The 130,325-nt window shown below is 40.6% G+C and overlaps 4 protein-coding genes across 5 annotated transcripts; 3 read left to right on the forward strand and 1 right to left on the reverse strand.

Annotated features, from left to right (window-relative positions):
- Positions 1 to 7,684: 7,684 nt before the first annotated feature.
- Positions 7,685 to 25,730, forward strand: LOC124264407. The gene is made up of 5 exons (XM_046699150.1): positions 7,685 to 7,713; positions 17,780 to 17,969; positions 18,323 to 18,441; positions 19,660 to 19,762; positions 25,437 to 25,730. Exons 2-5 carry the CDS (start codon positions 17,801 to 17,803, stop codon positions 25,667 to 25,669), a joined length of 624 nt encoding a protein of 207 aa, XP_046555106.1. The 5' UTR covers positions 7,685 to 7,713; positions 17,780 to 17,800; the 3' UTR covers positions 25,670 to 25,730.
- A 5,638-nt stretch (positions 25,731 to 31,368) lies between these two features.
- LOC124264418 (protein crumbs-like) lies at positions 31,369 to 96,741 on the reverse strand. The gene is made up of 4 exons (XM_046699160.1): positions 96,688 to 96,741; positions 85,925 to 86,253; positions 31,720 to 31,819; positions 31,369 to 31,406 (listed from the first exon to the last, which is right to left on the reverse strand). Exons 2-4 carry the CDS (start codon positions 86,222 to 86,224, stop codon positions 31,369 to 31,371), a joined length of 438 nt encoding a protein of 145 aa, XP_046555116.1. The 5' UTR covers positions 86,225 to 86,253; positions 96,688 to 96,741.
- A 15,463-nt stretch (positions 96,742 to 112,204) lies between these two features.
- On the forward strand, positions 112,205 to 114,963 carry LOC124264420. 2 transcript variants are annotated; one of them, XR_006895135.1, is made up of 5 exons: positions 112,205 to 112,223; positions 112,406 to 112,572; positions 113,876 to 114,006; positions 114,162 to 114,271; positions 114,767 to 114,963. XR_006895135.1 is itself a non-coding variant. In XM_046699162.1 (4 exons), the coding sequence occupies exons 1-3, from the start codon at positions 112,449 to 112,451 to the stop codon at positions 114,225 to 114,227; spliced, it is 321 nt and encodes a 106-aa protein (XP_046555118.1). In that variant the 5' UTR covers positions 112,406 to 112,448; the 3' UTR covers positions 114,228 to 114,271; positions 114,767 to 114,963. The 2 variants fall into 2 exon arrangements, 1 of the variants encoding a protein (XP_046555118.1); XM_046699162.1 differs by lacking the exon at positions 112,205 to 112,223.
- Positions 114,964 to 116,585: 1,622 nt separating this feature from the next.
- LOC124264419 lies at positions 116,586 to 117,353 on the forward strand. The gene is made up of 2 exons (XM_046699161.1): positions 116,586 to 116,670; positions 116,807 to 117,353. Exons 1-2 carry the CDS (start codon positions 116,589 to 116,591, stop codon positions 117,199 to 117,201), a joined length of 477 nt encoding a protein of 158 aa, XP_046555117.1. The 5' UTR covers positions 116,586 to 116,588; the 3' UTR covers positions 117,202 to 117,353.
- Positions 117,354 to 130,325: the final 12,972 nt, after the last annotated feature.

Consider the following 130,325-nt stretch of genomic DNA (forward strand, 5'->3'; position numbering starts at 1 on the left):
AACTATATTGGATAGTGTCTACGTTTCTGATAAGAAACCCTTGGGTCCTAACTGACTGGATTGGTCCTTAGTGAGGGAGTATGTTTTTACGCCGCATTCACTATAGTCCAGCCTTATCGTTGCGGGCTACGACAGAAACCAGCTCACTAAGTATTTGGTCGATTTGGTACCTGACAGTGAGAATGTAGGTTCGAATCCCGGATAGGACACAACACCTAGCTCCCTACCAAAGTACTAGAATTTGTTACCCGGTTAGAATTGGTCTTCGACATGCTTGTCGTAAGAGGTCACTAACGGGTTCGGGTGGTCAGGCTCGCTGACGTGTCATATCCCAAATGCGTGAACCGATGCTCATGTTGTTCATCACTGGATTGTCTGGTTTAGATCCCCAATCCATAAAACGTTTGTAGCGCTACGACATTCGTAAGCCTATGATAAACTATAGAGTTACGACAGGTCGTAACGTTACGGACGCTTTGTGGATCGGGGCCAAGACTCGATTGTTATATATCTGGAATATAGCTGAATGCGGCGTTAAACAACAATTTAGAAATTACCACTGCACTCACAAATACAGTTGTCACATTTGACCACTTTCTGAAAGACATTGTGTTTTCAGTTGGTTTTCTGATCTCGGGAAAGTGAGTGAGTGAGTGAGTTTAGTTTTACGCCGCACTAAGCAATATTCCAGCTATATGGCGGCAGAGAGGAGATGGCGTAAGTCACGCCTTGAAGTAGACTGTCAGATCACAGGGCTAAGGTCCCACTCATTGCAAGAGTTCATAGATATAAGGATTCAGGAAAGTATTGCAGACTCCAATGTCCTTTACAAATCAAGGTTCTCACTAATGGGAAAAGAAAGGAACTATTCTCTTCCAAACATTGGAAGCTCCACGGCTATTGCCATTGCGTTTTCAGAATTCTTTTGCAATAAAATCGAACGGATCAGAGAAACCTTCGCAAATGTCAACTTTGATGCTGTTGGTGACGAGGATCACAGTGTCTTACCTCATCACAGAAAATGAACTCTTGAAGTTGATCTACAAGGCCAAACCTACATCGTGTTGTCCTTGATCCCATCCCGACTAAAGTTCTATATTGGACATTGCCTTGCCTCACACATAAATAACCCCGCTACAAGCGAATATATACCCCGCTGGGAATGCCGAACCCATTTGGTACTTCGTAATCGTACTTCTCTATCTCGAATAACATTGAATCACGTATGATGTATGGAAATTACCGATCTTTTGCGAATGCAAATCGATGGAAGGGAGATAACTCTAAATTTGTTTTTCTTGTCGTCTTGTCGTCTGGTACTCCACACTATGATCTGATACCCGTGCTTGAAACAGTTCAAACTTACCATTGAGGTATTCGGTAAGATAAATATGTTGTTCACTGGTCCCTCGGCGGCCATGTCGGGTTGATGTACTTTCGGGCTCAGGGAACATAAACAAACATCGAGGGCACATCACCCCATGGTCACCTCGAGACCAGTGAACAACTTATAATATACAACTCAACTTGGTCAAGTGATTGATGCTCACCAGATAAAGCGGCATCAATACGCAGATGACTCACGGTTAACATATTTGATCCTAAACCATTGGTAACCTACAAGATGCCCAGTGGTAACCTACAAAATACCCATTGGTAACCTACAAGATACCCGGTGGTAACCTACAAGATGCCCAGTGGTAACCTACAGGATACCCAGTGGTAACCTACAAGATGCCCAGTGGTAACCTACAAGATGTTAATAAGTCACCTACAAGATACCTAGTGGTAACCTACAAGATGCCCATTGCTAACCTACAAGATAACCATTAGTAACCTACAAGATGCCCAGTGGTAACCTCAAGATACCCAGTGGTAACCTACAAGATGCCCGGTGGTAACCTACAAGATGCCCTGTGGTAACCTACAAGATACCCAGTGGTAACCTACAAGATGTAACCCATACCCAGTAACCTACAAGATGCCCAGTGGTAACCTACAAGATGCCCAGTGGTAACCTACAAGATACCCAGTGGTAACCTACAAGATGCCCAGTGGTAACCTACAAGATGCCCAGTGGTAACCTACAAGATACCCAGTGGTACAAGACCTACAAGTGGTAACCTACAAGCCCAGTGGTAACCTACAAGATGGCCAGTGGTGGTAACCTACAAGATACCCGGTGGTAACCTGTAACCAAGATGCCCAGTGGTAACCTACAAGATACCCAGTGGTAACCTACAAGATGCCCAGTGGTAACCTACAGATGATACCCAGTGGTAACCTACAAGATACCCAGTGGTAACCTACAAGATGCCCAGTGGTAACCTACAAGATACCCATTGGTAACCTACAAGATGCCCAGTGGTAACCTACAAGATACCCAGTGGTAACCTACAAGATGCCCAGTGGTAACCTACAAGATGCCCAGTGGTAACCTACAAGATACCCAGTGGTAACCTACAAGATGCCCAGTGGTAACCTACAAGATGCCCAGTGGTAACCTACAAGATACCCATAAGTCACCTACAAGATACCCAGTGGTAACCTACAAGATGCCTAGAGTGGTAACCTACAAGATGCCCATTGTAACCTACAAGATGCCCCAGATAATACCCCCAGTGGTAACCTACAAGATGCCCAGTGGTAACCTACAAGATACCCAGTGGTAACCTACAAGATGCCCAGTGGTAACCTACAAGATGCCCTGTGGTAACCTACAACATGCCCAGTGATACCCAGTGGTAACCTACAAGATGCCCAGTGGTAACCTACAAGATACCCAGTGGTAACCTACAAGATACCCAGTGGTAACCTACAAGATGCCCATTCGTAACCTACAAGATACCCAGTGGTAACCTACAAGATACCCAGTGGTAACCTACAAGATGCCCTGTGGTAACCCACAAGATACCCAGTGGTAACCTACAAGATGCCCAGTGGTAACCCACAAGATACCCAGTGGCAACCTACAAGATGCCCAGTGGTAACCTACAAGATACCCAGTGGTAACCTACAAGATACCCAGTGGTAACCTACAAGATACCCAGTGGTAACCTACAAGATACCCAGTGGTAACCTAGATACCCAAGATACCCAGTGGTAACCTACAAGATACCCAGTGGTAACCTACAAGATACCCAGTGGTAACCTACAAGATACCCAGTGGTAACCTACAAGATACCCAGTGGTAACCTACAAGATGCCCAGTGGTAACCTACAAGATACCCAGTGGTAACCTACAAGATACCCAGTGGTAACCTACAAGAACCAGTTGTACAAGATACCAGTTGTGGTGGTAACCTACAAGATGCCTACTTTACAAGATAGTGGTAACCTACAAGATACCCAGTGGTAACCTACCCAGTGGTAACCTACAAGATACCCAGTGGTAACCTACAAGATACCCAGTGGTAACCTACAAGATGCCCAGTGGTAACCTACAAGATGCCCAGTGGTAACCTACAAGATACCCAGTGGTAACCTACAAGATACCCAGTGGTAACCTACAAGATACCCAGTGGTAACCTACAAGATACCCAGTGGTAACCTACAAGATACCCAAGATGGTGGTAACCTACAAGATACCCAGTGGTAACCTACAAGATACCCAGTGGTAACCTACAAGATACCCAGTGGTAACCACAAGATACCCAAGATGTGTGGTAACCTACAAGATACCCAGTGGTGGTAACCTACAAGATACCCAGTGGTACAAGAACCTACAAGATACCCAGTGGTAACCTACAAGATACCCAGTGGTAACCTACAAGATACCCAGTGGTAACCTACAAGATACCCAGTGGTAACCTACAAGATACCCAGTGGTAACCTACAAGATACCCAGTGGTAACCTACAAGATGCCCAGTGGTAACCTACAAGATACCCAGTGGTAACCTACAAGAGATGGTAACCCAAGTGGTAACCTACAAGATACCCAGTGGTAACCTACAAGATACCCGGTGGTAACCTACAAGATGCCCAGTGGTAACCTACAAAATAACCTACAAGATACCCAGTGGTAACCTACAAGATGCCCAAGATGTGGTACAAGATGCCCAACCTAGATGCCCAGTGGTAACCTACAAGATACCCAGTGGTAACCTACAAGATGCCCGGTGGTAACCTACAAGATACCCAGTGGTAACCTACAAGATGCCCAGTGGTAACCTACAAGATACCCAGTGGTAACCTACAAGATGCCCAGTGGTAACCTACAAGATACCCAGTGGTAACCTACAAGATGCCCAGTGGTAACCTACAAGATACCCAGTGGTAACCTACAAGATACCCAGTGGTAACCTACAAGATACCCAGTGGTAACCTACAAGATACCCAGTGGTAACCTACAAGATACCCAGTACAAGAGACACAGTGGCAACCTACAAGATACCCAGTTGTAACCTACAAGATACCCATTTGTAACCTACAAGATACCCGGTGGTAACCTACAAGATGCCCTGTGGTAACCCACAAAATATCCAATAGCAACCTACAAGATGCCCTGTGGTAGCCCACAAGATACCCTTTGGTAACCTACAAGATACCCAGTGGTAACCTACAAAGATACCCAGTGGTAACCTACAAGATGTCCAGTGGTAACCTACTAGATACCCAGTGGAAACAACCAAGATATCCAGAGGTAACCTACAAGATGACAAGTGGTAACCTACAAGATGACCAGTGGTAACTTACAAGATACCCAGTGGTAGCCTACAAGATGCCCAGTGGTAACCTACACGATACCCAGTGGTAACCTATAAGATACCCAGTGGTAACCTACAAGATACCCAGTACAAGAGACACAGTGGCAACCTACAAGATACCCAGTTGTAACCTACAAGATACCCATTTGTAACCTACAAGATACCCGGTGGTAACCTACAAGATATCCGGTTGTAACCTACAAGATACCCAGTGGTAACCTACAAGACACCCAGTGGTAACCTACAAGATACCCAGTTGTAACCTGCAAGATACCCATTTGTAACCTACAAGATACCCGGTGGTAACCTACAAGATATCCGGTTGTAACCTACAAGATACCCGGTGGTAACCTACAAGATATCCGGTTGTAACCTACAAGACACTCAGTGGTAACCTACAAGATGGCCAGTGGTAACCTACAAGATATCCGGTTGTAACCTACAAGATACCCAGTTGTAACCTACAAGACACCCAGTGGCAACCTACAAGATACCCAGTTGTAACCTACAAGATACCCAGTTGTAACCTACAAGATACCCATTTGTAACCTACAAGATACCCGGTGGTAACCTACAAGATATCCGGTTGTAACCTACAAGATACCCGGTGGTAACCTACAAGATATCCGGTTGTAACCTACAAGACACCCAGTGGTAACCTACAAGATGGCCAGTGGTAACCTACAAGATACCCAGTGGTAACCTACAAAGATACCCAGTGGTAACCTACAAGATGTCCAGTGGTAACCTACTACATACCCAGTGGAAACAACCAAGATATCCAGAGGTAACCTACAAGATGACAAGTGGTAACCTACAAGATGACCAGTGGTAACTTACAAGATACCCAGTGGTAACCTACAAGATACCCAGTGGTAACCTACAAGATGCCCAGTGGTAACCTACAAGATACCCAGTGGTAACCTACAAGATGCCCAGTGGTAACCTACAAGATGGCCAGTGGTAACCTACAAGATGCCCAGTGGTAACCTACAAGATACCCAGTGGTAACCTACAAAATAATACGATACCCAGTGGTAACCTACAAGATGCCCAGTGGTAACCTACAAGATACCCAGTGGTAACCTACAAGATGCCCAGTGGTGGTAACCTACAAGATGCCCAGTGGTAACCTACAAGATGCCCAGTGGTAACCTACAAGATGCCCAGTGGTAACCTACAAGATACCCAGTGGTAACCTACAAGATGCCCAGTGGTAACCTACAAGATACCCAGTGGTAACCTACAAGATACCCAGTGGTAACCTACAAGATACCCAGTGGTAACCTACAAGATACCCAGTGGTAACCTACAAGATACCCAGTGGTAACCTACAAGATACCCAGTGGTAACCTACAAGATAACAAGACTGCAGTGGTAACCTACCAGATGGTAACCTACAAGATACCCAGTGGTAACCTACAAGATACCCAGTGGTAACCTACAAGATACCCAGGTGGTAACCTACAAGATACCCAGTAACCTACAAGAACCCAGTGGTAACCTACAAGATACCCAGTGGTAACCTACAAGATACCCAGTGGTAATCAAGATAAATTCGGTGGTAACCTACAAGATACCCCCAGTGGTAACCTACAAGATGCCCAGTGGTAACCTACAAGATACCCAGTGGTAACCTACAAGATGCCCAGTGGTAACCTACAAGATACCCAGTGGTAACCTACAAGATACCCAGTGGTAACCTACAAGATACCCAGTGGTAACCTACAAGATACCCAGTGGTAACCTACAAGATACCCAGTGGTAACCTACAAGATACCCTGTGGTAACCTATAAGATACCCAGTGGTAACCTACAAGATACCCAGTGGTAACCTACAAGATACCCAGTGGTAACCTACAAGATACCCAGTGGTAACCTACAAGATACCCAGTGGTAACCTACAAGATACCCAGTGGTAACCTACAAGATACCCAGTGGTAACCTACAAGATACCCAGTGGTAACCTACAAGATGCCCAGTGGTAACCTACAAGATACCCAGTGGTAACCTACAAGATACCCAGTGGTAACCTACAAGATGCCCTGTGGTAACCTACAAGATACCCAGTAGCAACCTACAAGATGCCCTGTGGTAACCTACAAGATATCCTACAAGATGCCCTGTGGTAACCCACAAGATACCCAGTGGTAACCTACAAGATACCCAGTGGTAACCTACAAGATACCCAGTGGTAACCTACAAGATACCCAGTGGTAACCCTACTAGATACCCAGTGGTAACCTACAAAGAACCAAGATATCCAGTGGTAACCTACAATACCCATGCCAAGTGGTAACCTACAAGATGCCCAGTGGTAACTTACAAGATACCCAGTGGTAACCTACAGGATGCCCAGTGGTAACCTACAAGTTGCCCAGTGGTAACCTACAAGATACCCAGTGGTAACCTACAAGATGCCCAGTGGTAACCTACAAGATACCCAGTGGTAACCTACAAGATACCCATTCGTAACCTACAAGATACCCGGTGGTAACCTACAAGATACCCACTGGTAACCTACAAGATACCCAGTGGCAACTTACAAGATACCCAGTGGTAACCTACAAGAAGCAGAAGTCGTGTTTATAGGTGGGAGAGGGTACAAATATATGCGACCTTGTAAAGCGTCATTTAATGAATACCTGTCCGACTGAATGGAAGTCCCTTTTACCATCCATCAAACTATATTAACCCATCTGAAGCTGAAAAATAATACATTTTAAGAAATATCGTTTCCATGAATAGACGCTTACTACAAAATGCACCGTCCCACAAAACAAGACTTTTTGCACGCACCGACGCATTGGCTACCGCCTTAAAGTGAATGAAAATGGGTACCACCCCATTAAATACCGTTAACAGCTCTTACCCGTGGCTTTCGTTACAAACCCGGAGCCTATATAATAGCAGCTAACCACCTTTAAGATCCTGGTTAGAATCTTCAGCAACCCAGGTTTGTTGTAAAAGGCGACTGATGGGATCGGGTGCAGGCTTGCAGACTTGGTACGTATGCCATCGTATCCCAATGCAAAGTTGATGCTTATGATATCGCAATTATGGGTTGGAATATTGTGCGGCGTTAGACAAACTGTTGTCATTTTTATGGCGTCTTGTGACTGATGGCTGTATTAGGACAGGGGCATGCTCGTGGTTGCTGGACGTGTCGTACATCAGTACAGTGCATCGTTCAGTTGTACATCAGTACAGTTGTTGTACATCAGTACAGTGTATCGTTCAGTTGTACATCAGTACAGTACATCGTTCAGTTGTACATGAGTACAGTACATTGTTTAGTTGTACACATACAGTACAGTGTATTACGTTCAGTTGTACATCAGTACAGTACATCGTTCAGTTGTACATGCAGTACAGTACATTGTTTAGTTGTACATGAGTACAGCATACATTGTTCAGTACGGTACATCGTTTGTACGTCAGTACAATCCAGTACAGTACATCGTTCAGTTGTACATCAGTACATTACATCGTTCAGTTGTACATCAGTACAGTGCATAGTTCAGTTTTACATCAGTACAGTGCATCGTTCAGTTGTACATCAGTACAGTGCATCGTTCAGTTGTACATCAGTACAGTTGTTGTACATCAGTACAGTGTATCGTTCAGTTGTACATCAGTACAGTGCATAGTTCAGTTGTACATCCGGTACAGTACATCGTTCAGTTGGCGTACGTCAGTACAATCAGTACAGTACATCGTTCAGTTGTACATCAGTACAGTTGTTGTACATCAGTACATTGCATCGTTCAGTTGTACATCAGTACAGTGCATAGTTCAGTTGTACATCAGTACAGTACATCGTTCAGTTGGCGTACGTCAGTACAATCAGTACAGTACATCGTTCAGTTGTACATCAGTACATTACATCGTTCAGTTGTACATCAGTACAGTGCATAGTTCAGTTTTACATCAGTACAGTGCATCGTTCAGTTGTACATCAGTACAGTTGTTGTACATCAGTACATTGCATCGTTCAGTTGTACATCAGTACAGTTGTTGTACATCAGTACAGTGTATCGTTCAGTTGTACATCAGTACAGTGCATAGTTCAGTTGTACATCAGTACAGTACATCGTTCAGTTGGCGTACGTCAGTACAATCAGTACAGTACATCGTTCAGTTGTACATCAGTACAGTACATCGTTCAGTTGTACATCGTTACAGTACATCGTTCAGATGTACATCAGTATAGTGCATCGTTCAGTTGTACATCAGTACAGTGCATCGTTCAGTTGTACATCAGTACAGTTGTCGTACATCAGTACAGTACATCGTTCAGTTGTAGTACATCAGTAAAATACATCGTTCAGTTGTGGTACATCAGTACAATACATCGTTCAGTTGTACATCAGTACAATACATCGTTCAGTTGTACATCAGTACATAACATCGTTCAGTTGTACATCAGTACAGTTGTTGTACATCAGTACATTGCATCGTTCAGTTGTACATCAGTACAGTGCATAGTTCAGTTTTACACAGTACATCGTTGGCGTACGTTGTATCATACAGTACATCGTTCAGTTGTACATCAGTACATTGCATCGTTCAGTTGTACATCAGTACAGTGCATAGTTCAGTTTTACATCAGTACAGTGCATCGTTCAGTTGTACATCAGTACATTGCATCGTTCAGTTGTACATCAGTACAGTTGTTGTACATCAGTACAGTGCATAGTTCAGTTGTACATCAGTACAGTACATCGTTCAGCTGGCGTACGTCAGTACAATCAGTACAGTACATCGTTCAGTTGTACATCAGTACAGTACATCGTTCAGTTGTACATCGTTACAGTACATCGTTCAGATGTACATCAGTATAGTGCATCGTTCAGTTGTACATCAGTACAGTGCATCGTTCAGTTGTACATCAGCACAGTACATCGTTCAGTTGTACCACAGTACAGCACATCGTTCAGTTGTACATCAGTACAGTGCATCTTTCAGTTGTCGTACATCAGTACAGTGCATCTTTCAGTTGTCGTACATCAGTACAGTACATCGTTCAGTTGTCGTACATCAGTACATTGCATCGTTCAGTTGTACATCAGTACAGTGCATAGTTCAGTTGTACATCAGTACAGTACATCGTTCAGTTGGCGTACGTCAGTACAATCAGTACAGTACATCGTTCAGTTGTACATCAGTACATTACATCGTTCAGTTGTACATCAGTACAGTGCATAGTTCAGTTTTACATCAGTACATTACATCGTTCAGTTGTACATCAGTACATTGCATCGTTCAGTTGTACATCAGTACAGTTGTTGTACATCAGTACAGTGTATCGTTCAGTTGTACATCAGTACAGTGCATAGTTCAGTTGTACATCAGTACAGTACATCGTTCAGTTGGCGTACGTCAGTACAATCAGTACAGTACATCGTTCAGTTGTACATCAGTACAGTACATCGTTCAGTTGTACATCGTTACAGTACATCGTTCAGATGTACATCAGTATAGTGCATCGTTCAGTTGTACATCAGTACAGTGCATCGTTCAGTTGTACATCAGTACATTACATATTTCAGTTGTACATCAGTACAGTACATCGTTCAGTTGTACATCAGCACAGTACATCGTTCAGTTGTACCACAGTACAGTACATCGTTCAGTTGTACATCAGTACAGTGCATCTTTCAGTTGTCGTACATCAGTACAGTGCATCTTTCAGTTGTCGTACATCAGTACAGTACATCGTTCAGTTGTCGTACATCAGTACATTACATCGTTCAGTTGTACATCAGTACAGTACATCGTTCAGTTGTAGTACATCAGTAAAATACATCGTTCAGTTGTAGTACATCAGTACAATACATCGTTCAGTTGTGGGGTCAGAGACCCGGGTCCGATTCCCCACATGGGTACAATGTGTGAAGCCCATTTCTGGTGTCCCCCGCCGTGATATTGCTGTAATATCGCAAAACGCGGCGTAAAAGTAAACTTCCTGTCTCACTTTTTCAGTTGTCCCCACCCGAATGACAGTGGTTGTTGGGGAATTTGCCTAGATGCCAAGTGCTGACTTGACTTCATCATATTTGATGAATATTCGCCATGCATTCCTCTTTCCCTGTCCACACGCTGTTTGTGATGTCTCACATGTCTGAGCTGAGTGCCCTATCTATTTCAGACTATTTCTCTCCATCGCCACTATTCATAACAAACGTCAACTAACATTAGTTAAAATAGTCACGCCCCAACAAAGACATTCATGGTAAAAACGTGTCAACATACCACTTTATTCTCGACATACGTCATTGTGGGGGCGGTGGGGCAGCCTTGTGTTTAAAATAGTAGCTGCTCACGGTGAACACCCGGCTTCAATTCCCAATACAGGTATGTATGTGTGAAGCCCATTTCTGGTGTCCCCCGCCGTGATTTTGCCGGAATATTGCTAAAAGCAGCGTAAAACTAAACTCACTCATTCACTCACCGGCATCTGGTTCCCTCGGTATACTGCTCCTTCTCTATTAAACGACCATTGAAACTCTCGTGAAAACGGGTGACAAAACTGTGCCCACAAAACCCCCACCCCACCCCCGTATTTCTCAAATCGCTGCATCCGTCTTTGCTACCTTAGAACACGAATGTACGAACATCGGGACTCAACAGGAATGTTGAGGTCAAATTCCACGTGTTACAACATAATTGAGTTATCCGAGTCATTTTAAAGGAGATAAGTAAAAATACAAAACTGGCCAAATATCCCGTCATGCTCAATGTTCAAATTGATGGGGATTCCCGAATACCTATATATAGACACACGTCTTCAAACAACCAGCTCTATCTGTGAATGCTCTAACGGTAGGTGGACTCTTAACGCTCTCTTTCTTGTTACTGATAGGGTTCACATTTCAAAAGAATGTTTTGAAAACACTGAAAATGTTACATGGACGAACATATTTGACACTGTATAAAGGACCACATCGCGGATCTCGGCTCGGTGGGAGAGGTGGGTAGGTATAGGCTAGTAGGTGGGAAGGTAGGTAGGGGCGTGTGTGTGTGTGGGTGTGTGTGGGTGTGTGTTGTTGGTGTGTGTGTGTGTGTGTGTGTGTGTATGGTTGTATGTATGTATGTATGTACATGTATGTATGCAGGTAGGTAGGTAGGTAGGTAGGTAGCCTAGGTAGGTAGGTTGGCTATAGGTTTGGGAGATAGTTTAATCCCAGGATCCGGTTGTATCATTGCTTCATTAACTAATGTCAACATTAAACCCTAATGATACATTAAATCCTTAATGCATCATTAGTTAATGGCATCATTAAAAACGGTTGTATCAAACACTTATTAGCGTATCATTATCTAATGACGTCCTAATGTAAATATGTTCATTAAATCCGGGGATTCCCCTATTTTTTTCCCACAATTCCGCGCTGTAAACATGTAAGTGTTACTCTCGGTCGTCTGTCAAAATGGCATCTTTAGGGCTAAACCCCTCGGAACAAAAACAAAAATTTCGACTGCTGTGAAGAAACACGTCTAAATAATTCTGAAACGTCGCCGATAAACCTAGAATCGGTTGGGATGTTTTGGAAAATACACGAACACGAACGCCGAAGTGAGCTTTACGCCATATTGGATAGTGTTTACAAAATCAAGTTTCGCTAAGGCCAGTCATAGGACGCCTATTACATCATGTATATTTCATATTCAGTTGTGACAAATGCATCGCTGACTTTCTCATACATTTTAGAATCAAATTCCAAATGGTCTTTGTCACTAAAACCAAGTGTCTAAGAAAAAGCGAAACATATTGGGTGTGAAAACGGGACGTTGTGCTCATTACACAGCGCTTGCTAGAAATATAAACAAAGTAAAAATCAGATTTTATACTGCGCAGCATTTTCTCAATTTTTTAGACATCAGTTTGTCTACTCGTAGCATGCATGAGGTCAATATTTTTAGAAAATGCACCGAAAGAGTATCGTAGCAAGAACTAGAAAACTTAAAACAGATACAATACTGAAATTTGATATATTCATACGAAAGTTCTGTGCAGCGTGACGCCATGCGAGACGCATAATCATGGAGAACGACATAGGCAATTATCGGCATTTCTGACATTTTCAATGAAAACAATAAAAACAAACAACCATACGCAGATAGTCAGAATGTTTCCGATTACTTACATCATACATTTATGGACAAAGGTTCCCTCGCAAAATCGTGGGCACTCATATCCACGAAGCCGCCATTTCATGAGAAATCGGTCATCGGTAGTGATGTCATACATCAACATTGTTGGACGTATGTGGCAATTTCTTTGAGATGAAGGTCGGTTGAATAAGAGTAAACACAATCACACTGTCCTGCGGATTACACTTGTATTATTAATGTATACTTTGCGTATCGTTCACATATGGTTTCATGAAACTAATTTCATTATCAACATTTAGTATTTTAAACTAAGTAAAACTGACGTAATAAATTAAAATGATTTAATTATTTCATGAAATGTATATATGCACACGTTTTTAAAGGATATGTCTTGTTCATTGAATTTGTTTATGTTGTGTTATAGACAAAACAATGGCGTATAATCATTGGCTAGGTGCGCGTTTGTCACAAATGTTTTGAGTATCATTGTTTTCGATAAATTCTGTGAACAAAACATCACGAAGATATTGTGTCCTTATTCACAGCAAATTCTCGCCAAGTGATCTGAGTTACAATGACTTAGTATTAAGCATACCGGAGTGAGGCCCCCTTATTTTTATAAGCGTGTGACCTTTATGTAGCCATTTGACGTCATAGGGAAAATCCATTTTCAACACATATTGCGAGTCACTTTTAAGATTGAGTGTATAACGTTATACATAAGCACACAAACTAATTTAATACATACCTATGTCATTCAGGTATCAGGCAGAATCTTGTTCGCTCACACTTTCCGTAAAGACCCCAAATTGAAAATATAGTAGCACAGTACTTTTATCAGTGCACGATAAAAAGCAGAGAAATTTACTGTTTTTAACGCAAAACAAAATTAGGCGTAACATTTAGCAATGTCTACTTTTCGAACTGAGTTTATACCATGAGATAGTACATTTAATACTCTACATTTCTGTGTAATTTTATAGCTGTAGGTAGATTCAGTGCGGCGCAAACGAAATTCTGGCGCAATGTTCACTTTTCCAGGAAGTTTAATGACGCTCTAATGATACCCCAGGACCTTCATTAGTTAATGACGCACTAATGACAACAGAGCATCATTAAAACGTTAGTACAACAGAATTTAATGATACATTAGTTAATGAACGTTTAATGGCACGTTAATGCTTCATTAAAGTTTGATACAACCGGGTCCTGGTCATTATACTTTGTACAAATACACAGGGCGTGGAACTCATCTTCCTCAACATTATTGATAATGAACTCATAAAGGAATATTTAAAATGTATTTCAAGAACTAAGCAAAGACCTATCCGATAGACACATTAAAAATTGTCAGGCTGTAACCAGGAGTTAATATTACTTAAATAGCGCGAAGACGATATACAACTATGCCTTTTGGGGAAATCAATTTCTCCCGTCATGCATCCATCCAATTAGGAGATAAACGTACTGTGTTTGGAAATTAGATGAATGTTAGACCGAATTGATAGTCTCTAAATTTTATTTGAAGCCGAACGCGTAGCGTGAGGTTTCAAATGATTAATTTAGAGACTATCAATTCGGTCTAACATTCATCTAATTTCCAAACACAGTATGTTTATCTCCATTCTACCATAACCGATTAAACATCGAACTTCCTCGTCCTGCGGAAGACACTGCGTAATCCGGCATGGGATGAGAGGCGAATTGAACTCGTCTGATAAAGGAGTGGTAGGTTCCGTTCGTATTTTTTTTAACATTGCAACATAAAAAATATTCTGTCCAAGGAAAACAAACTACTGTTTATTCAATGCAATAATGTAACACCTAAGAGCTCGGTTTTTATAATCATAATTCCACAAGACCGAAACCAGCCTATTGTTTTGTGTGCCGTATTACTGTACCCCTGGCTTAAGAAATACAGTTCGCTCTACCCCATGTATAGTGTAATAAAACACACTTTTGCCCTGAACTATTATAGTTAAAGCACGAGGACGCTTGCGTCCGAGTGCTTTAACGTCATAATAGTTCAGGGAGAAAGTGTGTTTTATTACACTATACATGGGGGTAGAGCGAACTGTATTTCTTTTCTAAGATGCCAAATTTAATACTTTCTAAGGATAATTACGATTAATTTATGGCAGAAAACAAACGACGGTGTCGGTGACCTAAATTAAGAATCCTCGCACAGGGCTAGCTGGCGCGCTGTTCTATTGATGTGTCTGCCCCCCTACGTTAAGACGAACGTTACCAGAAAAACAAATGATAAACAGTTTCATGACGGTTTACGTTCGGATTAAATATCTTCTCTAAAGTATTTTAATTACATCATTGATTAACGTAAACCATGTGAACGTCGCATTTCTACTACCAACGTATGTTTAGATCAGTACATCCAGACGAAGCTGAGTAGTCTAGCGACATTCCACGATTGCATTGTGGGAATGTAAACATTGCGAACGTTATCGTGTCGCTGAAAACTTGCGAGTCGAATTGAGACATTTAAAACGTCAGAAAACATAAACGTAATGTTTCCACCAGTGATGTTAGGTGAGTGAAGCAACTGCAAACAAAGAAACGGGGGTGCAACGCAGTAGTTTACTGTAGGAGGCTGTACAAGGCGAAGACAACTGACATGCATCGTGACGTCGCTTACACTGTGACGTAATGTAAAATGGTTCGATTACGAGGGGGCACACTAGAATGGCGCAGTGACGGGATAACGTCATTCAATTGTTACGTCATCAAAAAACTATACCTTTATTGTCTGATAATGTATTTTTTTTCCGATTGTTCTAAGCGCTAAGCATCTTAGAACACAGTATAATGGAATCGTCTGACCTACTTATTTTCTTGGAAGTAGACAGTTACGCAATAGTTTGAAATGGCGGACGAGCCAGTGTTTACATTTTGCGAAAGGTTGAAATTCCAAGTGACAGTGGAAAATACTTGACTGACTGTCGATCCTGAACCCTGCAGAATCGAAGAATAGATCCTTTTCTGGTCGACCTATAACCTGTAACTCATCAAAGACTGTTGATTTTTATGACCGGCGAGTGTCGATCATGATTTCACGTACGTGCCTCCACCCCGGCATGCGAGGAAGAGTGACAGTGCAGCTTTGTGTACATGCGACTAACTTGGGATTCCTTGGAACATTGTTCTCATCATTTGGGACTGGATTGTGGCCAAGCTTTTCAAAGTGTACGAACATAGCAGTGACAGCCTTCGGGGAAGGTGGCAGAGAACTGAATTCTCATGGTTCAGTTTTTGACATTTTGAACGATGCAACGGGACATGATTGAGTATGAGTGGCAAATTTTGTGTTTCGCCTGACTGTTATCTTGCGAATTTCCCATTCTAAACGGAAACAAATATACCATTTACCAGGTAGGTAAATGTTTACGAACGTTTTGCCGCACAAATAGGGATAGATAGGGATGTATTTTTACAAGCTTTTCTGATTTATATGTTATATATTGTTTGTTTATGTTTGGGGCTGTGTATTGTAATTGAGTTTGAATATTTATAATAGAAGGTAATAATTATGATAGTGAGGTCCCCTAATAATTGTGGAGGAGAAATCGTATAATTGTATTTTTCGAGTTTTAATAAATGTTTCATCAGCATTTCCATCACGTCTGTTGTGTTGATATTAGTCATGTTGGTCGCCAAGCTGAAGTAGTGCGGCAGTGTTGTATACGTGCGCAGTGAAGCGCCGTGAAATCAGACGCATTTTCAATCCAAATTGATACCGTCTGATTTTATGGCTTGACCAATCAAATTCGAGCATTTCACGTAGCCATGGTAGAATACTTATCTTCCTATCTTTATACCTAGTAATTGCATACACTGTAAGACCAGTTAAACTTCATAAACCCGTGTTATGAAGTTTAAGGCATGCCAGTTCTACTTTGAGGAACAGGATTTACGCTGGATTGTGGGTATATTATACACACCTACGCGAGACAAAGTAGTTCAAGTTCCTTAACTAAATACATCAGTTTAAAGTTACTCTTAATCAACGAATGAATTAATTTATTAATTTAAGATACAAGATGATCATGTCAGCATGTTGAAGTGTTGGTGTATTCATGAACTGCAAGGATGTGTAGCCCAGTAGTTAAAGCCTTCGCTCGTCCCGCCGAAGACCCGGGTTCCATTCCCCACATGGGTACAATGTGGGAAGCCCATTTCTAGTGTCCCCCGCTGTGATGTTGCTGGAATATTGCTAAAAGCGGCGTAAAACCATACTCACAGGCAGACTGACACATAGATAGATATAAAGTGTGGGTGAGTGTGTGAATTTAGTTTTACGCCGCACTCATTAATATTCCAGCTATATGGCGGCGGTCTGCAAATAATCGAGTCTGGACCAGACCATCCAGTGATCAACATCATGACCATCGTTCTACGCAATTGGGATTCGATGACATGTGTCAACCAAGTCAGCGAGCCTGACCACCCGACCCCGTTAGTCGCCTTTTACGACAAGCATGGGTTGCTGAAGATCAATTCTAACCCGGATATTCACGGGTAGTGTGTTAGTGTTACTCTCTCTCTCTCTCTCTCTGTGTGTGTGTGTGTGTGTGTGTGTGTGTGTGTGTGTGTGTGTGTGTGTGTGTGTGTGTGTGTGAGAGTGTATGTGCGTGCGTGTGATTGTGTGCCTCTACCCACTTAACTAGCAATGCTATTGGTCACTGGATTGTTGATTATTTACAGTCCACCTCTGTATATCCGGAATATTGCTTAATGCGACCTCGAACAAGAAACAAATTTGCCTACCGTGCACGTCTTTGAATGTAACTTTTGTAAGTGTACTTTTATGAAAATGATCATTTCAAAGACGATATAATGTAGGGGCAATTTGTATCATTTGGATCGGAACAAAATATGTACTGGAGTATGGATCTGTAATGCAATCATAATACTTATTATGTTCATCTATATTTTACAGCTGTATATCGGGTGCTTCAGTATGGCATGCCCCGACATGAACGACTTTGATTTTGATGAGGTTGACTGCACCTTGGCTGACCCTGACGACATCCACCTGCATGCTGGGAGAGTTACTGTTGGTGTGTACGATGATGGTGACGTTCCCAGCATCGTCGTCACGGCTGGTCTTCACACAGACAGATACAAGTGTAAGTCAGGGGAGGTGATGAACGTCATATGAATGTCCAGTAAAGATATGTCGTTTTGTAAGAAACACTTATTCGGTGAACTGTCATAGTTAAAACACACAATACCCGCAAAGTTGCGTCCCTTGGATCAACGGTTGGAATCCTGTGATCTTTTACGTGTTTCCAATTGCTTGTATCAAACATGTGTTAAACGTCATCTCAAATATGCTAAGCGTCAGCATAAATGTATTAAACGTCATCATAAATGTGTTAAACGTCATCATAAATGTGTTAAACGTCATCATAAATGTGTTAAACGTGATGAACTACTACAGCGTGATGACAAAGCATGATGTTCTTGTGTTTCGTTACAGATGACATAGGCTTGCACTGTTTATTCCAAGGCTTACAGCAATTCAGAGCCTTTTCCTGGAATAGAGAATACTACATTACCGTCACAAAGACAAACGACGGTTTGCACACGACACTGAAGGTGAGGTTGAAGGGCAAGAGGATGAGGGGCGTGTGTGTATGTGCGCGCGTGTGTGCGTGTGTTAATGTCAGCGTAGGTAAAGCATTAATGTCAGCGTTAGTATTGTGTTAAACATTAATGTCAGCGTTAGCCTCAGGTAAAACATTAATGTCAGCGTTAGCCTTGAGTAAAACATTAATGTCAGCGTTAGCCTCAGGTAAAACATTAATGTCAGCGTTAGTCTTAGGTAAAACATTAATGTCAGCGTTAGCCTCAGGTAAAACATTAATGTCAGCGTTAGTCTTAGGTAAAACATTAATGTCAGCGTTAGCCTCAGGTAAAACATTAATGTCAGCTTTAGCCTTGAGTAAAACATTAATGTCAGCTTTAGCCTTGAGTAAAACATTAATGTCAACGTCAGCCTTGAGTAAAACATTAATGCAAGCGCTAGCCTTGAGTAAAACATTAATGTCACCGCTAGCCTTGAGTAAAACATTAAAGCCAGCATTAGGTAAAACATTAATGTCACCGCTAGCCTTGAGTAAAACATTAATGTCAGCATTAGCCTCAGGTAAAATATTAATGTCAGCATTGGCTTTAGGCAAAACATTAATGTCAACGCTAGCCTCACATATGACTGGTGTCAGGTGTGCGGAAGTATACAAGCACCATTCCGCAATCGTCGGGTAGCATCACATTAACCATCCTCGATAATCTCCAGGGTATACGTTCCGATACCCTGGAAGCATCTACGGCTCGGCCCGATAATTCTATTACCTCCCTTTGCTGGCTCCGCATTCTCCCATTAGCCAGTCGAATAAGCCGTTACAACCGAACTTGCCAGTGTCAACAAACATAGCGGCCGCAGCCGCGAAGGTTTGCTCGCTGTGCGAATCAGATGTAGGGGAAAAGACATACAGACAAATTTACAGGTCTTAAACCTTCAAAAACATATGCAAGAACTCCTTCCACCTCTTTCTGAGTACCTCTGCAACAATTGTGTGGCAAGTTTAATCGGTTAGATAAAAGTAGCGAAAGTGAGTAATGATAGAAACATTGTGATTGGTACGCTCAACTTCCTAGTGTCGACACCTGATTGGATAAAAAGTCAATCAAGGGAGGTAATAAAATTACCGGGCCGAGCCGTGGATTCATCCAGGGTATAGAGGACGTTTATCGGAACGTATACCCTGGAGATTATCGAAGATGCACATTAACATGACATTAATTATTTTACAGAAGTTTGAGACGCCCCCTAGTAAAGATGACGTCGATGGACGGATGTTCCTTGTGCGGGGCAGTAGTGATGACGAACTGATGCTGGAGAGCCGGGCACATAAAGGTGTAGTATCAACATTACTCAGTTACGGGCACCTGTGAGACACCTGCTACTCTGCTGGGAGGGGCGTGGTGTAGCCTCTTGGTGAAAGCGTTCGCTCTCGTTACATCGAGGTTCCGGTTCGACTCCCTACATGGTCGCAATATGTGAAGCCCACGTGTACCCCGCCGTGATATTGCCCAACTCACTCACTGTAAACTAGGCGATTGAAAGTATGGTATTATCAGAATTGTTTGAAGTGATGACCACGCTATTGACCTCTGATGATAGTGGCAAGTCTTAATTTTTCAAAGTTTGTTGTTAATCGACACCATCAGCAATATTCCAGCTATTGGTAATTGAGTTAGCGTGGACCACACAATCCAGTGATCGATACAAGGAGGAACATGAGAACAACCACGTTTGATGGGGACCTGTCTCATGGCATCTACAAAATGTACTCCTTTGTGTTTTAGCCTCGAACACTTTTCACTAGAACTATTTCATGATTATTCACGAAGGTATAACATAGGAGGTGATGAAAATGCCTATCGGTAGATTCAAAACTACTGCACTCCCATCCAGTGTAAACGTAATATATGTTAGCAATATATTAAAGAACCAATAAACTTTGTTTTTTGTTACTCTTTTAACCATTACATATGAAAGATTTGTGGTTAGTCTTATGCAGAACACCAAATTTATTCTTTAAAAACTTGTGGTTAATTAATACCGAGCGATTAAAAGTGGCCAAAAAGTCGCCTGCTTCCCTCTCGCCCGCCAACGAAACCACAGACAGGTTACGTAACTCTGTCGCCAGAGCACTGCAGTGACGTCATATGAGGAACGATTTTCAGTAAGTTGTATAGAAAGTGTGTAGCACGCTCATCATTTTGATGATTTCTCGACATCAACGACGACATGACGAATCGTTGCTTTGTCGTCAATTGCTCCTAGGGGTCGGGTGATGGTGTCACCATGCACAGATTTCCACAGGACCCCGCAGTTCGTGCTAAATGGGTTATTATGTTTGTGAGTGCGAAGCGAGTTTTGTGGAAGCCTGAAACGATATCTTACTTGTGTTCAGATCGCTTCACGGAAGTTTAAGAATCAAAACTACTTACTAGTTGTAGTAAAATATGTATATGATTGATGACCATAAAGATTTTCCATGACACAGCTTGTGACATAACGATTTCTTCCTCGGAAGTGAGGTTGTGGTCGAAGTAACAATAATATTGTAAGTAGTATTATATTGACACCCACCTCGCTGCCAGGAGAGAAATTGTTATGTTATAGGCTATGTCATGCAAAATCCTATTGGCCATCAATAAAATACATATTTTACTACCAGTAGAAAGTAGTTTTGATTTTGTAACTCGGTGAAAACAAACCTAAATAGCATTTATCCACAGACTGGCGGATGTTCCCAACAGGGCGCCGCCATTTTTGAAAATCGTAAAGTCTGTTAGAATTAATGAGATTATAGTTTGTTTTCATCAAGTTAGAAAATCAAAACTACTTTCTACTCGTAGTTAAATATGTATTGGAATCATAACCAAACGGATTTTGCATGACACAACTTATAACATAACGATTTCTTCCACGGAAGCGAGGTGGGGGTCGAAGTCACAATACTGCGCGATAAATTTCTTGCTACATTCACATGGTTAATGTCCACTCACCAGTATGTAGATACTAGCCAATGTACGTCTTTATATTTGGTCTTATAATCCTAATTAGTTTATTATCATACTTGTATGCATTTTGAAACTAAATAAAAAGCAGACGATCTGCTGATACTTATAGTGAATTTATAACAGAACTGTAATATCTAGACATTTTATAGTTTGCCAATGTGAATCATAATTCGCACACACACCCTAGTGTATGTTGTCTGTCTCATTACACTTCACGGCGAAAACAATGATTCTGTTGAATGCTACGACAAATGAATAAAAACAAAATGCAAATATTAAAATTAAAACAGATTAAAGTTATAAGAACAATATCAGGCCATTACCTTGTTCGAGGAATGTATCCATCAATATCCACAAAACTGTTCCAAATGATGTGTCTTTTAACGGTTTGATATACGAAAAAGTGATAAATCTTTTCAGGTATTGGTGTATAGTCTCATTGGTCACCCAAGATAGCACACCTGGCAACTAATTGCATAATGTCCGCCTTTGAAAGAAGGACGTTGTTTTTACGCAGACACCGACATGACAGAGTGTATTCGGTATAGATTAGTAAATCTACATACATAAACACTACCTTTTGACAATTCCGCTGTATAAGATAAAAGTAATTAATCAATCAGCGTGTTATCGTTTATTCCTTTGATCGATCTTTATAATGTTGAATATTTACTCCAGACACAAGAAATGCCAAATGGGAACCTTTGTCGGGTAATCTAAGTGTGTTACCACTAATTATACCTGTTATAAATTCATTAACTGACCATCAAGTGAATGATGACAAATAACATGTGTAGGTTTATACCACCTAACACGGGTTACAACAAGGGAGTATTAATTGCTGTATTGCATGTGAAAACTTATGGGCCGACACTGTTTTGAGAATACAAACAGATTTTTACATGACATGATTAAATATCGAGGTAAAAAAACACAGAAATGGGATCAATTTGGATCAGTCATTATACAAATAGGGCCTAACGACACCAATCGATTTTGACAGAAACGTCTATGAAAACAAGTTGTAACTCGGAAACTAGGCAAAGCAAGAGACAAAATTAAATGAGTAGATTGTGAGAACATATAGCTTTCATTTTCCACAACAATTGTCACGATTTCAGGTTTATACAAGCCTGTAAACAAGATAATTTACCCCCTAAAATGTAGATGAATTCTGCATCGACCCTCAAAGCTATTCCTCATATGACGTCACAGAGACGCCCCGCTCTGATTGGTTGAAATTTCGTTCGCGGGTGAGAATTGTGCACTGTTGTCAAAAAGGTCGATTTAAGTCAATTAAAGGTAAAAATGAGTAGTTTTAATGACGGGGTTTCATTTATAACGATGCCAGTTAGTGATTTATGTATTTGTACCCCCTAGGGTTTATGTGACCTTTAAAGGCACTATATCACACCATACTTATCTAAAAATATATAATTTCTCTCAATAATACTATCAGCCCTCAGGGAAGCTACCATATAATTATTCAAAAAAGAAATCTGTATTTAGATCACAATATTAAATCAAAAAGTGAATTAATGCAACGTTGCATTAAATCGACTCTAGCGCCCTCTACCGGCCGAACATTATTTCAAGCTAAGCCCAAATCATGAAACTAAACTTCGTGGAATGTCTATGACGTCAGAAATATGTGCGGTGTAATACGTTACGTCACAAGCGCGGTGACATAATTTTCTCTTGATCACTCAGCTGACTGCGTTAGGTTATCTAGTTCCCAGTAAGCTTTTATGCTAAAGCACATATTGTTGTCAAGAAATCTTAGCTTACGTTTGAAAAATAACAACAAACTCGCGTGGAACTTCAGAAACCTTCAATTAACCTTTTGAACAACAAAATACGCTTTAATGTTCGCGTGACATTGTGCACCTGGATTCCTGTGCCGTTCTCTCGCTATCACTGACAGTCGGTCGGGGAACTGATGTTGGTATCTTCGTAAGCCTATGAATTTCTATCTTCGCTTTGTAATCTACTCCAACTATCATAACCAGGCATGAATTTTCTGGGATCAAAGCACTGACAGTACTGTAACCACGGCCGTCAATCCGGTCACGACCGCCGACCCTTGACGCCAAGTTTGTTTACACATTGAAAGTAGTCCATGAAATTTGCATATGACCTCTCTAATTTGCATCGATATCCGTATATGACCCCAACGGATACCGAAAATATCCGTTGGCTTTATTCTGCTGAGAACACTATCCATTGTATGATAAAAAACAGTATCACAAATTTAATAGTAAGTTTACTTCAAACAACTCACAACGGGCTGTTGACCCAACACTGTTAGATCATGGAACAACATTTATGACGTCTATGTAGCGAGACGTCATTGGGTTGACAGAACAAGACAATACCGCTGTGACGTCATTTGACAACATAACTGACAACAGAAGCCCACGGTCGTTAAGGACTCGGCTCGCTCATTTCTGACAACTAGAGGGCGGTTTCATGATAATTCCATCCAGTTTAGCTATAAGCCAAAATACTGTCGAAAATGTGTGACATTGGGCCTTTAAACAAAATTACCGTTTGGGAAACGGTCTTCACACATGTAACCATGTGGGAAACAAACAGGCATTCGATGTGACGAACCTATCTGACGAACCTATGTGACGAACCCCAGCGACTTCATCACTTCAATTCATCAGCAATATCACATATGTCGTACTGTATAGATAAAATGCTTCTCTAATGTCTTAAGTGACGGGCTAAATGTACCACACTCGTATTGTTATAATGGGTAGATAAAATGCCCATATCATTGTCACATAGTGAATAGATAGAAGTGGCACAGTACTATCATTGTCATAATGTATTACAATGCCTTAATAATACCATCATAGTAATGAATAGATACACGACATAACAAATACCATTGTCATAATGTACACAAAAAATGATTTAATAATAATTTTCATAACGACAAATTAAATTTCTCAATCTTGTCACAATGGGTGGATGAAATTCTTCAATACAATGATTATCATTATAAATAGATAAAATGCCCCAATGATATCGTCTTCCAAATGGATAAATAAAATACCTAAGCAATATAATTAATTTTCCCCGATTATCAATGTTGTTATGGATAGATAAAATGCCTCAGTATTATCATTATTATAATAGATAGAGAAATTTACGTCATTTTCACATGGGCAGAGTAAATGACTTAATATCACTGTCATAATGGGCAGAGAAAATGCCTTAATATCATTGTCAAGCATTCTCATAAGGGGTAGAGAAAATACCTTCATATCATTGTCATAAGGGGGCAGAGAAAATGACTTAATATCATTGTCGTAATGGGCAGAGAAAATGCCTTAATATCATTGTCAAGCATTCTCATAAGGGGTAGAGAAAATACCTTCATATCATTGTCATAAGGGGGCAGAGAAAATGACTTAATATCATTGTCAATCATTCTCACAAGGGGCAGAGAAAATGACTTCATATCATTGTCATAAGGGGGCAGAGAAAATACCTTCATATCATTGTCATAATGGGCAGAGAAAATGACGTCATTGTCATAAGAGGCAGAGAAAATGACTTAATATCATTGTCATAATGGTCAGAGAAAATGACGTCATTGTCATAAGGGTCAGAGAAATGACTTAATATCATTGTCATAATAGGCAGAGAAAACTACGCATTGGTCATAAGGGGCAGAGAAAATGACTTAATATCAATGTCATAAGGGGCAGAATATATATATTTTTGATAATATGGGTATAGAAAACGACTGAATGATATCATTTCGATAATGGCTATAGAAAATGCCTCAAATGACTTAATCAAACCATTGTCATAATTATTGACAGATAACATAATCTCATAATAGATACGAGGGGAGTTATGTTTTATTATAATGATGTAAGAATAACCTATGTGACAAGACGTTCTGTCTATTATGCAACGATAAACTATTACTCCTACTTTCTGTCACACATTTCGCCTGTCACTACCACTTCTATCCCCAGGCTATTATCTCTGTCACTACAACGAGAACCTGCACGTTAGGCAGAAGGACCACGGGAGTGGGTCTGGCGAGTTCGACTTTGACTTCTTTGCCGGCACAGTTGACGCAGGCCGTGTTGGAACCAACCTTCTGATAAGGACCTCTGCCACCTGCCCGGTGAAAACTAAGGGGTGTCTGAGACGCCTAATTGAATCACTTGTTTCACTGTTTTGTAGACAACGACAGCATGATTAAAATTGTAGATGGCGTCGAGGCTGTTAGCACCACGTGTTTCATATTAAACCGTGCTCCTTTACGCTCTCTGTTGTGTATATTCTGAGTTAGTGGTTGCGTGTGCATTTGAGTTGCGTTTGCGTTGAGAGTGAGTGAGTGAGATAATTAAAGGGATAGTGAGATAGAGTGTGTGTGCGTATGTGTCTGTGTTTGTTTGTGTTAGTGTGTGTGTTTGTGTGAGTGAGAGAGAGAGAAAAGAGAGAGTGTGTGTGCTCACACAGCTCCGTATTGATGCCTGTTTCATATTGCTTGACAACGGAGATATCAGTTGCGTGTGTGTTTGAGTGATTGAGTTATAATTTAACGTCACATCGGCAATATTTCAGCCGTATTGTGACGAGCACAAAGTTAGTATATATGATAAATATCTGTCACGAAGGACAGTAAAACGTTAGCAACGTATCACGGAATGCAAGTATAAAAACTGATCTTTTTCCAATTCTAAAAATGCAACTCGATGTGACATATATTAACATTAAAACACGGGCTATGGACCACCAGCAACCAAAGCTAGGCTACCTTACTGGGGTTCATGGGGACTTACAGTACTTCAGCTTCCTGCATGAATTCCCAGCAGGATTTACACCATCACTTCAGTGAATGGTAGTTATAAACAGTGCTAGTCAGACATTAAAACAATACAGTTGAAGCAATAAAATTCGGGTTGTCTGCAATGTACTATAATACTATTCTGCAATCAAAAGGAGACAATCTTTTTACGATACTTCAACCCCAATAAAGAGCAATATAATAACAGTTTTTGATTACATCAACCTCTAGAGTTAAAACATATCCATTCAAAAACTACTGAACAATCCTACCTCTTTTAAAAACCCTGTAATTAAATGAGAATTGATTGTGTTAAAAAGACCCTTCAGATGTGAAACTTTGTAATATGTATCCCTTATGAGAGAAAATTCCACACAGTCAAGCAAAACGTGCTTGACCGTGATTGTCTCATCACAAGGGATACAAAACGGAGGATCTTCCCCTTTCAATAAATATTCATTTGTATATCTGCTGTGGCCAATACGACATCGTCGTAATATGACCTCATCAAATCTGGACTGGCAGCCCAAGTAGGTGTAACCGATATAGGGTTTTATTGCATGTAATTTATTGATACCTACTTGGGTGTCCCACTGATATCTCTGATATAGCACCTTATGATAGGTTTTATATCGCTGTATGGGATCTGAAGTGGTGTCTCAGATTTGTCGAGTGCTGCTTTGGCAGCTGTGTCTGCCATTGTGTTACCATGAATTCCAACATGGCTTGGTATCCAACAGAAGACGATGTCATATTGGCCAGAAACAAGTTCATTATGCAATTCAATAACTGCAGTTAAAAGTGGACGTTCATATGCCATGTTATTTGTGGTTTGAAGACACGAAAGAGAATCAGAAAATATTATATACTGGTTAGACTGTGATTGGCTTTTTTAAATATTTTAAAGCTATTAAAATGGTATATGCTTCCGCAGTAAAAATGGAACAGTGAGCATGTATTCTGAATGAGAGAATCCTGGATCCAATGACAGCGTGTGTGTTTGAGTTTGTGAGAGTGAGTGAGTGAGATAATAAAAGGGATAGTGAGAGAAAGTGTGTGCGTATGTGTCTGTGTTTGTTTGTGTGAGTGTGTGTGTGTTTGTGTGAGTGAGAGAGAGAGGTGAGGTGAAAATTGGGTTTTACGTCGTGCTTGAGAATATTTCGCTCATATGACGACGTGCATGCGTGTGTATGTGTATGTGCGGCTGCTTGTACTAGCCCAGACTGAAGCTGGTTTTATAGTGCTAGCCCACTGAGATATCATGCTGCAGTGAAGCATGAATACCCCACTCAGACACATTATACTGACTCCGAGCCGACCAGTCCTTGTTGTACCCATTAATGCCGAGCGCCAGGCAGGGACCAACAAGTACCATATTTTAACGTCTTTTGGTATGACGCGGTCGGGGATCCGGGCGGACGCTCTCCGGGCGGACGCTCTAACCACTAAACCACGGAGGAGAGAGAGAGAGAAAGAGAGAGTGTGTGTGCTCACACAACTCCGTATATTGATGCCTGTTTCATATTGCTTGACAACTGAGATACCAGTTGAACATGGATACGTCACTGAGACAGATTATACTGACTCCGAGTCGACCAGTCCCTGTTTCATCCCATGAATGCCGAGAGACCGAGAAAGAACAAGTGCCATCTTTAAATGTGTTTTGGTAGGACATGGCAGGGCATCGAATCCCCGGTATTCCGTTTTGCCCCACGGGGGTAATCAACTCCACTGTTGACTTCCAGATAGAGATGATACTGTCTTCACATACTGTCTTCTTATGCCACCCTCTGTTCCATGACCCTTCCCCTTCCCCGAACACCACGCACACACACTTACACGCACGCGCACGCGCACGCTCACACACACACATGACAAACAATCTCACACAACCAACAAACACCTAACCACACATGAATGAACACACACACACATATAGATAGATAGATAGATACACACACAGGTGCACACTCACAAAAACACACAAACATACCACAAGGAATCTTACACACATCACCCATGCATGAACACTCACATGCACACAGATAGATAGATATATAGATAGATAGATTGATAGATACAGTCATAGATAGATACAGAGATACCGAGATGGGCTGATACATACATATGGATAGGTAGGTAGATAGACACATGGCGAGGTAGATAGGTAGATAGATAGACACACAGAGGTAGATAGATAGATAGATACTCACATACACACAACTGCATCCCCAAAGTTTTGGTAACTGATGAGACATTCGGAAATATCCTGACGAAATGACCAAAAAACCAGTCGGTACCATTACGAAAGTATAGCTATACACAGTAAACAACGGTTCGGTACAACCGCAGTTCGTTACACGCATCAGTTCGTCTACAATATGTAGTGCCAGGGAACCCAACCTTCAGACAAGCAGATATATGCTCTGTGAGGTGTTTATACGTGTAAACTGTATTCAGTATAGTTCAGTACACAGGGGCTTGTAACGCTAAAAACTGCCATCAAGGTATATATTGTCACTGACGGGGTCTTAGTACTATATAAAAAGGAAAGGGATGTAACGAGGTCAACACACCAGGTTCGTTTCAGGGCGAATTCAACAATACTCACTGTATTTATCGATTTAAAGTATGCACACATTTCAAGCCAATAGATTTACCTACAAAATGAGACATACAGCACAAAAATCGAAGCAGTACTTTGGGAGCTAGGGTCTTCGGAAGCTCGAAAAATCGTGATTTCTCGATTCCGAGCCAAAATCCCTGCTCAGAATTTGTAGCGGTAACTTACCCATTTTCTTGCTTATTTCACAATATACACAAACAACATGCACCAAAACATGTTGAACTGATGGCGCCTGTCATCGCACTAGTCGCCATTCTTTCGGAGACACTTACATCTCACTGTCATAATGAGTTTACGTACATTTATTCATCGCAAACAGAATTGTGTCGTGTCAGTTCGCCATTGACGACCATGGCCTTAACATGCCCCGCACTGAAAAGAGCCAGCGATTTGATGAGACATAATTTATTTTTTAGTCAATGAGCTCCCTTGCTCTTTTCAGTGCGGGGCAGGTTAAGGCCAAGGTCGTCAATGGCGAAATTAATGTAACCACCAAATTATGAAAACACATTGCAAACACAAAGCGACATATACAATGCATACACTTTATAATCAGACATGGTGTTCACATGATAAAATTGCGTATTTATTTGTCTGATTTGTCAAAATTGTAAACAAATTTCCGGTATTACGTGCCCACGGTAATGACTGCGTTGGAAAACTAAACCATCAGAACTACGTGCTTGGGGAAGAAAAGCGCACTTTACTCAAGGAAAACGGCAATAATAATACTGTAGTGTAAACTGCATGTGAAGTAAGATGTAATTGTAAGAGTTATCATCAATTATTATTTGGACAGGCATTCATATTTGATGACACTGACACAAGGGATGGACAAGGCGAAAAGCATACGGAGAGAGCTGGTTATCAGGCATAGCAAGCATCACTGCAAATAAGGCTATATTTTGAAATGTACTATATTTAGATAGAAGCAAAATATTATGATCTTACCACGGTGGTCTGGATGAGTCGGACTCTGCGCTTGACGACACACGGTTTGAAGACAAAAGGTCTTCACTAGGTTCCGCATGATCGTATCTCGTCTTTATTTTGAAGTCAGGGAAATTAGCCCGTGTCGGTTCAAAAGAATATAGTTGGACGTTTTCTTGATTCAGTGAAACTTCGTCGCTGTCAGACGACGAGTCCGAGGCCATGATGTTTATGACGGTGTCTTTCACGTAAGATTAAGACAAGCTACCAGTTAGAGTTGCACCAATTACGTCATATCTAAGGGGGGTAACTCAGGCCTGTTTTGCTCTAAAATCGAAGGCTTCATAACGGCGAACCATTTTCACACGTATTTTGAGGTTCAAACTATTAATATGAAAAAGATGAGTGCATATTTCCCAAAATGAACACTTGCCCTTTAAGATCACAGACACAAGTAGACATACAAGGAATACATACAGCTTCGTTGTTCAGAAGATATAAGGTAGATATACTGAGGGTCAAAAGAAAGTATGCTGAAATTGTTGTGTTAATTGATTATGTTTAATAGTATTTATCCGACATTGTGAACACAAAAGTAAACCAAAAGGTTTTTCTGTCTGCACTCATTGACATCGAGTATGGGTACAGCAGTGAAGTGTCATCAGCCGGTTGTTTCGGCTGGTACCCATGGTAGCATCTGGAACTGCTCATTTGTGACGTCATTCCGACTTTACGTCACAATGTGATTTGAATGACGTCACCACTGCTGACGACGCAACAATACAATGCCACGAAGCGTTGTAGACGCGGGCACAGTCGTTGACGTCACGGTCGATGGTACCAAAGCGTGCTCCATTCAAATTCTTGGTTGAATCCCCTACACCTCCAAATCCATCTAAATACTGATCGCTGCCCGGGTGATCATCACTTGGATCATTGTGAAAGGAATCCCAGTGCAAGGCGTAACCCTCAGCCTCGGAGTCCACTCGTACGCTCTTGTAGATCAGATGGCCAGCGTCCTTGCCAGTAGCGCCCAGCACGACAAGCATATCGTACACTCCCTGATTGGTTAAGCGGTGTAGGAGCTCCAGGCCAAGGAAATGGAATATTAACTTAGTCGTAAAACCGTCTCTCATTTCCTGCCACGTCAGTGCAACATTTGAGTTAAAGTATTCCATAACTTGTGTCACAGATGTCAAATTTGAGGTCGATAAGGCACAAAACCACTCATAGATGTTGGTACTCCCCCACGGTTGAATGAGGTACTGTGTAATCGCAGATCGCCCTGGTGTCTCCATGCAATCTATAAAGAAACATACAAAATAGGAGTGAGTGAGGGAGTTTAGTTTTACGCCTCACTCAGCAATATTCCAGCTATATGGCGGCGTTCTGTAAATAATCGAGTCTGGACCATACAATCCAGTGATCAGCACGATACAAAATAGGAATGCAGAGACCTATGCATATGCTGAAACTCTTGAAAAAACATTTTCGATTCTTTGTAACATTTGACAAAGGGGCATTTTGAAGAACTTGAAAGCATGAATAACAACTTTTATTCTCCATGAATACCTGACGGGGCAAAGAGTAGCTCTGAAACGTCAGTGCACAGAATTAAAGACGGTGTCCAAAACATGTGCCATGGTGATATTTGTATTTCACATCAGTAAAATCGATTGTATCGAGATGCACTTGAGCACACAAACGGATCATGTCTGATACTGCAAACCATGACTACGCGTTTCTATTGTTTGTCAGTATATTTACATCCGAGTGCCTTTTGTTTACACGATCTAAACTGGTGTAAAAGGTTGCAATCGTAAGATTTTAATAGTGATCACATTTTCATATTTGTGGAAAATATATGTGAAAGATAAGATAATAATCGGCAACGTAAATGACGTACCTCGATAACGTCGTTGGCAGTAATCCCCCACGAAGCCATTGACACACTGACAGGTCCTGTTTCCGGGGTAGAACGTTCCGCCATTTTCACATGGATTCATCTGCGGAGGAAGGTTGTTACAAAGAAAGTTTGCACATATTTGTTACATTCATGATACAATGAATTAATGACACTCAGTCTAGTCAAGGATTTTGAGGAACCTGAAAACAAATACTAGTATGATAACAGTACTACATGTTTTAAAAACAAAACGAAAACAATTTGTGCCGTAGTGAGGAATATTTCAGAAATAACTGCACTCTGGAAATGTCTGAATCTGGATCAGACAATCCAGTGATCAACAACATGAGCGTCGATCTGCGCAATTGGGAACCGATGGCATGTATCAGCGACCCTGACAACCCGATCCCGTTAGTCGCCTCTTACGACAAGCATGGGTGATCAATATTCTAACTCGGACCTTCACGGGTTGCGGAAATGGTAAGCATGTTTGTATCAACAGTAACCATGGCAACCCAACTATGTCATGCTGCCGTCATGTAGTTGATGTCTTGATGTGTGTCGTTAACAGACAAACAAACAAACACTTCTCTTGTAACCATGCGTGAAACCTACCACCAGTCACACCTAGTGTATTGTAAATCCATAAATCTGAATTAATTCTTTACCTGCAGGAGATGTACAATCAACAAAACACCAACAGCGTGAATTTATCGATGTACTGACGCTTTGATGTAAACAGGAAGTAAGGTTCACGGTCAGTTTCTACATGAACTAATTCAGTCAATGTTACTGAAGGTTAGCAAGGGACCGGCCATTGTTTATGGGTTGGGACGGGTCAGATGAAATCAGGGGAGGGTCCCTAACGAACAATGGCTATGACAGGCCATTCACAATAAAAAACATATTTAGGGATGGTCATTAAAGTGGACATTACGTAATAATATAATGTCAAGTGTTCTTTACAATATATGCCTTAAAAGGGGGTGGGGGAAGGGAAGGTTCGGGGGAAGGGAGTGGTCATGTTTAACGAAGTACAGGCACACGTGAAAGGTAAATCGTAAAATGAGACAAGCATGAAAGGAAGGTCAGTGAGTCGTATTTTGAGTCTGGCCAGACAATCCCATGATCAACAGCATGAGCATCGATCTGCAGGCAATTGGGAACCGATGACATGTGTCAACCAAGTCAGCGAGCCTGACCACCCGATCCCGTTCGTCGCCTTTTACGACAAGCATGGGTTACTGAAGATCAATATTCTAACCCAGACCTTCACGGGCTGAAGAAAGATGAAGCTTATCTGGGTTTTGATAAGCATGCAATGGAAGAGTATTTTTTTGTCACATCAGGGCATACGTTTCCACATCGGCGTGACAAAATGAGGTAAGAACATTTTTTTTAATTATTTCAGATCGGAAGGAAAATTCAGGACAGGAGGGAAACAGAGAAAAAAAATGCTGACAGATTGATGATGACGAGTGTTTGAGTAAGATAAGGGGTTTCGCTGCTTTAAGCAATATCCAATCGGAGGACACCAGAAATGGGCTTCACAAATTGTACCCATGTGGGAAATCAAACCCGGGAACGCTTCACCCACTAGGTCACCTATTGCCTTTGTATTGTACCAGTTAGGTCTAGGATGTCCTGAGGGATTTAAATATGGATAATGGAGGTAACATGGCACTTTTTATATTTCTTTTGCACAAAAACCAAAAATAACTTACAAGTGTAGTCATGGTGCAGTCCACATTAGAAACGAACCCGGAACAGTTTCCGTCTGAATAACGCCCACTCAGCTGACACGTGAGGCCACCAGGTGTCTTGCAGTAGGAGGCTGACAGACAGCCTGGGTCGTTCAGACAGAGCACAGAGCACTCGGTCCTGCTTCTGACAGCCTTGACTGTAATCAGATCATCGTCGGTTTTTGATGAGAGGCAGTTCTTGAAAGCAACACGTCTTCTTTCAGCAAAGATGGCCGACACGTGTAGAAATAACATCAGCTGACAGCTCTCGTGAAGCCTCATGGTTGGTTCTGTGATTAAAGCGTTACTTCCTGTATAATGTAGACTCTGATTAGATCTGATTTATATCTGCAGTATACAGTATGTATAGTGCTGCATACAAGCAAAGAAAAAGACACAAGAACACGTTTTTGTAACAAAAACACACAAGAACACGTTTTGTAACAAGAACTCACGAGAACCCGTTTTACAACAAGGGCACACGAGAACTCTTTTTTGCAACAAGAACAGTTTTTTGTAGCAAGAACGTTTTTGTTACAAGTACACACAAGAACGCGTTTTGTATCAAGAACACACAAAAACACGTTTTTGTATCTACAACACACAAGAACACGTTTTTGTATCTCAAGTCAAAACATTGATTATACAACAGTCTCGTTTCCTGTTGACTGGGTTCCATCCTATTGCGCAACTTAGTATAATAACCAGTCCAGAATTTTTAGACCAATTCATTTAACTGGATACATAAATATTAATTAGTATTATTTGATACATCTAAGCACTTGTATATTGCAACACTACGCTCTTTCCAATCCTTGCAAACACGTCGTGCAGCGTGCTCTGTCGTACAGCGTACTCTGACAAACGGAAACCTGGAAATCGTGGAAATCTCAAAACGAGGCTCTGCCGCTAGAAAAGTTTGGCGGTCTGGTACGAAATTGATATTATATCAATCACATTGTGCGTTACAGCACTACACTGAATAAGCGCAAAAAAACACATAACAGGTGTAACCAGTGAGCCAGATGCATTGCGAATCATGTTACGACCTCATCAAACAGGGGCAGTCTGTGACGTCTTAGGGTCATGCAGACTACACCTTGACATAAACTATAGAAATACGATGTTATTAAAGTTTAAAATTCATTTGTAAATACCATTTTCTTATGAAACACGAAATTGGAATTCCGTGTAACCATAGTTGTTTGTGATGTCTATTTTCACTTTCACATGAGAAAATTCGGACCGGCAGAAAAGCAGGTTATTGTCTGAATATTTTAATGAGACTCATGTTTCGGTTTGCAACACACAAGAACACGTTTTTGTATGTACAACACACAAGAACACGTTTTCGGGGGTTTTTTTTCTGTGAAGTTGGATGATTTCTTTAATTGTGCGTGAGGTCCGTAAAATAATATCACTCATCACATGCACGCATGTACAAAATGAGAGTTTACGGCAATATGCTTTGTCGACGATTTGTAAATTAGGCCTTATAATGTTTCACCAAATCGTGAGCAAGATGGCAAATGTTTGGTTTTCATCCATAGCTAAATCCCATAGCTGTGTGGCTGAAATATTTGGACTCACTCACGCACACGCATACATTTTTTATGATGTCTGCAAAATCCAAAAAGCTTATTGGATAAGACAAAAGAAGTCTTGCTCTTATCCGTTAAATTGGGGCAGTGGGGCAGCCTGGTGGTTAAAACGTCCGCTCGTCAAGCCGAACACCCGGGTTGGGCACAATGTGTGAAGCCCATTTCTAGTGTCCTCCGCCGTGATATTGCTGGATGATGCTAAAAGTGGCGTAAAACCATACTCACTCACTATTCGTTAAATAACATAATGTTCGAGAAATATAGATAACTGGTATAGAAAAGTCAAATGGCACTGATCAGAGAGCAAACATACCTTAAGGTTTTCCTGTTCAGTTATCCTGGACTAAAATGAAGCAGGACCCGGGTGTTTAATAAGGTTAAACCGTTATACAACTGTCATACAATCAACATGCTTAATTTGGACACGTCTTAAGCGTTATCGAATATTCAGCTATAAAAGAAATGTAATAAAGTATGACCAAATTGTTGGCACATCGACTGAACAGGGTTACATTGCATTTTCAGTTTAATTGTTTCTTTCATATTGACGTTTCAGTGGCATTTTCTATGCCCGACAACAATAAAAATATTTCATGTGTTTTCGCCCGTTTGAAGTGTAACTGTTCAATCACGCAATGTTGGTTTAACATTTCGAACGAGTTGTCGTTCTTGTTTATAGTTGGTCTGATGTTCATACGCCAATATGAAATCCTTCCAGAGGGGCGCGGGCCGCACGGGTCACAAAGGTTCACTCCCAAAAGACAGACCCAATGAGTACACTAATTAACTGAGCCATGTTATCCACCCCTATTTAATTAATGAGCTGGCCCAGAGTCACTCGAAGGTACGTATAGTAACAACACGCTCCAATCTCCTGTGCCCTTCTCAAAACATTTATTACTAATCCTTTGACTGACCCATCGCTACCAGAAAAAGAAGAATTTTATTCTCATAAATCATATGCATGTTGTGACACAGAGAACATACAGATAATTTACAATATGAACAGTATGAGTTTATACATGGCAACAATAACAAACAAGATTACAATTATGCACATGCTAGATCTCATTTGTTCAGTAAACCTTCCTTGATGTATTTGGCTAATTTCAAGGTGAGTGGTTTAGAACTGGATTTCATAACTGAGGTCTAATTTTTATCTATTGAGGGATTATTACAAAAATACTTTGGCAGATATCTATTTCTTAGGGTTACATAGTGTAATTCTTTATAAAGATTGTAATATTTACCTTTTGAGGTAGCAATTACTGTTGCATTCCATGATTGATAAAACTGAGCAATAAGAATCCTTTTAACATTACTTTTTAAAGCATTAGGAGAAACAATATACTGTGACATCCACACATGATATAAGCTAGTATCCCGTAGGATATTTTCTATTGACGTAAGTAGGCTAAAGTATTTTCATATCCCCCTCAATAGTCACACCAAGTACATATATATGTTGATGCAATATGTCTTAATTTAAAAATCATAATTCATTACATGAATTAATAAAACTATAGTTAATACCTAATCATTTTATCCATCTCACGTATTTTAACGCTCTTTGAGTCTCTTATAGCCTTCTGGCGGCTTGTGGGGCGGTGGGGTAGCCTAGTGGTTAAAGCATTGGCTCGTCACGCCGAAGACCCGGGTTCGATTCCCCACATGGGTACAATGTGTGAAGCCCATTTCTGGTGTCCACCGCCGTGATATTGCTGGAATATTGCTAAATGCGGCGTGAAACTAAACTCAGTCAGTCAGTCTGGCGGCTTGTGCATGCACAGCTCTATAATTTATGTATATAGTTTGGCATGAAATGCATGTGGACCCGGTTTTTTGTAAATATCTCTTCATCCAATGACCCAATCGATCTCAAACTGTGCAAGTGGATGTTTTGTCAGACAACCTAATCACATTGTAAATCACCGATTTTATGCATTTGTATTAAATAATCTGTCTATGTAACTGTCAACAAAATAAACAGCAGAACGCAGACGGCTTGCAGAGGGAGGGAGCCAATGACCTGTAACAGCGGCAGTGTTGGGTCATAAAGGTCAACGTTCGTCAATGTAGGTCAGCTATCTGAGAATCTAACTTTGGATGCCTACCTTTTTGTACAAGGTTTTGTTTATTGGTTGTTGGTTTATGTTTCACAATTTTTAGCACGATGTTCTTTTTCATGCCAAGAGCAAAAGTTGTACGTTTCATGTAATCCGACACCTTATAAATCGGTTTGCTACGTTTGCTCTCTTTTTAAAAAAAATTCAACACATTTCTAATTAAACATTTAGCATCATCTGAATAAGCTTTCATGATGACAGCTAGAAGTAGTCAATGTGAATGATCCAAACAGTCTATCACTGTGCAGTGCACAGGTAACTATCATGAACTGCACGTGCATTTACCTTTATGACCCAACACTGCCGCTGTTACAGGTCATTGGCTCCCTATACAGAATAAAGAAGTTGTATATTTATAAACATAGTCCTCATTCTTCATCCACCCAACTTCTAGAATGCCAATCAAAGAAGACTTTCGGCAGTCCTTTCTTAGTGTGCGGGTTTCCATAGCAACAGCGTAAATATGATATGATTATTTTATGATAAAATGCAGCGAAGAGGGTTCGGGTGATCCTGTCACAGGCAGGCTGTTTGGACAGGTACCTTCGCCCCCTTCACACTCAGCACAGTAACCCTCTCTACAGGTTTTGTCCACAACGCTGCCAGCTTCTGTATTGCCAAGAAGGGTCGTGTTCCTGGCAGCAAACCCAGGTACTCTTCCAATATCAAACTGTCAAAGCTCCTTAGTGTAGCAGTTATTGGTGAACTGGACCAAACTGTCAAAGATCCTTAGTGCAGCCGTTATTGGTGGACTGAAACAAACTGTCAAAGATCCTTAGTGCAGCCGTTATTGGTGGACTGAAACAAACTGTCAAAGATCCTTAGTTCGGCCGTTATTGACGGACTGGACCAAACTGTCAAAGCTCTTTAGTGTAGCAGTTATTGGTGGGTTGGACCAAACTGTCAAAGATTCTTAGTGCAGCCGCTATTCGGGGGCTTGACCAAACTGTCAAAGATCCTTAGTGCAGCCGTTATTGGTGGGCTGGACCAAACTGTCAAAGCTCCTTAGTGTAGCACTTATTGGTGGGCTGGACCAAACTGTCAAATATTCTTAGTTTATCCGTCATTGGTGAGCAGGACCAAACTGTCAAAGCTCCTTAGTGAAGCCGTTATTGGTGGGCTGGACCAAACTGTCAAAGATCCTTAGTGCAGCCGTTATTGGTGAGCTGGACCAAAACTATCAAAGATCCTTAGTGCAGCCGTTATTGGTGGGCTGGACCAAACTGTCAAATAATCTTAGTTCATCCGATATTGCAAACTGTCAAAGATCCTTAGCGTAGCAGTTTTTGGTGAGCAAGACCAAACTGTCAAAGATCCTTAGTGCAGCCATTATTTGTGGGCTGGACCAAACTATCAAAGATCCTTAGTGCAGCCGTTTTTGGTGGACTGAACCAAACTGTCAAAGATTCTTAGTGCAGCCGTTTTTGGTGGGCTTGACAAAACTGTCAAATTTTCTTAGTTCATCCGATATTGCAAACTGTCAAAGCTCCTTAGTGTAGCAGTTTTTGGTGAGCAAGACCAAACTGTCAAAGATCCTTAGTGCAGCCATTATTTGTGGGCTGGACCAAACTGTCAAAGATCCTTAGTGCAGCCGTTTTTGGTGGACTGAACCAAACTGTCAAAGATTCTTAGTGCAGCCGTTTTTGGTGGGCTTGACAAAACTGTCAAATTTTCTTAGTTCATCCGATATTGCAAACTGTCAAAGTTCCTTAGTGTAGCAGTTATTCGTGGGCTGGACCAAACTGTCAAAGATTCTGAGTGCAGCCGTTGTTGGTGGGCTGGACCAAACTGTCAGAGATCCTTAGTTCAGTCATTATTGGGGGGTTTGACGAAACTGTTAAGATCCTTAGTTCAGCCGTTATTGGTGAGCTTGACCAAACTGTCAAAGATCCTTAGTGCAGCCGTTATTGGTGGGCTAAAACCAAACTGTCAAAGATCCTTAGTTCAGCCGTTGTTGGTGGACTGGACCAAACTGTCAGAGATCCTTAGTGTAACCGTTATTGGTGGAATGAACCAAACTGTCAAAGATCCTTAGTTCAGCAGTTATTGCTGGGTTGGACCAAACTGCCAAAGCTCCTTAGTGTAGCTGTTATTGGTGGGCTGGACCAAACTGTCAAAGCTCCTTAGTGTAGCAGTTATTGGTGGGCTGGACCAAACTGTCAAAGATTCTTAGTTCGGCCGTTATTGGTGGGCTGAAACAAACTGTCAAAGATCCTTAGTGCAGCCGTTATTGGTGGGCTTGTCAAAACTGTCAAAGATCCTTAGTTCGGCCGTTATTGGCGGACTGGACCAAACTGTCAAAGCTCCTTAGAGTAGCAGTTATTGGTGATCTTGACCAAACTGTCAAAGATCCTTAGTGCAGCCGTTATTGGTGGGCTGGACCAAACTGTCAAACCTCCTTAATGTAGCCGTTATTGGTGGGCTGAACCAAACTGTCAAAGATCCTTAGTTCAGCCGTTTTTGGTGGACTGGACCAAACTGTCAGAGATCCTTAGTTCATCCATTGTTGGTGGACTGGACCAAACTGTCAAAGATCCTTAGTTCAGCCGTTATTGATGGGCTTGACCAAACTGTCAAAGATCCTTAGTTAAGCCGTTGTTGGTGAACTGGACCAAACTGTCAGAGATCCTTAGTTCGGCCATTGTTGGTGGGCTGGACCAAACTGTTAAAGATCCTCAGTTCAGACGTTATCAGTGGGTTTGACGAAACTGTTAAGATCCTTAGTTCAGCCGTTATTGGTGAGCTGGACCAAACTGTCAAAGATCCTTAGTGCAGCCGTTATTCGTGGGCTGGACCAAACTGTCAAAGATTCTTAGTGCAGCCGTTCTTGGTGGGCTGGACCAAACTGTCAAAGATCCTTAGTTCAATCATTATTGGTGAGTTTGACGAAACTGTTAAGATCCTTAGTTCAGCCGTTATTGGTGGGCTGGACCAAACTGTCAAAGATCCTTAGTGCAGCCGTTATTGGTGGACTGAAACAAACTGTCAAAGATCCTTAGTTCAGCAGTTATTGCTGGGCTGGACCAAACTGTCAGAGATCCTTAGTGTAACTGTTATTGGTGGGCTGGACCAAACTGTCAAAGCTCCTTAGTGTAGCAGTTATTGGTGGGCTGGACCAAACTGTCAAACATTCTTAGTGCAGCCGTTATTGGTGGGCTTGTCCAAACTGTCTTAGATCCTTAGTTCGGCCGTTATTGGCGGACTGGACCAAACTGTCAAAGCTCCATAGAGTAGCAGTTATTGGTGAGCTTGACCAAACTGTCAAAGATCCTTAGTGCAGCCGTTATTGGTGGGCTGGACCAAGCTGTCAAAGATCCTAAGTTCAGCCGATATTGGTGGGCTTGACCAAAATGTCAAAGCTCCTTAATGTAGCCGTTATTGGTGGGCTGGACCAAACTGTCAAAGATCCTTAGTTCAGCCGTTGTTGGTGGACTGGACCAAACTGTCAGAGATCCTTAGTGTAACCGTTATTGGTGGAATGAACCAAACTGTCAAAGATCCTTAGTTCAGGCGTTGTTGGTGGACTGGACCAAACTGTCAAAGATCCTTAGTGCAGCCGTTATTGGTGGACTGAACCAAACTGTCAAAGATCCTTAGTTCAGACGTTATTGGTGGGCTGGACCAAACTGTCAAAGATCCTTAGTTCAGCCGTTATTGGTGGGCTGGACCAAACTGTCAAAGATCCTTAGTTCAGCCGTTATTGGCGGACTGGACCAAACTGTCAGAGATCCGTAGAGTAACCGTTATTGGTGGACTGAACCAAACTGTCAAAGATCCTTAGTTCAGCCGTTGTTGGTGGACTGGACCAAACTGTCAAAGATCCCTAGTGTAACTGTTATTGGTGGGCTGGGCCAAACTGTCAAAAATCCTTAGTGCTGCCGTTCTTGGTGGACTGAAACAAACTGTCAAAGATTCTTAGTGCAGCCGTTTTTGGTGGGCTTCACCAAACTGTCAAATTTTCTTAGTTCATCCGATATTGCCAACTGTCAAAGCTCCTTAGTGCAGCCGTTATTGGTGGACTGAAACAAACTGTCAAAGATCCTTAGTTCAGCAGTTATTGCTGGGCTGGACCAAACTGTCAGAGATCCTTAGTGCTGCCGTTCTTGGTGGACTGAAACAAACTGTCAAAGATTCTTAGTGCAGCCGTTTTTGGTGGGCTTCACCAAACTGTCAAATTTTCTTAGTTCATCCGATATTGCCAACTGTCAAAGATCCTTAGTGCAGCCGTTATTGGTGGACTGAAACAAACTGTCAAAGATCCTTAGTTCAGCAGTTATTGCTGGGCTGGACCAAACTGTCAGAGATCCTTAGTGTAACTGTTATTGGTGGGCTGGGCCAAACTGTCAAAAATCCTTAGTGCTGCCGTTCTTGGTGGACTGAAACAAACTGTCAAAGATTCTTAGTGCAGCCGTTTTTGGTGGGCTTCACCAAACTGTCAAATTTTCTTAGTTCATCCGATATTGCCAACTGTCAAAGCTCCTTAGTTCAGCCGTTGTTGGTGGACTGGACCAAACTGTCAAAGATCCCTAGTGTAACTGTTATTGGTGGGCTGGGCCAAACTGTCAAAAATCCTTAGTGCTGCCGTTCTTGGTGGACTGAAACAAACTGTCAAAGATTCTTAGTGCAGCCGTTTTTGGTGGGCTTCACCAAACTGTCAAATTTTCTTAGTTCATCCGATATTGCCAACTGTCAAAGATCCTTAGTGCAGCCGTTATTGGTGGACTGAAACAAACTGTCAAAGATCCTTAGTTCAGCAGTTATTGCTGGGCTGGACCAAACTGTCAGAGATCCTTAGTGTAACTGTTATTGGTGGGCTGGACCAAACTGTCAAAGCTCCTTAGTGTAGCAGTTATTGGTGGGCTTGACCAAACTGTCAAACATTCTTAGTGCAGCCGTTATTGGTGGGCTTGTCCAAACTGTCTTAGATCCTTAGTTCGGCCGTTATTGGCGGACTGGACCAAACTGTCAAAGCTCCATAGAGTAGCAGTTATTGGTGAGCTTGACCAAACTGTCAAAGATCCTTAGTGCAGCCGTTATTGGTGGGCTGGACCAAGCTGTCAAAGATCCTAAGTTCAGCCGATATTGGTGGGCTTGACCAAAATGTCAAAGCTCCTTAATGTAGCCGTTATTGGTGGGCTGGACCAAACTGTCAAAGATCCTTAGTTCAGCCGTTGTTGGTGGACTGGACCAAACTGTCAGAGATCCTTAGTGTAACCGTTATTGGTGGAATGAACCAAACTGTCAAAGATCCTTAGTTCAGGCGTTGTTGGTGGACTGGACCAAACTGTCAAAGATCCTTAGTGCAGCCGTTATTGGTGGACTGAACCAAACTGTCAAAGATCCTTAGTTCAGACGTTATTGGTGGGCTGGACCAAACTGTCAAAGATCCTTAGTTCAGCCGTTATTGGTGGGCTGGACCAAACTGTCAAAGATCCTTAGTTCAGCCGTTATTGGCGGACTGGACCAAACTGTCAGAGATCCGTAGAGTAACCGTTATTGGTGGACTCAACCAAACTGTCAAAGATCCTTAGTTCAGCCGTTGTTGGTGGACTGGACCAAACTGTCAAAGATCCCTAGTGTAACTGTTATTGGTGGGCTGGGCCAAACTGTCAAAAATCCTTAGTGCTGCCGTTCTTGGTGGACTGAAACAAACTGTCAAAGATTCTTAGTGCAGCCGTTTTTGGTGGGCTTCACCAAACTGTCAAATTTTCTTAGTTCATCCGATATTGCCAACTGTCAAAGCTCCTTAGTGTAGCAGTTATTGGTGGGCTGGACCAAACTGTCAAAGATTCATAGTGCAGCCGCTGTTGGTGGGCTGGACCAAACTGTCAAAGATCCTTAGTTCAGTCATTATTGGTGGGCTGGACCAAACTGTCAAAGATCCTTAGTTCAGCCGTTGTTGGTGGGCTGGACCAAACTGTCAGAGATCCTTAGTGTAACCGTTATTGATGGACTGAACCAAACTGTCAAAGATCCTTAGTTCAGCCGTTGTTGGTGGACTGGACCAAACTGTCAGAGATCCTTAGTGTAACTGTTATTGGTGGGCTGGACCAAACTGTCAAAGATCCTAAGTGCAGCCGTTATTGGTGGACTGAACCAAACTGTCAAAGATCCTTAGTTCAGCCGTTATTGGTGGGCTGGACCAAACTGTCAAAGATCCTTAGTTCAGCCGTTATTGGTGGACTGGACCAAACTGTCAGAGATCCGTAGAGTAACCGTTATTGGTGGACTCAACCAAACTGTCAAAGATCCTTAGTTCAGCCGTTGTTGGTGGACTGGACCAAACTGTCAAAGATCCCTAGTGTAAGTGTTATTGGTGGGCTGGGCCAAACTGTCAAAAATCCTTAGTGCTGCCGTTCTTGGTGGACTGAAACAAACTGTCAAAGATTCTTAGTGCAGCCGTTTTTGGTGGGCTTCACCAAACTGTCAAATTTTCTTAGTTCATCCGATATTGCCAACTGTCAAAGCTCCTTAGTGTAGCAGTTATTGGTGGGCTGGACCAAACTGTCAAAGATTCATAGTGCAGCCGCTGTTGGTGGGCTGGACCAAACTGTCAAAGATCCTTAGTTCAGTCATTATTGGTGGGCTGGACCAAACTGTCAAAGATCCTTAGTTCAGCCGTTGTTGGTGGGCTGGACCAAACTGTCAGAGATCCTTAGTGTAACCGTTATTGATGGACTGAACCAAACTGTCAAAGATCCTTAGTTCAGCCGTTGTTGGTGGACTGGACCAAACTGTCAGAGATCCTTAGTGTAACTGTTATTGGTGGGCTGGACCAAACTGTCAAAGATCCTAAGTGCAGCCGTTATTGGTGGACTGAACCAAACTGTCAAAGATCCTTAGTTCAGCCGTTATTGGTGTGCTGGACCAAACTGTCAAAGATCCTTAGTTCAGCCGTTATTGGTGGACTGGACCAAACTGTCAGAGATCCGTAGAGTAACCGTTATTGGTGGACTCAACCAAACTGTCAAAGATCCTTAGTTCAGCCGTTGTTGGTGGACTGGACCAAACTGTCAAAGATCCCTAGTGTAACTGTTATTGGTGGGCTGGGCCAAACTGTCAAAAATCCTTAGTGCTGCCGTTCTTGGTGGACTGAAACAAACTGTCAAAGATTCTTAGTGCAGCCGTTTTTGGTGGGCTTCACCAAACTGTCAAATTTTCTTAGTTCATCCGATATTGCAAACTGTCAAAGCTCCTTAGTGTAGCAGTTATTGGTGGGATGGACCAAACTGTCAAAGATTCATAGTGCAGCCGCTGTTGGTGGGCTGGACCAAACTGTCAAAGATCCTTAGTTCAGTCATTATTGGTGGGCTGGACCAAACTGTCAAAGATCCTTAGTTCAGCCGTTGTTGGTGGACTGGACCAAACTGTCAGAGATCCTTAGTGTAACCGTTATTGATGGACTGAACCAAACTGTCAAAGATCCTTAGTTCAGCCGTTGTTGGTGGACTGGACCAAACTGTCAGAGATCCTTAGTGTAACTGTTATTGGTGGGCTGGACCAAACTGTCAAAGATCCTTAGTGCAGCCGTTATTGGTGGGCTGGACCAAACTGTCAAAGCTCCTTAGTGTAGCAGTTATTGGTGAGCTGGACCAAACTGTCAAAGATCCTTAGTGTAGCCGTTATTGGTGGGCTTGACCAAACTCTGAGAGATACTTAGTGCAGCCGTGATTGGTGGACTGAACCAAACTGTCAAAGATCCTTAGTTCATTCATTATTGGTGGACTTGCCGAAACTGTCAAAGATCCTTAGTTCGGCCGTTATTGGCGGACTGGACCAAACTGTCCAAGCTCCTTAGTGTAGCAGTTATTGGTGGGCTGGACCAAACTGTCAAAGATTCTTAGTGCAGCCGTTATTCGTGGGCTTGACCAAACTGTCAAAGATCCTTAGTGCTGCCGTTATTGGTGGGCTGGACCAAACTGTCAAAGATCCTTAGTGCAGCCGTTATTGGTGTGCTGAAACAAACTGTCAAGGATTCTTAGTGCAGCCGTTATTGGTGGGCTGGACCAAACTTTCAAATATTCATAGTTTATTCGTTATTGGTGAGCTGGACCAAACTGTCAAAGCTCCTTAGTGTAGCAGTTATTGGTTGGCTGTGTCAAACTGCTAAAGATCCTTAGTGTAGCCGTTATTGGTGGAGTGAACCAAACTGTCAAAGATCCTTAGTACAGCCGTTGTTGGTGGACTGGACCAAACTGTCAGAGATCCTTAGTGTAACCGTTATTGATGGACTGAACCAAACTGTCAAAGATCCTTAGTGCAGCCGCTGTTGGTGGGCTGGACCAAACTGTCAAAGATCCTTAGTTCAGTCATTATTGGTGGGCTGGACCAAACTTTCAAAGATCCTTAGTTCAGCCGTTGTTGGTGGACTGGACCAAACTGTCAGAGATCCTTAGTGTAACCGTTATTGATGGACTGAACCAAACTGTCAAAGATCCTTAGTTCAGCCGTTGTTGGTGGACTAGACCAAACTGTCAGAGATCCTTAGTGTAACTGTTATTGGTGGGCTGGACCAAACTGTCAAAGATCCTTAGTGCAGCCGTTATTGGTGGGCTGGACCAAACTGTCAAAGCTCCTTAGTGTAGCAGTTATTGGTGAGCTGGACCAAACTGTCAAAGATCCTTAGTGCAGCCGTTATTGGTGGGCTTGACCAAACTCTGAGAGATCCTTAGTACAGCCGTTGTTGGTGGACTGGACCAAACTGTCAGAGATCCTTAGTGTAACCGTTATTGATGGACTGAACCAAACTGTCAAAGATCCTTAGTGCAGCCGCTGTTGGTGGGCTGGACCAAACTGTCAAAGATCCTTAGTTCAGTCATTATTGGTGGGCTGGACCAAACTTTCAAAGATCCTTAGTTCAGCCGTTGTTGGTGGACTGGACCAAACTGTCAGAGATCCTTAGTGTAACCGTTATTGATGGACTGAACCAAACTGTCAAAGATCCTTAGTTCAGCCGTTGTTGGTGGACTAGACCAAACTGTCAGAGATCCTTAGTGTAACTGTTATTGGTGGGCGGGACCAAACTGTCAAAGATCCTTAGTGCAGCCGTTATTGGTGGGCTGGACCAAACTGTCAAAGCTCCTTAGTGTAGCAGTTATTGGTGAGCTGGACCAAACTGTCAAAGATCCTTAGTGCAGCCGTTATTGGTGGGCTTGACCAAACTCTGAGAGATACTTAGTGCAGCCGTTATTGGTGGACTGAACCAAACTGTCAAAGATCCTTAGTTCATTCATTATTGGTGGACTTGCCGAAACTGTCAAAGATCCTTAGTTCGGCCGTTATTGGCGGACTGGACCAAACTGTCCAAGCTCCTTAGTGTAGCAGTTATTGGTGGGCTTGACCAAACTGTCAAAGATTCTTAGTGCAGCCGTTATTGGTGGGCTTGACCAAACTGTCAAAGATCCTTAGTGCTGCCGTTATTGGTGGGCTGGACCAAACTTTCAAAGATCCTTAGTGTAGCCGTTATTGGTGAGCTTGACCAAACTGTCAAAGATCCTTATTGCAGCCGTTATTGGTGGGCTGGACCAAACTGTCAAAGCTCCTAAGTGTAGCAGTTATTGGTGAACTGGACCAAACTGTCTAAGATCCTTAGTGCAGCCGTTATTGGTGGGCTGGACCAAAATGTCAAAGATCCTTACTGCAGCCGTTATTGGTGTGCTGAAACAAACTGTCAAAGATTCTTAGTGCAGCCGTTATTTGTGGGCTGGACCAAACTTTCAAATATTCATAGTTTATTCGTTATTGGTGAGCTGGACCAAACTGTCAAAGCTCCTTAGTGTAGCAGTTATTGGTTGGCTGTGTCAAACTGCTAAAGATCCTTAGTGTAGCCGTTATTGGTGGAGTGAACCAAACTGTCAAAGATCCTTAGTACAGCCGTTATTGGTGGACTGAACCAAACTGTCAAAGATCCTTAGTACAGCCGTTATTGGTGGACTGAACCAAAGTTTCGAAGATCCTTAGTTCAGCCGTTATTGGTGTGCTTGACCTAACTGTCAAAGCTCCTTAGTGTAGCTGCTCTTGGTGGGCTGGACCAAGCTGTCAAAGCTCCTTAGTGTAGCAGTTATTGGTGGGCTGGACCAAACTGTCAAAGATCCTTAGTTCGGCCGTTATTGGCGGACTGAACCAAACTGTCAAAGCTTCACAGAGTAGCAGTTATTGGTGAGCTAGACAAAACTGTCAGAGATCCTTAGTTCAGCCGTTATTGGTGGGCTTGACCAAACTGTCAAAGATCCTTAGTTCAGCCGTTATTGGTGTTCTGGACCAAACTGTCAAAGATCCTTAGTGCAGCCGTTATTGGTGAGCTGGACCAACCTGTCAAAGATCCTTAATGCAGCCGTTATTGGTGGGCTTGACCAAACTCTGAGAGATACTTAGTGCAGCCGTTATTGGTGGACTGAACCAAACTGTCAAAGATCCTTAGTTCATTCATTATTGGTGGACTTGCCGAAACTGTCAAAGATCCTTAGTTCGGCCGTTATTGGCGGACTGGACCAAAACTGTCCAAGCTCCTTAGTGTAGCAGTTATTGGTGGGCTTGACCAAACTGTCAAAGATTCTTAGTGCAGCCGTTATTCGTGGGCTTGACCAAACTGTCAAAGATCCTTAGTGCTGCCGTTATTGGTTGGCTGGACCAAACTATCAAAGCTCCTTAGTGTAGCCGTTATTGGTGAGCTTGACCAAACTGTCAAAGATCCTTAGTGCAGCCGTTATTGGTTGGCTGGACCAAACTGTCAAAGCTCCTAAGTGTAGCAGTTATTGGTGAACTGGACCAAACTGTCTAAGATCCTTAGTGCAGCCGTTATTGGTGTGCTGGACCAAACTGTCAAAGATCCTTAGTGCAGCCGTTATTGGTGTACTGAAACAAACTGTCAAAGATTCTTAGTGCAGCCGTTATTGGTGGGCTGGACCAAACTTTCAAATATTCATAGTTTATTCGTTATTGGTGAGCTGGACCAAACTGTCAAAGCTCCTTAGTGTAGCAGTTATTGGTTGGCTGTGTCAAACTGCTAAAGATCCTTAGTGTAGCAGTTATTGGTGGGCTGGACCAAACTGTCAAAGATCCTTAGTTCAGCCGTTATTGGTGTTCTGGACCAAACTGTCAAAGATCCTTAGTGCAGCCGTTATTGGTGGGCTGGACCAAACTGTCAAATATCCTTAGTGCAGCAGTTATTAGTGTGCAGGAACAAACTGTTAAAAATCCTTAGTGCAACCGTTATTGGTGAGCTTGACCAAACTGTCAAAGATCCTTAGTGCAGCCGTTATTGGTGGGCTGGACGAACCTGTCAAAGATCCTTAGTTCAGCCGTTATTGGTGGATTGGACAAAACTGTCAAAGGTCTTTGGTGTAGCAGTTATTGGTGAGCTGGACCAAACTGTCAAAGATCCTCAGTGCAGCCATTATTGGTGGGCTTGACCAAACTGTCAAAGATCATTAGTGCAGCCGTTTTTGGTGGGCTGGACCAAACTGTCAAAGATTCTTAGTTCAGACGTTATCAGTGGGTTTGACGAAACTGTTAAGATCCTTAGTTCAGCCGTTATTGGTGAGCTTGACCAAACTGTCAAAGATTATTGAAAAAAAAAAAAAAAATTTTTGTAGTACTACTACTGTACTGAGACAGTGTAATTCCAAATATAACATGTTAGATGTGGTAACTTTCTAAATTAAAAAAAAAAACAAAAACAAAAAAAAACAAACTGTCAAAGATGCTTAGTTCAGCAGTTATTGCTGGGCTGGACCAAACTGTCAAAGCTCCTTAGTGTAGCTGTTATTGGTGGGCTGGACCAAACTGTCAAAGCTCCTTAGTGTAGCAGTTATTGGTGGGCTGGACCAAACTGTCAAAGATTCTTAGTGCAGCCGTTATTGGTGGGCTTGTCCAAACTGTCAAAGATCCTTAGTGCAGCCATTTTGGGTGGGCTTGTCCAAAATATCAAAGATCCTTAGTTCGGCCGTTATTGGCGGACTGGACCAAACTGTCAAAGCTCCATAGAGTAGCAGTTATTGGTGAGCTTGACCAAACTGTCAAAGATCCTTAGTGCAGCCGTTATTGGTGGGCTGGACCAAACTGTCAAAGATCCTAAGTTCAACCGATGTTGGTGGGCTGGACCAAAACGTCGAAGCTCCTTAATGTAGCCGTTATTGGTGGGCTGGACCAAACTGTCAAAGATCCTTAGTTCAGCAGTTATTGGTGGGATGGACCAAACTGTCAAAGATCCTTAGTTCAGCCGTTATTGGTGGACTGGACCAAACTGTCAGAGATCCGTAGAGTAACCGTTATTGGTGGACTCAACCAAACTGTCAAAGATCCTTAGTTCAGCCGTTGTTGGTGGACTGGACCAAACTGTCAAAGATCACTAGTGTAACTGTTATTGGTGGGCTGGACCAAACTGTCAAAAATCCTTTGTGCTGCCGTTCTTGGTGGACTGAAACAAACTGTCAAAGATTCTTAGTGCAGCCGTTTTTGGTGGGCTTCACCAAACTGTCAAATTTTCTTAGTTCATCCGATATTGCAAACTGTCAAAGCTCCTTAGTGTAGCAGTTATTGGTGGGATGGAACAAACTGTCAAAGATTCATAGTGCAGCCGCTGTTGATGGGCTGGACCAAACTGTCAAAGATCCTTAGTTCAGCCGTTGTTGGTGGACTGGACCAAACTGTCAGAGATCCTTAGTGTAACCGTTATTGATGGACTGAACCAAACTGTCAAAGATCCTTAGTTCAGCCGTTGTTGGTGGACTAGACCAAACTGTCAGAGATCCTTAGTGTAACTGTTATTGGTGGGCTGGACCAAACTGTCAAAGATCCTTAGTGCAGCCGTTATTGGTGGACTGAACCAAACTGTCAAATATTCTTAGTTTATCCGTTATAGGTTAGCAGGACCAAACTGTCTAAGATCCTTACTGAAGCCGTTATTGGTGGGCTGGACCAAACTGTCAAAGATCCTTAGTGCAGCCGTTATTGGTGGGCTGGACCAAACTGTCAAAGCTCCTTAGTGTAGCAGTTATTGGTGAGCTGGACCAAACTGTCAAAGATCCTTAGTGCAGCCGTTATTGGTGTGCTTGACCTAACTGTCAAAGATCCTTAGTTCAGCCGTTATTGGTGGGCTGGACCAAACTGTCAAAGATCCTTAGTTCAGCCGTTATTGGTGGACTGGACCAAACTGTCAGAGATCCGTAGAGTAACCGTTATTGGTGCACTCAACCAAACTGTCAAAGATCCTTAGTTCAGCCGTTGTTGGTGGACTGGACCAAACTGTCAAAGATTCCTGGTGTAACTGTTATTGGTGGGCTGGGCCAAACTGTCAAAAATCCTTAGTGCTGCCGTTCTTGGTGGACTGAAACAAACTGTCAAAGATTCTTAGTGCAGCGTTTTTTGGTGGGCTTCACCAAACTGTCAAAGATTCATAGTGCAGCCACTGTTGGTGGGCTGGACCAAACTGTCAAAGATCCTTAGTTCAGTCATTATTGGTGGGCTGGACCAAACTGTCAAAGATCCTTAGTTCAGCCGTTGTTGGTGGACTGGACCAAACAGTCAGAGATCCTTAGTGTAACCGTTATTGATTGACTGAACCAAACTGTCAAAGATCCTTAGTGCAGCCGTTATTGGTGGACAGAACCAAACTGTCAAATATTCTTAGTTTATCCGTTATTGGTTAGCAGGACCAAACTGTCTAAGATCCTTAGTGAAGCCGTTATTGGTGGGCTGGACCAAACTGTCAAAGATCCTTAGTGCAGCCGTTATTGGTGGGCTGGACCAAACTGTCAAAGCTCCTTAGTGTAGCCGTTATTGGTGAGCTGGACCAAACTGTCAAAGATCCTTAGTGCAGCCGTTATTGGTGGGCTTGACAAAACTGTCAAAGATCCTTAGTGCAGCCGTTATTGGTGGGCTGGACCAAACTTTCAAAGCTCCTTAGTGTAGCCGTTATTGGTGAGCTTGACCAAACTGTCAAAGATCCTTAGTGCAGCCGTTATTGGTGGGCTGGACCAAACTGTCAAAGCTCCTAAGTGTAGCAGTTATTGGTGAGCTTAACCAAACTGTCAAAGATCCTTAGTGCAGCCGTTATTGGTGGGCTGGACCAAACTGTCAAAGCTCCTAAGTGTAGCAGTTATTGGTGAACTGGACCAAACTGTCTAAGATCCTTAGTGCAGCCGTTATTGGTGGGCTGGACCAAACTGTCAAAGCTCATTAGTGTAGCAGTTATTGGTTGGCTGTGTCAAACTGCTAAAGATCCTTAGTACAGCCGTTATTGGTGGACTGAACCAAACTTTCAAAGATCCTTAGTACAGCCGTTATTGGTGGACTGAACCAAAGTTTCAAAGATCCTTAGTTCAGCCGTTATTGGTGTGCTTGACCTAACTGTCAAAGCTCCTTAGTGTAGCTGCTCTTGGTGGGCTGGACCAAGCTCTCAAAGCTCCTTAGTGTAGCAGTTATTGGTGGGCTGGACCAAACTGTCAAAGATCCTTAGTTCGGCCGTTATTGGCGGACTGAACCAAACTGTCAAAGCTTCACAGAGTAGCAGTTATTGGTGAGCTAGACAAAACTGTCAGAGATCCTTAGTTCAGCCGTTATTGGTGGGCTTGACCAAACTGTCAAAGATCCTTAGTTCAGCCGTTATTGGTGTTCTGGACCAAACTGTCAAAGATCCTTAGTGCAGCCGTTATTGGTGGGCTGGACCAAACTGTCAAATATCCTTAGTGCAGCAGTTATTAGTGTGCAGGAACAAACTGTTAAAAATCCTTAGTGCAACCGTTATTGGTGAGCTTGACCAAACTGTCAAAGATCCTTAGTGCAGCCGTTATTTGTGGGCTGGACGAACCTGTCAAAGATCCTTAGTTCAGCCGTTATTTGTGGATTGGACCAAACTGTCAAAGGTCTTTGGTGTAGCCGTTATTGGTGAGCTGGACCAAACTGTCAAAGATCCTTAGTGCAGCCGTTATTGGTGGACTGGACGAAACTGTCAAAGCTCCTTAGTGCAGCCGTTATTGGTGTACTGAAACAAACTGTCAAAGATTCTTAGTGCAGCCGTTTTTGGTGGGCTGGACCAAACTGTCAAAGATTCTTAGAGCAGCCGTTATTGGTGGTCTGGACCAAACTGTCAAAGCTCCTTAGTGTAGCAGTTTTTGGTGGGCTGGACCAAACTGTCAAAGATTCTTAGTGCAGTCGTTTTTCGTGGGCTTGACCAAACTGTCAAATATTCTTAGTTCACCCGATATCGCAAACTGTCAAAGCTCCTTAGTGTAGCAGTTATTGGTGGGCTGGACCAAACATCCAAAGATTCTTAGTGCAGCCGTTGTTGGTGGGCTGGACCAAACTGTCAAAGATCCTTAGTTCAGTCATTATTGGTGGGCTGGATCAAACTGTCAAATATTCTTAGTTCAGCCGTTATTGCTGGGCTGGACCAAACTGTTAAAGATCCTTAGTGTATCAGTTATTGGTGGGCTGGACCAAACTGTCAAAGATCCTTAGTGCAGCCGTTATTGTTGGACTGAACCGAACTGTCAAAGATCCTAAGTTCAGCCGTTATTGGTGGGCTGGACCAAACTGTCAAATCTCCTTAGTGTAGCTGCTATTGGTGGGCTGGACCAAACTGTCAAAGCTCCTTAGTGTAGCAGTTATTGGTGGGATGGACCAAACTGTCAAATATTCTTAGTGCAGCCGTTATTGGTTGGCTGGACCAAACTGTCAAAGATCCTTAGTTCGGCCGTTATTGGCGGACTGGACCAAACTGTCAAAGCTCCATCAAGTAGCAGTTATTGGTGAGCTTGACCAAACTGTCATAGATCCTTAGTGCAGCCGTTATTGGTGGGCTGGACCAAACTGTCAAATATTCTTAGTTCATCCGATATCGCAAACTGTCAACGCTCCTTAGTGTAGCAGTTATTGGTGGGCTGGACCAAACTTTCAAAGATTCTTAGTGCAGCCGTTGTTCGTGGGCTGGACAAAACTGTGAAAGATCCTTAGTTCAGTCATCATTGGTGGGCTGGACCAAACTGTCAAACATTCTTAGTTCAGCCGTTATTGCTGGGCTTGACCAAACTGTTAAAGATCCTTAGTTCAGCCGTTATTGGTGGTCTTGACAAAACTGTTAAAGATCCTTAATGTATCAATTATTCGTGAACTGAACCAAACTGTCAAAGATCCTTAGTGCAGCAGTTATTGGTGGACTGAAACAAACTGTCAAAGATCCTTAGTTCAGCCGTTATTGGTGTGCTTGACCTAACTGTCAAAGCTCCTTAGTGTAGCCGTTATTGGTGGGCTGGACCAAACTGTCAAAGCTCCTTAGTGTAGCAGTTATTGGTGGGCTGGACCAAACTGTCAAATATCCTTAGTGCAGCAGTTATTGGTGTGCATGAACAAACTGTTAAAAATCCTTAGTGCAACCGTTATTGGTGAGCTGGACCAAACTGTCAAAGATCCTCTGTGCAGCCGTTATTGGTGTACTGAAACAAACTGTCAAAGATTCTTAGTGCAGCCGTTTTTGGTGAGCTGGACCAAACTGTCAAATATTCTTAGTTCATCCGTTATTGGTGAGCTGGACCAAACTGTCAAAGCTCCTTAGTGTAGCAGTTATTGGTGGGCTTGACCAAACTGTCAAAGATCCTTAGTTCAGCCGTTATTGCTGTTCTGGACCAAACTGTCAAAGATCCTTAGTGCAGCCGTTATTGGTGGGCTGGACCAAACTGTCAAATATCCTTAGTGCAGCAGTTATTGGTGTGCAGGAACAAACTGTTAAAAATCCTTAGTGCAACCGTTATTGGTGGGCTTGACCAAACTGTCAAAGCTCCTTAGTGTAGCAGTTTTTGGTGAGCTAGACCAAACTGTCAAAGATCCTTAGTGCAGCCATTATTAGTGGGCTGGACCAAACTGTCAAAGATCCTTAGTGCAGCCGTTATTGGTTTACTGAACCAAACTGTCAAAGATTCTTAGTGCAGTCGTTTTTCGTGGGCTTGACCAAACTGTCAAATATTCTTAGTTCATCCGATATCGCAAACTGTCAAAGCTCCTTAGTGTAGCAGTTATTGGTGGGCTGGACCAAACTTCCAAAGATTCTTAGTGCAGCCGTTGTTGGTGGGCTGGACCAAACTGTCAAAGATCCTTAGTTCAGTCATTATTGGTGGGCTGGATCAAACTGTCAAATATTCTTAGTTCAGCCGTTATTGCTGGGCTGGACCAAACTGTTAAAGATCCTTAGTGTATCAGTTATTGGTGGGCTGGACCAAACTGTCAAAGATCCTTAGTGCAGCCGTTATTGTTGGACTGAACCGAACTGTCAAAGATCCTAAGTTCAGCCGTTATTGGTGGGCTGGACCAAACTGTCAAATCTCCTTAGTGTAGCTGCTATTGGTGGGCTGGACCAAACTGTCAAAGATCCTTAGTTCAGTCATTATTGGTGGGCTGGATCAAACTGTCAAATATTCTTAGTTCAGCCGTTATTGCTGGGCTGGACCAAACTGTTAAAGATCCTTAGTGTATCAGTTATTGGTGGGCTGGACCAAACTGTCAAAGATCCTTAGTGCAGCCGTTATTGTTGGACTGAACCGAACTGTCAAAGATCCTAAGTTCAGCCGTTATTGGTGGGCTGTACCAAACTCTCAAAGCTCCTTAGTGTATCAGTTATTGGTGGGCTGGACCAAACTGTCAAAGATCCTTAGTGCAGCCGTTATTGTTGGACTGAACCGAACTGTCAAAGATCCTAAGTTCAGCCGTTATTGGTGGGCTGTACCAAACTCTCAAAGCTCCTTAGTGTATCAGTTATTGGTGGGCTGGACCAAACTGTCAAAGATCCTTAGTGCAGCCGTTATTGTTGGACTGAACCGAACTGTCAAAGATCCTAAGTTCAGCCGTTATTGGTGGGCTGTACCAAACTCTCAAAGCTCCTTAGTGTAGCTGCTATTGGTGGGCTGGACCAAACTGTCAAATATTCTTAGTGCAGCCGTTATTGGTTGGCTGGACCAAACTGTCAAAGATCCTTAGTTCGGCCGTTATTGGCGGACTGGACCAAACTGTCAAAGCTCCATCAAGTAGCAGTTATTGGTGAGCTTAACCAAACTGTCATAGATCCTTAGTGCAGCCGTTATTGGTGGGCTGGACCAAACTGTCAAATATTCTTAGTTCATCCGATATCGCAAACTGTCAAAGCTCCTTAGTGTAGCAGTTATTGGTGGGATGGACCAAACTGTCAAATATTCTTAGTGCAGCCGTTATTGGTTGGCTGGACCAAACTGTCAAAGATCCTTAGTTCGACCGTTATTGGCGGACTGGACCAAACTGTCAAAGCTCCATCAAGTAGCAGTTATTGGTGAGCTTGACCAAACTGTCATAGATCCTTAGTGCAGCCGTTATTGGTGGGCTGGACCAAACTGTCAAATATTCTTAGTTCATCCGATATCGCAAACTGTCAAAGCTCCTTAGTGTAGCAGTTATTGGTGGGATGGACCAAACTGTCAAATATTCTTAGTGCAGCCGTTATTGGTTGGCTGGACCAAACTGTCAAAGATCCTTAGTTCGGCCGTTATTGGCGGACTGGACCAAACTGTCAAAGCTCCATCAAGTAGCAGTTATTGGTGAGCTTGACCAAACTGTCATAGATCCTTAGTGCAGCCGTTATTGGTGGGCTGGACCAAACTGTCAAATATTCTTAGTTCATCCGATATCGCAAACTGTCAAAGCTCCTTAGTGTAGCAGTTATTGGTGGGATGGACCAAACTGTCAAATATTCTTAGTGCAGCCGTTATTGGTTGGCTGGACCAAACTGTCAAAAATCCTTAGTTCGGCCGTTATTGGCGGACTGGACCAAACTGTCAAAGCTCCATCAAGTAGCAGTTATTGGTGAGCTTGACCTAACTGTCAAAGATCCTTAGTGTAGCAGTTATTGGTGGGCTGGACCAAACTGTCAAATATCCTTAGTGCAGCAGTTATTGGTGTGCATGAACAAACTGTTAAAAATCCTTAGTGCAACCGTTATTGGTGAGCTGGACCAAACTGTCAAAGATCCTCTGTGCAGCCGTTATTGGTGTACTGAAACAAACTGTCAAAGATTCTTAGTGCAGCCGTTTTTGGTGAGCTGGACCAAACTGTCAAATATTCTTAGTTCATCCGTTATTGGTGAGCTGGACCAAACTGTCAAAGCTCCTTAGTGTAGCCGTTATTGGTGGGCTTGACCAAACTGTCAAAGATCCTTAGTTCAGCCGTTATTGCTGTTCTGGACCAAACTGTCAAAGATCCTTAGTGCAGCCGTTATTGGTGGGCTGGACCAAACTGTCAAATATCCTTAGTGCAGCAGTTATTGGTGTGCAGGAACAAACTGTTAAAAATCCTTAGTGCAACCGTTATTGGTGAGCTTGACCAAACTGTCAAAGATCCTTAGTGCAGCCGTTATTGGTGGGCTTGACCAAACTGTCAAAGATCCTTAGTTCAGGCGTTATTGGTGGAATGGATCAAACTGTCAAAGGTCTTTAGTGTAGCAGTTATTGGTGAGCTGGACCAAACTGCCAAAGATCCTTAGTGGAGCCGTTATTGGTGGACTGGACCAAACTGTCAAAGATCCTTAGTGCAGCCGTTATTGGTGAGCTGGACCAAACTGTCAAAGATCCTTAGTGCAGCCGTTATTGGTGGGCTGGACCAAACTGTCAAAGATCCTTAGTGCAGCCGTTATTGGTGTACTGAAACAAACTTTCAAAGATTCTTAGTTCAGCCGTTTTTGGTGGGCTGGATCAAACTGTCAAATATTCTTAGTTCATCCGTTATTGGTGAGGTGGACCAAACTGTCAAAGCTCCTTAGTGTAGCAGTTATTGGTGGGCTGGACCAAACTGTCTAAGATCCTTAGTGCAGCCATTATTGATGGGCTGGACCAAACTGTCAAAGATCCTTAGTTCAGCCGTTATTGGTGGGCTGGACCAAACTGTCAAAGATCCTTAGTTCAGCCGTTATTGGTGGGCTGGACCAAACTGTCTAAGATCCTTAGTGCAGCCGTTATTGGTGGGGTGGATTTTTGTCTTTTCTTTAAAACCTCGGTACTGTCAGACAAAGGCAAGGCGGTTTTGGATTTGCAAATGGGATACAATGATATTCATGAACCGAGTGGGCGAGCCTGACATGCATCAAAACAGGGCAGCGAACCTGACGATCCCATCTCGTTCGTCGCTTCTCACGACAAGCATGGGTACCTGAAGAATAAATCTAACCCAGACTTTCACAGGTTACCTCGATAAGTCTGTAACCTGTAACTGATGGTCCGGACTCGAATACATGGAGAAAGCCATGATACTGTTGCAGCATTCCGACTTTATGGCATTATGGATTTTTGTCTTTTCTTTAAAACCTCGGTACTGTCAAACACTGGCAACGCGGTTTTGGATTTGCAAATAGGATACAATGATATTCATGAACCGAGTGGGCGAGCCTGACAACGGGACCCCAGTACTTCCTTAATGTGCATTTTAGAAGTTGGGGTGATGAAGAATGATGATACTTTTTATGAATATGCAACTTCTTTATTGTGAAAGGCGACGTTTCGACATAGATTCTAATGTCGTTGTCAAGCAAGTGATCACTTGCAATCTATGTTGAAACGTCGCCTTTCACAATAAAGTAGTTGCATATCCATAAAAAGTATCATCATTCTGGATCCAATTAATCGCCTCTTTCAACAGTCATGTTTTACTATAGATCATGTTTGAGATACTTATATTAATACACACTTGCGTTTTTGAAATGAATAGATTTCCGAGCTTAATTCAAACCAGTAATTACAAGAATCATAAAACATCGAATGAGATCACCTGTATGTCTCAATTGGATGTTCGATGAAGCACTTCTTCTCCATGTAGCAAACATATCATACATATCACTGACCTGTTAGTTTCCTGACTGATCTGTTCGACACCAGCACACGCCACGGATATCTGGACACAGTGCATGAACATCAAAGATCTTGCCGAGATTGTGATGTGTCTAGACCTGTTCACACTTGGCTTCTGTTGTTATAAACACGTACATCAGCTGATTAGACAGAGAGTTTTTCTTCTTTCGGTAGGGTTTCCTTCATTTGCTGCAGATACATAAATCACATAAATCCTGTAGATTAATAACAAAGTCATAATGATGTTCATAACATTCTTTCATTTTCATTGCACGAAGTTCCCTGAAATGGAGTCGGCATATCGCTCCACTGCTTCAAGGCACTTTGCTGCATTGAGCAAAGCCATTAATTAAACTCCAGTATTTCTTGAGTACATTTTATTTCTTGAGTATACATTACACGGAGGCAATTAACTGAGTGGTTTCAGTAGCGAAGATATCATAACAAAAGGTTCAATTTGTGCTTATAAAATATGATGTTTACAGTACGGAAAGACAGGAGGGTACGGCTCTTGTTATTCTATAAAATCATGTTTAAACTGATAATTTATTGCCGTTGAAGGCATTGCTATTTACTATAGTATCTTCAGAAATAGCACTGGAATCTAACGGCTGAGTGAACCCCCTCCATCTTGTAATTAGTACCAAGAGACTTGCAGCCATGTTGTTAGCATTAATATTCACACATCAGTTTCTTTGAGTGGCCATTTAGAAGTAGGGAAGTGTAATGTTGACAAACTTTATGGATACCAAATTCTAAACAACTTCTTTGATTTGTACATCTCTGGCTTCAACCACTTTTCTCTTTGATAAATCACCCCCTTTATCAACTGCCTCGACCAGTATGTTAATCCTGTTGTGTTCTCTGTTACACTCAGTATTATGCATCCCCCGGGTTCATGTTACATTGGACCGCCTCCCTTGTGTAGTGGTTAGAGCGTCCGCCCGAAGAGCGGAAGTTCGCGGGTTCGATCCCGACCGCGTCATACCAAAAGACGTTAAAATATGGTACTTGTTGGTCCCTGCCTGGCACTCGGCATTAATGGGTACAACAAGGACTGGTCGGCTCGGAGTCAGTATACTGTGTCTGAGCGGGTATTCATGCTTCACTGCGGGATGGTATCTCAGTGGGCTAGTACTATACTACCTCACCCCATGTTACATTGCTGCTTTACAATGGTACAGGGATCTGCATCGAAACAAAAGAAGTTGTTATCCATAAAGTATGTCAGTATTTACACATCAGGGCCTAGATTTTCAAAGCTCTCTTAGCGCTAAGAGAGTCGTAAGTGCCATACATTAACATGGACTATCTTAGCGCTCAGAGAGCTTCGAAAATCTAGGCCCAGGAAACCAGTGATGCAGGGAACGTGATGTAATTGTGTTTGAGCAAGCACACACCAATGTACAGTGACAGCCAAAACTAGTTCCTGCGAGATTATCCCTTTGGCCTCAGTCCATTTTGAAATTTATTATCATATGGTGGTCAGCGAGCCTGAATACCCGATCCCGTTAGTCGCCTCTTCCGACAAGCATGGGTTACTGAAGATCAATATTCTAACCCGGATCTTCACGGGTCCACAATTGAGAGGCAGTACAAATCCCAGAGTAACGTAATACAAGTTGGAGCAGTGATTATTTCAATTAAGAGAACGATGGTAATATTCACCTCTCAGCAACAGTACTCCGACTTGCAACTATGGGCTAGGAAGGATATGATCATCGCACACAATGCTGGTCTCCTTGTGTCTTGAGATGTAATGTGGGATGAGATGCCTGGGTATTAAACTCCTCGTGTCTATCTCTCTGAGGCAGGTGATTCTGGAGTGTGCTCCTTGTAGCACGTTCCAGGTCATTCTGTCTACATATAGTACGTCCAAACACACCTCACCAGTGCCCCTTACTGAATATACAGGTACTGTATAATATAATATACTATTCACACTTTGCTAAGGATCAAATTATGGATTCAACAGAAAACTATGATGTGGGGTCAAATTTGGTTTAAATATCTAAGCTTATTGTAAGTATGGATCCTAGGTTTCACTTTGTCACTGCATCTTGTGGATCCCATGCCTGCTATTGACAGATGTTGTGTACTTGTCAATGACTCGTTCTATGATTTTCAAAATTGTAAATTGGTGCCATAAAAAACATTTTTGTGGATACTCATGCATCAAGTGCGTAAGATTTGATTCAAGCGACTGTTTGCCTAAAGAGGGGTTACCATATTATTATTTATACAGTTTTAGATGGATAGAATTTCAAATATTAAATCTACGTTTAAGTAAATATGTGAATTTTTGTGATCCTTAGCAAAGTGTGAGTAATATATATATTTCAGGAGAGAGAAATAGATAACAACTATATTCACAGTAAATCTCGCATCTTTTTACTCATTATTCACGGCGTTATTTAGTTATTTTGTTATGAAATCTGAATACAGAACATTTACTCAGTCAACAGAATTTATGAAATGCATGTAAGTGATCACGGGTATTTCTTTTTATCAAACGACCGATGATCATCCTGAAAACCGTCGGGGATGACCCTAGAATCACAATGAGTGTTTTCCTTGACTTGAGGATTATGAGGCAAACTACACACGATCAGTCTGTATTACTGCTTTCGGCTTTTAAACATATTAAATACGTTTTGAAGCGATAACTTTCACTGTGAATGTATTTTGCTGTGGATCTAGACAGGAGTGTAAGAATAATTCAACTGGCACCAAAAACGTTGAAATAAAGGCTTCATAATGGTATAACATTTCAACATTTATATAAAGCGTTTTACATTCCCAGCGAGGAAAAAATGAACGTATATCTTCAATCCTTGATACTGACTAATTCGACTTTGGTTCACTTGAGAAAGAGAGGCGGTGGTGTAGCCAAGTGGTTAAAGCGTTTGCTCGTCGCGAAGAAGGCCGGGTTCAAATCCCCACATGAATACATGCGTGAAGCCCATTTCTGGTGTCCCTTGCTATAATATTGCTGGAACATTGCTAAAAGCGGCGTAAAACTATACTCACTCACTCACTTTTAGAAAGACGTGGGTTTCATGTACACTTCCCCTTCAAATAGGCTTAAAATAGGAAATAGGTGTGTACAAGTGTTAGACGAGTGATTGATATATGTGAGATCTATAACATTATTACACGTGTATTAGATATAAGTGAGATGTATAACACTGTTACACGTGTATTTGATGCTAGTGAGGTGTACCAGTGTTAGACGTGTTATTGATATATGTGCGATCTATAACATCATTACACGTGTTTTAGATATAAGTGCGATGTATAGCACTGTTACAGCACTGTATTTGATGCATTATTGGTGGGCTCTGTCAAACTGTCAATGATCCTTAATGCAACAGTTATTGGTGGACTGAACCAAACTGTCAAAGATCCTTAGTGCAGCCGTTATTGGTGGACTGAACCAAACTGTCAAAGATCTTTAGTGCAGCCGTTATTGCTGGACTGAACCAAACTGTCAAAGATCCTTAGCGCAGCCGTTATTGGTGGACTGAACCAAACTGTCGAAGATCCTTAGTGCAGCCGTTATTGGTGGACTGAACCAAAGTTTCAAAGATCCTTAGTGCAGCGGTTATTGGTGGGCTGGACCAAACTGTCAATGGTTCTTAGTGCAGCCGTTATTGGTGGACTGAACCAAACTGTCAAAGATCCTTAGTGCAGCCGTTATTTGTTTACTGAACAAAACTGTCAGGATCCTTAGTGCAGCGGTTATTGGTGGGCTGGACCAAACTGTCAAAGATCCTTAGTGCAGCCGTTATTGGTGGACTGAACCAAACTGTCAAAGATCCTTAGTGCAGCCGTTATTAGTCGGCTGGACCAAACTGTCAATGGTTCTTAGTGCAGCTGTTATTGGTGGGCTTTGTCAAACTGTCAAAGATCCTTAGTGCAGCCGTTATTGGTGGACTGAACCAAACTGTCAAAGTTCCTCAGTGCAGCCGTTATTGGTGGACTGAACCAAACTGTCAAAGATCCTTAGTGCAGCTGTTATTGGTGGACTGAACCAAACTGTCAAAGATCCTTAATGCAACTGTTATTGGTGGACTGTGAGAAATACTGTCTCTGTTTGGGTCATGATTTTTCACAAACCTGCTGAAAGCCGCCATTCCAGAGACTGATGGGCTAGCTGGGGCCGTTTTGTGTGCATATTGGTGAGTGATAAAGTAGGCTTTGCACTTTTTTTTTAGCAGTATTTTATACAATGTGCGAAAACGAGGAAGTAGTGATGCCGGTATTAAACGTTTACCACTTTGGGAATCTGTACGACCGAGGGTATGGCGTTGGCAAACCTGGAAAACTCAAGAGGGGCGAACCGAGATCTGAACCCACAATCAAAGATTTCTGGCATGCCCAAGGGAGGTGACTCTGTAGAGGGAATGACAGCATGTTGGGTGACTGGTCAGTCTGGGTTCCCATCAAGTGAGTGAGTGAGTTCAGTTTTACGACGCACTCAGCAATATTCCAGCTATATGGTTGCGGTCTGTAAATAATCGAATCTGGACCTGACAATCCAGTGATCAACAGCATGAACATCGATCTGCGCAATTGGGAACCGATGATATGTGTCAACCAAGTCATCAAGTAGAAACATATACATGAAAAGTTCACGTTTGCTGGAGACAACTGGGGCAGGTATAATCAGTGTCTGAAATAGCCAGCCGCCCGGTAGGACGGTTAATGCGGGTTAATTTGGAGTTGGACGTGAAAAAGTTAAAAGGACAGGTTAATATTTGAACATAAATAAATGATTTACCACAATTTTACCACAATACCGCATCGAGGACAATCATTAGTTTTTCGTCTCATCCACGATTTTCCGTAGCAACGTACAGCAAACGCTGAGCGAGTTTACTTTTGTGTACTTTTGTGCACGGGTTTGATTCTCCACATGGGTACCAAGTGTGAAGCTGATTTCTGATGTCAACCGCCCTGATATTGGTGGAATATTGCTGAAAGCGGCAGTAGTACGTGGTAAGTGCCAGGGACCCCAAAGTATTTCGTTTTCAGCGTGTTCGTTAAAGATGTAGTTTAATGATCTTATCCAGATGTAACCCTTTACACATTACAGGCATTCTCTTGAATATCAAATAAACAAAGAAGCATATGAATGATTTAATTATAATTTATGTACATTTTCAGACAAGCAAATATATACTCTATAAGTTGTACATACGTATAAACGGTTTTCAGTATTACGATCACAGGCACACGTTCAGTAGACATACAAGGAATACATACAGCTTCGTGGTTCAGAAAATATAATGGTAAATATACTGAGGGGCAAAAGAAAGTATGCTGTGTTTGTTTTTGTATCTGAAAAACGATAGAACTGTTGTTCTGTAAGATATTTCCAACATCAATCAGCAGTTGTGTGTTATGTAATTTTAACAAAACGTTTTCAACAAATCAGATTAAAAAAATACAACCGTTCAGACGTTATCTTAATTTCGCCATTACAACCTATATCTCAGATATACATGTAGCATAGCTAAAATAAATTAATGCAGCAAATGTTCTTTTGCCGCTCAGTGGACGTCACTAATACTTGAGGACATGACAGCACAGCACAATGTTCTAAGTATTGCACATGTATCCAAAGCGGTAAATTAGTGAACAAGAAAATGGGGAGGTTCGGCATCAACCTCCCGCAACATGTTGGCATCTCTGTTATGATGATGATGAAGTATCCGTGGAGATCCCGATCTCAGCTGGTGTTCAGCAACCCATGCAAGGGGAAAGTGGAGGGATGTCAGGCTCGCTGATTTAGTTGACCCAATGATTGTCTGGCCCAGTCTCAGTATCTAGTATTGACAGGCCGCTGGATGCAGCGTCAAACAGCAAACAACAAATTATGAAAAATGTTTGAAAAGGTCGATCTCGATCTCGGAACACTGTACACTGTGCTCTTGAGAATGCTTTTAACTTTTGACTATCAGTAACAGAGTCCGTCTGACTCACGGACCATTGAAGGAAAAATCAATTATACCTCAAATGATACAAGTTTGACTCTTACCTTATAAGCAGTTTAATTCTAATTACTGTAAATGCTTCAGAAAAGAAATCAATCTGTATCAATCCACGTGAATCCGAATTACCATAACATGGCGGATGACACTCACTGATGTCTGATATTTTTTTCTACTAACACATTTAGTGCCGCCTCTTACAACAACCTTTGGTTGCCGAAAATAAACGCTAATCGCAATCCATCTTCATACAGGGGGGGAGGACAAGGTAGAAGTGTTGGGGTGGGGTAGGGATGTTGGGTTGGGGTGGGGTCCGTGAGAAGCATGGGTTGCTGAGAATATATTCTAACTCGGATGTTCAAGGGCATGGATATAGGTTATCATCGGAAACAATGGGGAGACAAATCTTGTTCCAACCCTTCGAGGACATATGGACAAACTTATCAAAGGACAAGGTCATCTTCGATATCCCCTTGTCCTCGAGCTAACCACAAAAAGAAAACATCCATCTTCTGTAATTCAACTGTCCCGCTTCGGTTGGTCGGCCATGACAGGGGATCAAGCCCAAAAGCTGCACAACCAACTGGATTGTACCACCACGAGGCGTTGTGGATGCGGGCACAGTCGTTGACGTCAAGGTCGATGGTACCAAAGCGTGCTCCATTCAAATTCTTGGTTGAATCCCCCTACACCACCAAATCCATCTAAATATTGATCGCTGAACATGTAAAAATTTCTTCGAATATCGTAAAAGGAATCCCAGTGCAAGGTGTAACCCTCAGCCTCGGAGTCCACACGTACGTTTTTGTAAAGCAAATCTGCATAGCTAACAGAGTTAAAACCAACCACTCGCACAAGCATATCGTACACTCCCCGGCTGGTTAAGCGGTGAAGAGGTTCAAGGCCGAGGAAACGGATCTTGTCATTAAAGCCATTTCTCATCTCCTGCCACGTCAATGAAACATCTAAGCTATGGGACACCCAAAATTCCACTCATGACCAAGTGCGGAAACCTATATTGAAGGACAGAAAGAACATATAAATCAGGAACACTGAGAACAATAGTGAAACATGTTAGAATCATCTTAATATTCGACAAAATGGCCACATCAATCACATAATGGGCCCCGTAAGTAGGTCACGGGGCAATGCGAGAATCGACGTAATCACCTATTTCCGGTGACAAACAAATCCCGGCCATGGCGTTATCAATTATGTTCTGGGTAAACTATACGCGGGATAAGTTGAAACTGATGAGGAAGTCGGAAACTGCTGTTAACAGTGATAACGTATTGAAGTTTCTGTTCGATAGAGAATGTCTGCGCGTAAGTGCGGTTGTTCAGGCTTCTATGCGTCACAGATCCTACAAAGTGGAGGTGGGTATGATGGCTGCAAACTTCACGTCCTTGTATATGTAATAACGATCATTGACAGTATTTTTAAATAATAATCTTCACCCATTGGATCGTCAAAGAAATTGGGAATTCTGCATGATATTTTTCTGATGGTACAATGTGTTATGTTCGTGTTTATTCTTATTAGAAATGTGTGCCAGAAGTTGGCAGGACTTATCACTTTGTTTGCAAATACTGATCATGCTCATAGGTATCATTATAGCATTTGAAGTTTGGGTGCTCTACAGGTTGCACTTTTGAAATTTATATATTGAGAAACAGCAAAAGTAAGTCCTTCAATAAATATCCCAGGTAGCATGGCATATTTACCAAAACGCCACACATATGTGCATTGTAAATTAAGTTGAGTGATTACCTTGCCTTTTGGCAAAAGGCCTTTTTGACAAATTCAGCCACATACTTGTATTTGTGATTCATCTGTGAATAAAGATTGTAACTAAGCAGGAGGTTGATATTAAAATATTGGCCAGGCATAAGAAGCTTAGCCCTTCCTTAAATGCCAAAGCCTACAATTACCCAGGTTAGTGTACATGGTGTATCAATGTCTCCCTTGACCATGTGTTTACATGTTATTAAAAGTACTGTTTTTGTGATGTGTAAAATCAAAGTGTATGAAAATATTAAATATGGGAAAATTTAGAACAACAAAAGGAATATTGAGCATTCAGTGCATGTTCAAACATAAATTAGATGCTGATCAATAGCTGATTCTCTGATGATAATTTGACATTATTGTTAATATCTGGCAGACAGTGGGCAAATGCAGTGCTGATGAAGTATGCCACTGTCGGGCACAAATGGGATGAATGCATTGATGACAACACACTTGATATGCTGAACAACACATTAATTATTATGTAACTGTTAAAGGTACACCTTCTTTATATACTCTCCTAAAAAAGAAACGCATAATGAAATTAGCAATTTCCTGTAGCAATGAATTAAAACGTGATTCATTTTACGAAAGGTTTTGCTCTGTTTATGAGTCCTATAGTGTTTATGTTTTGAAACATCACAACAAAACGCACCATCCATTAAAAAACCGTATTATTTTCAACTTCGGCGTGTAGTGTCACAGAATACACAATTCACATGCAATGCACGTGAAAGTTGGGGATCAGATAGTCTCAATGATGGGTACAAAAGGTTGATCGCTGTCTGTCGATTATTCCCTGTATTTGGAATATTGTTGACGAACGCAAAATGCCACGTCTAAGTGAAGCCAACCGTCATATCGCCATTGGTTTGCTTGAAGCTGGCCAGTCTCAACGTGCAGTTGCCCGACGCATGAATGTTCACCAAAGCACCATTTCACGGCTCTGGGAGAGATATCGCCGGCACAATGCGGTAGCAGATGCCCCTCGTAGTGGGCGACCTCGAGCGACCACTGCGGCGCAGGATCGCTACATCCGGGTACATCAGCTGCGTCATCGAACAGCTACGGCGACCAGTACCGCTCGACAATTACCCGGATTGAGGAGGCTTTCTGCACAGACCGTCAGGAACAGGTTGAGAGAGGCCGGTTTACGTGCCAGAAGACCTTATTTTGGCCCTGTGCTTCGACAACAACATCGTCGACATCGAGTTCAATGGTGCACCAACGTTCAGGCCTGGAACCTACCGAATTGGCGTAGATGAATCACTATTCTATTGGAACGACGCGATGGAAGAATGTGGGTGTACAGACGTCGACGTGAACGTTTCGCCGACGCTCGCGTTCCCCAGGTGGACAGATTCGGCCGGGCCCGTGTTATGATGTGGGGAGCGATCACCTGCAGTGGGAGAAGTGATTTGGTGATGATCCAGGGCAACCAGACAGCTCAACGGTACTGTGACGAAATCCTACGCCCACTCCTCCTTCCAATCATTGATCGCCAGAGGGAGTTGTTTCAACAGGACAATGCCAGGCCCCACACAGCACGTCACACTAGAGACTTCCTCCAGAACCACAACATCAATGTGCTCCCCTGGCCCTCAAGATCACCGGACTTGCAATTGGGCAACACGAGATTCTGAGACTTATTCGTTCGATGCCGAGGCGATGCCGTGCAGTTATGGATGCCCACGGTGGTCACACGAGGTATTGACTTCAGCGCCACCACACGTCTCCATGTGACGCTCAAACTGAGACCTATACCACATATATAAGCTTTTTGTGAGTTATTATCAAGTCATCACGAAAGGTTTTACTAGAAGATTACTTCTGGATGTATATTGATATCCTTATCAAGTCGATTATTATTAAATTTTCTTTCTAACACAAGTTCGCAAGTATTTTCTAACAAATCATGTTTACGTGTTTCCGTTGTATTAAGAAAAAGTCCCCAATGAACATGTGTTTGATAAATGTCTCCATAATCACCCAGGAGTAGAAGATATACATTAAAAATTTCCAACATGCCCAAGATGTAATTACGATGTATTTATTTCTACAAATAATGAAAAATACAATGTATGCTACACCATATTTTTGTCTTCTAATTTGTTCAGGCGTTAGCATGTGCGAAAACCTATATATACTAAGCAGCAAAAGAAACGTCCGTTTGGAATTTTCCTTTGCAGAAACGGATAACTGTAAACTCATTGAATGTTTTGATTGTATATTTTTGACAACATCCCCAACTTTACCTGAGCAAAGACATTCCTTCCCAAACTCAGAATGGAACTCAGGAAATGGTCTCAAAAACGCAACCTGATCTCGGAGATGGTACGGTGTTCTCCATGTTTTTCATGCAACTCATGCTGCACGTGCTGTTCGCAAGGACCAGCCCTATAAAGTGCACCCCCCAAACCTGGTTGAAACATTCACATTACAACGTCAGCAGGATGCCGCGACTCACGACAGCTCAGAGGAACCAAGCGCTAGGAAGACTTGAAGCTGGCCACACTGCACAAGCCGTTGTCAATCACTTCCAGGTCAACGTTTGAACCATCTACAGGCTGCAGCAACGTTTCCGGGCCACCAACACCACAAATGATCGCCCCCGTACTGGCAGACCAAGGATGACCACAAGACGACAAGACCGCCATGTTGTGCGACAGCATGTACAGAATCCCTTCATGCAGGCATCCGAAACAGCAAGCCAGACAGTGGGACCGAGTTGGTTATTCTATTTATGACCCATAATGTAATTCAAAAAGAAGAACCACGAAATAAAGCCACCCGGAAACAGGACTTGTGACCTCAATCAGCTGAGAGGAGCTAAGGCACCTTTGATGACGTCACGGGCAATTGTTCTTCCAGTGCTTTGTTTTTAACAATGTTTCACAAATTACGTCATAAGAAACTCGCCACACACTTTACGAACACGTCACAATACCTAATGACGTAATTTATTAACCATATTTACAGAAAACACTGGTAAAATCGAACCGCGGTGCCTCAGTCGGTACTTTCAGCAGGTTGTCTCACGTCAATATGTGTCAAACACACACACTGTTGACAGATCGTACATGTTAATCCATGTTCAGCATCGACCGTGTCTGGATTTCATTCCAACTTTACTATTTTCAACATCTGTCAAGCGAATGAAACTGCCATTTTATGACTTTTGTGAGACCAAGGGACGTAACTCCGAATGGAAGTTTGGCCATGAATGATGTCATGACATGCTTTGCTTTGAAATGATTGGTTTGTTATGATTTGTTTCTGTCAATATATGGATTGAAATCAGATTTATTGTCTTTCATCAGCTCTCTCGTGAGCAAATTCCATCGAACCCTTATCCGTGGTAGATCTGAATTCGGCTGAAGAACGTCAACAAGCTGAACTTCAATCCTTAAGTGAGCTCGCACGGTATTCCATTCAGTGGCTGTATAGTGAGGTGAGGTGAAATTGGGTTTAACGTCGTGCTTGGGAATATTTCGCTCATATGACGACGTGTATGCGTGTGTATGTTTAAGTGCGGCTGCTTGTACTAGCCCAGACTGAAGCTGGTTTTATAGTGCTAGCCCACTGAGATACCATGCCGCAGTGAAGCATGAATACCCCACTCAGACACATTATACTGACTCCGAGCCGACCAGTCCTTGTTTAACCCATTAATGCCGAGAGCCAGACAGGGACCAACAAATACCATATTTTTACGTCTTTTGGTATGACGCGGTCGGTGATCGAACCCGCGACCTTCCGCTCTCCAGGCAGACTCTCTAACTACTACACCACGGAGGCGGTCAGAAGAGCGCTCAGCCAATCAGAAAGCGACATTTATGTGTGAGATAAGATAATATATATGCTCTCCCAAAAAAGAAACGCATATAGGAATTTCAACTGTATTTTCATGTTTATTTTGAAACATCTTGTAGGCTTTATGAGTCAATGAAATGTAGCGAAATCGCACACTGGGAATGCAGACTTATCCGTCTTTGGCACCAACTCGAGGAAAGTCAGTTTGAGTGTCACATGGAGACGTGTGGTGGCGCTGAAGTCAATACCTCGTGTGACCACCGTGGGCATCCAGAACTGAACGGCATCGCCTCGGCATCGAACGAATAAGTCTCAGAATCTCGTGTTGCCCAATCGCAGCCTACTCTGCCTGTAGTGCCTGTGGGCTGGGGGTTACGGCGTCGCACCCGTCTGTTCAGGGCATCCTACAGATGTTTGATCGGGTTTAAGTCCGGTGATCTTGAGGGCCAGGGGAGCCCTGGATCATCACCAAATCACTTCTCCTACGGCAGGTGATCGCTCCCCACATCATAACACGTCCCCGGCCGAATCTGTCCACCTGAGGAACGCAAGCGTCGGCAAAACGTTCACGTCGACGTCTGTACACCCGCATTCTTCAATCGCGTCGTTCCAATAGAAATCGTGATTCATCACTGAACCAGATTCTACGCCAATTCGGTAGGTTCCAGGGCCCCGTTCCTCAAAGCGATCGTAGTGCTACGATAGTCGTAAGTCTATGTTAAAGTATGGGAGTTGCGATCACCTTAGCGCTACGATCGCTTTGAGGAACGGGGCCCAGGCCTGAACGTTGGTGCACCATTGAACTCGATGTCGACGATGTTGTTGTCGAAGCACAGGGCCAAAATAAGGTCTTCTGGCACGTAAACCGGCCTCTCTCAACCTGTTCCTGACGGTCTGTGCAGAAAGCCTCCTCAATCCGGGTAATTGTCGAGCGGTTCTGGTCGCCGTAGCTGTTCGATGACGCAGCTGATGTACCCGGATGTAGCGATCCTGCGCCGCAGTGGTCGCTCGAGGTCGCCCACTACGAGGGGCATCTGCTACCGCATTCTGCCGGCGATATCTCTCCCAGAGCCGTGAAATGGTGCTTCGTCGTTCATGCGTCGGGCAACTGCACGTTGAGACTGGCCAGCTTCAAGCAAACCAATGGAGATATGACGGTTGGTTTCACTTAGACGTGGCATTTTGCGTTCGTCAACAATATTCCAAATACAGGGAATAATCGACAGACAGCGATCAACCTTTTATACACATCATTGAGACTATCTGATCCCCAACTTTCACGTACATTGCATGTGAATTGTGTATTCTGTGACACTACACGACGAAATTGAAAATCATGCTGTTAAATACGGTTTTTTAATGGATGGTGCGTTTTGTTGTGATGTTTCAAAACATAAACACCATAGCACTCATAAACAGAGCAAAACCTTTCGTAAAATGAATCACGTCTTAATTCATTGCTACATGAAATTGCTATTTTCATGATGCGTTTCTTTTTTGGGAGAGTATATTTCTAAGATGCCTAGCGGTTAGAACAATAAAAACAAAATACATTATCAGACAATAAAGGTACAGTTTTTTGATGACGTAACAATTGAATGACGTTATCCCGTCACTGCGCCATTCTAGTGTGCCCCCTCGTAATCGAACCATTTTACATTACGTCACAATGTAAGCTACGTCACGATGCATGTCAGTTGTCATCGCCTCGTACGGCCTCCCACAGTAAACTACTCCGTTGCATCCCGTTTATTGGTTTGCAGTTGCTTCACGCAGCTAACATCACTGGTGGAAACATTACGTTTATGTTTTACGACGGTTAAAATGTGTCAATTCGACTCACAAGTTTTCAGCGACACGGTAACGTTCGCAATGTTTACATTCCCACAATGCATTCGGGGAAAGTCGCTTGACTACTCAGCTTCATCTGGATGAACTGATCTAAACTTACGTTGGTAGTAGAAATGCGACGTTCATATTGCCCCATATTGCCACAGATGTAATTAAAATAATTCATAGAAGATATTTAATCCGAACGTAAACCGTCATCAAACTGTTATCATTTGTTTTTTCCTGGTAACGTTCGTCTAAACATCAATAGAATCGCCGCGCCAGTTAGCCCTGTGCGAGGATTTTTAATTTAGGTCACCGACACCGTCGTTTGTTTTCTGCCTTAAATTAATCGTAATTATCCTTAGAAAGTATTTAATTTGACATCTTAGAAAAGAAATACAGTTCGCTCTACCACCATGTATAGTGTAATAAAGCACACTTTCGCCCTGAACTATTATGACGTTAAAGCACTCCTCGTACATTAACTATAATAGTTCAGGGCGAAAGTGTGTTTTATTTCGAAGATAAATAGTTTGGTTTGTTCAATTTCCGGGATTCATTGGAATTCAACATAAAATACAAACCAAACTATTTATCGATATTGTAAACCAATTTGTAGTGAGAAGCCTGTTTCCAAGGAGCTCTTTGAATGTAGCGCGATTGTGTGTCGCAATGCGGTTAGCCTCTCGTGGTCAAGTTCGCTGTCGTCCCAGATACGAGAAACGACAAAAGAAGGGTTACGCTATTACCTACTGGGGGAGATAGGTTACGTCATGTTCGAAATGAATAACTGTCATATATAATACACAAAACAAAATGTATTCAGTCATTTTTAAAATTAAACTTGATGAGTAACATTACAATCTCAATTACTGCAATACCACTGGAATTGCAATGACAATGAAAGAATTTCATTTTATGCTACCTTCTCCACCTCATGTAATCTTACGTAGACTGGTCCAATCAAGGATGACCACAAGGATTTGATCGTGTAAAAGTTAGGCCTACTGTCGATTAACGAAGCTGACAATTATGGTAGAATTGGGTATGCCCTGAAACATTCCCATCACGGATATAATTGAAGAACTTTGCAAGTGTGAAAAGGGCCAAGATGATGAAAAAGTGGCAACGGCACGAGAATCGACGCGTTGGCGATCAGACCCCTGCAAAATGGCCGAGTACGACCTCTTCTGTACACTGCTGGATTCGGTGCAGTATGATTTTCAACTTTCAACTCGATTCCGGCATGGGATAGCAGAATGACGGCTGTTGCACGAAGGCAGTGATTTGTGTATGTGTGTGGCAACTTGGCATTCTTGGAGATGTTTTTCATCATTTGTGACAGTGAATTTTTGCCATGGCATCGTGACTGAAGTGAGGTGTACCCAACAGAATCGCGGATATCGACGACAGATTTCGGATGTTGAAAGAACGATTCATTATTGGAATTCATGTGGGATTTGTACAATTTGAAGGATGAAACCGGACACAAAAGGTAAGATTTCAACATTTTTAATTGTTTTGATATGCTCGGGCTTGTGTCAGTGGGATTTCCTAGACTGCATTAGAGCGGTGTCGGGTATTACCGAACAGCTAACACCACATTCCGCCTAATTCCTACTGTGTTTCATCACACGTAACAGTAATTAATACACACAACGAACCTCTCAATGTGTATCATATTCACGTGTGAAGACGAGTTAATCCCGTCCAGTAAACCTGTTTCATGCAAATACTTGACACGATCTAATTTTCAGATTTTGCACTCTTGTCGGCTCTGCCGAACAGTCACGTCGGGCTATTCCGAACACTCTCGTCGGGCATTTCCGAACAATGACGTTGGGCATTTCCGAACACTCGTGTCGGGCTATTCAGAACAACGGCGCCGGCTGACGACCTCTATGACGTGTGTTTATGGTGCGGTCATTTCGTACATAGAGAATACTAGACGAGGTCTCATCACATACGCAGTATACGAAACGAGTGTCCTTCCTTTGGTATCTGACCGAGCGAAAGCGAGGTCAGATAACATAGGAAGGTCACGAGTTTCGTATAATCCATATGTAATGAGACCGAGTGTGGTATTTTATTTATTACCCACGTCTTACATGCATTAAGTTGACAAAATAGCGTATTTTTGTTATTTTTTGGTATAAACCGAAACCGGTTTCATAAAGCGGTTGCGGAAGAGTTTTGTACTGTAGTACAATATTTGCATGACGTCACAGTGTAATGACGTCACTGCCTTGGTAACCGACGTCACGATGCATGTCAGTTGTCATCGCCTCGTACAGCCTCCTACAGTAAATTACTCCGTAGCACCCTGTTTCTTGGTTTGCAACTGCTTCATTCGGCTAACATCACTGGTGGAAACATTGCGTTTATGTTTTTCGACGCATATAATGTCTCAGTTCGACTCACAATTAAACAGATACACGGCAACGTTCGCAATGTTTACATTCCCACAATGCATTTAAGTTGTAGAATGAATGAATTCACGTGTTCGTTATGAATGAAAAGATAGTTACGTCAGAATGTGACCTAATTGAGAGGTCATCGGATATCCAATCAAATCGTTAGAATCTCAGGTCAAGTCGTTACGACACTCGTGTGACGTACGAGATTAGTATGCAACTACCCATACGTTGACCACGTGGGTAATAAATATTATATACTCTGATGTCCAGCCTATTACTGAAATTTGTGTAATTTTGTCCGTTCCAAAATATAGCTGGAATATTGTTGAGTGCAGCGTTGAACATCAAACCAACCAACCAATATTTGAAACGTGCGCGAGGTTTTTTTTCACTCGACATTATGGATAAAAGGAATTCATGTAGATTAATTACAATTTCAGGAAGTGTTTGTTCCGAATAAGGAATAAACGTCATTATAGTGAAATTTTACAAAGAATGAAAAACAACAAGACGGGGTACTGTTTATAGTGGTGTGTTCTTATCTTAATATTCAAAAGTGTCCTCACTCAATATATTGATATACCAGTTCCACGCCCTATAACGGTATTGTGTAATAGTGTAACCATAACTCATATATTATATTAGAGAATACGTGACGTTGCTAACAAGGCCAGATATGTTATTGTTGGATATGGTATCTCAACATCCAGATAATCATGATAACTTTCTCCGGTAAGCATGCAGGTAAAACAAGTCACATTCAAATACTGCCATGAACGCATGCATCATATGAAGAAATACTTTTGCAATTTACGCATATCAGGATGTCAAAAACACTTCATGTGGTTAAAAGTTATTTATCAGGTGTGCTGAGCAGTTATGTACCAGGCCTAAACACAGATGAAATATTCCTTCATTTTTTTTCAAAATACATGTATAGCAATTCGAAGGTAAACATTCACTATTAAAATATTCACTAGAAAAAACACTCAAACGGAAAGTCCATGAGAAAGAGTGCTGTATTAATTATTAACAATATCACTTGATTGATGTTTTGTTTAAAATGCAGTTCTTATATTTACTTGTAAATCATATAACTGCCAGGAATCAAACAGGTATTCCTGATCAGTGTCTGTACATTCGCATTACAAATGTGTCCCAGTGTGTATCTACATATCAGGGTTTTTTTTCTAATATAAATCACTTATCTTTATGTAATAATCTTTATTTCATTGATTTGATATATGTCTGGTCGCTTTCTCATTGAAACATTATTTCAGTAAATCTATATTATGGAGAAAACTGAACTGTTTGTGTGCAAAGACTGACTGACTGACTGAGTTTAGTTTTACGTCGCTTTTAGCAATATTCCAGCAATATCACGGCGGGGGACACCAGAAATGGGCTTAACACATTGTGCCCATGTGGGTGTGTACAAAGAGGCTTGATCACATCAGGGCATTAATTCCCACAGTGTCCGTGACACTTTCTATTATTTCACGTCTGAATACAAAATATGGGGCATACGGAAGATGAGGATGCAGACAAAATACTGGAAGCCTTACTCTAAATACATGATTAATGTGTATGTTTTTTTATGATATGTGGACGTATTTCATGGAAGACAAAATTAATTGGCCACGAAAAATAATGATATTACGTATTTCAACAGGGACAAGGGTGAAAATAATTAAACAATGCTGACGTTTAAGCCATCCGACTTGAAAGTCTTAAACACCATTTAGATGACACTTGAAGTGTCGGTCGATCATAATGACTGGAACAGATATAAATGAAAGCAAATGACGTGCTCGGTGCCCGTCAGTCAGTATTGGAGCACAGTGTAAGGGAAACCACTCTCAACTAAGTCGTGAACATTCCTATAAGGTCACGGTCGAATATTTCAAACGTTTATCGACATGACTCAACAAACACGTTCCTGATGTAAAAGTAAGTTGTTCCCCGGACTAATGTTTGGAGTTTATTAATATTTGGCTTGGGAGAATGCGACAGACTGGCCAATAAAACCCATTCCTTGATGAAACAATCATCGTGTTTTTCAGCAGGGCACGTTTCCAAAGTTAATGTTTATTTATATACACAGGACAAGTTAAATTCTAACACCTACGAATAGTGAATGGAGACACGCATAATTATCGTGTTTTGTGTTGTTTTGACGGTTCATAAACCACACGGATGAATTATTACCGTTTGTTTTATTATCAGCAAATAAGCGACGCCATAGGCATAGCGAAATTTGCTGAGGCCAATGACGCTTGTTCGGTAAAGGACGACAGGGCTACACAGTGAAGGGTTGGTGTTGATCGGACTGTACAGTCCGTACATGGCTAACAAAGCCGTACTTTATGGTTTGGAACTGGGTAATATACTGAAATAGACATGGTCAGGGTTTTACACAGACTTTTAAAAATGGGAGTCATGGTGACTCACAATATTTATTTTTGGGAGTCATTTTCAATATTTGGGAGTCATAAAATCCTTATGTTAATCACACTCAGTATGTAACTGTGTATGTCACACCACCAAATGAAACTACAGCATTGTTCAGTTCAAACAGCTAGGATTACTGTCTCCTCTGAGTTCTCTGAACAATCTGACAGCTCTGTAAAACTCAAACTTCATCGAACATTATCTCTTTTTTTTGCTTATCAAATCGATTTTATTGAACTGAATTGTGAGGGCCACCAATAAAAATTGCGTCAAACTTGACTCGTATGATAATATTTTGAGAGTCATTTACAAAATTGTTGCGTCAAATACACAGGAATCAAGCGTCATGTTAAACCCTGGACATGGTGCTATATTTAGAATTGGGTATCCCTGTTTTTACCAAGACTTGTTGGCTTAGCCATCTCATCGCCGATATACGCACCACGTTTAAGAATGTAATTTCCGTTGCTTGTATTTTCGTCAATTTTCTTCTCGGTGTCTTTTGAAGTATAAGGAGCAGACGATCGTTCTTCCGGAAGAGGAAGTTTCCCTTTCATAGCATGCATATAAAAAGTTGCTCTCGCGATCGGCAACTTGAGAAAACAATGAGAAAATGGAATTTTGTTCGGTAATAGCCGCTTGTTCGGTAATATCTGACACCGCTCTAGTATCTCTTCATTATTACCGATTAGTATTTATTTTTTGCTATTTTAGTATATCATGATATCATTCAGTGTTAGATTAGATGTAAATCTTGTTGAAAGCTGTTTTTGAGAAATAATAACTTTATTTGCTTTTATGCCTTTTATAATTCTGTTTAGAAGCCGTGTGACAGTCTAGCGAAAGGGAGGTAACTAACATGTAACTTCCTTTTGGTTTGTTTCCAAAATGTTAAACGTTGCACACCTCTGAAGAAAATTGTATTTCTCTCAGTTGCTTTCGATAATGACCCATAAATAATTCCCTCAGGCCATTCTCATCAACCTTAGCCAAGCGGGACTGTGGAGGGACACTCGGTGTACAAGATGGAGCCGGGTCAGCGTTAGCGCTGGAATTTCGAAGTGGAAACGTCCGGAGTGCTGGGATTGGTGTATTTTGGAAGATCATTATCGAGAAACAAGTATCATTAACTTATTCTTTGGCTGAATAATAATCTTTAAACTTGGAATATTGGACCAAATTATATACTCGAATGCTTGAAATTCATTTGTGAATAAACATCATTGAAGGATATTATTTTATGGCTCTTCAATCACTTTACTATTATCTGATCACATATGATTATGTGCCATGTGATTATATACACCATCATCTTTGAATAATTCTTCCAGGAATTTGTCGTCTTCAAAAATTGTATCAAAATCCCAGAGAAAGAATTTGAGGTGGTAATGTTCCTCAATTATGCAAATTCATGCAGCGAAAATAGTACGGTATTAGTGCCAACGTATTAATGTGCGGTTATTAGGCCATCATTTTCAGGTATGTCGAACAATATTCGACAAGGGTAATTAACCAATCAGATTGCGGAAAGCACTCACTATTGGTTTACAATACACTATACATGGTGGTAGAGCGAACTGTATTTCCTAAATATATTTATTTATATATATATATATATATATATATATATATATATATATATATATATATACGCACAAAATGTCCAAAGTAGTACAGGTGTTCTGTGGAACGTGTCGACATATTGTTGAAGGACGCTCTGTAACTTTCACGAGACACGGAGAATTCTATGTAAAACAGAATTTTGACTGCTCTTGCAAAAACATAATATATGTCATAACATGCACAGGCTGTAATGAACAGTATATTGGTCAATCAGAAAATTTAAGAGCCCGGGTTCGTGTCCACAAACAACAAATAAAGTGTCCTGAAACCCGATGTATCCCACTGAGTGAACATCTAGATGTCTGTGCGAAAGGAAACGATGTTAAATTTACAATATTTCCTTTTTATCAAGTTCAAAATTCGGACAAAGTAAAACGAATTTTAAAAGAACACTACTTCATAGACAAGTACAAACCAAAGTTAAACCATTGCAAGCTGTGACCTTGTCGCTCTAGAATGTTGTCCTTATTATGACGTCACAATATATATGTAATGACATCATACTGTAACCGCTACAATCTCCCTGAAGAGTAAAGAACGAAACATGTTGGAGAAAACGGCATTCTGTTTTTATTTATCTATGCAATATATATATATATATATATATATATACACACACACAAGTGATTTCTGCGGTGTATAAGCAATAAATATATAAAATATTATTCCAGTTATTTCTTCTTGCATATATATATATATTTTCTTGACGATTGCTTCATGTTATGGCCCTTTGGAGATGAAAAATTAACTCTGTTTTATAACATCCTAAATAAATTGAACAAACATTTACATTTTACCATGGACTCAAATTATTCTGAAATTCCATTTTTGGACATCATGGTAAAACTATGTGGACGTAATCTAGAAACAGATATATATTATAAACCTACAGATACTAAACAATACCTTCATTTTTCATCTTGCCACCCGAGTCATATAAAGAGAAGCATTCCCTATAACTTAGCAAGACGTATCTGCATGATTGTGTCACAAATACCGACAAGGAACATACGACTTGCAGAACTAAAATTATATCTACAGTCCCGTGGATACCCAGTTCTTCTTGTGGAAGATGGAATAAAGAAAGCAATAAACATAGACAGAAGGACACTGTTGAAAGTTCGTGATAAACAAATAAATAACACTGTCAATCTGGCCTATGTTTCAACGCACAACCCCAAGAATCCGGAACTTTTTCATATCATAAGACAAAATGTTCCAATTTTAAATGCTGATATGAAAATGAATCGAATTATGGCTCATACCCCTGGCTGCCGAGTTTTTCAGGCGCACATTTTCATACGGTTTGAAAAGTGAACGTTGTGCGAGAATTGCGCTCGCTCGCGTGGTCCTGGATCTACGTACGGCTATAAAATTACACAGAAATGTAGAATATTAAATTTCCTATCCGTTGGTATAAATATAAGTGCAACTACCTTGGCAGTTTGAGAAATAGACACTGCTAAATGTTGTCCAAATGTTTGTTATGCGTTAAAAAACAGTAAATTTATCCGCTTTTTATCGCGCACCGATAAAAGCACTGTGCTACGAATTTATTAATGTGGCATCTTTACGGAAAGTGTGAGCGAAGAAAATACAGCCTGATATCTGAACGACATAAGTGTATATGAATTGGGTTTATTTGCTTGTGCATAACGTTATACGCTCAACATTAAAAATGACTCACAATAAGTGTCAAAAATGGATTTTCTTCTATGACGTCAAACGACGACAGAGAGGTCATACACGTATAATGATAAGGGGGGCATAACTCCGTTATTCGTAACACTAGGTCAATGTAACTCAGGTCAATTGGAGAGAATTTGTTGTGGATACGGACGCTATATTTTCGTTATTTTATGTTTATGGTGAACCAAACTATTACAGTTCAAAGTTCCCCAATGTGAGCGGATGCAGTTTGGTAGTTTCACAATTTACAAGAAAAATGACAACGTCTTACATGTGAAAGCACGTAATAGCGATTTGGATGGCCCTATCCGATATATAAGTTAGTTCTTAGATTCCCATATTCTCCTGTTTGTGTAGATGTAATTTGACTAATTTTGCATTGTTATTACCAGAATACTAGCCATATCTTCAAATGTAAGGAAATTGCTGAAAATATCACAACATTTTAGTTGACGTCATTGCTTGTTTTATGCATTTTGCGACGTCGGAAAAGGACGACATTGGTATGCTGATTAGTATATATCTCACCTAATTTCCATTAATTGTATAAAAGGTCTCGGCTTCTACGTCAGAATTTAACACTCTATAAACAAAACATAAAATGACTGATTTTTCCATTTAAATAGTGTCCTGAATATATCATCAATTAGACGGTTTGACAGTGTATCTTATTGTGAACAACACGCGCACCTGTTTGGCATCAACTTAACATAAATAAAAATAATATTTCTCAACACCCGAATATTTTGTTTGGGATAAGAAGTTTGTTTGTTTATGATTATGTAGCTATTTCTCTTCATACGTATGCAATGAAAGATGCAAAAAGATAGCTTTTTATATATGGAACTATATATTAGAATATGGATGTAAGATTTGTCCGAATTAACACAGATGTTATATGAGATGGTATATATATATATTCAACAATTTTCCTATAAATGTAGTTAGAGTTTGATATCCTGTCATCGCAATATTATTTAATCGAATATGAATTGATTATATTATCGAAAACAATGATAGAGAATCATAAAACGTTTCCAACAAACGCGCACCTGGCCAATCAATATGCATTATTCTTTTGTCTATAAAACGACACAAATTTATGCAATGAACAAGACAATTCCTTTAAATATGTGTGCATATACATTTCATACCATATATAAATCATTTTCATTAATATTATCAGTTTTACATATAAGGTTGAATTAAATCACCGTTCATTAACCAGTTCATATGAAATTGCAATATTAGTCCAAATAAATTGAATAGGAACTAAAGTAGTTGCAATTATGGCTACGTTTGATCGTCTAACACTTGTGTAAAGGTTTAGAATATGGTGTATTGCACTAAATATGTCAATTTCTTATGTAAATATGATGCAAACAATCAAAAACTTTCAAAGAATAAAACACCGTAAACCCTATACGCGCGTATGATATGATATTGAACAAGGCTAAATGTGGATACTGAAGTCAGTTTCATGAAAAAGTATCTGAACTATACGCAAAAATACACCATAATACTGACAGTGTAATCGGAAGGATTGGGCGATTGTGTTTACTCTTGTTCAACCGACCTTCACCTCAAAGAAATTGCCTAATATGTACAACAATGTTGACGTATGACATCACTACCGCTGACCGATTTCTTACAAAATGGCGGCTTTGCTGACAAGGGTACACAGGATTTTGCAAGGACCCTTCTATTGATTCAGGGATCGTTTGTCCATAAATATGACATGTAAGTAATCAGAATGATTCTGACTATCTGTGTATTGTTATATGTTTTTATCGTTTTCACTATAAGTAAGAGAAAAAGCCAGAAATGCAGATAATTACCGTTGTCGTTCTGCGTGATTTTGCGTCAGTCATGGCGTCACGCTGCACGGAAACTTTGACAATTTTTTATGAATTATCAAATCATTGCATTGTATCTATTTATAATTTCCTATTTCTTGCTACGATACTCTTTCCATGCATATTCCAAAGGTATTGAGCCATTGCAAGCAATGAATAGACGGATGAATGTTGGAAAATTTCAGAAAATGCTACACAGTGTAAAATAGGTTTTTGTCTTTGTTTACATTTCGAACCAGCGCAGTCTTTCGAGCACAGCGTTCGTTTTCACACCCAATATGTTTCGTCTCATTTTATCTAGACAGTTGGCATTGGTGACAAAGACCAGTTGCAGTTTGATTCTAAAATGTATGGGGAATTCATTGATGCATTTTTCGAAGCTGAATATGAAATATACGTGATGTAATAGGCGTCTCAATACCGGCCTTCGCGAAACGTGATTTTGTAAACACTATCCAATATGGCGGAAAGCGCTCTACGGCGTTCGTGTAAGTGTATTTTCGAAAACATCCCAACCGATTCTAGATTCATCGGCAACGTTTCAGAATTATCATTAGCGATTTCATGTAAAAGTGATATCAGTGTTCATTAATATGTTATTTTTTAAATTCAATACTCCCAGTAATTATCCGATTTTCACATTTCAAAACATACAGCAAATAACGCTGTGAATCGCGATTTCGTACTGTGTCAAAAATGGCGACATTTTCGATGAAGCCTATTTTGAAAGGTCATTTTCAGCACTTGAGCTTTGTCTAAAATAATAGTGGATGGTATCAAGAAACAGGAAATTTCCCGCAGAATTCGAAACTGTGAAGTGTATTTGTGTGCGTGGGATATTTTGATTTTTATTGGACTTGAAATTGAGGGTTGAAGGGGAAGGACATATATGTCCCTGTGGCATCCAGGGGGTTAAGCGCTCACATAACCCCCTGGCTGCCGAGTTTTTTTTCAGGCGCACATTTTCATACGGTTTGAAAAGTAAACGTTTTGCGAGAATTGCGCTCGCGTGGTCCTGGATATACGTACGGCTATAAAATTACACAGCAATGTAGAATATTAAATTTCCTATCCTTTGGAATAAATATAAGTGCAACTACCTTGGCGGTTTGAGAAATAGACACTGCTAAATGTTGTCCAAATTTTTGTTATGCGTTAAAAAACAGTAAATTTCTCCGCTTTTTATCGCGCACCGATAAAAGCACTGTGCTGCGAATTTTTTAATGTGGCATCTTTACGGAAAGTGTGAGCGAAGAAAATACAGCCTGATATCTGAACGACATAAATGTATATGAATTGGGTTTATGTGCTTGTGCATAACGTTATACGCTCAACATTAAAAATTACTCGCAATAAATGTAAAAAATGGATTTTCTTCTATGACGTCAAACGACGACAGAGAGGTCATACACGTATAATGATAAGGCGGCATAACTCCGTTATGCGTAACACTAGGTCAATGTAACTCAGATCACTTGGAAAGAATTTGTTGTGGATACGGACGCTATATTTTCGTTATTTTATGTTCATGGTGAACCAAACTATTCCAATTCAACGTTCCCCAATGTGAACGGATGCAGTTTGGTAGTTTCACAATTTATAAGAAAGGATGACAACGTATTACATGTGAAAGCACGTACTAGCGATTTGAATGGCCCTATCCGATAATTAAGTTAGTTCTTAGATTCCCATATTCTCCTGTTTGTGTAGCTGTAATTTGACTAATTTTGCATCGTTATTACCGGAATACTAGTCATATCTTCAAATGTAACGAAATTGCTGAAAATAATACAACATTTTAGTTGACGTCAATGCTTGTTTTATGCATTTTGCGACGTCGGAAAAAGACGACATTGGTATGCTGATTAGTATATATCTCACCTAATTTCCATTAATTGTATAAAAGATCTCGGCTTCTACGTCAGAATGTAACACTCTTTAGACAAAACATAAAATGACTGATTTTTCCATTTAAATAGTGTCCTGAATATATCAACAATTAGACGGTTTGACAGCGTATCTTATTGTGAACAACACGCGCACCTGTTTGGCATCAATTTAACGTAAATAAAAATTATATTTCACAACACCCGAATATTTTGTTTGGGATAATAAGAATTTTGTTTGTTTATGATTATGTAGCTATTTCTCTTCATACGTATGCAATGAAAGATGCAAAAGATAGCTTTTATATATGGAACTATATATTAGAATATGGATGCAAGATTTGTCCGAATTAACACATGAGATGGTATATAGATTTTTCAACAATTTTCCTATAAATGTAGTTAGAGTTTGATATCCTGTCATCACAATATTATTTAATCGAATATGAATTGAATATATTATCGAAAACAATGATAGAGAATCATAAAACGTTTCCAACAAACGCGCACCTTGCCGATCAAAATGGATCATTCTTTTGTCTATAAAACGACACAAAATTATGCAATGAACAAGACAATTCCTTTAAATATGTGTGCATATACATTTCATACCATATATAAATCATTGTCATTTATTATCAGTTTTACATATAAGGTTGAATTAAATCACCGTCCATTAACCTGTTCATATGAAATTGCAATATTAGTCCAAATAAATTGAATATTGTACATCATAGGAACTAAAGTAGTTGCAGTTATGGCTACGTTTGATCTTCTAACACTTGTGTAAAGGTTTAGAATATGGTGTATTGCACTAAATATGTCAATTTCTTATGTAAATATGATTCAAACAATCAAAACTTTCAAAGAATAAAACACCGTAAACCCTATATGCACGTATGATATGATATTGAACAAGGCTAAATGTAGATACTGAAGTCAGTTTCATGAAAAAGTATCTGAACTATACGCAAAATATACACCATAATACTGACAGTTTAATCGGAAGGATTGGGCGATTGTGTTTACTCTTGTTCAACCGACCTTCACCTCAAAGAAATTGCCTAATATGTACAACAATGTTGACGTATGACATCACTACCGCTGACCGATTTCTTACAAAATGGCGGCTTTGCTGACAAGGGTACACAGGATTTTGCGAGGACCCTTCCATTGATTCAGGGATCGTTTGTACATAAATATGAGATGTAAGTAATCAGAATGATTCTGACTATCTGTGTATTGTTATATGTTTTTATCGTTTTCACTATAAGTAAGAGAAAAGGCCAGAAATGCAGATAATTACCGTTGTCGTTCTGCGTGATTTTGCGTCAGTCATGGCGTCACGCTGCACGGAAACTTTGGCAAATTCTTATGAATTATCAAATCATTGCATTGTATCTATTTATAATTTCCTATTTCTTACTACGATACTCTTTCCATGCATATTCCAAAGGTATTGAGCCATTGCAAGCAATGAATAGACGGATGAATGTTGAAAAATTTCAGAAAATGCTACGCAGTGTAAAATCGGAATTTGTCTTTGTTTACATTTCAGACAAACGCGGTCTTTCAAGCACAGCGTTCGTTTTCACACCCAATATGTTTCGTCTCATTTTATGTAGACAGTTGTTATTGGTGACACAGACCAGTTGCAATTTGATTTTAAAATGTATGGGGAATTCAGTGATGCATTTTTCGAAGCTGAATATGAAATATACGTGATGTAATAGGCGTCTCAATACCGGCTTTCGCGAAACGTGATTTTGTAAACACTATCCAATATGGCGGAAAGCGCTCTACGGTGTTCGTGTAAGTGCATTTTCGAAAACATCCCAACCGATTCTAGATTCATCGGCAACGTTTCAGAATTATAATTAGCGATTACATGTAAAACTGATATCAGTGATCATGGATATGTTATTTTTTAAATTCAATACTCCCAGTAATTTTCCGATTTTCACATTTCAAAACATACAGCAAATAACGCTGTGAATCGCGATTTCGGACTGTGTCAAAATGGCGACATTTTCGATGAAGCCAATTTTGAAAGGTCATTTTCAGCACTTGAGCTTTGTCTAAAATAATAGTGGATGGTATCAAGACACAGGAAATTTCCCGCAGAATTCGAAACTGTGAAGTGTATTTGTGTGCGTGGGATATTTTGATTTTTATTGGACTTCAAATTGAGGGTTGAAGGGGAAGGACATATATGTCCCTGTGGCAGCCAGGGGATAATCACCTCACCTCACCTCATATATATAAACCATTGGACTTCAGCGAACCGGGGCGGTGGGGCAGCCTTGTGGTTGGTTCGTATGTTCAAAAACGTCTGTTATCCAGAGTAACAGATCTAAACCCCATTATGACACCCTGAACCTAAATGTTACCACACAAGGTGCAAGGTGTGACCTTGTAGCTGAAGCGTTCGCTCGTCACGCCGAAGACCCGGGTTCAATTCCTCACATGGGTCTAAAGTGTGACAAATATATTATTCTGCACAAAAAAACTTAAAATAAAATAACTTACCAGTGTAGTCACGGTGCAGTCCACATTCGAAACGAACCCGGAACAGTTTCCGTCTGAATAACGCCCACTCAGCTGACACGTGAGGCCACCAGGTGTCTTGCAGTAGGAGGCTGACAGACAGCCTGGGTCGTTCAGACAGAGCACAGAGCACTCGGTCCTGCTTCTGACAGCCTTGATTGTTATCAGATCATCGTCGGTTTTTGATGAGGGGCAGTTCTTGAAAGCAACACGTCTTCTTTCAGCAAAGATGGCCGACGCGTGAAGAAACAACATCAGCAGACAGCTCTCGTGAAGCCTCATGGTTGGTTCTGTGGGTTGAAACTTATTTCCTGTATGATATAGACTCTGATTAGATCTGATCTATATCTGCAGTCATTAAACAGAATTATGCATTTTCTGCAGTCACTTGTGAATTGAACTAAATGAAGGTTCATCTGATTAATGAGTATCGAGGAAATTATGTTCATCTATAAGTTAGACGCAGCTTCATGTTTTTCAAGACATCTTTCTGGAATATGCGTCTGTGAAGGCGTTCAGATAATGACGATATTGCACAGTACAATTACAGTTTGATTTCTTTCACGTGGTGCTAGTAACACATTAAGTTTCTATTGGCATTGAATGCATATTTCAGATAAAAGCTAATGGTATTAATTTCACATCATCTATATTGTTTGATGTTAAAAGATTTGCCAATGTGTGTTCATACATTACAATTTTGACAGACTTGGCAAATAATTAATAAAAGATACTGATAGCTTCTTAATGACTTGGCCATACAGTCATGACAATTTTAAGAGTGAAAAGTGAGCGATAGGTCTTGTGGGAATTCAAAGATTCATTAAGACTGTAGCCGTCTAAGCGTAACTCCTGTGTGTAATATTTGTAAATATTCTATCCACTGAAAACATGCTTCTGCTATTAATAATACATGTATTTTCATGGATTCATCATATTTTATCTATAGCTGTGCTATAGTTTCTCATTAAAATGTCTTTTCTGTTGTCGGAATTGAAGTAAGTCCCACACAGAGCTGGGATCATATGTCTTTGAAATATATATGCAAACGTCTGGAACCTTGTGTTCCAATACAAGCGTTCGTAGCGCTACGACATTCGCATGCCTATGAGTTGGTCTCAACCATTGACTGGATTACATTCTTTTCGTCAGCAGAGAAATTTCGACTTCTCTTTTTCCTTGGGGTTCAGGCGACATTTCGCGATTCCATTTTTGGCAATCCGGAAGTAAACAGAAAACGGAATTGTTGGATATATGGAAGCTAACCAGTGACGTTAACCACACTGTTAAACTTTGACGGCGACGTTAGCTAACGGCATGACTAACCATGTTTTGAACAACGCATATTTAACGTTCGGTAATCTAACGGCCGGTTAAGGATTTAACCGGCCGTTAGGAGTTAACCGGCGGTTAAGATAACCGAGTGCTCTGGGTCCGGTTGTTCAAAACTCGGTTACATTTAACCGACTGTTACCTTATAACAGAGGGTTATCTTGTTGTTCAAAACTCTGTTAACATTTAACAGGCTGTTAACGTGACGTTAAGTTAACACACCTAAGGACCGCCGCTCACTTTTTAACAGTGTGGTTAACTCGCAAATGGCGTTCATGGCTAACACTGCTTTCATGATGCCAGTTCAGCAAAGAAAGGATAGGGTGTATCGTGGACTGAACTTCGATATTGGAAATTATTCTGACGAAGAGAGTTACATACGAAACTGTAACTATGCACATCATAGGAACTAAAATACATGTTGTACAAGTACATGATGCCTACGTTTCATCTTTTAACACTTGTGGAAAGGTTTATATATGCTTTACTACACTAAATGTGTGAATTTCTTCTGTAAATATTCAAACAAACACTTTCAAAGAATATAACACGTACACCCTATATCCACGTATGATATGATATTGAACAAGGCTAAATGTAGATAATTAAATTAGTTTCATGAAAAAACATCCGAACGATTACATTATGATACTGAAAGTGTAATCGGCGGGATATGGTGATTGTGTATACTCTTATTCTACCTCAAAGAAATTGCCAAATACACTCCCTTTTTAAGAAAGAGAAGAAGCCAGAAATGCCGATTATTACCGTTGTCGTTCTGCGTGATTTTGCGTCAGTCATGCCGTCACGCAGCACAGAAACTTGACAGTTTCGTGTAAACACATCACATTCCTGTATTATATCTATTTTTAATTTCTATTTCTTACTACTATGCTCTTTCCATGCAAATTGCGTGTCTGAAAATTTGAGAAAGTGCTACACAGTGTAAAGTCTGAAATTGTCTTTGTTTACATTTCAAACAAGTGTCGTCTTTCGAGCACAGCATTCGTTTCCACCCCCAATATCTTTCGTTTCATTTTTATCTAGACACTTGGTATTGGTGACAAAGACCAGTTGTAATTAGATTCTAAAATGTATGAGGAATTCAGTAGGGCTGGGACGAGTAGGAAACAATGGAATCGAGTACCCGCATGTACCCGGAAATGTAAGAAATACATTCGGGTCCACTTTCTGAATATTCAATAACGATTTGACAGAGATTATTATAGAAAACTTGAACAGTTGGTAATAAGACATTAAAACTGACCTCAAGCTATTTAATTTACGTCTGTTTAACCAATATAGAGAGTAACACCATTACTTATACTCCTGCTACTGTAACTTAACTACTCACTGCTCATGAACAGATAAATTACAGTCATTAAAACTATGCTCCATTAATCGGACAATACCAATCATGTAAAAACTCGTGAATTTCCGGGTTAGAATATTGATCTTCAGTAACCCATGCTTGTCGGAAGAGGCGACTAACGGGATCGGGTGGTCAGACTCGCTGACTTGGTTGACATATGTCATCGGTTCCCAACTGCGCACAGCGATGCTCATGTTGTTGATCACTGGATTGTCTGGTCCAGACTCGATTATTTACAGACCACCGCCATATAGCTGGAATATTGCTGAGCGCGGCGTAAAACTAAACTCACTCACTCACTCACTCAATGATGTAAATGTGTGTTACGTCAAAAATGAAAAAGACAAGCTATTGTCTGCCCTTGTCATTACAGAGCTCTCTCCCTTTCCGGATACTCGATTCCTAGAAATAGGACTTGATTCCAGGTGTACCCGACCCGGATTCGAGTACCCGAGTACCTTTCCCAGCCTTAGAATTCAGTGATTCATTTGGCGCCGCTGAATATGAAATATAAGTGATGTAATTGGCGTTTCAATACCGGCCTTCGCGAAACATGATTTTGTAAACACTATCCAATAGGGCGCAAAGTGCACTTAGGCGTTCGTGTGAGTGTATTTATGAAAAGATCTGAACACAATTCCAGGTTTATCGGCAACGTTTCAGAGTTATTAGTGATTTTATGAAAAACTGATATCATTGTTAATTAATATGCTATTTTTGAAAGTCTATACTCCAAGTAATTATCCGATTTTGTTTTGATATGTGCGTCTGGCATCCCTTCCCATAGATGGATTTTAATTATATTTTTACTAATCATTTCAGCAATAGGCCTCATTTCTTTTTAATTCTTTGAATGTTTTAATTGAAGCACATCATCTTTTAAAAATGCTATATAAATTGACAAAAACTTAGCATAAACATTGCTCTCGCAACATGTGTGTAGGAAAATAAACAAAACATTATTATGTATCTATTTCTGTTGAGATGCAGGCCTACTTCGTAGTCACTTTGATTAAATGTTATATTTGAATATCGAAACCTTTTTGTCACAGCGAACACAACAGTATCTCTTGTCATATTACACGATAATATTTGGAAATTTTAACTTATTTTATAACAATATCTGAATGCTAATGTTATACACTGATAGGTTCATATAAGGAATACACTGGCACAATAGTATTTCTCTGCCGAATCGTTGCAGCGTTCTATAATACACTTATGAAATATAATACATGTTTTCCGTCCTTGAAGACATTGAAAAGAACTATTTATGCATTAAATGGAGGTTCACCTGATTAATGAGTATCGAGGAAATTATGTTCATCTACTACAGCGTTCTATAATACACTTATGAAATATAATATACTCTCCCAAAAAAGAAACGCATCATGAAAATGGCAATTTCATGTAGCAATGAATTAAAACGTGATTCATTTTACAAAAGGTTTTGCTCTGTTTATGAGTCCTATGGTGTTTATGTTTTGAAACATCACAACAAAACGCACCATCCGTAAAATACCCGTATTTAACAGCATGATTTCCAATTTCGGCGTGTAGTGTCACAGAATACACAATTCACATGCAATGCACGTGAAAGTTGGGGATCAGATAGTCTCAATGATGTGTATAAAAGGTTGATCGCTGTCTGTCGATTATTCACTGTATTTGGAATATTGTTGACGAACGCAAAATGCCACGTCTAAGTGAAGCCAACCGTCGTATCGCCATTGGTTTGCTTGAAGCTGGCCAGTCTCAACGTGCAGTTACCCGGCGCATGAATGTTCACCAAAGCTCCATTTCACGGCTCTGGGAGAGATATCGCCGGCAGCATTCGGTAGCAGATGCCCCTGGTAGTGGGCGACCTCGAGCGACCACTGCGGCGCAGGATCGCTACATTCGGGTACATCACCTGCGTCATCGAACAGCTACGGCGACCAGTACCGCTCGACAATTACCCGGATTGAGGAGGCTTTCTGCACAGACCGTCAGGAACAGATGGAGCGAGGCTGGTTTACGTGCCAGAAGACCTTATTTTGGCCCTGTGCTTCGACAACAACATCGTCGACATCGAGTTCAATGGTGCACCAACGTTCAGGCCTGGAACCTACCGAATTGGCGTAGAATCTGGTTCAGTGATGAATCACGATTTCTATTGGAACGACGCGATGGAACAATGCGGGTGTACAGACGTCGACGTGAACGTTTCGCCGACGCTTGCGTTCCCCAGGTGGACAGATTCGGCCGGGGCCGTGTTATGATGTGGGGAGCGATCACCTGCCGTAGGAGAAGTGATTTGGTGATGATCCAGGGCAACCTGACAGCTCAACGGTACTGTGACGAAATCTTACGCCCACACCTCCTTCCAATCATTGATCGCCAGAGGGAGTTGTTTCAACAGGACAATGCCAGGCCCCACACAGCACGTCACACTAGAGACTTCCTCCAGAACAAAAAACATCAATGTGCTCCCCTGGCCCTCAAGATCACCGGACTTAAACCCGATCAAACATCTGTGGGATGCCCTGAACAGACGGGTGCGACGCCGTAACCCTCAGCCCCAGACACTTCAGCAACTCGCACAGGCACTACAGGCAGAGTAGATTCTGAGACTTATTTGTTCGATGCCGAGGCGATGCCGTGCAGTTCTGGATGCCCACGGTGGTCACACGAGTTATTGACTTCAGCGCCACCACACGTCTCCATGTGACACTCAAACTGACTTTCCTCGAGTTGGTGCCAAAGACGGATAAGTCTGCATTCCCAGTGTGGAATTTCGCTATATTTCATTGACTCATAAAGCCTACAAGATGTTTCAAAATAAACATGAAAATACAGTTGAAATTCCTATATGCGTTTCTTTTTTGTGAGAGTATACATGTTTTCCGACCGTGAAGTCATTAAAAAGAATTATGCATTTTCTGCAGTCACTTGTGAATTGAACTAAATGAAGGTCCATCTGGTTAATGAGTATCGAGGAAATTATGTTCATCTATAAATTAGACGCAGCTTCATGTTTTTCAAGACATCTTTCTGGAATATGCGTCTGTCAAGGCGTTCAGATAATGACGATATTGTACAGTATTATTCATGAGATTCCTGTCAACAGTAAGGTCGGATAATAGATCGATTTTATTCAGCAGTGTTGGCCCTAAGGCCTATAGTACAATTACAGTTTGATTACTTTCACGTGGTGCTAGTAACATATTAAGTTTCTATTGGCATTGAATGCATATTTCAGATAAAAGCTAATGGTATTAATTTCACAACATCTATATTGTTTGATGTTAAAAGATTTGCCAATGTGTGTTCATACATTACAATTTTTGACAGACTTGGCAAATAATTAGTAAATGATATTGATAGCATCTTCACGACTTGGCCATACAGTCATGACAATTTAATGAGTGAAAAGTGAGCGATAGGTCTTGTGGGAATTCAAAGATTCATTAAGACTGTAGCCGTCTAAGCGTAACTCCTGTGTGTAATATTTATACACTTTCTATCCACGGACAACATGATTCTAATATTAATATTATTTTCATGGATTCATCATATTTTATCTATAGCTGTGCTATAGTTTCTCTTTAAAATGTCTTTTCTGTTGTCGGAATTGAAGTAAGCCCCACACAGAGCTGGGATCTTTGAAATATAAATTATGCAAACGGCTGGAACCTTGTGTTCCAATACAAACCGTTCGTAGCGTTACGACATTCGCATGCCTATGATAAACTATAGAGTTGTCCTCAACCATTGACTGGATTACATTCTTTTCGTCAGCAGAGAAATTTCGACTTCTCTTTTTCCTTGGGGTTCAGGCGACATTTTGCGTTTTCATTTTTGGTAAACCGGAAGTAAACAGAAAACGGAATTGTGGGATATATGGAGGCTAACCAGTGACGTTAACCACACTGTTAAACTTTGACGGCGACGTTAGCTAACGGCATGACTAACCATGTTTTGAACAACGCATATTTAACGTTCGGTTACCAAACGGCCGGTTAAGGATTTAACCGGCCGTTAGGAGTTAACCTGCGGTTAAGATAACCGAGTATTGAACAACCGGGCCCTGATGTATATATTTGCGTATAAACATCATAACTACTTCAAACAAGAACGACAACTCTGCTTTTGTAAGCTTCCAACAATATTAAATATTGCTGTAGCACTCGACAATTGACGTTCTAAAAGACTTTGAGCTGTTTTAAACAATGAAAATGATCATAATCATTTGTTGAAAAGATATTTAACGTAATTATTACAATCTGTTCACCTTATATTTCCAAATGCATATTTCTCAATTCGGTATAAGAATCAAAAATGGGATTTTTCTATGAACAAGCATTTAAAATAACAAATAATTTCCGCTGTGATAAGTCCCCAACTGAAGAATTCGGGGAGAGTCCTATCATGATTTAGTACATTTTGTCGTAATTTCGCACATAACATTCATCAAAGTGGGGACGAGTCTTCTTGGAGATTACGAAAACGGGCGAGGAGTGACGTATGAAAACATTCATCGACACGGGGACGAGTATTCTTATATATAGTTTATTTCTGTCATAGGACAATACAGTTGTAAAATGTGCTCAGCAGACACACACTTGTTGCTGATCCGTTAAAAGCTAAAACACCGTGCAGTTGTGTTGATTTACGTCTGCCGTGCAGCCGTTATTGGTGGGCTTGACCAAACTGTCAAAGATCTTCAATGCAACAGTTATTGGCGGGCTGGACCAAACTGTCAAAGATCCTCAGTGCAGACGTCATTGGTGGACTTTGCCAAACTGTCAAAAATCTTCAATGCAACAGTTATTGGTGGACTGAACCAAACTGTCAAAGATCTTCAATGCAACAGTTATTGGCGGGCTGGACCAAACTGTCAAAGATCCTCAGTGCAGACGTCACTGGTGGACCGTGCCAAACTGTCAAAGATCTTCAATGCAACAGTTATTGGTGGACTGAACCAAACTGTCAAAGATCCTTAGTACAGCCGTAATTGGTGGACTGGACCAAGCTGTCACAGATCCTTAGTGCAGCCGTTATTGGTCGGCTGGACCAAACTGTCAGAGATCCTTAGTGCAGCCGTTTTTGGTGGGCTGGACCAAACTGTCAAAGATCTTGAATGCAACAGTTATTGGTGGACTGAACCAAACTGTCAAAGATCTTCAATGCAACAGTTATTGGCGGACTGGACCAAAGTGTCAAAGATCTTCAATGCAACAGTTATTGGTGGACTGAACCAAGCTGTCAAAGATCCTTAGTGCAGCCGTTATTGATGGGCGGGACTAAACTGTCAAAGATCCTTAGTGCAGCCGTTATTGGTGGGCTGGACCAAACTGTCAAAGATCCTTAGTGAAGCCGTTATTGGTGGGCTGGACCAAACTGTCAAAGATCTTCAGTGCAACAGTTATTGGCGGGCTGGACCAAACTGTCAAAGATCCTCAGTGCAGAGGTCATTTGAGGACTGTGCCAAACTGTCAAAGGCTTTCAATGCAACAGTTATTGGTGGACTCAACCAAACTGTCAAAGATCTTCAATGCAACAGTTATACTTGGCGGGCTGGACCAAACTGTCAAAGATCTTCAATGCAACAGTCATTGGTGGACTGAACCAAACTGTCAAAGATCCTTAGTACAGCCGTAATTGGTGGACTGAACCAAACTGTCCAAGATCCTTAGTGCAGCCGTTACTGGTGGACTGAACCAAACTGTCAAAGATCCCTAGTGCGGCCGTTATTTGTGGGCAGGACCAAACTGTCAAAGATCCTTAGTGCAGCCGTTATTGGTGGGCAGGACCAAACTGTCAAGGATCCTTATTGCAGCCGTCATTGGTGGACTGTGCCAAAGTCTCAAAGATCTTCAATGCAACAGTTATTGGTGGACTGAACCAAACTGTCAAAGATCTTGAATGCAACAGTTATTGGTGGACTGAACCAAACTGTGAAAGATCCTTAGTGAGACCGTTATTGGTGGGCTGGACCAAACTGTCAAAGATCCTTAGTACAGCCGTAATTGGTGGACTGGACCAAACTTTCAAAGATCCTTAGTACAGCCGTTATTGGTGGACTGAACCAAACTGTCAGAGATCCTTAGTGCAGCTGTTATTGGTGGACTGAACCAAACTGTCAGAGATCCTTAGTACAGCCGTTATTGGTGGACTGAACCAAAGTGTCAAAGATCCTCAGTGCAGAGGTCATTCGAGGACTGTGCCAAACTGTCAAACTGTCAAAGGCCTTAAATGCAACAGTTATTGGCGGGCTGGACCAAACTATCAAAGATCTTCAATGAAACAGTCATTGGTGGACTGAACCAAACTGTCCAAAATCCTTAGTACAGCCGTAATTGGTGGACTGAACCAAACTGTCCAAGATCCTTAGTGCAGCCGTTACTGGTGGACTGAACCAAACTGTCAAAGATCCTTAGTGCGGCCGTTATTTGTAGGCAGGACCAAACTGTCAAAAATCCTTAGTGCAGCCGATATTGGTGGGCAGGACCAAACTGTCAAGGATCCTTATTGCAGCCGTCATTGGTGGACTGTGCCAAAGTCCCAAAGATCTTGAATGCAACAGTTATTGGTGGACTGAACCAAACTGTCAAAGATCCTTAGTGAGACCGTTATTGGTGGGCTGGACCAAACTGTCAAAGATCCTTAGTACAGCCGTAATTGGTGGACTGGACCAAACTGTCAAAGATCCTTAGTACAGCCGTTATTGGTGGACTGAACCAAACTGTCAGAGATCCTTAGTGCCGTCGTTATTGATGGGCTCTGTCAAGCTGTCAAAGATTCTTTGTGCAGCTGTTATTGTTGGGCTGTGTCAAACTGTTAAAGATCCTTAGTGCCGCCGTTATTGGTGGGCAGGACCAAACTGTCAAAGATCCTTAGTGCTGCCGTTATTTGTAAGCCGTGGCACATATACTGCAGATTGTATATTATGAGTAACAATAGTTTCTCCCCTAGTGAACCAACACCTTTATCTCGACCAGTTTAGGTGTAAAATAAGTTCCGAGAAAATATCTAAGAGGAAACAGTTTCAATCTAGACATACTATGCAATACCACTGTACCATACTGTCGAAGGTATCCACTATTTTGGAAAACCACAATGTTTGACTTTTTAATATTTATGTTCAGACCCCTTTCTTCAATGAAAAGCAATTATTTGCTCATGAATTCAGTGATCACCATCATGAGCATCATTCTAAGAAATTGGGATACGCAGACATGCATCAACCAGGCCAGCGAACCTGACCATCCCATCTCGTTCGTCGCCTCTCACGACAAGCATGGGTTGCTGAAGGTTAATTCTAACCCAAACTTTCACAGGTTACCTCGATAAGCCTGTTACCTGTCAGTACTAGATTACATGGAGAAAACCATGATACTGTTGCAGCATTCCGACTTGCAGCCTCAACTCACGTTTTTAATACGTGGCTTCATTGCCAATGATAATGATAATAGTATCCGTTTTCCTGGCATTATGGATTTTTGTCTTTTCTTTAAAACCTCGGTACTGTCAGACACATGCAAGGCGGTTTTGGATTTGCAAATGGGATACAATGATATTCATGAACCGAGTGGGCGAGCCTGACAACGGGACCCCAGTTCTTCCTTGATGGGCATTTTAGAAGTTGGGGTGATGAAGAATGATGATACTTTTTATGAATATGCAACTTCTTTATTGTGAAAGGCGACGTTTCGACATAGATTCTAATGTCGTTGTCAAGCAAGTGATCACTTGCAATCTATGTTGAAACGTCGCCTTTCACAATAAAGTAGTTGCATACCCATAAAAAGTATCATCATTCTGGATCCAATTAATCGCCTCTTTCAACAGTCATGTTTTACTATAGATCATTTTGGAGATACTTATATTAATACACACTTGCGTTTTTGAAATGACTAGATTTCCGAGCTTAATTCAAACCAGTAATTACAAGAATCATAAAACATCGAATGAGATCACCTGTATGTCTCAATTGGATGTTCGATGAAGCACTTCTTCTCCATGTAGCAAACATATCATACATATCTATATCACTGACCTGTTAGTTTCCTGACTGATCTGTTCGACACCAGCACACGCCACGGACGTCTGGACACAGTGCATGAACATCAAAGATCTTGCCGAGATTGTGATGTGTCTAGACCTGTTCACACTTGGCTTCTCTTGTTATAAACACGTACATCAGCTGATTAGACAGAGAGTTTTTCTTGTTCCGGTAGGGTTTCCTTCATTTGCTGCAGATACATAAATCACATAAATCCTGTAAATTAATAACAAAGTCATAATGATGTTCCTAACATTCTTTCATTTTCATTGCACGAAGTTCCCTGAAATGGCGTCAGCATATCGCTCCACTGCTTCAAGGCACTTTGCTGCATTGAGCAAAGCCATTAATTAAACTCCAGTATTTCTTGAGTACATCTATTTCTTGAGTATACATTACACGGAGGCAATTAACTGAGTGGTTTCAGTAGCGAAGATATCATAACAAAAGGTTCAATTTGTCCTTATAAAATATGATGTTTACAGTACGGAAAGACAGGAGGGTACGGCTCTTGTTATTCTATAAAATCATGTTTAAACTGATAATTTATTGCCGTTGAAGGCATTGCTATTTACTATAGTATCTTCAGAAATAGCACTGGAATCTAACGGCTGAGTAAACCCCCTCAATTTTGTAATTAGCACCAAGAGACTTGCAGCCATGTTGTTTGCATAAACATTCACACATCAGTTTCTTTGAGTGGCCTTTTAGAAGTTGGGAAGTGTAATATTGACAAACATTATAGATACCAACTTCTAAACAACTTCTTTGATTTGTACATCTCTGGCTTCCACCACTTTCCGTTTGATAATTCACCCCCTTGATCAGTATGTTAATTCTGTTGTGTTCTCTGTTACACTCAGTATTATGCATCCCCCAGGTTCATGTTACATTCGACCGCCTCCATGGTGTAGTGGTTAGAGCGTCCGCCCGGAGAGCAGAAGCTCGCGGGTTCGATCCCCGACCGCGTCATACCAAAAGACGTTAAAAAATGGTACTTGTTGGTCCCTGCCTGGCGCTCGGCATTCATGGGGACAAAAGGGGACTGGTCGGCTCGGAGTCAGTATAATGTGTCTGAGTAGGGTATTCATGCTTCACTGCGGCATGGTATCTGAGTGGGCTAGCACTATAAAACCAGCTCTGGGCTAGTACAAGCAGCCGCACATACCCACGCATGCACGTCGTCATCTGAGCGAAATATTCTCAAGCACGACGTTAAACCCAATTTCACCTCACCTCATGTTACATGGCTGCTTTACGACGGTACAGGGATCTGCATCGAAACACATAGTTACACATCAGGGCCTAGATTTTCGAAGCTCTCTTAGCGCTAAGATAGTCGTAATTGCCATACATTAACATTAACTTAGCTTCGAAAATCTAGGCCGAAGAAACCAGTGATGCAGGGAACGTGATGTAATTGTGTTTGAGCAAGCACACACCAATGTACAGTGACAGCTGAAACTAGTTCCTGCGAGATTATCCCTTTTGCCTCAGTTCATTTTGAAATCAGTGAATTTATTATCATATGGTAATTATTCCATTGATATCAGTTAATTTCATTATCGGATAGTAATTATTGCATAGATATCAGTTAATGTCATTATCGGATAGTAATTATTGCATAGATATTAGTTAATATCATTATTGGATGGTAATTATTCCATTGATATCAATTATAACATTGATATCAGATTAATTTAATCATTATCGGATAGTAATTGCATTGACATTGATATCATTGGATGGTAATTATTCCATTTTATCAATTAATATGGTAATTATTGCATTGATATCAGTTAATGTTTTTATCCGTTTGTTATTATTGCTTCGATATTAGTTACGTTCTTTATCATATAGTAATCATTGCATTGCATTGATATCAGTTAATTTCATCATTGAACTGTAATTATTGCATCGATATCAGTTAATTTCATTATCGGATTGTAATTAATTTCATCGATATCAGTTAATTTTATATCGGATAGTAATTATTGCATCGATCTCAGTTAATTTTCTTTATCATATAGTGAATATTGCATCTGTATCAGTTAATTTCATTATCGGATTGTAATTAATTTCATCGATATCAGTTAATTTCTTTATCATAAAGTGATCATTGCATTGATATCGCTGCCACTATATGACAGGCCCCTGCTTTTGCAACCGCTGAACAAAGATATGAGGTGACGTCAAAAAGACCTCTCTCGAACCTAGACCAACCAATGAAATGACTACCTAGATATTTATGTTAGCAAATGTCAAAGCGGCTTTCTCGAGCTTCACTGCACTAGTTTGACACTGGCGACTTTAGTTTCACTGTTGCAGACACGAGATGTGGGCTTCGTGAAGTGTATACCTGTGGGGAATAGAACACGGCGGCGTGAGGAACAAACGCTTTAATCATTAGTTGCTGTTACGTGGCTATAAAAAGAGTGTAACACCTGCTGACATTTAGTAGGGTGGCTGTGGTGTGTTCTATATTTAGGACCCGTGAAGATCCAGGTAAGAATTGATCTTCAGTAGCCCGCTTGAAGAGGCGACTAACGGGATCAGGTGGTCAGGCTGTCTGATTTATTTGACGCATGTCATCGTATCCCAGTTGCTTTGATCGATAAATATGCTGTTGGTCCAGACTCGATTATTTACAGACCGCCGCCATATAGCTGGAATATTCCTGAGTGGGGCGTAAAATTAAACACACTCACTCTATATTTAGACACTTGCTGTATTTCGACAGAGTTCTGGGATGTACTGCAACCCTGATGCAGTGAACATTACAGAAGATTACCTTCACTACCATCTGTACAACCCGGGAAGGTCCGGGTTAGAATTAATCTTCAGTAACCCATGCTTGTCGTAAGAGGCGACTAATGGATCGGGTGGTCATGCTCGCTGACTGGGTTGACACATGTTATCGGTTCCCATTTGCGTAGATCGATGTTCATGCTGTTGATCCCTTGATTGTCTGGTCCAGACTCGATTATATACAGACCGCCGCCATATAGCTGGAATATTGCTGAGTGCGGCGTAAAGCTAAACTCACTCACCATATGTACAGACAGGAATCAGTCCGTAACAAAATAACCAACAACAAAGAAATGTGATAAAATTAACAATTGTATTCTAATTACCTATGTTTGTAAATCAACGCAAATCACTAAAAGGTATCACTATGCCAGTACACAATTCCAGCTATATTCCAGCTAATCGAGTCTGGACCAGACAATCCAGTGATCAACAGCATGAGCATCGATCTACGCAATTGCAAACCGATGACATGTGTCAACCAAGTCAGCGAGCCTGAACACCCGATCCCGTTAGTCGCCTCTTCCGACAAGCATGGGTTACTGAAGATCAATATTCTAACCCGGATCTTCACGGGACCACAATTGAGAGGCAGTACAAATCCCAGAGTAACGTAATACAAGTTGGAGCAGTGATTATTTCAATTAAGACAACGATGGTAATATTCACCTCTCAGCAACAGTACTCCGACTTGCAACTATGGGCTAGGAAGTATATGATCATCGCACACAATGCTGGTCTTCTTGTGTCTTGAGATGTAATGTGGGATGAGAGGCCTGGGTATTAAACTCCTCGTGTCTATCTCTCTGAGGCAGGTGATTCTGGAGTATGATCCTTGTAGCACTTTCCAGGTCATTCTGTCTACATATAGTAAGTCCAAACACACCTCACCAGTGCCCCTTACTGAATATACAGGTACTGTATAGTATAATATACTATTCACACTTTACTAAGGATCAAATCATGGATTCAGCAGAAAACTATGATGTGGGGTCAAATTTGGTTTAAATATCTAAGCTTATTGTAAGCATGGATCCTAGGTTTCAGTATGTCATTGTATCTTGTGGATCCCATACCTGCTATTAACAGGTGTTGTGTACTTGTCAATGACTCGTTCCATGATTTGCAAAATTGTTGATTGGTGCCATAAAAAACATTTTTGTAGATACTCATGCATCAAGTCCGTAAGGTTTGATTCAAGCGACTGTTTGCCTAAAGAGGGGTTACCATATTATTATTTATACAGTTTTAGATGGATAGAATTTCAAATTATAAATCTACGTTTAAGTAAAGTTGTGAATTTTTGTGATCCTTAGCAAAGTGTGAGTAATATATATATTTCAGGAGAGAGAAATAAATAGCAACTATATTCACAGTAAATCTTGTATCTTTTTTACACATTATTCACGGTGTTATTTAGTTATTTTGTTATGAAATCCGAATACAGAACATTTACTCAGTCAACAGAATTTATGAAATGCATGTTAGTGATCACGGGTATTTCTTTTTATCAAACGACCGATGATCATCCTGAAAACCGTCGGGGATGACCCTAGAATCACAATGAGTGTTTTCCTTGACTTGAGGATTATGAGGCAAACTACACACGATCAGTCTGTATTACTGCTTTCGGCTTTTAAACATTTTAAATACGTTTTGAAGCGATAACTTTCACTGTGAATTTTTTTGCTGTGGATCTAGACAGGAGTGTAAGAATAATTCAACTGGCACCAAAAACGTTGAAATAAAGGCTTCGTTATGGTATAACATTTCAACATTTATATAAAGCGTTTTACATTCCCAGCGAGGAAAAAATGAACGTATATCTTCAATCTTTGATATTAACCAATTCGATTTTGTTTCAATTGAGAAAGAGGGCCGGTGGGGTAGCCAAGTGGTTAAAGCGTTCGCTCGTCACGAAGAAGGCCGGGTTCAAATCCCCACATGAATACAATATGTGAAGCCCATTTCTGGTGTCCCTCGCTATAATATTGCTGGAACATTGCTAAAAGCGGCGTAAAACTATACTCACTCACTCACTTTAAGAAAGACATTGGTTTCATGTACACTTCCCCTTCAAATAGGCTGAAAATAGGAAATTAATTGACACATTCTCAATCACACGGAAATGTGTTGAAACAAACAAAGTAATACACATTTAGAAACATTGCACTGATACCAATATGCCTTTGATACTGTTACACATCGCTAATATTAATTCCTAATAAAGTGTAATATTGCACATACTAACACGTTTGATAATTTATACATATCACTAGTATCTTCTAAATCTGTAATAATGTTTTAGATCGCACATATATCAATATCACGTCTAACACTGGTACACACCTCACTAGCATCAAATACACGTGTAACAGTGTTATAAATCTCACTTATATCTAATACACGTGTATTGATGTTATAGATCGCACATATATCAATAACACGTCTAACAACTGTACACACCTCACTAGCATCAAACACACGTGTAACAGTGTTATACATCTCACTTATATCTAATACACGTGTAATGATGTTATAGATCGCACATATATCAATAACACGTCTAACACTGGTACACACCTCACTAGCATCAAATACACGTGTAACAGTGTTATACATCTCATTTATATCTAATACACGTGTAATGATGTTATAGATCGCACATGTATCAATAACACGTCTAACACTGGTACACACCTCACTAGCATCAAATACACGTGTAACAGTGTTATACATCGCACTTATATCTAATACACGTGTAATGATGTTATAGATCGCACATATATCAATAACACGTCTAACACTGGTACACACCTCACTAGCATCAAATACACGTGTAACAGTGTTATACATCTCACTTATATCTAATACACGTGTAATAATGTTATAGATCGCACATATATCAATAACACGTCTAACACTGGTACACACCTCACTAGCATCAATACACGTGTAACAGTGTTATACATCGCACTTATATCAATAACACGTGTAATAATGTTATAGATCGCACATATATCAACAACACCTCACCAGCATCAAATACACGTGTAACAGTGTTGTACATCGCACTTATATCAATAACACGTGTAATAATGTTATAGATCGCACATATATCAATAACACGTCTAACACTGGAACACACCTCACTAGCATCAAAAACACGTGTAACAGTGTTATACATCGCACTTATATCTAATACACGTGTAATGATGTTATAGATCGCACATATATCAATAACACGTCTAACAACTGTACACACCTCACTAGAATCAATACACGTGTAACAGTGTTATACTTCTCACTTGTATCTAATACACGTGTAATAATGTTATAGATCGCACATATATCAATAACACGTCTAACACTGGTACACACCTCACTAGCATCAAATACACGTGTAACAGTGTTATACATCTCACTTATATCTAATACACGTGTAATGATGTTATAGATCGCACATATATCAATAACACGTCTAACAACTGTACACACCTCACTAGCATCAAACACACGTGTAACAGTGTTATACATCTCACTTATATCTAATACACGTGTAATGATGTTATAGATCGCACATATATCAATAACACGTCTAACACTGGTACACACCTCACTAGCATCAAATACACGTGTAACAGTGTTATACATCTCACTTATATCTAATTGACGTGTAATAATGTTATAGATCGCACATATATCAATAACACGTCTAACACTGGTACACACCTCACTAGCATCAAATACACGTGTAACAGTGTTATACATCTCATTTATATCTAATACACGTGTAATGATGTTATAGATCGCACATATATCAATAACACGTCTAACACTGGTACACACCTCACTAGCATCAAATACACGTGTAACAGTGTTATACATCTCACTTATATCTAATACACGTGTAATGATGTTATAGATCGCACATATATCAATAACACGTCTAACACTGGTACAAACCTCACTAGCATCAAATACACGTATAACAGTGTTATACATCTCACTTATATCTAATACACGTGTAATAATGTTATAGATCGCACATATATCAATAACACGTCTAACACTGGTACACACCTCACTAGCATCAAATACACGTGTAACAGTGTTATACATCGCACTTATATCAATAACACGTGTAATAATGTTATAGATCGCACATATATCAACAACACCTCACCAGCATCAAATACACGTGTAACAGTGTTATACATCGCACTTATATCAATAACACGTGTAATAATGTTATAGATCGCACATATATCAATAACACGTCTAACACTGGAACACACCTCACTAGCATCAATACACGTGTAACAGTGTTATACATCTCACTTGTATCTAATACACGTGTAATGATGTTATAGATCGCACATATATCAATAACACTTCTAACACTGGTACACACCTCACTAGCATCAAATACACGTGTAACGGTGTTATACATCTCACTTCTATCTAATACACGTGTAATAATGTTATAGATCGCACATATATCAATAACACGTCTAACACTGGTACACACCTCACTAGCATCAAAAACACGTGTAACAGTGTTATACATCGCACTTATATCTAATACACGTGTAATGATGTTATAGATCGCACATATATCAATAACACGTCTAACAACTGGTACACACCTCAATAGCACCAAATACACGTGTAACAGTGTTATACATCTCATTTATATCTAATACACGTGTAATGATGTTATAGATCGCACATATATCAATAACACGTCTAACACTGGTACACACCTCACTAGCATCAAATACACGTGTAACAGTGTTATACATCGCACTTATATCTAATACACGTGTAATGATGTTATAGATCGCACATATATCAATAACACGTCTAACACTGGTACAAACCTCACTAGCATCAAATACACGTGTAACAGTGTTATACATCTCACTTATATCTAATACACGTGTAATAATGTTATAGATCGCACATATATCAATAACACGTCTAACACTGGTACACACCTCACTAGCATCAAATACACGTGTAACAGTGTTATACATCGCACTTATATCAATAACACGTGTAATAATGTTATAGATCGCACATATATCAACAACACCTCACCAGCATCAAATACACGTGTAACAGTGTTATACATCTCACTTATATCAATAACACGTGTAATAATGTTATAGATCGCACATATATCAATAACACGTCTAACACTGGAACACACCTCACTAGCATCAATACACGTGTAACAGTGTTATACATCTCACTTGTATCTAATACACGTGTAATGATGTTATAGATCGCACATATATCAATAACACTTCTAACACTGGTACACACCTCACTAGCATCAAATACACGTGTAACAGTGTTATACATCTCACTTATATCTAATACACGTGTAATAATGTTATAGATCGCACATATATCAATAACACGTCTAACACTGGTACACACCTCACTAGCATCAAAAACACGTGTAACAGTGTTATACATCGCACTTATATCTAATACACGTGTAATGATGTTATAGATCGCACATATATCAATAACACGTCTAACAACTGTACACACCTCACTAGCATCAAATACACGTGTAACAGTGTTATACATCTCACTTATATCTAATACACGTGTAATGATGTTATAGATCGCACATATATCAATAACACGTCTAACACTGGTACACACCTCACTAGCATCAAATACACGTGTAACAGTGTTATACATCTCACTTATATCTAATACACGTGTAATAATGTTATAGATCGCACATATATCAATAACACGTCTAACACTGGTACACACCTCACTAGCATCAAATACACGTGTAACAGTGTTATACATCTCACTTATATCAATAACACGTGTAATAATGTTATAGATCGCACATATATCAATAACACGTCTAACACTGGAACACACCTCACTAGCATCAATACACGTGTAACAGTGTTATACATCTCACTTGTATCTAATACACGTGTAATAATGTTATAGATCGCACATATATCAATAACACGTCTAACACTGGTACACACCTCACTAGCATCAAATACACGTGTAACAGTGTTATACATCGCACTTATATCTAATACACGTGTAATAATGTTATAGATCGCACATATATCAATAACACGTCTAACACTGGTACACACCTCACTAGCATCAAAACACGTGTAACAGTGTTATACATCGCACTTATATCTAATAACACGTGTAATGATGTTATAGATCGCACATATATCAATAACACGTCTAACACTGGAACACACCTCACTAGCATCAATACACGTGTAACAGTGTTATACATCTCACTTATATCTAATACACGTGTAATGATGTTATAGATCGCACATATATCAATAACACGTCTAACACTGGTACACACCTCACTAGCATCAAATACACGTGTAACAGTGTTATACATCTCACTTATATCTAATACACGTAATAATAATGTTATAGATCGCACATATATCAATAAACGTCTAACACTGGTACACACCTCACTAGCATCAAATACACGTGTAACAGTGTTATACATCGCACTTATATCAATAACACGTGTGTAATAATGTTATAGATCGCACATATATCAATAACACGTCTAACACTGGTACACACCTCACTAGCATCAAATACACGTGTAACAGTGTTATACATCACTTATATCTTATATCTACTGGTACACATCAACACCTCACCAGCACACGTGTAATGATGTTATAGATCGCACATATATCAATAACACGTCTAACACTGGTACACACCTCACTAGCATCAAACACGTGTAACAGTGTTATACATCTCACTTATATCTAATACACGTGTAATAATGTTATAGATCGCACATATATCAATAACACGTCTAACACTGGTACACACCTCACTAGCATCAAATACACGTGTAACAGTGTTATACATCGCACTTATATCTAATACACGTGTAATGATGTTATAGATCGCACATATATCAATAACACGTCTAACACTGGTACACACCTCACTAGCATCAAATACACGTGTAACAGTGTTATACATCTCACTTATATCTAATACACGTGTAATAATGTTATAGATCGCACATATATCAATAACACGTCTAACACTGGTACACACCTCACTAGCATCAAATACACGTGTAACAGTGTTATACATCTCACTTATATCTAATACACGTGTAATAATGTTATAGATCGCACATATATCAATAACACGTCTAACACTGGTAACACACCTCACTAGCATCAAATACACGTGTAACAGTGTTATACATCTCACTTATATCTAATACACACGTGTAATAATGTTATAGATAATGCACATATATCAATAACACGTCTAACACTGGTACACACCTCACTAGCATCAAATACACGTGTAACAGTGTTATACATCTCACTTATATCTAATACGTGTAATGATGTTATAGATCACATATATCAATAACACGTCTAACACTGGTAACACCTCACTAGCATCAAATACACGTGTAACAGTGTTATACATCTCACTTATATCTAATACGTGTAATAATGTTATAGATCGCACATATATCAATAACACGTCTAACACTGGTACACACCTCACTAGCATCAAATACACGTGTAACAGTGTTATACATCGCACTTATATCTAATACACGTGTAATAATGTTATAGATCGCACATATATCAATAACACGTCTAACACTGGTACACACCTCACTAGCATCAAATACACGTGTAACAGTGTTATACATCTCACTTATATCAATAACACGTGTAATAATGTTATAGATCGCACATATATCAATAACACGTCTAACACTGGAACACACCTCACTAGCATCAATACACGTGTAACAGTGTTATACATCTCACTTATATCTAATACACGTGTAATGATGTTATAGATCGCACATATATCAATAACACGTCTAACACTGGTACACACCTCACTAGCATCAAATACACGTGTAACAGTGTTATACATCTCACTTATATCTAATACACGTAATAATGTTATAGATCGCACATATATCAATAACACGTCTAACACTGGTACACACCTCACTAGCATCAAAACACGTGTAACAGTGTTATACATCGCACTTATATCTAATACACGTGTAATGATGTTATAGATCGTGTAATGATGTTATAGATCGCACATTACATCATATATCAACAACACCTCACTAGCATCAAATACACGTGTAACAGTGTTATACATCTCACTTATATCTAATACACGTGTAATGATGTTATAGATCGCACATATATCAATAACACGTCTAACACTGGTACACACCTCACTAGCATCAAATACACGTGTAACAGTGTTATACATCTCACTTATATCAATAACACGTGTAATAATGTTAGAGATCGCACATATATCAATAACACGTCTAACACTGGAACACACCTCACTAGCATCAATACACGTGTAACAGTGTTATACATCAAACTTGTATCTAATACACGTGTAATAATGTTATAGATCGCACATATATCAATAACACGTCTAACACTGGTACAAACCTCACTAGCATCAAATACACGTGTAACAGTGTTATACATCGCACTTATATCTAATACACGTGTAATAATGTTATAGATCGCACATATATCAATAACACGTCTAACACTGGTACACACCTCACTAGCATCAAAAACACGTGTAACAGTGTTATACATCGCACTTATATCTAATACACGTGTAATGATGTTATAGATCACACATATATCAACAACACCTCACTAGCATCAAATACACGTGTAACAGTGTTATACATCTCACTTATATCTAATACACGTGTAATGATGTTATAGATCGCACATATATCAATCACACGTCTAACACTGGTACACACCTCACTAGCATCAAATACACGTGTAACAGTGTTATACATCTCACTTATATCTAATACACGTGTAATAATGTTATAGATCGCACATATATCAATAACACGTCTAACACTGGTACACACCTCACTAGCATCAAATACACGTGTAACAGTGTTATACATCTCACTTATATCAATAACACGTGTAATAATGTTATAGATCGCACATATATCAATAACACGTCTAACACTGGAACACACCTCACTAGCATCAATACACGTGTAACAGTGTTATACATCTCACTTGTATCTAATACACGTGTAATGATGTTATAGATCGCACATATATCAATAACACGTCTAACAACTGGCATCAAACACACCTCACTAGCATCTTATAATACACGTGTAACAGTGTTATACTCTCACTTGTATCTAATACACGTGTAATAATGTTATAGATCGCACATATATCAATAACACGTCTAACACTGGTACACACCTCACTAGCATCAAATACACGTGTAACAGTGTTATACGTCGCACTTATATCTAATACACGTGTAATAATGTTATAGTTAGCACATATATCAATAACACGTCTAACACTGGTACACACCTCACTAGCATCAAATACACGTGTAACAGTGTTATACATCTCACTTATATCAATAACACGTGTAATAATGTTATAGATCGCTCATATATCAATAACACGTCTAACACTGGAACACACCTCACTAGCATCAATACACGTGTAACAGTGTTATACATCTCACTTATATCTAATACACGTGTAATGATGTTATAGATCGCACATATATCAATAACACGTCTAACACTGGTACACACCTCACTAGCATCAAATACACGTGTAACAGTGTTATACATCTCACTTATATCTAATACACGTGTAATAATGTTATAGATCGCACATATATCAATAACACGTCTAACACTGGTACACACCTCACTAGCATCAAAAACACGTGTAACAGTGTTATACATCGCACTTATATCTAATACACGTGTAATGATGTTATAGATCGCACATATATCAACAACACCTCACTAGCATCAAATACACGTGTAACAGTGTTATACATCTCACTTATATCTAATACACGTGTAATGACGTTATAGATCGCACATATATCAACAACACCTCACTAGCATCAAATACACGTGTAACAGTGTTATACATCTCACATATATCTAATACACGTTTAATGATGTCATAGATCGCACCTAGCATCAATACACGTAACAGTGTTATACATCGTCAAACTTGGTATCTAATACACGTTATGATGTTATAGATCGCACATATATCTAACACGTCTAACACTGGTACACACCCACTAGCATCAAATACACGTGTAACAGTGTTATACATCTCACTTATATCTAATACACGTAATAATGTTATAGATCGCACATATCAATAACACGTCTAACACTGGTCACACACCTCACTAGCATTATATTCAATACACGTGTAACAGTGTTATCAACATCGTAACGGTGTTATACATCTCACTTATATCTAATACACGTAATGATGTTATAGATCGCACATATATCAATAACACGTCTAACACTGTACACACCTCACTAGCATCAATACACGTGTAACAGTGTTATACATCTCACTTATATCTAATACACGTGTAATAATGTTATAGATCGCACATATATCAATAACACGTCTAACACTGGAACACACCTCACTAGCATCAAATACACGTGTAACAGTGTTATACATCTCACTTTATATCTAATACACGTGTAATAATGTTATAGATCGCACATATATCAATAACACGTCTAACACTGGTACACACCTCACTAGCATCAAATACACGTGTAACAGTGTTATACATCTCACTTATATCTAATACACGTGTAATAATGTTATAGATCGCACATATATCAATAACACGTCTAACACTGGTACACACCTCACTAGCATCAATACACGTGTAACAGTGTTTATCGCATTATATCTAATACACGTCAATAAATATCTAATAACACGTGTAATGATGTTATAGCATCAAATCAATAACACGTGTAACACTTATATCACACATAATGTTACCTCACTAGCATCAAATACACGTAACCTCACTAGCATCAATACACGTAACAGTGTTATACATCTCACTTATATCTAATACACGTGTAATAATGTTATAGATCGCACATATATCAATAACACGTCTAACACTGGTACACACCTCACTAGCATCAAAAACACGTGTAACAGTGTTATACATCTCACTTATATCTAATACACGTGTAATGATGTTATAGATCGCACATATATCAATAACACCTCACTAGCACCTCACTAGCATCAAATACACGTGTAACAGTGTTATACATCTCACTTATATCTAATACACGTGTAATGACGTTATAGATCGCACATATATCGTAACAACACCTCACTAGCATCAAATACACGTGTAACAGTGTTATACATCTCACATATATCTAATACACGTTTAATGATGTCATAGATCGCACCAACATCCAATACACGACGTTGTTTTATAGTGTTATACACCACACTACATGCTTGTGTCTAAAGCGTGAATTCAAATTTGTCATTTGTAACGTAATCAGCATTTAGAACAAGCGTTTTCTCTTTGTATTTGTATTTATTATTTATTTAATCGAAGATTTCAGTTCATTAAACAAATCATTTAACATACAGATTAGACTTTTGTCAGCGTTTACTTCCAGCTTGCACGCAATCAATGATACATCTGACACTATCACATGTGCCTCTATCTTTTTCCCTATTTGTTTATGTAACACACTATTATGTACACATGCCGCCTTCGAACCCGTGAAGATCCGGGTCAGAATTGATCTTCAGCAACCCATGCTGGTCGACTAACCAGGGGCGTAGCTACCAGTATAAAAAAAGCCCGGTGTTACACATAGTGGTTGCTAAAAAGGTTGGGCTTACACATAATAGTTGCTAAAAAGGTTGAGCTTACCACTAATAGTTGCTAAAAAGGTTGGTCTTATACATAATGGTTGCATAAAAAGGTTGGGCTTACACATAATGGTTGCTAAAAAGGTTGGGCTTACACATAATGGTTGCTGAAAAGGTTGGGCTTACACATAATAGTTGCTAAAAAGGTTGGGCTTACACATAATGGTTGCTAAAAAGGTTGGTCTTACACATAATGGTTGCTAAAAAGGTTGGGCTTACACATAATGGTTGCTAAAAAGGTTATCTAAATCAGGCGCTGAGGAAGCTATTTTGTCGTGTAAGCCCGACAGGTTCCAAAGCTTTATGGTCAGATAATATTGAGGGCTTGCCCAACCTTCATAGCGAAAATCATGTATAAGCCCGGGCTTTTTATAATGTTAGCTACGTCCCTGTAAATATGGCTTACACGAAATTTATGGTTTGCTACGCGCCTGCTAACCCAGAGACTACTAACGGAATCGGATGGTCAGACTTCCTGGATGCATGCCAGCGTATCCCCAAATTGGGAGGTCCTATGTTCATGTGTAGACCCGATTATCTTCAGACCGCTTATAGTTGGAGTGAGGTGATAAACTACCAGTCACCAAACAAAGCAACGAAACAAAATCTTCAGACTTCTACTCTCAGTAGCATTAAAACATCGACCTGTCATAGTATGTATAGTATATGTGTATGCAAGCAGTGACAGGTAAGTAGGTTACGCGTTATAGTCAGAGCTATTTATAGACAGCAGGTTACAACACTCATATATTAAGTATACTTCTTCACAGTACAGTCACGCCCAAGCCGCAGCTTGCATAAATGTATTCCGTCACATCTATAAATAGCACACTATGACGTGATTTCTTGCTAAGCTTTAATAATAAGAAGCCGATATCTTCTCAACAGGTATAGTTTTCCAGGAATGATTGAAGGTTTGTAGCTGCGTTGCTTGTCAACGCTAAGGTTGTTCTCTGTTGTAAAGGCGGTAATGCCCTGAAATAGCCTTTCTCGGAAAATCAGGTACATGTAATCCCAAGAATTGAGTTATTGATAACAGCTTCCGTATATATGTTTAGCGTGCGATTAAGCTTCAGAGCTCCAGAAGACGTGAACCAGTCAAGCAGCTGCACAATGTCGGCTCCAAAGACAGCGAACGTAATTATCAGTACACGCAGTAACCAGCATTTGTCTGCTGTAGGCGATCCACCTCACCTCACGTTTGTCACTGGAGCAGATCAGAAACAGAAAACAAAAGGTGAGATGTTAGTGTTTGAGGCAATCGAGGACTGTGGTGAAAGAGATCGCGTACACTCGAGTTTGATTCCCCTACAATGTTTAAAGTTTATTATTGGTGTCCCACAACGTGATGCTGCTTGACAAGAGTCAAACGCTCTGTAAAATCCCGATAAACCACTCTTTCTCACTGTCATTCAGATTCATTTAAATAATCTACAGATGGAGCTTCCGGGGAAGACTAGGTCTTAAGAATATTCAATAGTTATAATCGTTGGGGACTCACTTGGTGTTGTAAGGGCTCAATTGGGGTGTAAGCATTCATTCATAGTCGTATCTCTGATATAGTGCTTTGAGTTTTCTCCATTTTTGTCACCCGTGGCCAGGCTAGCTATTCTCGAAACGTTCGTAGTCCTACGAACTTCTTAAGCCCATTCTTAACACATTGGCTACGATCAAAGTTAAGAATGCTTACGTCTACGAACGTTTCGAGAATAAGGGCCCAGATCTCAGTGCCCACATAAAAAACATCACAAGTTCCACCTTGCTTTAAATGTGACACAGCAGATCCAAACATGGAGTATTGAGCCCAGGTCGACTGAAACAAATAGATTGTCTCGTTCTCTGAAATGACAGGGCGGTGGGGTAGCCTAATGGTTAAAGCGTTCGCTCGTCACGCCGAAGAACCGGGTTCAATTCCCCACATGGGTACAATATAAGTTGTTCACTGGTCTCTAGGGGGGCATGGGTTGATATACCCTCTATGTTGGTTTATGTTCCCTGAGCCCGAACGGTATAGGATCGTAATAAGGAGTACCAGAGTTAGGCAACAGGTCAAACATTACTAACACGAAGTACCAAACGAATTCCCTCAGTTCGGCATTTGCAGCGGATAACATAGAAAATATTATTCGCTTGTAAGCGAGGTATATTGATTGGCTCAGCCACTCAGAAATCGACATAAGTGTGTGAGATAAAATAATGTGTGAAGCCCATTTCTGGTGTCCCCAGGCGTGATATTGCTTCAATATTGCTACAAGCGGCGTAAAGCTCACCTACTCACTCACTGAAATGACAACACAAAGTGGAAAATCTTTGAAACACCAAATCGAGCAACTGCATTGACATTACGATATTTAAAGGGTAGCACAGTGGTTAGTGTGTTCGATGGACATAGTGAAAACCCGGGTTTGATTCCCCAGGGTTTTTTGGTCCCCCACAGGGATATTGCTAGAAAAGTGCTAATAGCGGTCCAATTAATCCCTCATTACAGCGCCTTCTTAATGTATCATATATTTTTACAAACATTTGTTTTAATTTTGCAGAGATCTTCCAATCATGCACGAGTATTTCAGAAACAGAGATGCCCCCTGTGATGACCATCACCTTCAGTCACGAGGTCAAGGGTCACGTGTATGATGTCACAGCACGTGCAGACGGAACAGTCGAGTTGCTGGTAAACTAAATTTACTTAATATGATTACAGCCAATTATATGTACTGAAGCTTTATTGTAATGTGAAACACATCTAATTATGCTGAAATAAAATATGCCTGTCTGTATATAATGCGTATAAAAGCTTTAAGAACAAATAAATTATTTCATTTCTAGGACCACAGCTCTAAGGTCAACGACTTCTCCAGATGGGCACCACTTCCTTATTTCAGAGGAAGTTGAAAACAACGTCAGTTACCTGGTGTTCCAAAGCGTCAAATTTCTAGGTAACACAGTTATTTAAATCAATTTTGTAAATCGATGTCTTTATGTCGCACAGTATAACAAATCTTTACTCAACAGTTATTTGTGTACCAGAATGTTTGTACCAAGTGAGGAACTGACGGTCATTTGTTTGGTTCATTGTTAAACAATCTTTAAAACAATGGTACTAAATCATTGTTCGTTCGTCTCCTGTCCTCAATTGTATATAACCTGATTTTCCCTATTTTGCTAAACAGGAGCTAATGTATGCAGAGTCAGCCTTTGTTTTATTCATAGCTGAGTGTTTGATCCTTTCAGTTAAAACGTTAATTATTCGTGGGTTCAACATTCGAGGCCATAGAAAAGCTTCAACGTGTTTTAGGGTAGACGTGTGCGATTACCATTTTCAAATTTCAAAATATTCATAAACACATGACTGTCTTGTTCTTTAATGCAAACAAAATAAATATTGAATTTGTACTTCAGTAAACTTATCCAGTTTACATATGTACTTCTAGGAAAGTATCTCTGCTGCCACGACAACGATCTCCAGCTTCGCGTCCTTCCAGAAGTTCCTGAAAAGAGGACAGCTTTTCATTTTGATTTGATGCAAATCCAGTGATTTGTAACCCAATGCCATTTATATTTTTACGGTTGTGTTCAGTTTCATAAAGGTAATAAAATGTGTATATTATTACCCATATACGCCACCAAAGAGACTTCATATGCTTCCTATTGTCCGGTGCATAAGGTCAATTATCACCATCACAACAATGTGGATCAACCATATGCATGTACAAGGTGGCGAGTGAACGATTGAGTGAGTGAGTTGGGGGTCGGTGGATTTGTGTAAATAGAGGATAGGGTGAGTGAGTGAGTTGGGGATCGGTGGATTTGGATAAATAGAGGGTAGGGTGAGTGAGTGAGTTGGGGATCGGTGGATTTGGATAAATAGAGGATAGGGTGAGTGAGTGAGTTGGGGGTCGGTGGATTTGTGTAAATAGAGGATAGGGTGAGTGAGTGAGTTGGGGGTCGGTGGATTTGTGTAAATAGAGGATAGGGTGAGTGAGTTGAACCTTCAGGGTTCTTTTAATAGTGTTTCCGTTACATCATCCACGAATGTCTTGTTATTCTCCTCAACATGAGGTCCCAATAAACAGATTTATGATACCACTTTTAACATTATGATGCCCACAAATCTGAAAGATCTTTTGTCCCGCGTGAGCGGCCATCTCATTGTGAACTACTAGTACCTGAGGGAGGTTGATCTGGTAACTATGTAATGTGAATGACGAATTGTTTGCTTTGAATTTAGTGCTATGACATGTTCTGGTTTTTTTAAATAACGATGTAGTGAATACACACACACACACACACACACACACACACACACACACACACACACACACACACACACACACACACACACACACACACACACACACACACACACACACACACACACACACACACACACACACACACACACACGTGTGTGTGTCTGTGTCTGTGTTTGAAATAAATCTCATTTGGAATTTGCACTTAAAATATTTATGAATGCAGATTTCATCTCGTCACTATATGGCTGGAATAATGCCGATCTGACGTAAAACCCAACTCACCTCAACTTTTCAAACATTTAGAGAAATAATTGTCCAAGGGAAGTAACAACTTCCTGTCCGCGTCAACTAGTGCCACCATAATATTTTAAATGCTAGTGTATATTCCTGTTAACCTATAGTGTGCAAGCAGAAAAATATTCTAACAAGAATTGGTTGTTTATATTGTTTAGAAAAAAAATAATGAAGTCGATATTATAATCTTTGCCATTTCCTGGCACGTTCACGACATCTTGAAAACAGCCATTCGTATAGGAAGCTGTTTTGATACTAAGAGAGACACGATTCATTCAAGATGGCATCTCACAGTTTCACGCCTTTTTGTCAAGAAACGCTGATTGATATTCCCCGAGATAACGAGATTGGATTGGTTGAACTTTCCTCAGACCTCCCTTTACTACAAATTAAGCTTGTTTTGACAAGCACATGATTGGTGCTTCAAAGTGGACAATGAGATCCCATTTCGATCAAAGCCCAATGAAGTTGCAGTATAGCTTTGATCTCGCCACTGGCTTCCAAAACGCTCTCTTTGATGTATAAATCCCCACTTGTTTGTACTGAGGGCCAGTATAAAGGTTTCCCAGAGACCGATGTACTTCACTCCATCTCAGCCTGCAGGACCGATCACACCCTCTTTCAATTATCAGAGCGTCACTGACTTCCTACAGTATTAGCTATAGGCCCGATATCAGTCCAGAATTGTGTAAATAAGCCCTAGAAAATGGATCCAGTTCAAGTTGCCATCAAACTGAGAGGTCTCCTTGTTGCCCATGACAATGCAGTGAAAGAGATCCTGACATTAGGTAAATATCAACAGTTCTTATCTGCCTGTAAAAATGCCAATATTTAGTAATCTGACCTTCAAAATTGAAAACCTCATGACTTTATTTTGATCATCTCTACCAAGACTTCTAATTACCCCGTTTTACTTTTTTTCAGACATGCAGGTGTACAAGCTGATGCAAAAGATGACGGCCAACTCCTCCAACAACTGTATAATTCGAGGTGAACAGCTGATCCAGAGACGATGGGTACTGGAAGGTGTGAAGGAGATGTTTACCATCTACAGACAAATCAAGTGGCAAGAGGTGCAGGCCTGTGTAAATGCCATCACCAAAGATGTTTCTGGAGAAAGTGATACAGAGGCGGATTGGAATGCTGAAACTTCCTTCAATGACGATGACGCTTCCTTCACCGAACCCGAGGTCGACAGCTCATACAGTGAGGACGACGAAGACGAGGAAGACCTCTACACCAACGACAGCAGCTACGATATGACGACTCTCAGTCGAGCTTTGTCTGTAGACGACTGTGCACTTCATAGACACGCTTAAGGGAAATCACAAGTTCCTGGCCACATCAGCTAGTGCTACAGTAACTTTGTTATTGTTCTTGTTCAGAAATGTTGTGCAAAGAGCATCCTGTTATATTGTAACCATAATTGCTTGTTGATGGTTATGTTGATGAAATAAAATAATGAAGTCGATATTATAATCTTTGTCATTTTCTGACACGTTCACCACATCTTGAGGACAGACATTAGTATAGAAAGCTCTTTTGATACTAAGAGAGAAAGGATTCATTCAAGATGGCATCTCACAGTTTCACGCCTTTCGTCATTTTGCGCGGGTTCTGACGGTGTCATACCCAATAATCTATTCTGTCCAATAAATGTAGCAAAAGGCCATGGATAATAACCAACTAAAATGAAACACATTTAGATATTGACGATGGGATTTCCATCTCACACAGCTCCAGCTACACCACAGCATAACATTTTCAACCGTTGTCATTCCTTTGACCATATAAATGACGATGACATATCATAATGATTGAAGAAAAACACCCAAAACACTCTATCTCTCATACCGTATGTTTCGTAATGTCATCCTTTCGACTGTACTCTATCCTTTTGAAATGAACATGCCCCCAGTGCTTGGGCTGAACCCAGGAGGTTAAAAACTGTTAATGCATACAGCATGCAATGCAAAAGAAAACTGAATCTTTCAAATTGGCATCAGCACAAGTCAAAAGTATTTCTAATTCAACAAAATGCACTCGGTGTACAACATTCCCCTGAAGAAACAGAACACGAAAGATCGGAACATCCTTACACAAGACAGTGGTCATCATTGAAATGGGCTCAGTTAGCAAGCCGGTCCCATCTGTACAATGCCCTTTACATTATTGTGTATTCAAAGCAACATTTACACATGATAGAGTTGTATTACGTTGTCCTGTGCAACTCTCCAACAGAATTGCCACATATGTATTCAAGATGTACTTTCTACCCAATCTAACACACATGAACTGTCTTCAAACTATATATACACATCTTTATATGGTAAGGTTTCAAACAATCTGACGTTCACCAAGTATTGTTTCAGATGGACAATATCCACATACAAAAGTCTCAGATCATTCGTGATATATATCTATGATGTAAGAAGAGGTAGAGAAATGGTGAGGTTAACAAATAAGGTGCTACGTCAAAGAAATGCAGACAATACAGTCCATACTTTGACTTTGCCTACTTTAACAGGGATTTTCTGTTATTGTGCAAGTGGTTTTGTCGTTCTTATTTATTACAAATAGAGGTTACGTGAAGCATAAGACGTTTTCTGTTGCTATGTTTTTGTCAGCGGCCCTTCCTCTACCAACAAAAGCCAATGCATTAGAAGTAAGACGACGAAGGGCACCGTTAGATTAATCCCGACTTTATCAAGAAACGCTGATTGATATTCCCCGAGATAACGAGATTGGATTGGTTGAACTTTCCTCAGACCTCCCTTTACTACAAATTAAGCTTGTTTTGACAAGCACATGATTGGTGCTTCAAAGTGGACAATGAGATCCCATTTCGATCAAAGCCCAATGAAGTTGCAGTATAGCTTTGATCTCGCCACTGGCTTCCAAAACGCTCTCTTTGATGTATAAATCCCCACTTGTTTGTACTGAGGGCAAGTATAAAGGTTTCCCAGAGTCCGATGTACTTCACTCCATCTCAGCCTGCAGGACCGATCACACCCTCTTTCAATTATCAGAGCGTCACTGACTTCCTACAGTATTAGCTATAGGCCCGATATCAGTCCAGAATTGTGTAGATAAGCCCTAGAAAATGGATCCAGTTCAAGTTGCCATCAAGCTGAGAGGTCTCCTTGTTGCCCATGACAATGCAGTGAAAGAGATCCTGACATTAGGTAAATATCAACAGTTCTTATCTGCCTGTAAAATGCCAATATTTAGTACTCTGACCTTCAAAATTGAAAACCTCATGACTTTATTTTGATCATCTCTACCAAGACTTCTAATTACCCCGTTTTACTTTTTTCAGACATGCAGGTGTACAAGCTGATGCAAAGATGACGGCCAACTCCTCCAACAACTGTATAATTCGAGGTGAACAGCTGATCCAGAGACGATGGGTACTGGAAGGTGTGAAGGAGATGTTTACCATCTACAGACAAATCAAGTGGCAAGAGGTGCAGGCCTGTGTAAATGCCATCACCAAAGATGTTTCTGGAGAAAGTGATACAGAGGCGGATTGGAATGCTGAAACTTCCTTCAATGACGATGACGCTTCCTTCACCGAACCCGAGGTCGACAGCTCATACAGTGAGGACGACGAAGACGAGGAAGACCTCTACACCAACGACAGCAGCTACGATATGACGACTCTCAGTCGAGCTTTGTCTGTAGACGACTGTGCACTTCATAGACACGCTTAAGGGAAATCACAAGTTCCTGGCCACATCAGCTAGTGCTACAGTAACTTTGTTATTGTTCTTGTTCAGAAATGTTGTGCAAAGAACATCCTGTTATATTGTAACCATAATTGCTTGTTGATGGTTATGTTGATGAAATAAAATAATGAAGTCGATATTATAATCTTTGTCATTTGCTGACACGTTCACGACATCTTGAGGACAGACATTAGTATAGAAAGCTCTTTTGATACTAAGAGAGAAACGATTCATTCAAGATGGCATCTCACAGTTTCACGCCTTTTTCGTCATTTTGCGCGGGTTCTGACGGTGTCATGCCCAATAATCTATTCTGTCCAATAAATGTAGCTAAAAGCCATGGATAATAACCAACTAAAATGAAACACATTTAGATATTGACGATGGGATTTCCATCTTACACAACTCCGGCTACGCCACAGCATAACATTTTCAACCGTTGTCATTCCTTTGACCATATAAATGACCATGACATATCATAATGATTGAAGAAAACCACCCAAAATACTCTATCTCTCATACCGAATGTTTCGTAATGTCATCCTTTCGACTGTACTCTATCCTTTTGAAATGAACATGCCCCAGTGCTTGGGCTGAACCTAGGAGGTTAAAACTGTTAATGCATACAGCATACAATGCAAAAGAAAACTGAATCTTTCAAATTGGCATCAGCACAAGTCAAAAGTATTTCAAGAAAAAGCACTCGGTGTACAACATTCCCCTGAAGAAACAGAACACGAAAGATCGGAACATCCTTACACAAGACAGTGGTCATCATTGAAATGGGCTCAGTTAGCAAGCTGGTCCCATCTGTACAATGCCCTTTTACATTATTGTGTATTCAAAGCAACATTTACACATGATAGAGTTGTATTACGTTGTCCTGTGCAACTCTCCAACAGAATTGCCACATATGTATTCAAGATGTACTTTCTACCCAATCTAACACACATGAACTGTCTTCAAACTATATATACACATCTTTATATGGTAAGGTTTCAAACAATCTGACGTTCACCAAGTATTGTTTCAGATGGACAATATCCACATACAAAAGTCTCAGATCATTCGTGATATATATCTATGATGTAAGAAGAGGTAGAGAAATGGTGAGGTTAACAAATAAGGTGCTACGTCAAAGAAATGCAGACAATACAGTCCATACTTTGACTTTGCCTACTTTAACAGGGATTTTCTGTTATTGTGCAAGTGGTTTTGTCGTTCTTATTTATTACAAATAGAGGTTTCGTGAAGCATAAGACGTTTTCTGTTGCTATGTTTTGTCAGCGGCCTTCTCCCTCTACCAACAAAAGCCAATGCATTAGAAGTAAGACGACGAAGGGCACCGTTAGATTAATCCCGACTTTATCAAGAAACGCTGATTGATATTCCCCGAGATAACGAGATTGGATTGGTTGAACTTTCCTCAGACCTCCCTTTACTACAAATTAAGCTTGTTTTGACAAGCACATGATTGGTGCTTCAAAGTGGACAATGAGATCCCATTTCGATCAAAGCCCAATGAAGTTGCAGTATAGCTTTGATCTCGCCACTGGCTTCCAAAACGCTCTCTTTGATGTATAAATCCCCACTTGTTTGTACTGAGGGCAAGTATAAAGGTTTCCCAGAGTCCGATGTACTTCACTCCATCTCAGCCTGCAGGACCGATCACACCCTCTTTCAATTATCAGAGCGTCACTGACTTCCTACAGTATTAGCTATAGGCCCGATATCAGTCCAGAATTGTGTAGATAAGCCCTAGAAAATGGATCCAGTTCAAGTTGCCATCAAGCTGAGAGGTCTCCTTGTTGCCCATGACAATGCAGTGAAAGAGATCCTGACATTAGGTAAATATCAACAGTTCTTATCTGCCTGTAAAATGCCAATATTTAGTACTCTGACCTTCAAAATTGAAAACCTCATGACTTTATTTTGATCATCTCTACCAAGACTTCTAATTACCCCGTTTTACTTTTTTTCAGACATGCAGGTGTGCAAGCTGATGCAAAAAGACGGCCAACTCCTCCAACAACTGTATAATTCGAGGTGAACAGCTGATCCAGAGACGATGGGTACTGGAAGGTGTGAAGGAGATGTTTACCATCTACAGACAAATCAAGTGGCAAGAGGTGCAGGCCTGTGTAAATGCCATCACCAAAGATGTTTCTGGAGAAAGTGATACAGAGGCGGATTGGAATGCTGAAACTTCCTTCAATGACGATGACGCTTCCTTCACCGAACCCGAGGTCGACAGCTCATACAGTGAGGACGACGAAGACGAGGAAGACCTCTACACCAACGACAGCAGCTACGATATGACGACTCTCAGTCGAGCTTTGTCTGTAGACGACTGTGCACTTCATAGACACGCTTAAGGGAAATCACAAGTTCCTGGCCACATCAGCTAGTGCTACATTAACTTTGTTATTGTTCTTGTTCAGAAATGTTGTGCAAAGAACATCCTGTTATATTGTAACCATAATTGCTTGTTGATGGTTATGTTGATGAAATAAAATAATGAAGTCGATATTATAATCTTTGTCATTTGCTGACACGTTCACGACATCTTGAGGACAGACATTAGTATAGAAAGCTCTTTTGATACTAAGAGAGAAACGATTCATTCAAGATGGCATCTCACAGTTTCACGCCTTTCGTCATTTTGCGCGGGTTCTGACGGTGTCATGCCCAATAATCTATTCTGTCCAATAAATGTAGCTAAAAGCCATGGATAATAACCAACTAAAATGAAACACATTTAGATATTGACGATGGGATTTCCATCTTACACAACTCCGGCTACGCCACAGCATAACATTTTCAACCGTTGTCATTCCTTTGACCATATAAATGACCATGACATATCATAATGATTGAAGAAAACCACCCAAAATACTCTATCTCTCATACCGAATGTTTCGTAATGTCATCCTTTCGACTGTACTCTATCCTTTTGAAATGAACATGCCCCAGTGCTTGGGCTGAACCTAGGAGGTTAAAAACTGTTAATGCATACAGCATACAATGCAAAAGAAAACTGAATCTTTCAAATTGGCATCAGCACAAGTCAAAAGTATTTCAAGAAAAAGCACTCGGTGTACAACATTCCCCTGAAGAAACAGAACACGAAAGATCGGAACATCCTTACACAAGACAGTGGTCATCATTGAAATGGGCTCAGTTAGCAAGCTGGTCCCATCTGTACAATGCCCTTTTACATTATTGTGTATTCAAAGCAACATTTACACATGATAGAGTTGTATTACGTTGTCCTGTGCAACTCTCCAACAGAATTGTCACATATGTATTCAAGATGTACTTTCTACCCAATCTAACACACATGAACTGTCTTCAAACTATATATACACATCTTTATATGGTAAGGTTTCAAACAATCTGACGTTCACCAAGTATTGTTTCAGATGGACAATATCCACATACAAAAGTCTCAGATCATTCGTGATATATATCTATGATGTAAGAAGAGGTAGAGAAATGGTGAGGTTAACAAATAAGGTGCTACGTCAAAGAAATGCAGACAATACAGTCCATACTTTGACTTTGCCTACTTTAACAGGGATTTTCTGTTATTGTGCAAGTGGTTTTGTCGTTCTTATTTATTACAAATAGAGGTTTCGTGAAGCATAAGACGTTTTCTGTTGCTATGTTTTTGTCAGCGGCCTTCTCCCTCTACCAACAAAAGCCAATGCATTAGAAGTAAGACGACGAAGGGCACCGTTAGATTAATCCCGACTTTATCAAGAAACGCTGATTGATATTCCCCGAGATAACGAGATTGGATTGGTTGAACTTTCCTCAGACCTCCCTTTACTACAAATTAAGCTTGTTTTGACAAGCACATGATTGGTGCTTCAAAGTGGACAATGAGATCCCATTTCGATCAAAGCCCAATGAAGTTGCAGTATAGCTTTGATCTCGCCACTGGCTTCCAAAACGCTCTCTTTGATGTATAAATCCCCACTTGTTTGTACTGAGGGCAAGTATAAAGGTTTCCCAGAGTCCGATGTACTTCACTCCATCTCAGCCTGCAGGACCGATCACACCCTCTTTCAATTATCAGAGCGTCACTGACTTCCTACAGTATTAGCTATAGGCCCGATATCAGTCCAGAATTGTGTAGATAAGCCCTAGAAAATGGATCCAGTTCAAGTTGCCATCAAGCTGAGAGGTCTCCTTGTTGCCCATGACAATGCAGTGAAAGAGATCCTGACATTAGGTAAATATCAACAGTTCTTATCTGCCTGTAAAATGCCAATATTTAGTACTCTGACCTTCAAAATTGAAAACCTCATGACTTTATTTTGATCATCTCTACCAAGACTTCTAATTACCCCGTTTTACTTTTTTTCAGACATGCAGGTGTACAAGCTGATGCAAAAAGACGGCCAACTCCTCCAACAACTGTATAATTCGAGGTGAACAGCTGATCCAGAGACGATGGGTACTGGAAGGTGTGAAGGAGATGTTTACCATCTACAGACAAATCAAGTGGCAAGAGGTGCAGGCCTGTGTAAATGCCATCACCAAAGATGTTTCTGGAGAAAGGGATACAGAGGCGGATTGGAATGCTGAAACTTCCTTCAATGACGATGACGCTTCCTTCACCGAACCCGAGGTCGACAGCTCATACAGTGAGGACGACGAAGACGAGGAAGACCTCTACACCAACGACAGCAGCTACGATATGACGACTCTCAGTCGAGCTTTGTCTGTAGACGACTGTGCACTTCATAGACACGCTTAAGGGAAATCACAAGTTCCTGGCCACATCAGCTAGTGCTACATTAACTTTGTTATTGTTCTTGTTCAGAAATGTTGTGCAAAGAACATCCTGTTATATTGTAACCATAATTGCTTGTTGATGGTTATGTTGATGAAATAAAATAATGAAGTCGATATTATAATCTTTGTCATTTGCTGACACGTTCACGACATCTTGAGGACAGACATTAGTATAGAAAGCTCTTTTGATACTAAGAGAGAAACGATTCATTCAAGATGGCATCTCACAGTTTCACGCCTTTCGTCATTTTGCGCGGGTTCTGACGGTGTCATGCCCAATAATCTATTCTGTCCAATAAATGTAGCTAAAAGCCATGGATAATAACCAACTAAAATGAAACACATTTAGATATTGACGATGGGATTTCCATCTTACACAACTCCGGCTACGCCACAGCATAACATTTTCAACCGTTGTCATTCCTTTGACCATATAAATGACCATGACATATCATAATGATTGAAGAAAACCACCCAAAATACTCTATCTCTCATACCGAATGTTTCGTAATGTCATCCTTTCGACTGTACTCTATCCTTTTGAAATGAACATGCCCCAGTGCTTGGGCTGAACCTAGGAGGTTAAAACTGTTAATGCATACAGCATACAATGCAAAAGAAAACTGAATCTTTCAAATTGGCATCAGCACAAGTCAAAAGTATTTCAAGAAAAAGCACTCGGTGTACAACATTCCCCTGAAGAAACAGAACACGAAAGATCGGAACATCCTTACACAAGACAGTGGTCATCATTGAAATGGGCTCAGTTAGCAAGCTGGTCCCATCTGTACAATGCCCTTTTACATTATTGTGTATTCAAAGCAACATTTACACATGATAGAGTTGTATTACGTTGTCCTGTGCAACTCTCCAACAGAATTGTCACATATGTATTCAAGATGTACTTTCTACCCAATCTAACACACATGAACTGTCTTCAAACTATATATACACATCTTTATATGGTAAGGGTTTCAAACAATCTGACGTTCACCAAGTATTGTTTCAGATGGACAATATCCACATACAAAAGTCTCAGATCATTCGTGATATATATCTATGATGTAAGAAGAGGTAGAGAAATGGTGAGGTTAACAAATAAGGTGCTACGTCAAAGAAATGCAGACAATACAGTCCATACTTTGACTTTGCCTACTTTAACAGGGATTTTCTGTTATTGTGCAAGTGGTTTTGTCGTTCTTATTTATTACAAATAGAGGTTTCGTGAAGCATAAGACGTTTTCTGTTGCTATGTTTTTGTCAGCGGCCTTCTCCCTCTACCAACAAAAGCCAATGCATTAGAAGTAAGACGACGAAGGGCACCGTTAGATTAATCCCGACTTTATCAAGAAACGCTGATTGATATTCCCCGAGATAACGAGATTGGATTGGTTGAACTTTCCTCAGACCTCCCTTTACTACAAATTAAGCTTGTTTTGACAAGCACATGATTGGTGCTTCAAAGTGGACAATGAGATCCCATTTCGATCAAAGCCCAATGAAGTTGCAGTATAGCTTTGATCTCGCCACTGGCTTCCAAAACGCTCTCTTTGATGTATAAATCCCCACTTGTTTGTACTGAGGGCAAGTATAAAGGTTTCCCAGAGTCCGATGTACTTCACTCCATCTCAGCCTGCAGGACCGATCACACCCTCTTTCAATTATCAGAGCGTCACTGACTTCCTACAGTATTAGCTATAGGCCCGATATCAGTCCAGAATTGTGTAGATAAGCCCTAGAAAATGGATCCAGTTCAAGTTGCCATCAAGCTGAGAGGTCTCCTTGTTGCCCATGACAATGCAGTGAAAGAGATCCTGACATTAGGTAAATATCAACAGTTCTTATCTGCCTGTAAAATGCCAATATTTAGTACTCTGACCTTCAAAATTGAAAACCTCATGACTTTATTTTGATCATCTCTACCAAGACTTCTAATTACCCCGTTTTACTTTTTTTCAGACATGCAGGTGTGCAAGCTGATGCAAAAAGACGGCCAACTCCTCCAACAACTGTATAATTCGAGGTGAACAGCTGATCCAGAGACGATGGGTACTGGAAGGTGTGAAGGAGATGTTTACCATCTACAGACAAATCAAGTGGCAAGAGGTGCAGGCCTGTGTAAATGCCATCACCAAAGATGTTTCTGGAGAAAGTGATACAGAGGCGGATTGGAATGCTGAAACTTCCTTCAATGACGATGACGCTTCCTTCACCGAACCCGAGGTCGACAGCTCATACAGTGAGGACGACGAAGACGAGGAAGACCTCTACACCAACGACAGCAGCTACGATATGACGACTCTCAGTCGAGCTTTGTCTGTAGACGACTGTGCACTTCATAGACACGCTTAAGGGAAATCACAAGTTCCTGGCCACATCAGCTAGTGCTACAGTAACTTTGTTATTGTTCTTGTTCAGAAATGTTGTGCAAAGAACATCCTGTTATATTGTAACCATAATTGCTTGTTGATGGTTATGTTGATGAAATAAAATAATGAAGTCGATATTATAATCTTTGTCATTTGCTGACACGTTCACGACATCTTGAGGACAGACATTAGTATAGAAAGCTCTTTTGATACTAAGAGAGAAACGATTCATTCAAGATGGCATCTCACAGTTTCACGCCTTTCGTCATTTTGCGCGGGTTCTGACGGTGTCATGCCCAATAATCTATTCTGTCCAATAAATGTAGCTAAAAGCCATGGATAATAACCAACTAAAATGAAACACATTTAGATATTGACGATGGGATTTCCATCTTACACAACTCCGGCTACGCCACAGCATAACATTTTCAACCGTTGTCATTCCTTTGACCATATAAATGACCATGACATATCATAATGATTGAAGAAAACCACCCAAAATACTCTATCTCTCATACCGAATGTTTCGTAATGTCATCCTTTCGACTGTACTCTATCCTTTTGAAATGAACATGCCCCAGTGCTTGGGCTGAACCTAGGAGGTTAAAAACTGTTAATGCATACAGCATACAATGCAAAAGAAAACTGAATCTTTCAAATTGGCATCAGCACAAGTCAAAAGTATTTCAAGAAAAAGCACTCGGTGTACAACATTCCCCTGAAGAAACAGAACACGAAAGATCGGAACATCCTTACACAAGACAGTGGTCATCATTGAAATGGGCTCAGTTAGCAAGCTGGTCCCATCTGTACAATGCCCTTTTACATTATTGTGTATTCAAAGCAACATTTACACATGATAGAGTTGTATTACGTTGTCCTGTGCAACTCTCCAACAGAATTGTCACATATGTATTCAAGATGTACTTTCTACCCAATCTAACACACATGAACTGTCTTCAAACTATATATACACATCTTTATATGGTAAGGTTTCAAACAATCTGACGTTCACCAAGTATTGTTTCAGATGGACAATATCCACATACAAAAGTCTCAGATCATTCGTGATATATATCTATGATGTAAGAAGAGGTAGAGAAATGGTGAGGTTAACAAATAAGGTGCTACGTCAAAGAAATGCAGACAATACAGTCCATACTTTGACTTTGCCTACTTTAACAGGGATTTTCTGTTATTGTGCAACTGGTTTTGTCGTTCTTATTTATTACAAATAGAGGTTTACGTGAAGCATAAGACGTTTTCTGTTGCTATGTTTTTGTCAGCGGCCTTCTCCCTCTACCAACAAAAGCCAATGCATTAGAAGTAAGACGACGAAGGGCACCGTTAGATTAATCCCGACTTTATCAAGAAACGCTGATTGATATTCCCCGAGATAACGAGATTGGATTGGTTGAACTTTCCTCAGACCTCCCTTTACTACAAATTAAGCTTGTTTTGACAAGCACATGATTGGTGCTTCAAAGTGGACAATGAGATCCCATTTCGATCAAAGCCCAATGAAGTTGCAGTATAGCTTTGATCTCGCCACTGGCTTCCAAAACGCTCTCTTTGATGTATAAATCCCCACTTGTTTGTACTGAGGGCAAGTATAAAGGTTTCCCAGAGTCCGATGTACTTCAAGCCCAACCGTCCAACGAAACGTGTGACGGACACTTACCGCAGGCCACAACCAGCCAAATGCCTCTCCTGGCATTCGCCACCAGCAGCAATACAATGCTAAATCACGTATACTCTACAAACAAATTTGCCCTCTGCCTCCAAGAAGCAACACATCACTTGCAAATACATAAACTTCCGGCAGAGGTTTCAAAGTAACATTTCCAGATGAACATTCACTCCAACAACACACTCAAACACACTTTAATAGACGGAAACCTTACAATAAAATGGGAGAAACCGAGGTGGCAGACACAAAACACAGGTTAATTTCACATCGACAACGGGAAACACCAACAGACATTCAAGGAATACATACGTGCAAATGCTGTCACAAACCAACCCAAAATCACAGACTACAAAACAATAAACACAAAACAACCATCCGCAAACAACCCCAATGCAGATAACCTTCTCATTTCAATCAACCACCTACCAACTCTACATCACATTTAAGTGCATTAAATCTACAAGTACACCCCATCCGTAAAACCCAACACAATGTAAAACTGCTTAATTCAATCACACAACAGACAACTGTAAAACTATTCACTATGCTTCAAAATGCGGGTCAGACATGCATGACATCACAGAATGCACTCTTACACTACATATTGCATACACTGCCAAATACAAGGACACTCTGCAAATCAAAACACCTGCCCCATAAAACAGACACAAATATTAGTAAAATCAACAAGCACCTCAAACAAACTGACCTGCCCAAACCTGCAGATCTTACACCCACAAAACAATTACTCCCTACTATCACTATCGTCCTCCTCTCCTCAAACATCTCACTCTTCCACAAACACCTCCGCCCTTCCTACCACGCCCCCCACCCGGGCCCTACCAAATCCCACAAACCCCGCTAACCTCCATCCCTACCTCCCTCCCAACCACCATCCCTCCCCAACATCAAACCTCCCCCCAAACGCCTTAACTCCCACCCCTGCCCCAACCCAACCAAACCCAAACCCCAACCCACCACTCAAGTACCCACCTCCAAATCCCCAACCCATCAAACCACTACTCCCTCCTCCTCCCAACCCCACCCCATCAAACCCACCCAAACAACTCCCTGTTCCAAAACTGCCCCCACCCACTAAACCCTCCATCCAACCACTCCCCCACATCTTCCATCCCCCCAACCCTCTCCTTCACTGCTTCACCCAAACCCCTGGTCACTCCACCCAAAAAATGCACTGGCATCTGTCTTCCCACAAACAAATCTCACACTCACCCCACAAAAATAACCCACAATTTAAACCCCTCATTATTGAATTCATCACTGCAGCAATACTCATGAACAACCCCACAGCCAAAAATTACACAACATTGTACGCAGAAACAAAAATATATCACAAGAGTCTAGCTAGTCTCATCATAGCAGTTAAATCCCTCTCTATAAAACAACTCCACCACTCTCAAGCTACCCTAGCACTTCAACCCTCTCTTCTTAAAAATTTCTGCCCCATCCATGGCTTATTATAATATCATATTCCAAATTACTGCAGTCATGGCTCTGATAATGGAATTGTAATCTGCCTCCGGAGCAAACGGGCATGAGCTTAAGGCACTCATCGCCCAAAACAAAATTTCTGCCCCAAATAATATTCTCCTACAAGAAACAAAACTTTCACAAAATTCGCCTTCAAAAAATCCCAGGCTACAATTATATCAGGAAGGATAGACCCTGATAACACATCTCTCCCAGGTCCCCAGCAGGGGACTGGGAATATTCATCTCAAATAAACTCAATTATTCAGAAATTGACATTCAAACTACTAACTTTCTTAGAAGTCCTGGCAATAAAAACTACAATAAATAATAAACTATTAACTTTCATAAATACTCTACAGA

The sequence above is a fragment of the Haliotis rubra genome, unplaced genomic scaffold (assembly GCF_003918875.1).
Source record: "Haliotis rubra isolate DU_JTF1 unplaced genomic scaffold, ASM391887v1 Scf922, whole genome shotgun sequence".
Classification (NCBI taxonomy): Eukaryota; Metazoa; Mollusca; class Gastropoda; order Lepetellida; family Haliotidae; genus Haliotis; species Haliotis rubra.

Coding starts and splice junctions, on each gene's coding strand:
- LOC124264420 (XM_046699162.1), top strand. CDS start 112,449: ATGTCGGCTCCAAAGACAGCGAACGTAATTATCAGTACACGCAGTAAC. Junction 112,573..113,875: donor TCAGAAACAGAAAACAAAAG/GTGAGATGTTAG, acceptor TTAATTTTGCAG/AGATCTTCCAATCATGCACG. Junction 114,007..114,161: donor ACGGAACAGTCGAGTTGCTG/GTAAACTAAATT, acceptor TTTCATTTCTAG/GACCACAGCTCTAAGGTCAA.
- LOC124264407 (XM_046699150.1), top strand. CDS start 17,801: ATGGCATGCCCCGACATGAACGACTTTGATTTTGATGAGGTTGACTGC. Junction 17,970..18,322: donor TCACACAGACAGATACAAGT/GTAAGTCAGGGG, acceptor GTTTCGTTACAG/ATGACATAGGCTTGCACTGT. Junction 18,442..19,659: donor GTTTGCACACGACACTGAAG/GTGAGGTTGAAG, acceptor ATTATTTTACAG/AAGTTTGAGACGCCCCCTAG.
- LOC124264419 (XM_046699161.1), top strand. CDS start 116,589: ATGGATCCAGTTCAAGTTGCCATCAAACTGAGAGGTCTCCTTGTTGCC. Junction 116,671..116,806: donor GAAAGAGATCCTGACATTAG/GTAAATATCAAC, acceptor ACTTTTTTTCAG/ACATGCAGGTGTACAAGCTG.
- LOC124264418 (XM_046699160.1), bottom strand. CDS start 86,224: ATGAGGCTTCACGAGAGCTGTCTGCTGATGTTGTTTCTTCACGCGTCG. Junction 31,820..85,924: donor ACTGCACCGTGACTACACTG/GTAAGTTATTTT, acceptor CTTCCTCCGCAG/ATGAATCCATGTGAAAATGG. Junction 31,407..31,719: donor CTGCCAACGACGTTATCGAG/GTACGTCATTTA, acceptor CTGACGTTTCAG/AGCTACTCTTTGCCCCGTCA.